At 45.9% G+C, this 141327-nt stretch overlaps 2 protein-coding genes across 4 annotated transcripts; both read right to left on the bottom strand.

Annotated features, from left to right (window-relative positions):
• Positions 1-13391: 13391 nt before the first annotated feature.
• On the bottom strand, positions 13392-56443 carry LOC141131797 (acyl-coenzyme A amino acid N-acyltransferase 1-like). Of its 2 annotated transcripts, none has more exons than XM_073619504.1 (4): positions 56049-56443; positions 45634-46195; positions 41468-41670; positions 13392-13991 (listed from the first exon to the last, which is right to left on the bottom strand). In XM_073619504.1, the coding sequence occupies exons 2-4, from the start codon at positions 46094-46096 to the stop codon at positions 13395-13397; spliced, it is 1263 nt and encodes a 420-aa protein (XP_073475605.1). In that variant the 5' UTR covers positions 46097-46195; positions 56049-56443; the 3' UTR covers positions 13392-13394. The 2 variants fall into 2 exon arrangements, with proteins under 2 accessions (XP_073475605.1, XP_073475596.1); XM_073619495.1 differs by lacking the exon at positions 56049-56443 and adding an exon at positions 54482-54871.
• A 52293-nt stretch (positions 56444-108736) lies between these two features.
• Positions 108737-136768, bottom strand: LOC141131807 (acyl-coenzyme A amino acid N-acyltransferase 1-like). Of its 2 annotated transcripts, XM_073619514.1 has the most exons (5): positions 136619-136768; positions 129592-129732; positions 120047-120519; positions 115207-115409; positions 108737-110624 (listed from the first exon to the last, which is right to left on the bottom strand). In XM_073619514.1, exons 3-5 carry the CDS (start codon positions 120507-120509, stop codon positions 110028-110030), a joined length of 1263 nt encoding a protein of 420 aa, XP_073475615.1. In that variant the 5' UTR covers positions 120510-120519; positions 129592-129732; positions 136619-136768; the 3' UTR covers positions 108737-110027. The 2 variants fall into 2 exon arrangements, with proteins under 2 accessions (XP_073475615.1, XP_073475625.1); XM_073619524.1 differs by lacking the exons at positions 129592-129732; positions 136619-136768 and adding an exon at positions 120558-120689.
• Positions 136769-141327: the final 4559 nt, after the last annotated feature.

Consider the following 141327-nt stretch of genomic DNA (forward strand, 5'->3'; position numbering starts at 1 on the left):
CAAATACGTCATTGCTATGTTAGTCAAATAGGTACATCTCATTGGTTAAGAAGGAGAATGTTCATAACGAGGTCTGGCTGATCTTTGGTTTTATCTTCAGTTCCGCGTTCTTCTGATGTGTGGGATGCAGGGGGTACCCGCCATCTTGAGAAAATATAGGAACAGAGCAAACCTGTATACTTATATAATGAGTAAGGAGAAAAATATGTATGCACATAAGAAAATAGACATTTTCAGATTACTATTATTATTATCTACATCACATTCCTTCACAATCCCCCTAAAATGACTATTTTTTTTTTTTTTTTTTCTGTCCCTAATACTAAAGGTCCTACTTTTAGCCTGGCCCTTCTCCTCAGCAACTCTTTTAGGCTGTATATAGAATTGGGCAGCAACTGTTCACTTCCCTCCTCGATACAGCTGGAGATGTGCAGTCAGGCGCTATCTATCCCTATAACCCTATAGGATTGTGAGATTTTGGACAGGCAGTGACTGTAGAGGAGTGAACGGTTTGTCATCTTCCATCATAAGGAGGTCCTCTTCTTCTTGGTGGAGAAATGTAGGTGTGCTATTGTCTACAGCCTTGCTTATTAACTTTTTACAAAAGGTAGAATACAGCATACAATCAGGGCTAAAAGAACCAGGATTATTAATACCGTTACCCCTATCTGGACGAGCACCTTCTGCCACCCACTCATCCACCTAAAGTATTGGTCCCATGGGTCTGTGATACCTGAGTTCTTCTTCAACTCCAGTGACAGATCTTCTAATTTCTTTATAGCTAGAGTAACCTTACCATTTGGGCCAATATTATCAGGAATGTATGTACAACAGGTTCCCGTTTTTTCCTATTATTTTACAAACACCCCCCTTCTCGGCTAACACCATGTCTAAGGCCATCCGGTTCTGGAATGTCATGTAGGAAGTGGGGGCTAACTGGTCAGCAATTCCCTGGAGGGCATCTTTAGTGTAATTTACACATCTCTGTTGGTTATAATATGTGTAGTGTCAGGTCACCTAGAGGCTGGGTGACAGATGCACACCGTTGGGATCAGGAGTGCACCGCAAGGTAGTGGACCCTACGGGTGACTGCTGCGGCTTAAACCCTGGGAGGTTCAGGAATCAGGTCTACTGGATCACTGACACAGATCCCACTGGGAGCTAGAGCATAGATTCCCCAGGGTGCGGAGTCTAAGAGCCAGCAGGTGTTCACCAGAGCCTCTAGTGGTGAGGATGGACTGCGCTGCAGTCTGGCTCCAGGTCGCGGCCCCCAGGGTCTCACAGCTCACGCTCACGGTAGACTACAGGAGAAGAGGAAGGAGGGAGCTGGCTGGAACATCAGGGTCACAGGCAAACAGGGATGGCCGGGAACAGGCCAAAGTCGGTAACAGAAATCAGATGTAGGAAACACAGCAAGTACACACAGAGGCTAACACACAGTGGTTGATCAGCACTGACTGAGGTGGCTGTGGTCACCAAAACTTGGAATGGACCATCATAACTTGGCTCAAGGATCTCCTGACAGTAGTTGGTGTGTTCCTGTATCTAATTCAGGATCTGGAATGGAAGAAAACACCTGGACATGCATTCAGGTTAATTCTCGTGATAATGTGGTTACATAATTAGTCAACACATCAGACTGTAACTGTAACTGTTGTGGAAAGTAACAACCAAGTCTGGGAGCTGAACCAAACAAAATTTCATAAGGGGATAGGGCATGTTTCCCCTGGGGGTGTGTCTGACACTGAACAGGGCAATGGGCTAACTGTCTGGCCAACTCATGTTAGTCTCTTGGGCCATCTTTAACATCCTGTTTTTAGTGTCCCATTCATCCTTTCTACCTTTCCGCTACTTTGAGGGTGGTATGGGATGTGTAGTGCCAACTGAACCCCCAGTGCTGCCCAAATCTCTTTTGTAAGGGTTGTTGTTAGGGCTGGTCCCTGATCTCTCAATATCACCTCTGGGACCCCAAATCTACATACTATCTCACTCAGTAGTTTCTTAGCTGTGGTCCTGGCAGTCGTGACCACTTCCACTAGGGCGTTTTCAAATCTGTCACTTCTTGGCACTTGAGAATGATCAATTTGCATCCTCTGGAATGGGGTATAGGGCTTTTGCCAGGTGCTTCTTCTGTGCATCCTGGGTTACATTTGGTGCAGATAATGCATGATCTGCAGAAGTTGTCGGTCAGTGGAGTAACTCTTGGTGCAACACTTGTTGATAAGAGAGTTCATAAAAGTCTTTGTCAAGTGGGCAGCTCCATGTGCCCATTGCACCACAGCTGGGTACATACTCCTGGGTAGACAAGGCTTCTTGTTGCACTCGAATAGTCCATTTCTGAGAGTTGCTCCTCTCCGTTTCCAGCTTTCCTTCTTATCCGGACTTGTTGTTTCCTGTAGTTCTTTTAGATAAACTCTGTCCACTGGGAAAGTCTGTAAGGTAAGCACGGGGTGGTCTTCTTCTACCACCCTGCTGTCCACTTCCCGTGGACCACCAGCTGTCTGTTTGGCAGCTGTATTGGCTCGATGATTGCCTTAAGCTTCCTTTGAGTTCATTTTGTCGTGTGCTTTACTCAGAATAGTCACTTAGGTTGTGAGAAGCAAGGCATCAATCAAGTTTTCACAGGTGTTCCTGCAGCCATCAGGAGTCCTCTGTTCTAGATAACACCATAATCATGGGCAATGTTAAAAAGCATATCTTGAGTCCATATGAATGTTGGCTCTTTTTCCCTCTGCCCATTTACATGCTGTAGTAAGTGCTTACAGCTCTGCCTCCTGTGTAGACATCACCAGTGGTAAGGCTTCAGCTTGTAGAACAGTGTTTTCAGTGGTGACCGCGTGTCCTGTGTGGTCATGGGGTGACAAGTCAAGACTCTACTCCTCCTCCTTTCCCCCCTCGAGAAGTGGAAGAAGGGTGGTAGGGTTCAGTGTTTGACAACTTAATAGAGTAATGCTGTCCAGTAGGAGGGAAGACAGGAGTCTCAAGTGTCTGGTAGTGGACAAGTGTTTCGGCTGGATCTTGGTTGAATATGGCAACAACGTCATGGGGAGCAAGCAGAACGAGGCAGTGTCCGAGGACCAAGTTCAAAGTTTTGTCAAGCAAGGCTTGTGTAGCAAATCCAGCTCGCAGACACAATAGGCCTCCTCTTGCTACCGCATCCAGCCGATGGGAATAATATCCTACGGGGCGTAGGCTGATGCCGTGTGATTGGGTGAGTACACCTGCAGCATGTCCCAGACGTTCGGATACAAGGAACTTGAGCATTTTGCCGTAGGCTGGGAGCCCTAGCGCCGGGGGTGGCGCACTTAAAGGCTTCAAACTTTAGATATTTCTTCAGGAGACATCTGGAAGGGTCTGATTGCAGAGCATCAGTAGGAAGGCTTCTGGAATCCATGCTCTGCACTAGGAAATTAGTCCAAGGAAAATGACAGGTGTTGAGCACCACTGCAATTTGGGCTTTGAGGCTCTGCAGCCCTGGTTGGCAAGATAGCACAACAGGCTTTCTGAGGTGACTTCAACAGGGGGTAAGTCAGCTGCACAAAGGAGAAGGTCATCAACATGTTGGAAGAGAATCACTTCCGGCTGTTCCTCTTGTCATGTGTCAAGGATGATAGCCATAGTTTTTGCAGACTGGCTTGGAAAGTTCTGTACCCCTTGTGGCACAACTGTTTAGGTATGTTTCCATTTCTTTCCGTGGATGAATGCAAAAAGGTACCAGCAGGAGGGGTGAGGGTGGACACTGAAGAAAACGTTTGTAAGCTCCACCTCTGTGAGGTATTTTGCAGTCAAAGGCATCCACAGCAGGTACCTGGTTCTCCTTTAGGGGTTCTCTTCTTGGGGTTATTGTGGTTTCCGGGGCAATGATGCGCCCTCTTTTAGCTTGACTGAAACTGGTGGCACCTTTAAGTGACCGTTGTCTTCCGGTCCTGTGGACCATAGGCACGCAGGGATTCTGTCAAGTACTTCCTGCAGTATTGAACTTGAAGTTTTTTCTTCATTAAGTGTCATCAGGAAAGGCAGAGAACACAAGGCAGATGAGTCTTCTAAAGATAGGGGAGTATGTAACTTCATCCCCCCTTCAGGCGTGTCCTGATTGAGGCCTGTAGTCTGGACAACACATCAGCTCCTAGTAGATTCAAGGGACATGTAGAGGACACCACAAATCTGGCAAGCAAATCAGGAAGTGGACTGGAGCGGGGCACCCCATCCATTCCTACGCAGGAAACATCAATAGTGGAAAGGAAAGAACTATTAGGCAGGTTCACCGCCCTCAACACACTTTTGGCTGCACCCCTGTCAATGAGGAAAGTGGTAGGTTTTTCGTCTGGGACATCTTGGGGCTCTGCATTCTTTTCTGAAGTGACCCCGTTTCCCACAGTTGTAACAGGTGATCCTTTCCCTGGTATTGGGCAGTGGTGGTGGACTAGTGTAGGCGGGATCTTCGTCATGGGTTACCATGAGGGGCGTTGGTTTTTTACCTGTTTGATTTTCTATACCTCTGGTCACCAACAATAAATCAGACATTTTCATTGAATGGTATTCAGGGCGGGCCACCATCAGGCCTTTTCTGATATCCTCTCTGAGCCCTGAAACAAAAGCAGTTGATAACATGTGTGTGTGTGCCTTTTATGAGTCTAGCATGATACTTCTTCACAGACTCCCCTTTATCTTGGGTAATATCTTGGATTGTGGTCTTCTGATCCGTCAACTTCTCCTTTGCCCAGTCGTGGAGTTGTGCACAGAACTCCACGCCTGAGGTGTAGGAAGTGGCACTTGTCAGGCAGGCATCATTGAAGGCCATCTGCATGACTGGCCAAAAGACATATCCTGCTTTGATTTGGCATAGGTTGATCAAGTCTCTCCAGGCAGCTGAGTAAGTTTCTTGTATCTGCACTATCCTGTGGTAGAAGGGAATTGGCTGCTTCTCTGGGTCAGGCAGACTTGTCACTAAGGCCGCTGCTTGTGATAGAGTAAAAGCGACATACATCACTGGTGCCCCTTCTGGTAACCGAGACTGTTGTTGGGGCAGGGTCTGGCAAGAAGCACTGTTCTTTACGGTTGCCAGCATGTGTTTAAGATCCTCTCGGAACTGAGAGTCTGGAGCCGGATTGGGGGTTAAATCAGTGGGTGGCCTTGCTGCCTGCTGTCGGGCTTCCCACTCAGATGCTTCTTCATCATTAACATATCCGGCCTGGGAATGTGATGCTCCCGTATTGGGGAAGACAGGTGTGTGGTATGAACCATCTTGGTTTAAAACAGGGAGGGCTGGGTACAGGCTGTTTAAGCTTACTGGGTGTACCAAGATGGCCGCCGGCAGGAAGTGCACTGGACTGGGTAGAAAGTGAAGGCATGGGTGCACTAAGATGGCCGCCGGGCTGAGTTGTCACAGTGGGTTGTGCTTGGGTGGTGAGAAAGGAGTGGTTGTTAGACGGAGGGCAGTGCTGTCCCTCCCCTCCTTTGTTTCAAGTTCCAACATATCATCAGCTCTGTGATACACATACATAATACAATCGCCATCTTTCTTAACTTCCTTTATCCAATTTTCTTTATCACACAGGATTTTTCTCCCTGTTTCTTCTGCAAAATAACTTTCGTCACTTCTTTCAACTTTGTTAACTATTTCAACATCTTCTTCTCTCCTTCTTTACAATATCACTTTCTGTTTCTCGGCTAACGGCTTGAGAGGGGAATACATACAACCAAGGAGTTAATATTTTTCTCAGCGTTCTTATCAACAAATTCCTTTCTCCGGTTTAGAGTTGTTCTGACCCATCTCCCCCTCCTCTCTCAGGGCCTCCTAAGATGTAACCAAGGTCTCTAACTCTGTTTTGTTCGTCTGCCGCAGTCTCGGCTGACGGTTTGAAGGGGGAATGAGGACAACTAATGGTTTGATAACCCTCCTCCCTGGCTCTCTGTTCTATCACTTCGAGGGGCTGCCCAAACCCCCCTGTCACCGGGTAATGTACGTTTAATCTCAGTACAAGCACGTCAGGGGTAGTAGGGAGCAACGGCTTGTGACCCAACAGATCCTTCGGGTAGCCTCCTTCTCTGACTTTCACCAGTCCCCACCCCCTCTCATGTATAGCAAACAATAAACCACAAATACAATCACGACAGGACATTACACCTGCCACTCTTCGAACTGCAAAATTTCAGCAGGCTAAAATAACCACAAGGGCAGACCACCCTGCAAAAATAAACCCGTTTTATAGACGTTTGCCACAAGGGAAACCAACTCATTCCAGAGACCGAAAGTTCATCTGGAGATGAGAGCACACATTCACACATGTAGCACCCTTAGACTGCTGAGTTTCGTAGCCCAAAGAATGGCAGACAGTGAACAAATACAGTCAGCAGAAACCCATCAGCAGGTTCGTTAAAACAACCTCAGGCGAGGAAATACCTGCCTCTAAGACAGTCTCAGCATACCGACAGAATCCAGCCGTCAACCGAAAGATAAGAGAGTCGTACAGTGGTAAGAATATTAATTAAACTCACCGGTACTGTTAGGGCTGCGCAAACCCCACTCTCATCAATCAGTTAACGCCCGAATGCTTGTCGCGGTATAACTTCGACTGTAGCCTGAGGTCCCGGGTTTCGGCACCATCTGTTAAGGAAATGATTAAGAGCTCCAATCGAGCCCAAGGTTATCTGCTGCTGTCTCTAATTTGAAAAGTGTTGATATGCATGCATATAAAAGTAAACACTCTGAGACACGCTCAGTAGCATTACTGTTACACTTCTAATTTATTCAAGGCGGTGTTAATGTTTTATACACACAAATACGTCATTGCTATGTTAGTCAAATAGGTACATCTCATTGGTTAAGAAGGAGAATGTTCATAACGAGGTCTGGCTGATCTTTGGTTTTATCTTCAGTTCCGCGTTCTTCTGATGTGTGGGATGCAGGGGGTACCCGCCATCTTGAGAAAATATAGGAACAGAGCAAACCTGTATACTTATATAATGAATAAGGAGAAAAATATGTATGCACATAAGAAAATAGACATTTTCAGATTACTATTATTATTATCTACATCACATTCCTTCACACTTGTTCCCCTTAGGACGGCTACGCCTGTGTCACGGTATTTGCGTTCCACTTTACAACATCCAGGGGGGTCTCTGTACAGCTGGGTAAGGAGATAGCGGGGGTTGCATGGACGAGCCATTTGCGGTGATGATTTTGCCTCTAAGTAGGAGGCACACGCGTTTCGCATTATCCATTGTTCTCCGCTATGGAAACGGGCTCTGAGGGTGAACGCGGACATTGAATCCTTTTTTTGTTCACTCCCCGTACACCTGGACAGTTTCCGCCTGCTGGGGTGCTGCTGACAGGATGAATTTTACATAGCTCGATGCTTACCCATGGACTGCTCAGTTTCCTGCGCGTTATTTGGGATGTTCAGTTCCTTTGTGGAATGGGTGGTCTGGGAACTATTATGGTTGAATTCCGTCATCCATTAATTGGATGATTTCCATGGCATAGGGACCCCTTCCTCTACGGTGTGTGGGATACTTGTGTCTATATTACAGCACATTTAGGGCAGAGTTGGTATTTCCTTGGCGGAGGGCGGGAAGGAGGGCCAGACTGCCATGTTTAGTTTGTTTCAGGTATAGTGATAATTTCGGACACTATGGACTGTCAGTTGCCAGACAGAGGATACATTGGTGGCCCTCAAGGCGGAGATCTGTGGGACGTTGGGAATGCGCAAGTTACAGCTTAAAAAGCTACAATCACTTGGGTAAGTTAATTTTGCATGTTGCATTCTCCCCATGGGCTGTTTTTTTTTTTTTTATGCAGCGGGGGTTAAGTCCTCTACACACTTTTTCCGTCTTAATCGTAAACATCGGGAGGACTTGAGTGTGTGTGTCACACATTTTGGTAGAGTATGATGGGAGATCGGTTTGTATGTCAGAGGGGGGGTGAGCTAACTCGAATTGGGGGTTTTACGGATGCTACAGGGTCATCAGGTTATAGGGCTTTCTACCAGGGAGTTTGAGTGCGGCACCTTAGCCGCGTTCCTGGTTAGACGCAGGGTTTTTTCGATAACAGAGTGCTCCTGGTGCTTCTTCTGGTAGTGCTGGCCATGGAAATCTGGCGTGAGTTGTTTGAAAATAAAAAAATTAGGGGGGGGGGCACCCATTGCAGGGGCATGGGTCTCAGTTGTCCAAGTTTCTGTTTTAGCCATTTTTGGGGGTCTACGGGCAGCGTTTTTTGGGGGGAAAAAAACGAGAGGGAGGGAGGGAGAGGGAGGGAGAGGGAGGGAGAGGGAGGGAGAGGAGGGGAGGGAGAGGGAGGGAGAGGAGGGGAGAGAGATTTTTTTCTTTCAGATGGAGTGCAGCATGCCTCATCTGGATCTGGGATTACTCTTATGTTCTGGGGGCCAGGCGAGCTGCTGTTAAGAAGGATGGTAGGTAGCTCGGCATTTTTCAGGGGGGAGGCGGGTGTCCACTGGTTAGGGGTACCGGGGATGAGGTGGAGCAAGGAAATGCCTGAGGTGCATTACTTTGCACGCCTTGACAGGCCACCGAACATTCTGGTACTACATGTTGGGGGGAATGATCTGGGGGGTTCGCTCCAGTAGCAACCTCATTCGGGAAGTTGAATTCGTTTTCCGGCATCTCTGTACAGCCTTCACGGATATGCTGGTCTTGTAGTCCGACAGGGTGGCTCGGACTACTTGGCGTATGGCACGGTCATTTCTGAAATTTAAAAAAAAAAAAAGTTTATAAAGTGGTGGGTTGAATTTGATTCGTAATGGGGCATGGTCATTTGCCATGTAGTATTGGAGTCCGATATGGGCGGTACTACAAGGTGGTATAGGGGTCCATTTATCTGGAGTGTATATGGATTTGTGGTCCCTGGGGGTTGCATGATGGCATTCAATGTACATTGCGGGTGTGGAGGGGGCCCCCCCCAAGGATAAGGTGTCACCTTTGTGGGCGGTGGTTGGTCTTTTGAACGTGGAAGAAAATACGGTTGAGATGGAAGTGTGGGGGCTCATCGATGGTATGTGCCCCTCTGGTGTATTCCAGTTACTAAGGTTAGCTGGAATACGGTAATGGTTGCACTGCGGGTGTAGGTTGTCTCCGAGCTAGTGTCACGGCTAGAGGCCTGGTATGGTAAAAGGTCCCGCAGTGCTACAAGTGGAACAAGTTGGAATTCAGGCTGATAAGTTGTTTTTGTTAATAAAAAGGCTGCTATGGCCATTTGTATAAGCTGTTCGTTATTTCCGGCCGGTACTGGTCCCTTTGGTGTGGCAGCGACTATACAAACGTGGAGCCTTATCCCGACCACTGAGTGAACTGCACAGGACTTCACTAGCCGTTCGTTAGTTCCAGCCGGAATCCGTTCTTTCGGTGTGGTAACAACTAGTCTCATCCCTATCACACAGCAACAGACTAATACCGAGCCGGTCTCCCAGCTGAAGACACCTGATCAGAAGAATGACCGCAGCCATCAATGTGGTGAGAGCATCTTTAACCCACCTGTTTTACCTATATACGGATGCGCCCAATATGTTCCTGTATTACCTCTCCTGTTGGTATTTCCAGGAGACTTATCTGCAGCGTCTATAGTCTATGATCTGGGAGCGTTTGTATCATGTTTCATTACACTGTTTGGCTTATCTAGTGCAATCCTTTCTGGCTACTAATTGGACATTCTGAGGCTTTTCTTTACTATCTAATTCATGGACTTCCTTTCTTTATTTTAACACCCTCAGTTAGACCAGGACAGCAATCCAGTCCTACATCCACCCAGTATATTCCATGTTTGCCATGTGACTGAGCATATTTATTAACAGGAGTTCCTTACAGATATCTTCAATCTGACTCTGATTCTGTTGCTAAACGAATATGCCTAAACAACATTAATGCTTGAAAGTGGTGATTGGGGTGTGTATATGATATGCGCACGCCGCAGCCTCTGACGTCACTGATTGCTGGGCGGCCGTCTATTCTAGCAACCAGTGCTGACTTCGGCGCCCCTTCTCTTACAGCGCCGGGGCACGGTGCACCCGCCTAGGGTTGGCTCTGTGAGGGCCTGAATTGCTGACATGTGGCTTCGGATGGGAGATCTGAGTGTCTGACCTCTGTGTGGCAATCCTGGTCCTACCATAACTGACAAAGGGAGAGTCTACAGTGCATCTGGTATCACTGAGAGAGGGAAGGCTGAGACCACAGACACCCTCTTATACCCTCTTCTTGTGCTCTAAGTCAGCTGAGTGCCCACACAAAGAAGAATGCTGGCTAGTGTTCTTAGAGCTTTGTCCAGACCCTTCCACTACTTTACTGAGGGACATTGCTCTGTGCTGCTGTGAAGAAGTCTGCATGTGCCTTTGCAAGAACTTTTGTCAAGTTTCACTAGGAAAGGAGTTTGAGTCTTCAGTGTGAATAGTTTAAGTTGGAAGTATCCCACTATATCCCTTATCTACTATCAAAGTTTTCCAATAAAACAACAAAACAAAACCCCTAGACTGGTTATTGGAGTAACGAGCAAAAGTGTATGTGCCTCTGGCTGTGAGAATTTCCTTGTGGCTGGCTGCGGAGCAATAAGTGGGGGAAGACCTGGGCAACATACCAGCGGCTCCTACGGGGGAAGCGCTACAGTAAGGACATTGGACCCAACATAAACAGCGGCTCCTGTGGGGGTAGCACTACATATAGACATAGTCTAGGAGGGTGGATAGAACCAGAAGCCATCTGTGCACACAGCCAGGTGTGCTCTGAATCCCCCCCCCCCCCCCCAAAAAAAAAAAAAAAAAAAAACTTTGTGGATTTTGGTCTACGGCTCATTTCATTCCAGACATCTGTTTGCCCCATATTGGCAGTGTATGTCCACACTCTTAAAGCAGAGTTCCAGGCTTTTTATGTTTATTAAAAGTCAGCAGCTACAAACAGTGTAGTTGCTGACTTTTAATAAACAGACACTTACCTGTTCCATGGTCCAGCAATGCGGGAGCAAGGAGTGCTTAAAGCGGAAGATCCATTTTTGGGTGGAACTTGCGCTATAAGAGTACTTAATTTTAACAAATATTAGGTTGTAATATGTGGGATAGAGTAGGTACTGGCCAGAGGGGGATTACTTTGATACAGTTGGTCGGCTTGAACATGTATTGCCGTATTATGTGAACTAAGAATCCCCTTTTTTTATGAACAAGAGTTTGCTATGAATTTGAATGGGTTAATAAGTGGGTACACCTCTTTAGTATCTCATGTGATGTCCATGTTAACGACATAAAGGGTGGTAATCTTTGCCCACCATCAGATATGATACAACATCCCTGCCCTTTATGGCTTTAGTAGAACCTCACACAGTTCTGACACTTGCCGATATTACCAGCCCACCTGGCTGCCTCAACTACCAGCCCACCTGGCCACTCTGAAGAACACCCCAGGATAGGGGATCGGGATTTAGCACAACGCTGCAAAACGCATGCAAAATGCTACGTCTGGCTGTCTCTCCCCTTGTATGCCCCTGGGTATGCTGAGGTACTCGCACTGTCCTTTGCTACCTGCTGCACTGGGCAAGACTTCTGTTCTGGCCCTAAACTGTCGAGATCTTCCCCTGCCAGCCCGAATGTCTTCTGCACAAGACCCAAAGGTAATGGAGGTTCCTCTCTTAGGCTTTCTCGCTTTCCTTTCCTTAGCTCCCAGCCTGGAGGCAGAGCCCCCCCAGCCCCGTGGTCCTCCCCCAGGCCTCATGACAGCAACCTCAGCACTCCATCTTCAGCCCCCTTCCTGCTGGTCAGTCTGCCCATATTTAAGTGCTTACCCACCCACCCTGCCAGGACCTTCTGCCTGGGGATTGGCCAGATTCAGTCAAGTATGCAGATCAGGACCTCCTGGCCTCCGCCCACTAACTTACAGAAGCTTCTCCAAGCCTCTTGATCAGTGAAGGCGAACCTTGGCACCCCAGATGTTTTGGAACTACATTTCCCATGATGCTCATGCACTCTGCCGTGTAGCTGGTCATCATGGGAAATGTAGTTCTAAAACATATGGGGTGCCAAGGTTCGCCATCACTGCTCTAGATCCAGGGGAAGGTACTAGAGACCTGCCCAGTAGAGCCATCCAGCCTGAACTGCAATAACCCTAAGTACAGACTCGCACAAATACCATGAGACATACACTAAATTAGTGTGATCTGCACTCCATTAGATTAATTTGAGGACAAGTAAAACATCAGGGGTCCTTTAGACCCCAGATACCTAATTAAAAAGAGACTGTCGCCAAAAAAATGGCACAGGGGATTTTTTTTGTCCCCGATCTGATGAAAAAAAAAAAAAAAAGTCTAGCGAAAAAAAGACTTTAACGTTACACCCCACCCCACACACAAAAGTACATTATTAGTCCATTATTCACTGTTAACTCTAAACCAGTGGTTCTCAACCTCAGTCCTCAAGTACCCCCAACGGGCCATGTTTTCAGGTTTTCCTTTACTTTGCACAGCTGCTTTAAATCAATATCAATAACATGGTATTGATAAGAGCTATTTTATCTAAGGGAAGTTCCCAAAACATGGCCCGTTGGGGGTACTTGAGGACTGAGGTTGAGAATCACTGCTCTAAACTGATGGGGCTGTTGAAATATTGCCTATGGAAAACTTGGGATACTCAGGTTTGCCACATTTCACGGGCGCATGCAGTTTTAAGGTTTGACATGTTGGGTATGTATTTACTTGGCAGAGGCCGCGCCCCAAAGCATCCCCCCCCCATGTTGAGGGTATGTGACCTTGTATGGTGGTTCAGGAGGGGGGTGCTCACCCACCCCCCCCCCCCCTTTCTTGGCCTGCCAGGCTGCATGCTTAGAAAAGGGTCTGGTATATATTTGGGGGGCGCCTTTTTTTATTTTGGCGTGAGGTTCCCCTTAAAATCCATACCAGACCCAAAGGGCCATTCGTTAAGGAGGCAGCGGCCGGCTTTCCGGCTCGCTCCTTAACAACCAGCTATTCACTGGTTGTTAAGGACACCGGCAGCCCTGCTCCTTAACGCTACAGCTACTAAACATAGCTTACACACTAGCCTAAACGCTGGGAAAAAAACGCTAAAACATTAGCATTTTTTATTTGACGTTTATACAGCAGTTTTTAGCTTTCTAGTGTACATGAGGGCTAATTGTTTTGTTGTGTTGTGTTGTTTTTTTAATGCCTTTAAGCTGCTTGCTCTTTGTTCAAAAGTGCCATTTCCCCAAACTTTCGGTTGGGAGGACACACACTGAAAACATCACCAATACCATTTGTTCATTAAGTTACAAACGCATGCATGACCAGCATTATATTTCAGTTGGTCCAATGCCCCACAGCTGCCAATCAATCCCTGTTGAGGAAAGTATAAAAACATGCAAAGTTTTTCTTTTTAATTTTTTATTTATTTTCGTGACCAGTCGTTTTACAATTTATTCTTCTTAGAACATGGAATATTTTTACGCAAGAAGTCCTGTATTATTGGCCAGCTGATTTCCTGAGCCTGGCAGTGTGGGACAAGTTCTCCTCCCCACATTATCAGATTTGGTGGTACAGATATTTTTGAAACAGGGCAGAAAGGAGAACACGGAGGTTCTAGGAGGTGTCCAGCTCCAGGATAACTCTCTATGTACACATCCATCTTGCCCCACTTTTTTGCTCTGGCTGATGAAAATCTAGCAAAATGTAAGCTTTCACAGGACTGATCATTTTCTCCCACCAGGAAGAGGATGGGACCTTTAGCCTTTTCCACTGGAAGTATATTGGCCTGGTTTTCTGGTTTTGTCAGGTCTTCGAATGTGGGAGATAAAATACAAGCTTCAGAGCGTGTTATAAGTGTCCTCTCTCTTTGGTATGGAATTCCAGGCAGCATAAGGTCCCCGTAACTGAGGGTGCTGCCGGTAATTGCCACGGTTCCATTGATGCACACTGTAGCAGCAATCTGTGGTATAAAAGACGCCATGGCTAGAGCTATCTCAGCTCCTTTGCTCACACCTATGACTCCAACTCCACTTCCGCACACCTGAATGACATTTAGAAACAAAGGTTAATGTCTGTTAAAGCTTAACCAACAGCTAAATGCACATGAACTATACATATATGAGCTGTCCTATCTGCCAAAGACTTCTGATTTTGTCCAGCTATTCTTCTGATTCGGGGGGGGGGGGGGGGGGTGACACCATTTTCTGTGATGAAGATAAAAGCAAAGTTTTTGCAGTGGATTGATTAAATAAGTGGATTGTGGGTGCAATGTCAGGTTCCTGCAAACTCTTCCTCTAGTTCCCTGCCGTACCAAGGTATGGGCTTTCAGTTGGAGAGCTGCAGGGAGTGTCAAAGGACTATGTGTGGTCTGATTACCAGACTAAGCAGACTTGTATTTCACTGAGTACTACAAGTCCATCTGCTGCAGTGGAACACTGGACTTGCATACTTGCCAACTGTCCTTGATTTGCCAGGATAGTCACGCTTTTTAGTAAGCTGTCCTGCGATGACCCTGTCCATAGCAGCAACCATGCCTGCTCTAACTCCCATCTGATACACCATCCCTCCACTCTGCCTCTCCTTGCATCTCTCCTGGCCCTCTCCAACATCTCACCCCCACCTCTTCACTGCCCCCCAAACTCTGATATCCCCTCCCCAGCACTGATCCCCTTATGGATCTTCTGCTAACGACTTCTCCTCCTCTCCCCTCACGCCACCTACAGCTGCTGCAGGGGAGCCACAGGAGCATCAAACTCAGTAAACAAAAGCCCCCACTGCTATTCAAACCCCCCTTCCTGTACATGAATCTCCAGCAGCACTGATCCTCTGCTGTGTGCCCCCCTTTTCAACCCCCCCAGCACTGTTGGCTGGCTCCCCCCCTCCTGCAGCTGGAGCGGGAGATTATTGTGGATGGAGTGGGCGGGGGGGGCAGTTTAACAGCCCCTTCCTGAATTAACACATTAAGTGCTCGGTACCGATCAATACTATGTTCATTTCTCATTGAAGCATAGTAAACTGTGTCTACTATGTTTCAGTTTGTGAATGAATAGGAGCCTCTGTAGTGCTTCTATTCATTCATTTGCAGTGCAGCTGAGGCTGTAGAGAAAGGGACTAACAACTCTGTCTCAAAAAAGAGACTTCGAGGGTATGATAAGATCCCTGATATCTCACCAAAGCCCCCCAACAGGGCTGTAAAAAAAAAAAAAAAAAGTAAAAATAACAAAAAAATTGTTACGTAAATACATAAAAATAGTAATTCTGTGAAAGCTAGTTTACGCTACAAGAAAATATATCAGCTGCAAACACATCCAGTGTATATATTCAAAATATGTCAATTGGTCCTGTGCTATCAACCTCAAGATAATAAACAAAACTTTAAATAACATATGTAGCGCTGGTAGATTTGCGATCTACCATATGTTAGGTAAATTTAGTAACTTGTTCGCTAAATAGGTTAGGTTTGCCTCTGTTCCAGCTTGGCTGACGTTGTGTGTGTTTACATATTGACCGGTGGGTGTCGCTGTTATCACTGGTCAGTGTTGCAAAGACAACGTGTAGAGGCGTATGGATGCTTTTCTGTCCCGGAGACAACTCGGTGGAAGTGGTCCTCCGAGTTGCATTCTGGGCGAGGGTATTTATGGGACAGACGCCATATTGTGGGGTTCGTTTTACAGCCACCTGCTGGCCCTCCTGAACGACAGGTAAGAAAAGCCTGGAGCAGCCGAATAAAATGAGGTATGTGCAAGGCGCACATGACGGAGGTAACAGGGTTAATAAATGAGAGGGTGGAGACAAGGTGCCGAGGGGGAGGATAACACAGGGAGGGGACTGATAAATAGTAGGCCCGCCCTGGGAGGTACAAGCAGAAAGTTGTGGAAAGTTCCCGCCCACCCTCCCTAAGGTTGTTGTGTTTTACAATTGTGCGTGGTGGTTGTTTAACTGTTTTTACAGGTGTGAGATGCAGAGATGTCGTGGCAGTGGCGGGCGTTGGTCTGCGCAAGGGAAGGAAGATGGCAAGTAAGAGTGGGACCTGACGTTGTATGGGTCCAGATGCTGGTTCCCGGCTAACGGAGGTTAGCCGGGAAGTGATATGGGGGCACTGCGGTCACTGGCAGTCTCTGAGCCAGCTTGTCGGCTTGAGGCCTAATTTTGGATATATTTGAGATGGACTGCAGTGCCATATTTTTTTGGTGATGGCCATCGGATTGAGTGTCAAGATTTTATTGCCCAGACCAACGCTCTCTTTTTTCCGTACGTTATTTGTTTTGTTTATTGATGGATATTTTTCAATAGTTATTTTTGAATAAAAGTATTTTTATATAAATAAAGTAGGCTGCTACGGCCTTTTATACCCCATTGAATGGTGTGGTCTTAATTTATAAGGGATTAAGAACAAAGGGGGGTATAGTTATGGTTAGAATAACATCTGGTATCCAACAGTCATGCGTTAGAGAGAAATCTCGTGGTCCTCCGTTCCGGAGGGGTGGGCCCAGAAGCTTGTCTGGGGCCTACCACAGCAGCCGAGGAATGGTCCTGAGCTGTCTGACAACCGAGGAGATCCCAGGGGAGGACCCTTCATGGAAGGATCATGCAGCGTGCTGGTCTGGAGAGGGGCCTGGTGACTCGGTTGGAGGACGTATCCTAAAAGTAACTATACAGCATAGTGTTGCCGGGTTGGCTTAAAGGTTCAAGCACTGTGACTGACGTTCATTGCAGAAAACCAATACATCCTGTGGCAGAGGATTGTACCGGTTTATCCCAAACAAGTCTGTGGCAGAGACTTTTGTTCGTGCTATGTACTGGCTGCTAGGCAAGTGAGAGAGGCCTATCCAGGCGAGCAAAGAGTGTGTCCCACGAGGGGAGCGCATTCTATTGTAATATCCAAATTCTACCAGGACATTTGTCAAGAACCTTACAAGAAGATATTTGAGTTTCTTCTGCAGTTTCCCTTCTGCCTCTTTCCTGCTACTTCCTTAGTAAATCATTTAATAAAGCATTGAAAACGTACTCAAGTGTTGGTGCGTGTATCGTCCAGAGGTAAATTCAACGGAACCCTAGACCTGGTGCCGGTAAAACAGAGGGAAGGAGAGTGAAGGTAACAAGCCCGCTTAAACCAGCAGCTCCGCCGAGAGTTATTGCTACACATAATATATCAATAGCAAATTTGTGCAAATAAATATACTTTAAAACACATTAAAAAACGGGAAATGTTTCCACAGTTCACAACTCAGTGTAGAAAGTCCAAAATTCTCCAATATAAAGTGATATCAGGAAACTTCCACGTGACATCATCACCAAGAAACCCCCATGGGCGTAAGCTCACCTCACATCAGGGCCCCAATACTGGGGCAATAGAAGCCTTGTATTGCCAAAGAATGTTAAATCAGCAGCTGCGAATAGTTAGATTAACTAGTCATCAAAACAGCAGTACTCCACTCAAAAAAAAAGGGGCACACATTGGCAAGACGGGAACATGTAGGGTTGAGCCTTCACAGACAGAGGACAGAGACAGTGAGACTCAAAGAAAATATCGGAACCTGCAATCCCGGTTTTAGTGCACCTTGTTTTACCATTCAGATACCTGAGGGGAGGTGGCTGAGTACTTAAGACTGGGCTTATCAAGGATCTGTCACGGCAAGCTCCCTGTGCAACTCTGCATGTGGAGGAAACAGCTTCTGCTCCATAGACTACTGCCCCACTGTAATTTGCCCTCCTGACCTCTCAGTACTGTGCCCTTTTGCCCCACTGTAATTTACCCTCCTAAACCCAGTACATGGTTCCTGGTCCTCCCCTGCACTTTGCCCTCCTGACCCACAGTACTGTGCCCCGATGCAACCCTGTACTCTGTCCTCCTAACCCCCCCCCCCCCCAATACTGTGCCTTGGTACCCCCTGTTGTACTTTGCCCTCCTGACCCCCAGTACTGTGCCCTACTGCCTCCACTATACTTTCTCCTCCTAACCCCCTGTACTCTCCGCTGGTGCCCCCTGTACTTTGCCCTCCTGACCACCCTGTTGCTCCCCTGAACAAGACCTTCCTGGCTGTGTTTCTGTCCCTTATATGAGAAATCCTGAATAATACTTTAATAATATTTTATATATATATATAATCACACACACACAGTATTTAAATAACTGTTACTATATAAAGCACCACATAAATTGATAAATTGTCGGCACTATGCCGTATACAGTATCTCACAAAAGTGAGTACACCCCTCACATTTTTGTAAATATATTATATCTTTTCATGTGACAGCACATCAGAGCTGATCAGTGTGTTTCTCCTTCTGTCCAGTTAGCAACTTGTGGGCGGGGAGGAGACACCACTATATTCCTTAAAGGCCAACTCCATCTGTTGCATCATGTTACATACTTATTTAGGCTCTATCCGTAGAGACATGACATTCAGTCACAAAGATCTATGAATGAACTACAAGTCCATAGTTATAGTAGGCGAGGTTGAAAAAAGACACAAGTCCATCAAGTCTAACCTATGTGTGTGATTATGTCAGTATTACATTGTATATCCCTGCATGTTGTGGTCGTTCAGGTGCTTATCCAATAGTTTCTTGAAGCTATCAATGCTCCCCTCTGAGACCACTGCCTGTGGTAGGAAATTCCACATCCTTGCCGCTCTTACAGTAAAGAACTGTAACAAGCCCCTTGCTCGCTCGGTTCCACTCTCCCGACACTTCTCTGCAGCTATTGAATCAGATTGCAACGTCTGATGGTTCGGTCATCCAATGCTCCAGGATTAGAACTACAGCTCTGTGCCGTTCTAGTCCAGTTGTGATAGCTCAGAACAAACATAAGGCAGGCTGTATGTAAGTTCAAACGGGAATCTATATTTGACAGGAATACAGTCTTATTTATACAATAAAAGAGGAGGTGCAGACCTCCTACTCATAATACTCTAACAATACAGCTGTAACCTAATTAACATGAGCTAATTAACTAATCCCTTTAGACAGCCTAGAAGACTCAGACATGACCTTTAGGCCAGACTGTCCGTCTTGTAGTTCAGAAAACACAATCAACATAGACTCTTCTTCACACAATAGCAGAGTTAATTAACACAAACAACAATGGGGATCTAATGACTCTTAGATCCCATAGTAGACTTATTTACAATACACATTTTAGCAGACAACAGACAGACAGGTGTTGGAATTTACATCAGCATCTTCTAACAGTATCTGTCCCAGCATTATGAATCAGCCACTATTTCTAATATGGCAAATCCAGGGTCCCCAGAGTCTGTGTGTCCTGGGGGACCAGGACCCGAATCCACAGTAATACCACCTCAAGGGTCCCCAGGCATACAGCTCACAAAGAGCACCGTTCCCCCAAATGCAAGGGCCCCCGATTGATCGACAAGAGGCTAGCATACAGTCCCCTCCAAAAGTCTCTCTCCCGGCTAGGTCTGTCACATTTCTCCCCTTTCGGCAGGAGACTAACACAGGAGGAGACCCCAGATGGGTTGACTCCGAAGTTAGTCAGTAGTTCCAGTCCTCTAATGCCTGTATCCACACAGTACCCCAAACAAATTGTTCCAAACAAAGCATTACTCACCCAGCCAACCTCTGCCTCTCTCAGAGAACATATCTGCCGCTGGGGAGAGGCCTGGACTGGCCCTTCTCCCTGGAGTCCTTTCTGCCGCTGGAGAGAAGACAGGGTGTCTGGGCTCACTACAGCATGCTGTTGGGGATCTGGGCCGACTGCCCAGCATCCCTGGGGTATACAGGTGGAGACTGAAGTCCCATCCACCTTCGCAGGACATCCATCCTCTGTTAGTTGAGGCAGAGTCCAGCAGTACTCGGCCCTGTTGCCAGCCCTTCTGCTGGAAACCCCACACCATCTGCTTCGTCGTGGGGAGGGACGACGAACACCTCCTCTCCCTTCTCCCCCTGTATCCTGATCTGCTGCTGGGAAGTGACCACCTCCTCACCATAAGCCTCCGGAACCGCCGCAGGTGTAGGGCAGAGATCTTGGACCCTCTGTCCGGTTGCCAGCTCTTCAGCTGGGGAAGTTCCTTGTAACTTCACAGATACTTCTGTTGGTGCTGGGCAGAGCACAGTGAAGTTTGGCCCTAATAACAGCTTTTCTTCTGCTGGACGCTCACCAGGATGTTCTTCCTCAGCAGAAAAGTCTATCAAATCCCCTGTCTCTGCAACTGGTGTCTGGGGATAAAGGTTCACCATCTCCTCTCCGTGGAACCCAGAAGATGCTATCAGTGCTGGGAAGAGGTTAGCAGAGTTCTGCCCTGTTGTCAGAGCTTCAGGTTTGGGGACGGCAATCTTTAGATTTTCCACTGCCGATTTTCTGGCATTCTGCTGGACAGGCACATTCCTCCATCCAATGCAGAAACAGGTTCATCAAGGTCAGTCAGCACTTGCTGCATCCGCCATAAGACCTCCGCCTCCATAGCTGCGGGTGCAGGTTGGCAAAGCACACTGTTACTCTGCCACATTGTCAACTCTTCAGCCAGGATTTCAGAGTTGTCAACTGGTATTTCCTGATGGTCCCAGGCAAAGGGAGCACCACCCTGCTGCTGAGAAGAGTCTAACAGCTGTTTGTAGGCGATCTCCAGCTCCCATTCCTGAACGGCCAGAAACTCCAAATCTTCCTGTGCCCAGTGCACTTCTGAGACATTCAGTCTCCGCTCTCTGTGCTCCATTATTTCCTCCAAACGCCACTCCCGATCACTCCCAAAGTCAGGGTCCCTGGACAGCCTCCAGTACAACAATCCCAGGCCATCATAGTCAAAGCCTTCCGTGGGGCTGTCATCTGCTGTCCACGGGCACACTTGGGCTACATACCACTGGAGGGCTCTGTAGCTCTCGTCCAACCGCATTTCTGCCCAGATCAGCCTGCTTAACTCAGCTGTCCACTCCTGGTTCGGCTGTTCCCCCAATAACAGCAATCGTACTTCATACTGCGACCAGTACCTTACATGGATGGAGGGGAGAACTTTTCCCTGGTTTCGCTGCTCACAGGCTAGCGCTTCCTTCCAGAGTTCACAGCGGATAGAATCAAACCATCCTAGCAGGACCTGCTCTGATACTGGTCCTCTGTACTGTATTTGCTTCTCTCGTAACCTCCTTCTGAATTCCTCATCCATGGTGGCTGGTATTTCTCCTCTCCTGCTATCCTGCTACCTTGGATCCAGGTGATGGTTTGGATGTGTTCACGGTAAGGAAGCACGATCCCACCATTCCCTCCACGGCTCTCAAGTAAGTCTTTCAGCGTGGCTCTCCTGCAGGCTGGTTTGGAGTGTCCCAGTAACCGGAGAGCAAATCCCACGGCTGCCAACCAATGTAACGAGCCCCTTGCTCGCTCGGTTCCACTCTCCCGACACTCCTCTGCAGCTATTGAATCAGATTGCAACGTCTGATGGTTCGGTCATCCAATGCTCCGGGATTAGAACTACAGCTCTGTGCCGTTCTAGTCCAGTTGTGATAGCTCAGAACAAACACCAGGCAGGCTGTATGTAAGTTCAAACAGGTATCTATATTTATTGACAGGAATACAGTCTTATTTATACAATAATAGAGGAGGTGCAGACTGCTCATATTACTCTAACAATACAGCTGTAACCTAATTAACATGAGCTAATTAACTAATCCCTTTAGACAGCCTAGATGACTCAGACATGACCTTTAGGCCAGACTGTCCGTCTTGTAGTTCAGAAAACACAATCAACATAGACTCTTCTTCACACAATAGCAGAGTTAATTAACACAAACAATGGGGATATAATGACTCTTAGATCCCATAGTAGACTTATTTACAATACACATTTTAGCAGACAACAGACAGACAGGTGTTGGAATTTACATCAGCATCTCCTAACAGTATCTGTCCCAGCATTATGAATCAGCCACTATTTCTAATATGGCAAATCCAGGGTCCCCAGAGTCTGTGTGTCCTGGGGGACCAGGACCCGAATCCACAGTAATACCACCTCAAGGTTCCCCAGGCATACAGCTCACAAAGAGCACCGTTCCCCCCAAATGCAAGGGCCCCCGGATCAATCGGCAAGAGGCTAGCATACAGTCCCCTCCAAAAGTCTCTCTCCCAGCTAGGTCTGTCACAAGAACCCTCTACATATTTTAAGGTTAAACCTCCTTTCTTCTAATTTTAATGAGTTGCCACGAGTCTTGTTAAACTCCCTTCCGCAAAAAAGTGTTATCCCTATTGTGCGGTCACCAGTACGGAATTTGTAAATTGAAATCATATCCCCTTTCAAGCGTCTCTTCTCCAGAGAGAATAAGTTCAGTGTTCGCAACCTTTCCTCATAACTAATATCCTCCAGACCCTTTATTAGCTTTGTTGCCCTTCTTTGTACTCGCATCATTTCCAGTACATCCTTCCCGAGGACTGGTGCCCAGAACTGGACAGCATACTCTAAGTGCGGCCGGACCAGAGTCTTGTAGAATGGGAGAATTATAGTTTTATCTCTGAAATTAATCCCCCTTTTTAATGCATGCCAATATTTTGTTTGCCTTGTTAGCAGCAGCTTGGCATTGCATGCCATTGCTGAGCATAACCTCTACTAGGACCCCCAGATCCTTTTCCATCCTAGATTCCCCCAGAGGTTCTCCCCCAGTGTATAGATTGCACTCATATTTTTGCCACCCAAATGCATTATTTTACATTTTTCTAAATTGAACCTCATTTGCCATGTAGTTGCCCACCCCATTAATTTGTTCAGATCTTTTTGCAAGGTTTCCACATCCTGCGGAGAAGTCCATAGCTGCCAACATTTCAAAAAAGTTTCCAGGGACACTTTTTGCTCTGTGTCCAGCAAGACCTTGAAAGGCGGAGAATGTACTTTCATTTGGGGTTGGGCATTCATCTATGGTAAAGTGGGCATTGTTCTACATGATGCATATTGTTAACCTATATATTTTTTTTTTTTTTTACAGGCTTATACAGCATCTCACAAAAGTGAGTACACCCCTCACAGTTTTGTAAATATTTTATTCTAGCTTTTCATGTGACAACACTGAAGAAATTACACTTTGCTACAATGTAAAGTAGTGAGTGTACAGCTTGTATAACAGTGTAAATTTGCTGTCCCCTCAAAATAACTCACACAGCCATTAATGTCTAAACTGCTGGCAACAAAAGTGAGTACACCCTTAAGTGAAAATGTCCAAATTGTCAATATTTTGTGTGATCACCATTATTTTCCAGCACTGCTTTAACGCTCTTGGGCATGGAGTTCACCAGAGCTTCGCAGGATGCCCCTGGAGTCCTCTTCCACTCCTCCATGACGACATCACGGAGCTGGTGGATGTTAGAGACATTGTGCTCCTCCACCTTCTGTTTGAGGATGCCCCACAGATGGTCAATAGGGTTTAGGTCTGGAGATGTGCTTGGCCAGTCCATCACCTTTACCCTCAGCTTCTTGAGCAAGGCAGTGGTCGTCTTGGAGGAGTTTTTGGGGTTATGTTAGAATACTGCCCTGCGGCCCAGCCTCCGAAGGGAGGGGATCATGCTCAGCTTCAGTATGTCACAGTAAATGTTGGCATTCATGGTTCCCTCAAACTGTAGCTCCCCAGTGCCAGCAGCACTCATGCTGCCCCAGACCATGACACCCCCACCACCATGCTTGCCCCAGACCAAGACACACTTGTCTTTGTATTCCTCACCTGGTTGCCACCACACACTCTTGACACCATCTAAACCAAATAAGTTTATCTTGGTCTCATCAAACCACAGGACATGGTTCCAGTAATCCATGTCCTTAGTCTGCTTGCCTTCAGCAGACTGTTTGCGGGCTTTCTTGTGCATCATTTTTAGAAGAGGCTTCCTTCTGGAACAACAGCCATGCAGACCAATTTGATGCAGTGTGCGGCGTATGGTCTTAGCACTGACAGGCTGACCCCCCCACTGCTTCAACTTCTGCAGCAATGCTGGCAGCACTTATACATCTATTTCCCAAAGACAACCACTGGATATGACGCTGAGCACGTGCACTCAACTTCTTTGGTCGACCATGGCGAGACCTGTTCTGAGTGGAACCTGTTCTGTTAAACCACTGTATGGTCTTGGCCACCTTGCTGCAGCTCAGTTTCAGTGTCTTGGCAATCTTCTTATAGCCTAGGCCATCTTTATGTAGAGCAACAATTCTTTTTTTTCAGATCCTCAGAGTTCTTTGACATTAGGTACCATTTTGAACTTTCAGTGACCAGTATGAGAGAGTGAGAACACCAAACTTAACACACCTGCTCCCCATTGACACCTGAGACCTTGTAATACTAACGAGTCACATGACACCAGGGAGGGAAAATGGCTAATTGGGCCTGAGTTGGACATTTTCACTTAGGGGTGTACTCCCTTTTGTTGCCAGCGGTTTAGACATTAATGGCTGTGTCTTGAGATATTTTGAGGGGACAGCAAATTTACACTGTTATACAAACTGTACACTCACTACTTTACATTGTAGCAAAGTGTCATTTCTTCAGTGTTGTCACATGAAAAGATATAATAAAATATTTAAAAAAATGTAAGGGGTGTACTCACTTTTGTGAGATACTGTATAAGCCTGTAATAATAGGTTAACAATATGCATCATGTAGAACAATGCCCACTTTATCGTAGATGAATGCACAACCCCGAATTAAAGTACATTCTCCAAGACAGTACAGGTCTTGCTGGATACAGAGCAAAAAAGGTGTCCCTGGAAACTTTTTTGAAATGTTGGCAACTATGGACTTTTAGTTCATTCATAGTTCTTTGTGACTGAATGCCATGTCTCTACGGATGGAGCCTAAATAAAAGGTAGAACATGTAACATGGTGCAACAGATGGAGTTAGCCGTTAAGGAATACAGTGGTGTCACCTCCCCGCCCACAACCTGCTGACTGGACAGTGAAGGAGGAGAAACACACTGATCAGCTCTGCTCACCTTTCCTACCAGCCTGATTCACATGTACAGTATATGCAGCAGAGCCTGATTGCTTATTATTGCTGCTTCTCACTTGTTCAGTCACAGTGCCACTATACAGGGAATCACAGGAAGCCGATATCAAGAAAGTTTCAGGTACTTACACTAGCTTCACAATAAAAATACATGTGGCATTATGCAGTTTTATATTTGCTTGGAGTTCATCTAAACTTTGCTAAAGGCAATTTTACGCATCAATGAAACAGATGTAGTGATATGGACTGTTACCAGAAAACTTCGTACCTTTCAGTGTTCTGAACTTTGTTTGTCCCCGTGATTATTCGTGCAGCCAGTGACCAGTGATCTGTGTGCCAACAGAGTGAGTTATGGGGCGTATAGTCCTCTTTGAATTTGCTGCTATGAATCCATATACCCTAAGACTACAAATCCCAGGGACCCTTGCAGTGTCCTGAAGGTTGCTGGGAGAGATAAAAGGAGCTGAGAAGCCCGCGCATGCTCTCTTCCTCCTGGGCCTGACGCAAGACAGACCTCTCTGTATGACAGAGAGAGGTCGCGGCCTACCACGCGGAACGCTACTCCCACCACGAGGCCTAAGAGGCCCACTCCTGTTACCCGCTGTCGGACATCCTGTTATTAGCATCACTTACAGTGCCTACCCATTGGTGCGGACATGTGGGGAAAGTCACTACAGAAGGCCGAGACAGAGCATCCGTTGCAGGAATGATGCCATCTGTGTTCCTGTCTAGAAGACCTCGGATCCATTTGGGTCGATGAGAGAGCAAGCTGCTCAACCTTTATCTATTCACTACCACCAATACAGAACACCATACACACACACCTCTACCCAAGGACACTTTACTGCGTTGCTGGAACACTGTGCTCAGATGCCATAGAGCTTCACCACTCAGAACCTATTGTTTCATCTACAACCAAATGGATTACAGTTAACAAGCTCCAACTAGTTAGCGAAGAATAACAGATCTGCAACGTGGAACTCTATTGCCATTACTTATAGGACGCAAAAATGTGTGTATATATATATATATATATATATATATATATATTTCCATCCCTCATCGGCGGGAGATTAGCCCTCTCATTAGAATATCATAGGCTGTCTAGAAGATTACATCTATAAGTGTGGTCATATATGTAGTTAACTGAAACATCCACTTGGTGGTGACTTCATATCTGAATATAGTGTCTCCTTTCCCCCAAGCCGGCGTGAAACTTCAAGGGACCTCAATGAGGGGAGCTAGTTGGTCGTCCTAAGGAAAGGCTGTGCTCCAAGGACAAGAAAAGAAATGGGAAGAAAAACAGGAGGGGAGGACGCAAGCTATCAATCCTCTTGCACTCGCCCGTTCTCAAGCACGACTCAAAATTAAAATCCCCGGAAAATGGGAGAAGGGGACAGGAAATCAATGCACACCTCGCTAAACAAGCAGTTAAATCTCAAACACCGCCTCCAAGGAGGCCTGTTATCTATCCAGGACCAGTGGACCGTGAAGTGTGAGAAGTCCTTTGAGAGGCTGAAGGTGAGTTTGGTCAAAGCTCCGGTGCTGGCCTACGCTGACCCCTCGAATCCTTGGGGGAGTGTTGTATCGAGAATCAGAAGGGAAGCTCCCCCCAGTAGCATATGTGAGTTGCAGCCTTACTCCCCCAAGAAGAATTATCCGGTGCCCATGTTGGAGTTCCTGGCCCCTCAAGTGGGCTGTAGTAGACAAACTTTGCGTCTACCTATATGGAGCCACCTTTGTGGTGAAAACGAACAATCCCCTGACCTATTTGTTATCCTCTGCCAAGCAGGACGCCACTGGGCATCAGTGGCTAGCCTCTCTATCGGAGTTCCAATTCAGTTTGAAATATCGTCCAGGAGTGGGAAATAGAGACGCTGATGCTCTTTCCCAAAGACCACTCTACACCCATAATGATCAAAGAAGTTGGGTTCATTTACCTCCCGAAGGAATACAAGCATTGTGCAAAGGGGTGGAGTATAAGCACAGGGGGGCAATAGGGGCAATAGGGGCTGAAGCTGTGGGGGTCACTCCTGGGGGAGTACCGAAACATTGTAACCTAACCCAAGTACGCAGCCAAGAATTGCTGACTAAGGAGGACATGAGGAGAGACCAGCGGGAAGATCTAGGAAACCTGATAATCAAGTCACTATCGACTAAAGACCCTTAAATACTGATGGATAGTCCCATTAAGGGCACCAAGGTGATTCATGGAGAATGGGATTGAATGAAAATAGAAGAGGGGATCCTGTATCGAAGAGGCCATAGGTGTACCCAGCTGTTCCTTTCGGAAAAACATTGTTTGACTGTGCTAACCGCACTTTATGATGACCATGGCCATTTAGGCCTAGATAGAACTTTCAAACTAGTCAAGGACCGGTTCTATTGGCCAAACATGAGGAAGGTAGTGGAAAGTTACTGTTGCTCCTGCGGCAGATGTATCCAGAGGAAGACTCTACCAGGCAGGGCTGCCCCAATGGGGAACTTACGAAGTCAGGGACCTATGGAGTTGGTGTGCATTCATTTATTGTATCTGGAACCTGATCTGAGTGGGAGGAGTAATGTCCTGGATGTGACAGATCATTTCACCCGATATGTCCAGGCCTTCCCCACCAGGGATCAATAAGCCAGCACAGCGGACAAGACTTTTTGTAGAGTAGTTACATAGTAGGTGAGGTCCATGAGGTGCGTGATTATATGTCAGTATTACCTTGTATATCCCTGTATGTTGTGGTCGTTCAGGTGCTTATCTACATTTTTTTGAAACTATTGATGCTCCCCGCTGAGACCACCGCCTGTGGAAGGGAATTCCACACCCTTGTCGCTCTTACAGAACAGAACCCTCTATGTAGTTTAAGGTTAAAGTGGCCACGTGTCTTGTTAAACTTCCTACCGCAAAAAAGTTTTATCCCAATTGTGGGGTCACCAGTATGGTATTTATAAATTGAAATCATATCCCCTCTCAAGCATCTCTTCTCCAGAGAGTGCAAGTTCAGTGCTCGCAACCTTTCCTCATAACTAATATCCTCCAGACCCTTTATTAGCTTAGTTGCCCTTCTCTGTACTCGATCCATTTCCAGTACATCCTTCCTGAGGACTGGTGCCAAGAACTGGACAGCATACTCTAGGTGCGGCCGGACCAGAGTCTTGAAGAGCAGGAGAATTATAGTTTTAGCTCTTGAGTTGATCCCATTTTTAATGCATGCAAATATTCTGTTTGCTTTGTTAGCAGCAGCTTGCACTGCATTGCATGCCATCTACTAGGACCCCCAGGTCTTTTTTCATCCTAGATTCCAGCAGAGGTTCATTACAGGCTCCCTCAGCGTCTTCACTCAGATCAAGGCCGGGACTTTGAAAGTAGATTACTCCGCAGACTTTGTGAACCCTTGAACATAAAGAAATTGAGAACTACCCTTACCACCCTCAAGGTGATCCACAGCCAGAGTGGTTTAACCATACACTCTTGAACATGCTGGGAACCCTCCCACTAGAGAAGAAACATCATTGGGGAGACCATATTGCTGCAATAGTCCACGCCTACAATAGTACCTCTAATGATGCTACCGGATACTCCCCTTACAGACTGATGTTTGGGAGAGAGAGGCTCGCTTACCAGCGGATCTAGCCTTTGGAACCTCCACTGATCATACTTCTCAAGCCTCTTACAAGGGTTGTGTTGATAGGCTAAAGAAGAATGAATGAAGGTAGCCGCTGAAAAAGCAAAGGAAGCCTCTCACGTCAGAACAAAGGAATAAGAGGAACTTTGATCTTAAAGAGTTCAAGATCTGCAACCAGGGAATCGGGTGTTATGCAATCTAGGAGTGCCAGGAAAACAAACCATTGGATCAATGACTTTCCCAACCTTACATTGTACTTCCTGTATATCAGATCAGGCCAGAAGGGAAGACAGGGCCATTAAAGACTTGGCATCGGTCTCACCTATTGCGGGTACCTTCCGCCCCTTATTCCAAGCCACTTCAACCTCCAACATTGAGGTCTCAGAACAGAAAACCATGTACCCTCACATCTCTAGAAGAGGAAAATAATGATGAGGAAGTACCTTTTGGTTGTGGGTCCACTCTATGGGAGATGATCCTCTAGACCCTGCAGCTGGGGCAGAAGACTGTTTAGGGACAGACCCTCACCTGTCTTATACTGAGGCCATAGCCTCTGGTCCACTGTTGGAAGCTGAAGAAGTCATGCTGGAACACAGTGAAGTACTTGCTCCGGTTGATGCACCACTTCCTCTTACTGAAAGAACTGAAGGAGAGAACACCAGAACCCGAACCTGAACCAGAACCTGAAATGGAGCCAGAGACTGAGGCGGAGTCTGAGCCAGAAGCTGGATGCAGCCAATGGGGAACAGAACAGGGACCTGATTCTGTGGAAGACACGCACTCTCGGCTGAGGTGTGAAATATGTCCCCCAAAGAGGTTGACCTTTGATACCCTTGGACTCATACCCACTGTTCAACAGCCCCTGCAAGCACTTGCCTCCTTTACCAAGTCTTTGGTGAAGGATGACCTTAAACCAACACCCTGACACTACTGGGTGGGCCACTGATCTACTTTTGGCCTGTCAAACTTAACATGATTTCTTCCTCTGCTGATGTATATAGGTTTATTACCAGAGGATCCTTCATTAAGCCATTTGTAAGCTGTTACAACCTCTAGTTTAGTAGACGAATGATTGAATATCTCATGCAGTAAAGTGATTTGGGTCATACCCTGTCTTTAGGGACCAAAGACTTTCAAGTGGAGGGAGGATGTAGCGATATGGACTGTTACCAGAAAGCTTCATACCTTTCAGTGTGCTAAACTTTGTTTGTCCCCATGATTATTCGTGTAGCCAGTGACCAGTGATCTGTGTGCCAACAGAGAGTTATGGGGCGTATAGTCCTCTTTAAATCTGCTGCTATACATCCATGTACCCTAAGATTCCAAATCCCAGGGACCCTTGCAGTGTCCTGAGGGTTGCTGGGAGAGATGATAAAAGGAGCTGAGAAGCCCGCGCATGCTCTCTTCCTCCTGGGCCTGTCGCAAGACAGACCTCTCTGTATGATAGAGAGGTCGCGGCCTACCATGCGGAACGCTACTCCCACCACGAGGCCTACTCCTGTTACCCACTGTTGGACATCCTGTTATTAGCATGTCCTGAAGGTTGCTGGGAGAGAAAAAAAAGGAACTGAGAAGCCCGCGCACGCCCTCTTCCTCCTGGGCCTGACGCAAGATGGACCTCTCTGTATGACAGTGTCAGAAACCATAAATAGAGACAGACAGGTAAATCACACTTGTTTATTAATAATAAAAAAAAGGTAATCAGAGTAGACGTAGTCAAAACATAGCCAGAGTTCAGGAACCGGAACGGATAGTCAGACAAGCCAAAACATCAGGGAGCCAGAGATGAGCGTAGTAGAACAGCAAGCAGGATCTGGAGCCAGAAGAAATTTCAGACAAGCAAGTCTTTAACAGGAACACAGGACAGTGTCTCTAGAGATGTGACCAAGGCGAAGGCAGAGATCATCTGGACTGGACGGCTTAAGTAGGTAGAACTGACGAGCAGGATCTCATCAACAGGTGATTCACTGTGGAGTGATAGGAGCTGGCAATTAGCCGACAGCTGAGCGGCCAGCCTTGAGAAGGAAGGGCTGAGCCCAGCCCTGACAATAACCCCTCCCCCAGGCTTGAGGGGAAAACACCTATAGAAATCACGGAGGAGGACAGGGGCATGTACGTCCAAGCGTTCCTCCGGACCGTACCCTTTCCAATGCACCAGGTACTGTATGCACCCACAGAACCTATGGGAGTCAACAATGGCCCGTACTTCATACTCCTCATGGTTCTCAACCTGTACAGGGTGAGGACGAGGCACCGAGGTAGTAAAGCGGTTGCAGACCAAAGGTTTTAAATAGGAGACATGAAATACATTCGAAATACGCATATTAGTAGGAAGGTCTAATGCGTAAGCCACCGGGTTAATCCTGCGAAGAATACGGAAAGGCCCAATAAACTGAGGTGCGAACTTCAGAGACAAAACGCGAATTTGGAGGTTACGAGAGGATAGCCAGACCTGGTCCCCAACCTGGTAGGAACAAAAATATTACAGCACACACATGCAAAAAAGACATTTACCTCCAGCAAGGCTAGTTTCAAACACCTAAACATTTTCAAAAAACATTGATCAAAAAATATGGGGATTTGGTCTGTACCCATCATTAGCATTTCGCAAAGCCTCCTGGACTTGTGCCCAAGTGGAACAAAGACCATGGATATGCTCCTCTACCACAGGAATATTCTGCAGAACAAATGAGTCAGGCAACATGGAAGGCTGGAAACCATAGTTCACCATAAACGGGGACAATTGGGAAGCAGAACATTTTCGAGAACCAGTCAACCACCATAAGGATAACTGTGTTGCCCTGGGAGTTGGGTAACTCCACAATGAAATCCATAGACAGGGGGGTCCAGGGCCTCTCTCTATTGGGTATGGATTGTAGGAGACCCACTAGTAGGTGTTGTGGAGTTTTACTCTGAGCACACACGGAACAGGCAGCTACGAAGGCGATTACATCAGCACGTAGACTAGGCCACCAGAATTGTTGGGGAATGGCCCAAAAGAGTTGTTTCTTCCCAGGGTGGCTAGCAGCCTTGGGAGAATGGTAAGTCTTCAGCATGGTAGTATGGAGACTCTCTGGGACAAAGCATCGGTCACAAGGTTTCTCAGGAGGAGCATGGACCTGAGCAGCAAGAATTTTGTCACCCAAAAGGAGAAGTGAGACTGGTGCGACCCGTAGCCAGAATATGATCAGGAGGAATCACAGGAACCGGAACCGACTCCATCTTGGAAGTGGAGGAAAATTGTTGTGACAAAGCGTCAGCCCTTACATTCTTAGTACCGAGCAAGAATAAGACAATGTAATTGAAATTAGACAAGAAAAGAGCCCATCGCGCCCTTCTGGGAGAGAAGCGTTTAGCCTCAGACAAGAATGTGAGATTCTTATGGTCAGTAAGAATGAGAACCGGCACAGTGGTACCTTCGAGGAGATGTCTACATTCTTTCAGGGCTAAAATGATCGCTAACAGCTCTCTGTCACCAATCTCGTAATTGCACTCCGCAGGTGACAATTTCTTGCAAAAATAGCCACAAGGATGCATAGCGCTCTCAGGAGGTAAGACGTTGAGACAGAAGGGCGACAATGCCAGTCTCAGAAGCATCAACCTCCAGGATAAAAAGGTAACGTAGAATCAGGATGTGCCAACACAGGAGCAGAAACAAAGGCAGCCTTGAGACTCTCAAAGGCCTTAATGGACTCCGGAGACCAACTCTCTGGGTTACGGTCCTTTCTGGTCATATCAGTCAGGGGCTTGACGAGAGACTAGAAGTTATGAATAAACTTCCGATAATAGTTGGCAAAGCTAAGAAAACACTGCAGAGGACGTAAACCCATGGGTTGGGGCCACTGTAGGACGGCTGAAAGTTTCTCTGGGTCCATCGAAAAACCAGCAGTGAAAAATGACATAACCCAGGAATTTAACCTGTTCACGATAGAATTAGCACTTCTTCAATTTACAATAGAGCTTGTTCTCTTAGTTTCTGAAGCACATGACAGACATCTGTGTGGTGGCTGTCCAGGGACTTGGAAAATATGAGGATTTCGGCGAGATAAACCACCACATAACTGCAACAAATCTCGGAGGACATCATTAATAAATTCCTGGAAAACTGCCGGGGCGTTACAAAGGCCAAAAGGCAATACAAGGTACTCACAATGGCCCGTTCTGGTATTAAACGCAGTTTTCCACTTGTCGCCCACCTTAATCCTCATGAGATTGTATGCACCTCTCAAATCAAGCTTTGTGAAAACCGTTGCTCCCTTGAGGAGGTCAAATAACTCCGTAATCAATGGAATTGGATAGGCATTCTTAATCGTGAAACGATTGAGACCCCTATAATCAATGCAAGGTCTCAGTTCACCACTCCTCTTCTTCACAAACAAGAAACCAGCACCAGCAGGAGACGAGGATTTGCGGATGAAACCTTGAGAAAGTGCGTCTGCAACATACTCCTCCATGGCCTTATCCTCCAAGACCGACAAAGGGTAAACTCTGCCACGAGGGGGTATGGCACCAGGTTGAAGGTCAATTGCACAATCATGCGACCGGTGCTAACTACCGGCTTGACCCTTGTCAAAGACATCGCTAAAATCACGGTACTCTCCCAGGAGGGAGGAGAGTGAAGAGGTGCACAGGACCTTGGCTACCTTCTGGAAGCATTAAAACACAGTTTTCCACTTGTCGCCCTCCTTAACCCCCAGGAGATTGTATGCACCTGCACCTCTCAAATCAAGCTTCGTGAAAACCGTTGCTCCCTTGAGGCGGTCAAATAACTCTGCAAACAACGGAATCGGATAGGCATTCTTAATCGTGAAATGATTGAGACCCCTATAATCAATACAAGGTCTCAGTTCACCACTCCTCTTCTTCACAAAGAAGAAACCAGCATTAGCAGGAGACAAGGATTTGCGGATGAAACCTTGAGAAAGTGACAACATACTCCTCCATGGCCTTATCCTCCAAGACCGACAAAGGGTAAACTCTGCCACCAGGGGGTATGGCACCAGGTTGAAGGTCAATTGCGTAATCATGCGACCGGTGTGGAGGCTAACTACCGGCTTGACCTTTGACAAAGACATTGCTAAAATCACGGTACTCCCCCGGCACGGAGGAGAGTGAAGAGGTGCACAGGACCTTGGCTACCTTCTGGAAGCATGTCTTACTGCAATGGTGGCGACCAGAAGAGAACCTCAGCACGGAGCCAATCAAAAGAGGGGTTGTGCCTGTAACCAAGGATAACCAATAACCAGCAGAAACTTAGGTGAGGAAATAACTTGGAAATGGATTATCTCATGGTGAAGAGCCCCTATGGCCATGGACAACGGTCTCGTGAGTTACACGGGCAGGCTGTAGAGGTCTTCCATCAAGAGCCTCAATGGCAAGTGGAGTGTGATGCAGCTGCAGTGGAATTGAGTGCTTTGATACAAAGGCAGCATCAATGAACAGGCCTGCAGCCCCAGAGTTGATTAGAGCCTGTATCTCGAGGGACGGCTCAGCCCAATAAAGGGTAACCAAAACCAGGTGCTTATCCTTCTGGATAACTGGGGACGAAAAAACGCCACCTAACGTCTGTCCGTGACAGGACCTCAAGGTTCAGGCTTTCCCTGGACGGATAGAACAAGACTTCAAAAAGTGACCTGCCTGGCCACAATAAAGGCAATCTCTCCCTCCTCCTAAGGGTTCTCTCATCCGCAGAGAGACGCGTGAAGCCCAAGTGCATTGGTTCATCTTCACAGCAAGGGTGGGACTGCAAAGTTCGGAGACAAATGTACAGGAGGCTTCTGCAAGCGCTCCTTAAAAGGGAGTCTTTCTCTGGAGTCAATGAGGATGGCAAACATGATCAACCTCTCCAGCTCAGTGGGTATATCTTGGGCTGCTATCTCATCCTTGATATTATTCAAGAGACCATGAGAAAAAGCAGCCACAAGGGCCTCATTGTTCCAAGCGACCTGCTGCCAGAGTACGGAATTCAATGGCGTAATCAACAGTTCTCGTACTCTGATTGACATGAGGCACTAGGCAGCAGAAGCGTAGTGTGTGGGAACATCAAATACCCTTTTAAAAGAAGTCACAAACTCAGGGTAACTCAAGACAACATGTTTTTGCATCTCCCATAGAGGTTTTGCCCTGGCCAAGGCTCTCTCAGAAAGCAAAGATATCAGGAAACCTACTTTGCTTCTGTCCGTGGGCAACGCTTGAGGCAGCATCTCAAAGTATATCTCAACCTGGTTGAGAAACCCTCTGCATTGGACTGGATCGCACCCAAATCACTGGGAAAGCAGAGCGGAAGCAGACATAAATCTTAAAGAGGTAATATTTGAGGCGGGTGCCTGCATAGAGACTGAAGCAGCAGCAGTGACGGCCTGCAACACAGGTTGTACCAGAGCAGCCACAGTGGGAGATTCCAGGTAATGCCGTGGAAAACTGATCCATGCGGTGATCCTGTTCATCCAATCTGGAAAAAATATTACCAACAAGTAGATTGATTGCATCTTCTGAATTCATGGCCTTCGCCTACTGTCAGAAACCATGAATCAGGCCGAGACAGAAGTACAGTTAAATCACACAAAAAAAGAACAAACGTAGTCAAAACTTAGCCAAAGTTCAGTAATCTGGCTTGGCTGAATATCCATTCCGAAGTCAGGGATCAATGTAATGAAACAGCAAGCAGGATCTGGAGCCAGAAGGGATGTCAGAACAGGATCGCAGGTTTCTGTGATGTGACCAAGGAGAAAGCAGAGCTCCTCTGGACTGGACAGCTTAAGTAGGCAGAACTGGCGAGCAGGATATCAACAGGAAGGAGAGAGAGACAGAGACACAGAGAGACAGAGACAACGCTACTCCCACCACAAGGCCTACTCCTGTTACCCGCTGTTGGACATCCTGTTTCTAGCATCACTTACAGCACCAACCCATCGGTGCGGACGTGTGGGGAAAGTCACTACAGAAGGCCATGACAGAGGAGCCATCCTTCTGCCACTATACCACCCTATACTACCCTAACCTGCCACTATACCACCCTGTACTACCCTAACCTGACACTATACATTACTAAACCCTATACCAGGGATATGCAATTAGCGGACTTCCAGCTGTTGCAGAACTACAAGTCCCATGAGGCATAGCAAGACTGACAGGCACAAGCATGACACCCAGAGGCAGAGGCATGATGGGACTTGTAGTTTTGCAACAGCTGGAGGTCCGCTAATTGCATATCCCTGCCCTATACTGTACCCTGCTGACTTCCCCTTTACTGTGTCCTCCAACCCCCCTGTACTGTGCCCTCCTGTCCCCCCTACTGCATACAGTCATACATAAATACAGGCCACTGTTAGGCTGGGAGAGGCATTTATGACTAGGGGTAGTGTGTACAGGGAGTGGGGTAGTTTCAAAAAGGAGTGGGAGCAGTGTGTATAGGGAAAAAGAGTCAGTGTATACAGAGGGTCAGTGTATATTGGGGGGGGGGGGTGTAGGCGGGACAGTGTGTATAGGGGGTGAATTTTGTTTTGTTTCTAATCCGACCCAAAAGCCACGCCCAATACGTAGCATCATTTATCCACACCCACTCTTTGCCACCACGTGCATAGCGCGCCACAGGTCAATATCTCCCTGGTAGGGGCCCATGATGTTATTAAGATGGCCCTGAATGCTGGAAGTGAGAAACATCACAAGAGGTGTAAGGGAACCCTCATTAGTTCAGCACCTACCAGGTATGTGACACGAGTCTACAGCACATGCTACTAACTTAATGGACTGCAGCATTCACTCTCCTAAGCTACGTACTGTCACACTATATGAATTTTGAGGAACCAGCTGAAATTTGCCATGCTGGTGGCCCTGTTGGTCACCTCCTACTTGATGTCCTTCAGTTGAAAAGTCATAGGAGCTGTGCGGAAGCTTGCAAGCCAAACAGCAGTAGCATCCAAACCCATGCAACCACTGTTCAAATACAGCTGTGGTTATGAGAATACAATCACAGATTCAGGAGATTCCTCTATCTGTGTAGCTGGGCTCCTGAAACCGGTCCTCAGCTACGGCACATAGTTACGCTCAGGGACCTGTCCTGCTGACACCACAATATAAGCAAGGTCTTGTGGATAGACATACCAAGTATCTAGCTCCTGCTCTTGCCTGAGGGTGAAATGTATTATGGAGCTCCTGTTTGTGTTGGGGAGCTGGTAGAAGGGTGCAAGTTCTGCAATTTCCCTACTTTGCAGCCCAGCACAGGTATTGTGCATGAAGTACATGCAATTCTTTCTTCTGTGTAAGCCCCTATCCCAGTGGTTCTCAACCTGGGGTCGGGACCCCCTCGGGGGTCAAATGATGATTTAGCAGTGGTCACCAAATCTTTGGCTGTTCCTGAAGCCTGCACCGCTCTCCCAGCCTTTTTGCGGCCACCCAGCAGGGCTGTCCCTGGAGCCCTCGACCGCCCACTTAGCCTCTTCGCAGCCGCCCATTCAGTTCACGGCATGGCTGGGGCGCAGAGACAAGAGGTCAGCTGACTGGTGAGGAATGTGAAGTGGGAGGGGCTGCAGGAGACCCTATCTCCTGATTTTGGCATAGGTGTCACTGCTACGAGACACCACAAAGTCGGAGACACAGTGAAGCCGGAGACAGTGAGTAACTACCTGTGATTATAGTTGCCATTAAAAGTCCCCACTACAGTTCTAAGATCAGCGGATAACCTTGATCAAAAGCACCCAAGTTGGCTGATCAGAAATCCCCACCAGCATTGCCATGCATCCCAACTCCCCACCAGCACTGCCACGCATCCCATTCCCCCCACCAAGGAGTAAGAGAAGGAATAAAAATAGAGAATACATAGAAGGGAGAAGAAAAGGGGGGGGGGGATAGAAAAAGGGAAAGAAAGAATAAGAGAAAGAACAAGAAAGATGGCTAGAAAGAGGGATGGGGAAAAAAACAAAAAAAACAAAAACAAAACACAAGACATTAGGATAGAGAGAGATAAAAGGGAAAAAAGGAGAACAAGGAGAAAGAGTGATACATCCTAAAATGAACCATAAGGGGTTTTAATACTGTACAAGTGGAAGGGACTCGTGGAGCACTAAATGTCTGTGGGTTAGGGACGCAAATTACTTGTCTTGCCTTGGGTGCTGACAACCCACGCTATGAAAATAATTTTACGGTTAGGGGTCCCCACAACTTGGGAAATTTTATCAAGGGGTCACGGCACTAGAGTAATTGAGAACCACTGTTCTATCCTAAAGTAATGCCACATCTACCTTCCATGACAGTGCCTGCATGGTGCCCTGTAGTTTACAGAGTTGAAAATGAGACTGCTTGAGATAAGCACAGGAGGAGAATTGAATGTACAGGAAGTTATCAACGCACAAGATTTCTGGCAGGATCAACCGGTATTTTTTTGCACACATCAAACAGATAAAACACTTTCAATGTTAAACAGGTCAAAACTGGAGCAAATAAGAGAAGTTCATTGTAAGGCTTTACACTTTTAGTTTTCACAAAACGTCTCCCCACCTTTCCAATGTCTCCTTTTTAAAACTGGTGAAGTGTTTAGAGCAGCACCGTCCTTATCTCAAATATCAAGGTAGAGGCATTCACCCGTCTGATGGGTGACTATACAAAAAAAAAAAAAGCATGCTTAGTTCTGTTTCCTTAATCACCTCTTCTCTCCCAGCATTACTGCACTGTGGAAAGCAGCAGAACCTGGTCTATTCATACTTCACAGGGTTTGTAAAGCAAACCTCATGATGGTGCTATGGATGATAGAGAAATTGGTGTTTACTTGTAATGCATCAGCTTTATAAATAATTTGCAGGGAACTAAAATTACTGGTGAGCAGTTGGCAGGGACATGAATCGCCTGCTAATGTCATATGACCTGACATGTCAATGCCAAGCTGATTGCCAGTGAAAGTGTCTACATTGTACTGAGATATGGTTAATCAATCGTATCAGCAATGGGATTGTTGTATGCATGTGGCAGCTATTGGTTGGGATGGCAAAAGTTGGACACTCAGATGAAGAGAGATAAGTGGGGATCCTAAACATGTTGGAAAAACAGCAGCATGTAATGTAGAGTTGTTAATAAACTGACAATACTGTATGCTTTATACCTATCTATGCAGCAGATGGCGCTGTAGTATTATGTGTATAGTTCATGTTTTCTATGATATAACAGGATGTATTGTCTTTCTCAGTGCATGTACAGCAGTGTTGCCAACCGCCCGTGTTTTTACGGGCAGCCCATAAAAACCGAGCATTTTTTTGGTGCCCGTAAAAGTCCGTAAAGTGAAAAGCCTGCCAGTGAAAACATATGCTTTCAGCTGGTGACGCTCTCGGCTCGACTGCGCATGCGCAGTTCCCGGCCGGAGCCGGCCGAGACCAAGAGTTTCCGATGATCTGACTGAGTGAAGCTACTTGTACCCTACCCTCTTATCTCTCAGCATGTCTTATTGGAGTTCCTCATAGGAGATGCTGGGAGGGGGAGGAGTGGAGACAGTCTACAGTGGAGGACGGAGTTCAGCCTAGCCTAATGCTGGCCATACACTATACAAAAAATCGGCCAAACCCATTTTCGAAAAACGAACATTCGGCCGTGAGCAAACGATAGTGCCATCATGTAACGACCGATAAATCATTCAGTGGACATAAATGAATGAATTTTTGTTCTTTTTTTACCTATACCTAGTGCAGACAGTTCGGACGGGAAACAACCTTTCAATTAATCGTTCGTTAGAAAAGTTCCAAACTTGTCCTTTGTTTTTTCTGCTCAAAAACGTCCCAACGATTATTGATTTTCTGCCCGTTAACTGGCTGAAAAACGAGTATAGTGTATGGCCAGCATAAGGTAAGCTAGCTGAGCAACATGCAGACAGTCCTGTCGGCTGCTTATCTTAGTGGGCAGGAGGAGGAGAGGGGAGAGGATGGGCTCTGTGTAGCAGGCTCCTGTCTCATGCTGTTACACTAGATGGTTTTTGTATGTGGCTGTGAACTGCTCTGCTTCTAAAAGGGAGCATGTTTTCTGAGATCTCCCCCCAATCTCTATTACACCTCCCTGTCCATATCCATTACCTGCTCACCAGGCACAGCCTCCTCTCTTGCATAACCACCTCATGTGTCAGGCTGTGGCACTACAAATCCCAGCATGTCAGGAGAGGGGAGGCAGCAGCAATATCACAAACCAGGCTGGTTTTGTAGATGAAAAGTGCTGATGTTGTATAGTGTGTGTCTATAAAATTTATGATTGATCATTATATATTTGATTATTTATTGTGCTTGATGGTCTTAAGGTGTTTATTATTCATATATTTTTTTTTAGTAAGCAGTAAGAAAATTTGGTGTGGAAGCGCATTGGGGTATTTTTATTTGTTTATAATGGAAAGACAGTAGTGGAGTGATGGGGCAGTGGATGGAGAGAGATGGAAACAGCGAGGAGTGAGTTAGGCCCCTATAACACATGCGGACCGTTGAGGTCCACCTGTCAGTTTTTTCAGGCGGACCTGAACAGACGCTCCATGCACCAACGAATGTCAGAGGTGACATATATCCGCTGACATCCAATCTGCTCCGCTCTGCTAAATTCAGATGGATGGTGACCCAATTTTTCATCCATCTGGTGGATCAGATGAAAATGGACAGGCTGTCCATTTCATCCGAACCCCCATAGAGGAGAGCGGGGCTCTGACAGGTCCGTCCCTGCACAGTGAGTGGAGACGGACCTGTCATCTGCCGGTTCATCGGAGATCAATGGAATGATCCCTGCTGAGCAAGTGGAAACAGACATATATGTGTGAAAGAGCCCTATATATAAGTTGGGTGACAGAGAGATGGAGGGATGTGAGCGAGAGAGAAATGGAGTAATAGAGCAAAGGATGGAGTTATGGAAAGATGGAGAGGTGAAGGAGGGATGGAGACGGGAGAGGAGGTGAGGTGAAGGAGGGATGGAGACGGGAGAGGAGGTGAGGTGAAGGAGGGATGGAGACGGGAGAGGAGGTGAGGTGAGGTGAAGGAGGGATGGAGACGGGAGAGGAGGTGAGGTGAAGGAGGGATGGAGATGGGAGAGGAGGGATGGAGATAGAAAGACAAAAGTTTTTTTTACCTTAATATCTATCCTAAACCACATTGCTAACTGCATATTGTACTTGTTTGTAGCTTAAGTACTGAAAACCGTAATTTTGTAACTTTTAGAAAATGGCAGTAAAAACTTGGTTATGCCAGTAAATTTTGACTTTCGTGTCAGTGAATTTTAGTCTGGTAGGTTGGCAACACTGATGTACTGTAGTTGTATGCTCCTTGTTCCCGTTCAGGTTTCTAATGCTGTAAGACATGCATTGCTAATCCTTCATAATTGTAAAGCTGTTTTCCGTATCCAAGAAGCTTCCAGCGCATAATTGCACAATAAAACGAGCCGTTTGGTTTCTTGGTGGCAGGTAGCAAACTAAAAAAAAAACAAAAAAAAAACAACATACCTTGGTTTTTGGATCAGAGGGGCATTTGCCCGCATTATAAATATTTCAGACTTAATTTTGGGACAATCCGGCTTCACTTATCACCACTGTAGCCATGAAGTCTCTGGATTTCAGTTGGAGACAGTAAATACCCACTTATTACTGGGTGTCCAGGAGTACAGGAGATCCCTGTGTCTCAGCCACTGACTAATTGACTGAAGAAGGGACATGAGTTTATCTACTCCAGCTAGCCAGGATCTGGAGTGTTGCGCTGGCATTGGAGAGGAGAGATCTGAAGGTAGTACGGGATGAAATATGTACTATCATCCTATGTGTATGTGTGGCCCATTTGTTGCCATGTATTGCAATTATTGCTTGTTTGTTACTTGTGTATTGTAACAACTGCTCGATTGTTACTTATGGATTGTCAGTGGAATTATCAGGAGTTTCACATTTCCTAGCCTCTCAATTTTTTTCATGAGTTTCGATATGGACATTCATTTACAGCAACAATTTTATCTACTAGTAATGTTTAGACTTACTTTTGGATGACTGCTTAGAAACTGAGCAGCTTCTTCAAAGTATTTTAAATCCAGATAGTTGAGGGTCTTTGGCAAATCCTCATAAGCAAAATAAGCCAAAGCAAGTGTGGCAAAGCCACAACTAGCCAGGAGGCTGCTTCGAAACTCTAGGAGCCGACCAGCACCCCCGAATAGATCAATGACTCCTTGGAATGGGCCCTCACCTGGATGGAGAGCAGAAAGTTCACTTCTATAGGCTTCCAATATATTACTCACAGGGTAAGCAGTATACATGACTAGGGTAGTTAAGACTTAACCTCCTCCTCTAATACCCCTGAAATACCAAACCGCCCCTCCACTTCTCCCTCATTAATTACATTAATGACCACGCAAGACATAAGTGGAGTTAATATGGCAGAACACGGCCTATTTATTAAACATAACTTTATCAGCATAACCAAAACATAACTGCCTTATCCAGCTATCGAGATTGGAGGTCCCCGACGTGGCCATCTTGCCCAAATTATTTAGTGTCTGAGGCATCAGATAGCTGGGATGCGACCCCAGCCGCAAATGTCGGCTCGGAGCCTAAACCAGTTGACCTCAGACACCCACCGTTCTTAACACTGTTATACGTCGTAACGTACCCACTTGAGGATTCCATACCTCAGATGTATCCCCACCATTTATCCAATAACCCTGAATAGACCTCCGTCAAGGACCCCAACCGCCAAAACAGAGTAATAAACATATCACCTTTACTACAATCCTAAGAAGGGTGGGTGGGAGGGATGCTACTCTAATGGTGTCTCCTCAGCAAGTGTCCTGGGACCTTCCCCCCCCAAGCAACTGGACACTGACCCCACCCTGCCACACAATACTCTAAACCAATAAGGTGACTAGCTAATTTTTCTACCTAACTAAAATATATTAACCCCTTAATGACCGGTTCTGCTTCTCACCCTGTCTTGTATACACTACGCCTATTCTGTTCCTCCATTGCTCTGTGTATGTCTTTATAGGGAGTTATGGTTAAGGTCAATCTGAACTACAGGAAAACAGCTATATATTGTACATAGTCGCAATACATATATGGTAGCGGTTTTACGTGCCAAAGCATTTATATTTCTATCAGGGTTGCCTTTAGAAATAAGAGGCAAACAACCTACCTGAGGGGGTCCCCCTTCCTGAAAATATCAAAACAATATTTTCACTGAAACTACACAAATATCATTATTAGCAGACGCAAACATAAAATAACTTACAAAATTCTTGCTAAATCTAAAAGATAAAACTGCATTGAGTTAATAAGTACAGTTTGCATGTAAATGAGGTCTTGAGGCTCATTCACATAGGTGCTGTGACCTTTACAGTGTAAATCAGCATTTTTTTTTTTATGTGGCTGTTGCTGTGTGCAGGCAGCCTATGTAACGATATGGGGATGCAGCAGCTATATGAACATAGCCGCAGGTCCTAATTTGACAGGTGGGTGGATGCAAGTGTGCAGCCCCAAATACAGATAGTGTGCATTCGGGGCCACTCACCCACACCTGCACACCTATCAAATTAGGACCTGCAGCTGTGTTCATACAGCCACTGTATCCTTATAGAACAACATGCGGCTCAAGCAGCACAAACTGCTCTTAACTTTTTAAAACATTTTTTTACAATTTTTAAATTATTCTTTATAATTTTTATTTTTTTTACAACGTTGTGGGGGGGGGGGGGGGATATTAGGTGTCTAAATAGACACTTGACATGTCTCCTTTGAGACAGAGAAAAGAATTGAGGACACAGATTCTTCAATTTTCTTTCTCTGTAGCCTCAGCTGCACTGAAGATGAATGAACAGGAGACAGAGGCTCCTATCCATTCATAAACTGAAGAAGAGTAATCACAGGGGGGAGGGGGAGAAACCGGCTTTTAACTGTTGCAGGGAGACACACAGACACAGTGCAGCATTTTCTAATTGTCCTCCTGCACCGATCCCCCTGCTGTCCAGGCTCCCCTGTGCGCCCGGGCCCCCCACAGAAGGCCTGGTAAAGTGGTGATACACCCCTTGTCAGCAGCCCTGATTTCTATCTATGCAATCCTAAGATTTACACAGCCCATCCAGGTAGCACAACTAGGCTGGTGACCTGACTTTTCTCTACTGTAGATTAACAATACAGCTAGGTCACCCCTCCTTCCCAATCCCTAATTTGTTGTTGAACTGTAAAGGAGCAACAGTACATTGATGAGATACCCTTCTGTTCACTCAACCCTCTCGTCAGCATGTTTCTCACCAATTCATGTCCACTACAGTATATTTGATTGGCTCTTAGTGCTGTCTCCCAATATTTATTTACTGTCATTTATTGTACCCCCAACCCCCCCCCCCCCCCCCAAAGGAGCAGCTGTTTCTTGGGTCCCCTGTTCTTTTGCCCACAACCCTGCAAATAGCATCACTCACTGTGACACACCGGGCTGGATGGGAAATATTTATTGCTGATATACAGTATCTCACAAAAGTGAGTACACCCCTCACATTTTTGCAAATATTTTATTCTATCTTTTCATGTGACAACACTGAAGAAATGACACTTTGCTACAATATAAAGTAGTGAGTGTACAGCTTGTATAACAGTGTAAATTTGCTGTCCCCTCAAAATAACTCACACAGCCATTACTGTCTAAACTGCTGGCAATAAAAGCGAGTACACCCCTAAGTGAAAATGTCCAAATTGGGCCCAAATAGCCATTTTCCCTCCCCGGTGTCATGTGACTCGTTAGTGTTACAAGATCTCAGGTGTGAATGGGGAGCAGGTGTGTTAAATTTGACATTATCACTCTCCCATACTGGTTACTGGAAGTTCAACATGGCACCTCATGGCAAAGAATGTTGCTCTACATAAAGATGGCCTAGGCTATAAAGAAGATTGCCAAGACCCTGAAACTTAGCTGCAGCGCGGTGTCCAAGACCATACAGCGGTTTAACAGGACCTCGTCATGGTCGACCATGAGTGCACATGCTCAGCATCATATCCAGAGGTTGTCTTTGGGAAATAGACGTATGAGTGCTGCCAGCATTGCTGCAGAGGTGGAAGGGGTGGGGGTCAGCCTGTCAGTGCTCAGACCATACACTGCATCAAATTGGTCTGCATGGTTGTCGTCCCAGAAGGAAGCCCCTTTTGAAAGATGGTGCACAAGAAAGCTTGCAAACAGTTTGCTGAAGTCAAGCAGACTAAGAACATGGATTACTGGAACAATGTCCTATGGTCTGATGAGACCAAGATGACCTTATTTGGTTCAGATGGTGTCAAGCGTGTGTGGCAGCAACCAGGTGAGGAGTACAAAGACAAGTGTGTCTTGCCTGCAGTCAAGCATGGTGGTGGGAGTGTCATGGTCTGGGGCTGCATGAGTGCTGCCAGCACTGGGGAGCTACAGTTCATTGAGGGAACCATGAATGCCAACATGTACTGTGACATACTGACACAGAGCATTATCCCCTCCCTTCAGAGACTGGGCTGCAGGGCAGTATTCCAACATGATAACGACCCCAAACACACCTCCAAGAAGGCCACTGCCTTGCTAAAGAAGCTGAGGGTAAAGGTGATGGACTGGCCAAGCATGTCTCTAGACCTAAACCCTATTGAGCATCTGTGGGGCATCCTCAAACGGAAGGTGGAGGAGCGCAAGGCCTCCAACATCCACCAGCTCCGTCTTGGAGGAATGGAAGAGGACTCTAGTGGCAACCTGTGAAGCTCTGGTGAACTCCATGCCCAAGAGGGTTAATGCAGTGCTGGAAATTAAATGGTGGTCACACAAAATATTGACACTTTGAGCCCAATTTGGACTTTTTCACTTAGGGGTGTACTCACTTTTGTTGCCAGCGGTTTAGACATTAATGGCTGTGTGTTGAGTTATTTTGAGGGGACAGACACATTTACACTGTTATACAAGCTGTACACTCACTACTTTACATTGTAGCAAAGTAACTTCTTCAGTGTTGTCATATGAAAAGATACAATAAAATTGAATATTTAGAAACATTTGAGGGGTGTACTCACTTTTGTGAGATACTGTAGATAGAGTCCAATTGTTATTCATTTACACAATCTTCTTATATTTCATAAAATAGCAAGTTAATTTTTTTGTATTAAATTGCAGATTTGTATTGAAAGAAAACACAGCAACAGAGTTTCTTGCCTGGAGGAATGAAGAGAGCTCCCCGAAGTCGCCCTTCTCGGACTTGCAATCTTTGGACCCCAGGAGCTACATACCATCTTCTCAGACATGCAGTAGCATTAGGAGGACATTCTGGCATAGCGTTAAGTTCCAACTGACTGTAGAGTTCCAGGTGAATCTCAAAGGGACTCCCCATCACATCCCGCTTGATCAACCTGAAGTATGGCGTAACTGGCTTCAGAGACCAGAAAAGTCCCATTGGATGAACTCCTTGATAGTCTCCACCAGTGGCTGGGGATTGCTGAAGATCCACCTTTCCTTCATTGTCACTTCGGTAGAAAGCTCTGGAGTAAAACATCTCTCCCCTGTCATCTTTTAGCCATGCTCTAATGGTAACAATCTGATGTGGAGGAAGGCCCCAAGCTTTGATCTTCACTGGTTCAACTGCTAAGGCAGACTCTGGTGTGACCGTGAGATGCACCATAGTAAAATGCAGTGGATTTTAAAGAAGAGAATGGACACAGATTGCCAAAAACTAAAAAAGCTCAATTATAAAAGGTACAGGGAAGAACGCTTTGATGACCTATTTAATAGAGTAAAAAAAGTGTTAATACACATGGGATATTAAACGTGCCAGGCTCAAAAAGTAGCTGTAAGTATATTCAAAAAATAGGATTTTTATAACAGCTCACCTGTAAAAACCTTTTCTTTTGATGTACATCACGGGACACAGAGCCTCAGTAATTACTAATGGGTTATAATAGGGTATCACTAGGTGATTGGACACTGGCACACCCTAAACAGGAAGTTCAACCCCCTATATAATCCCTCCCCTTACAGGGATACCTCAGTTTTGTAGCAAAGCAATATAAGTGTATTAGAGGGGCGGGACCTCTGTGTCCCGTGATGTACATCAAAAGAAAAGGATTTTACAGGTAAGCCATTATAAAAATCCTATTTTCTTTCTCGTACATCACGGGACACACAGCCTCAGTAATTACTGATGGGACATCCCAGAGCAATGCTATCTGAGGGGAGGGGACCACACAACGTAAGGTGTAATCAGACCTGAGGACCTCGTATCGCTGCCTGCAGCACACTACGCCCAAAGGTGATATCCTCATGCCTTCCCACATCCACCTGATAAAATTTGGTGAAGGTATGGACTGAAGACCAGGTTGCAGCCTTGCAGATTTGAGCCATAGAGGCCTGGTGATGCACCCCCTAAGAAGCACTAATAGCCCTTGTGGAGTGTGCCTTGATCTGAAAAGGAGGAACTTTCTGTTTCAAACTGTAAGCTTGAATAATCATTTGTCGAATCCATTTAGAAATGGTAGATTTTGACGCTGCCTGTCCTCTATTGGGACCTTCTGGCAGCACGAACAAAACATCCGTTTTACGAATTTGAGCAGTTGCTTTCAGATAGGCCTTGACTGCTCTTACTACATCCAAAGAATGTAGTGACCTTTCTTCCGTAGAACAGGGATCTGGAAAAAAGGAAGTCAGAACAATATCTTGGTTTAGATGAAAACCTGAAACCACTTTCGGTAGAAAGCTAGGATGAGGGCGCATTATCACTCTATCCTTGTGTATGATTAAATAAGGCTCTTTACAGGAAAGAGCTGCTAATTCTGATACTCTTCTAGCAGAAGAAATGGCTACCAGAAAAATTACTTTCTTGTCAACAAGACCAAGAGAATTTGACGTATTGGTTCAAAAGGCTGTTTCTGTAAAACTGACAGAACCAAATTCAAGTCCCAGGGGTTTAGGGGCGCCTTAACCGGAGGATTAAGACGTGTCACCCCCTGCATAAAGTTTCGGACCAAAGAATGTGAAGCAAGTGGCTCTTGAAATAATACGGATAAGGCCGAGACCTGGCCCTTGATGGTACTCAAGGCCAGCTTCATTTCTAATCCCATTTGTAGAAAGTCAAGAATTCTACCTATTACATATTTTCTGAGATGCCAACCCCTGGATTCACACCAGGATACATAAGTTTTCCAGACTCTATGATAAATCACTCTGGAATCACTCTGGAAGCTGGCTTCCTTGCATTGATTAAGGTAGAAATCACAGGACCTGAAAGCCCACGACTCTTCAGAATGTGGGTTTCAATAGCCAAACCGTCAAATTTAGCATTTGTAAGGCAGGATGGAACACTGAACCTTGAGATAACAGGTCTGGACGTGACGGTAGGGTCCACGGGGAACCTACTGTCATCCTTACTATTTCTGCATACCAAGCCCTCCTGGGCCAAGCTGGGGCCACCAGAAGTACTGACTTCTTTTCCTGCCTGATCCTGCGAAGGAGTCGTGGCAGTAGTAGGATAGGAGGGAATGCATAAATCAGTGAGAACCGATGCCACGGAATCACCAACGCATCTGTCCCGCATGCAAGAGGATCCTTTGTTCTTGCCACAAACTTGTCGATCTTTTTGTTGAATCTGGATGCAAAGAGATCTACATCTGGAACCCCCCATCTTTGGCATATGGCCCAAAAGAAGTCGGGGTGAAGAGACCATTCCCCTGGGAATAACCGCTGGCGACTCAAATAGTTCGCCTGCCAGTTCTCTATCCCTGGAATGAAAACTGCCGATATGCATGGCACATGCTTCTCTGCCCAGACTAAAATTTGGTTCACTTCTCTTTGAGCTGCCCGACTCCTGGTGCCTCCTTGATGATTGATATAAGCCACTGCTGTGGCATTGTCGGACTGGATCCTTACCGGGCAGCCCTGTAGAGAGTCCAGGCCTTTAGGGCTAGATATGCCGCACGGATCTCCAGAATGTTGATGGGTAAGGTCCTCTCGGTTTTGGACCATTCCCCTTGAACCGCAGACTGTTCCAGAACTGCTCCCCAACACGAAAGATGGAATCCGTCCAGGTAACCGGTAGCAGTGGCGTAGCGTGGGGGGTGCGGAGGGGGCAGTGGCACCGGGCGCAAAATTTAGGGGGGCGCAGCATCCGGTGCCAGTGTCACTCTGTCTTATGGACGGTGTCACTTGCTGCGCTCCAGCCGCCATGTTGCGGCTCAGAGATGGGCAGCGGCTGCCCGGTGATTGGGCGAACGGGTGTCATGTGCGGTGGCAGGGGCTGGGTTGCTTTGGAAGTCCCGCCTCTGCCTCGCTGTGTGAGCCCTCACCGTCTTCTCCTCCACGCCGGACTGGATTTTCCCTTTTCCCCATTGTGGTAGCCAGTCTGGGACTGGCGCAGCGGCACCTGCTGTACTCTAGCAGCACATGTGATGAAATGACATCTCCGGGGATCTTCCTGACCAAGTGAACTGTGGTATGTGACACAGATGTACAGTACAGTCACACAGTGTACACTACTATACACATACACAGAGCATTACCATCCCCCCCACTAATCTCCAATGTCCCTCCTGTCTCCCCACTGTTCCTCCTGCCCCCCAATTATCCCCAATGTCCCTCCTGTCACCCCAAATGTTCCTCCTGTCCCCCAATGTCCCTCCTGTCCCCCAATGTCCCTCCTGTCCCCCCAATGTTCCTCCTGTCACCCTCTTATTCTCAATGTCCCTCCTGTCCCCCCACTTATACCCAATGTCCATCCTGGCCCCCTAATGTTCCTCCTGTCCCCCCAATGTTCCTCCTGCCCCCCATTTATCCGCAATGTCCCTCCTGTCCCCCCCACTTATACCCAATGTCCCTCATGTCCCCCCAATTATCCCCAATGTTCCTCCTGTCCCTCCAATGTCCCTCTTGTCCCCCCAATAAACCACAATGTCCCTCCTGGCCCCTAATGTTCCTCCTGTCCACCCATTTATCCTCAATGTCCCTCCTGTCCCCCCAATGTTCCTTCTGTCCCTCAACTTTCCTTCTCCCCCCCCCCCCACTTATCCTCAATGTCCTTCCTGTCCTCTCAATGTTCCTCCTGTTGCCCCACTTCTCCCCAATGTCCCGCCTGGGCCCCCAATGTTCCTCCTGCCCTTTGCTTATCCCCAATGTCCCTCCTGTCCCTCCAATGTTCCTCCTGTCCCCCCACTTATCTCCAATGTCCCTCCCATCCTCCCAATGTTCCTCCTGCCCCCCCCCCCCCACTTATCCCCATTATCCCATTTATCCTAAAATGTCCACCCTCTCCCCCCACTTATCCCAAATGTCCCCCTTCTCCTCCCACTTATCCCCAATGCCCCTCCTCTACTCTCACTTATCCCAAATGTTCCTCCCCCCCCACTTTACCCCAATGTCCCTCCTGTCCCACCACTTATCCCAAACACCCCCCACTCAGCACCAATTCCCCCCTCCCCCCACTTAGCACCAATGTTCCAACTCTCCCCCAAGTTAGAAATTAGCACATTGCCACCCCCCCCCCCATTTAGCACCAATGCGCCATTAACTTGGCACCAATATCATCGCCTATACTCTCTCTTTGCACTAATGCCCCCTATCCCCACCTAACATTGCACTCCTACTATAAGTTATAGCTGCTCTTCTGTAGCAGCCCATCTCTCTGATACTTTGTAGGTGGGGAAGAGAGGATTTGGGGGTGAGAGAAGAGCTCTTACTGGAAGGGGGTTGTAAACTGTCCTGTGAGACATGCATTCCTGAGCCCTGCAATCTGTACCTAGCACACTCATGAACTCTGCAGTGCACTCTATGCAGTGCACTTCTGAACTATGCTCACTCTGCGTAGCGCACTTCTGAACTCTGCTCACTCTGCGTAGCGCACTTCTGAACTTGCTCACTCTGCGTAGCGCACTCCTGAACCCTGCACTCTGTACCTAGCGCTCTCCTGAACTTTGTACTCTGTACGTAGTAGAATCTTAATCTTTTCTCTTTATATATAGCACACTCCTAATCGTTGCACTCTGTAAGTAGCGCACCTCTGAAGTCTGCACGGTGTACGCAGTGCACTCCTGAACTCTGTTTGCAGTGCACTCTTGAGCTCTTCACTCTGTATGAAGTGCACTCTGAACGCTGTACCTAGCACTCTCCTAAACTTTACACTCTGTACTTAGGGTACTCCTGATCTTTGCACTCTGTACGCAGTACACTTATGAACCCTGTATGTACTGCACTCCTGAACGCTGCACTCTGTGCAGAATGCACCACTAGTATTTAACAATGCCCCATTAAGACTCTCCCACTGTTAGGCGGCGGTGGTGTGGTTAAGGTCCTGGACTTATTCTCTGAGAAAAAACACCCTGCCTATAGTATGTCTGCAGCCTCTGACTATTTCCTGTAGTGTGTCTGCAGTCTCTGAACGTCTCCTGTAGTATGTCTGCAGTCTCTGAACATCTCCTGTAGTATATCTGCAGTCTTTGACCATCTCCTGTGGTATGTCTGCAGTCTCTTACTGAGTGTCTGCTGTAGAATTTCTGCAGTCTCTGACCATCTTCAATAGTATGCCTGCAGTTTCTGACTGTCTCCTGTAGTATATCTATCACTAAATAATATGCACAACCCTTATGTCTGGATTATTTTTGGCTGCCTGCTCTGCTGTATATAGGTGTTCCTCGTTATTTGCAACCTAAGCCTCTGATTGGCTGCCCGCAGCCTATTATTATTGGTTGATACTGAGAAGATATCTCTTTGACTACTGTAATCAAAGAGATATCTCAGATCTAACCAATAATAAAAGGCTGCAGGCAGCCAATCAGAGGCTCAGGCTGTGAGTGGAGGAACCTGGGTCCCCATTCTTGGTTCTTGGGTGCTAAAAGTCCACAGGTTAGGGGGCGCAAATTACTTGCCTTGCCCTGGGTGCTCACAACCCACGCTACGCCACTGACCGGTAGAAAGGATTTCCCTTTCTGTAGGCTTTTGGGTATTAACCACCAACTGAGGCTCTGACGCACTGCACGAGACAGGCGCATCGGAAAATCTAATGCCTGATCCTACTTGTTCCAGGCCGACAGGATACTGTGTTGCAGTAGTCTTGAATGAAACTGAGCATAGGGAACTGCTTCGAATGAAGCTACCATCTTTCCCAGCAGCCTCATACAAAGGCGGACAGAAGGACCCTTTTTGGTCCTGACTACCAGAATCAGCTTTCTTAAGGCAGTGATCTTTGCCTGAGGTAAAAAATACCCTCTCTTGGCTTGTATCTATGACCAGACCCAAATACTCCAGTCTTCTTACTGGTTTTAAGAAAGACTTTTCTAGGTTGAGAATCCAACCTAGGTGTTTCAGGTAATTGACGGTGGTCATCAAGTTCCCGCTCAAACAGGCTACCGACCGGTCTATCAAGAGCAGGTTGTCTAGGTATGCTATGACAGTTATACCTTGAGCCCTTAATCTGGCCAGAGGAGGAGCCAAGATCTTTGTAAACACTCGAGGTGCAGTGGCTAGCCCGAAAGGCAGAGCCACAAACTGAAAATGGCGCCCTTCTATTTTGAAGCGCAAGTACTTTTGATGAGCAGGAAAAATGGGTACATACAGATACGCATCTCTGATGTCTATTGATGCCAGAAATTCTCCTCCCTGTAGGATGGAGACTACTGACCGAATTGATTCTATGCGAAAGGATCGAATCCTTAGGAATCGATTCAGATCCTTTAGATCCAGAATGGGTCTGACACCCCCGTTTGGTTTTTGTACCGTAAAAAGGTTGGAATAAAATCCCAATCCTTGATCTTTCGTGGGAACCACCATGATTACTTTTTGCGACAATAGTCGCTCTAACGCTAGAAGGAGCGACTGCTTTTTCTCTGGATCTCTGGGGACACTTGATCTGAGGAAACGAGGAGAGGAGAATTCTTGGAACTCCAGTTTGTAACCCAGAGTTACCGTGGAGATTACCCATCTGTCCTGGAAATCCTTCTACCAGAGTTTTGAGAACCGTAGCAATCTTCCCCCCACCCGAGCGAGCTGGGGCGCTCCTTCATAAAGAGGCTTTAGCGTCTTGTCTAGTAGGCTTCTTCCCCCAGGACTTCTTTTGTCCCTGGGGGTCGACTCTGAAATTTATTTCTAGACCGTGACGGAGGAGGCCGTCGCGACTGCCTGGAGGCTGATGCTCCTGGCACTGGGGAAAGAGCCCGTTTGAAAGAGGGACGCTTACTCCTTTTCTTAACAGGTAAGAGAGTGCTTTTCCCACTAGAGATCTTTTGGATATAATTGTCCAAATCCTCTCCAATCAGCCTTGCACCACGAAATGGAAATCCAGCCAGAAGTTTCTTACATGGTGCTTCGGCTGACCAGTTCTTCAACCATAAGATTCTACGCATATGCACCAACCCAAGTGAAAGACGAGAGGTTTGGATGATAGAATCTCTGATGGCGTCAACAGCAAAACATAAGGCCGCTGGAAGGTTAGCCAACCCCTGGGCCTGTTCAGGTAGAACTTTAAGGACCTGCTTAACATGGTCTCTTAAGTATTGACAGACTCCGATCGCTGCCACTGCAGGTTGAGCTACTGAACCTACTAAGGAGAAAATATCCTTCAACAGGGATTCCATTTTCTTATCAACAGGATCCCTGAGCATCTGAGCATTGTCTACAGGACAAGTCAAACTTTTATTTATGGAGGAAATGGCGGAGTCAATGGCCGGTATCCCCCACATCTTTATAAACTTTTCTTCCATAGGATAAAGTGTTGAAAACTTTTTAGGTGGAAAAAAACGTTTATCTGGGTGATCCCACTCAGAATAAATTAGCTTTTCTAGCAGATTATGAACAGGAAAAGCATGTGTTGTTTGAGGAGGCTTCAGTGACCCCAAAGAAGAAGAGGGTTCTTTAACTGTCTCAGACACGGGTAACTTAAATGTGGAGCGGACCAATCCAGCAAGGATCTGTACTAAGACCTTCTCATCCTGAGAAGCTGAAGAGGGCCCTTCTCCACTTGATTCCTCAGAGGAGTCATCAGTCCCATCCCGATCCTCTGAAAGGGATTCTTCTCCTTTTTCCCCAGAGTTCCTCTGCCTGAGGGTCCTGGGTAACAGAGGAAGACCTAGTGTGTTTTCTTCCACTGAGTGAAGATGCGATTAAGGCCATTAATCTTTCCTCTAGTCCACTAATGGTTGAGGAAAAAACCTCCTGCGTAATGTATACAGGGGCTGAAGTGCCAGAAGCAGATGCAGCCCCCGACCCCAACGGCTCTCCCTGGCCGGCCATCCCAGGTCCTTCAGGGGGGGAACGCACTGCAGAAGGGGGGTTCTCAGAGCCTGAGGGAGATCCCCTAGAGCCTCTGGTTTTTGGGGTATTTGTACCTCTTCTACCCATAGTGCAAAGCAACAAGGTGGAGGTATCACACAAATGAAACACTGACTGCTGAGCGATGTAGTCCAGCAACTTGCTACTGCTACCAATGCCCAGTCAAGTGTTTCTTAGTAAATGCTGCCTAGGAGAATGCCTGTGTCCCACCTTACTTGCGACCGTCAGCTCTGTGTCCCCCCATAGGCTGTGGGCACCTGAAAAGTGTGCTTCTTATAGCCTGTGCAGCTGGCGATGTGGGCGTCTAAGCACGCCGGACGTCACGCTGACACTCCGCCCCCCCCTCTGATCACCCCCCCCTCGTTTTATTCAAAAAACGTGCGCTTTCCCACACGAGCCGACCCTCCGTGACCAGCATGGAGGGGAGGCTGGGGTGGAGGAGGAAGGAGAGAGGCCTGCAGGTGATGGGGTCTGCCACATGTAATGGCGGCGGCGGTGATAGTGCGGTATACTACCGCCTCACAGACCACTGCAGCCCCCCCTAATCTTGGGGGGGGGATGTCCCTGCAGGAAGAGCCCCCCATTCCATCCTACCTGGAGCTCGGCTGGAGGAGCTGTGCAGCGTGAACACTGAGACAGACAATCAAGCATGTGAAGGTATGAGCACTTGGCAGCCCCCGGTGGCGACAATAGGCATAGCATACATTTACTTAAAGGAGAAACCTACTAGAATTATAAAATTCTGTGGAATCTCCCTCACCTTATCCAGCTGCAGGGTTCTGTTATACAGACCCAGTCTTCACCTCTCACGGTGGGCTCCGTTTGGAAAACCTTCAGAGACTGGGGCCCGCTATGGATAGGGGGATCCGCAGTTCTGGGCCTGTAAAGCACCCGGCCAATAATAAGGCTAGAAAAAACAAATTCTGAAATGCGGGGTCCAGCTCTCTAAAAAGAGAAACGTTACAGGTAAAACCTCGTTTCTTCGGAGAAGAGGCCCGGGTACCATCCAATTCGGCCTAGAAAGGACACTTTGAAATGAATCCAGTTCTCCTGGCTTGCCCCAGTATAGGATATAGGATATTCCCTTTGGATCTCAGCACAGGACATCTTTACACGTCCATCACCTAAGACACTGGCGTAAAAACTGAGGTATTCCTGTAAGGGGAGGGATTATATAGGGGGTTGAACTTCCTGTTTAGGGTGTGCCAGTGTCCAATCACCTAGTGATACCCTATATAACCCATCAGTAATTACTGAGGCTCTGTGTCCCGTGATGTATGAGAAAGAAATAAATATTTTAAAGACTCAGGGAGGACTTCATACTGCCCAATTATATGTTCTTCAGGTTTTTACAGGTTCACCACGCCATGCAAACATCGTTTTTATCAGAACTCCCACAGTCACTTCTATTAATGGAAGTGGTTAAAAGTACGGAACCCCATCATTTGACCTCTATATTTTATGGTATGTTGCTCTTTCTCTCCTCGTCCAATATTTTATGGGACTAAGACAAGGTGGGAGAACGACATGGGTACAGAGAATGATGAATGGAGTGATGCTCTGGACACCTGTAAGAGAGTGTTACCCAAGATATCAGACCGCCTTTCCCAATTATATATACACTACATCACTCCTATCGTACTCCTCTTAGATTGGCCTGTTATAAAAGTGAGAAAAGTACGCTATGTCTGATGTGTAACTGTACTAATGGTTCTTTCTACCACTTGCTCTGGAGTTGTTCAATCATGTAGGGTTCCTGTACATAGGTTGTCAAGTTCCTTTATGACACCATGGGCTCCCCATTAACATTACACCCCAAACAATGCCTATTAGGAATATTCCCTGACTCAAATCTAGATAATTTCACCAAGACTTTCCTGCAAGAAACACTATTCACAGCTAGAAAAGTGATAGCCAAACAATAGAAAAGATACAAAATGCAGTGCTAGTGTGTAACAAAGTGCGAAAGTGAAGTATCACCTCACGTGCAAATATAAAGCTGATAGTAACTTGTAGGTCAGATATCAACGTGAACAATATACAACAGCAAAAGGACATACAAATCAGAAAAGTTTGTCAAAGGTAGGTGAAAATGTCCTTGTAAGACAGCAAAAAAAAAAAAAAACTAAAAAAAAAAAAACTGCAACTAAAACTGTCTGTGATAAACCAAAAAATTAGGAGATTCTTCAGTAAAATGAAATAAAGTCCCATGTGTAGATGATGCCTGTAGATGATAGTAAATCAACCACTGTATGTGACAAGAATAACCTCTTCATAAGATATTTGCTGCATCAAGATGGAAATATTGAAGGAATGGGTATGCTTACCATGACAAGTGGACACACTCACCATACGGCGGTGGGTCAATCAGGTGTTTGGATCCAACAATCCGGCAGATATTTGATGGAAGGAGCTGGTGTGGAGATATGCCTCAATACTTCCGTCAAAATCCGTGGTAAGCAAATGGTGTAGCTAGGACAGCCCGGCTAACGAACTTGGACTACCATCCGATGGTCACACTTGATAGGATTTACGAACTCCAAATGGCGTTACATCGAACCATAAAAAAGGAAAGAAGAGAAGGGCCTCCACATGCGTAAATCCAAAAATAAAAATTTATTAAAAACAGCAAAAGCTTAACAGTACAACCCACCTAGTCAGAGGGTACAGGGAGTGATCACATAAAAAGTAAAGGATAAAAAAACAGTATCGCGTGGTGTCAGAAAGCAAAAAGGCTCAGCAACCCAACCCCGAGGCTTCACCTCGTGAGTTTTGCATGCGTAAAACAAACAATACCTTGTCTTTTAAGAAAATCTTCTTTACATTCATAGGGGATGCCCTTCCAAATATAATAAGATTTGGGACTGAGGGTTATAATCTTCTGAAATGTGTGTCTGCATACCATATCTACTGGATATACAGTAGTTACATAGTAGGTGAGGTTGAAAAAAGACACAAGTCCATCTAGTCCAACCTAAGGCTGGATTCACACCTATGCAGTTTTAGTGCTTTTTGCATTTTGCAGATTTGCACTACAGTCCATTTAACATTGTTTTCTATGGAACACGTTCTGTAGTGCAAATCTGCAAAATGCAAAAAGCACTAAAACAGCATAGGTGTGAATCCAGCCTAAGTGTGTGATTATATGTCAGTGTTACATTGTATATTCCTGTATGTTGCGGTCGTTCAGGTGCTCATCTAATAGTTTCTTGAAATTATCAATGCCCCCCACTGAGACCACCGCCTGTGGAAGGGAATTTGGGACTTTATATGAGATGACGACATAGTAATCAATCCCCATCCCTAGAAAATAGGGGCGGGACTTTAAATGAAGTACGCAATGGGTCAAAAAAATGTTAAAAAATAAAAAATCTATCTAATACATGAAAGTGGATGTCTGGCTGGGATTTGTGCTACAGCAAGGGGCAGTGAGTCTCCCTCCCCTCCTCAACGAGTGGTTCACCTGGATTGGGCTAAGTGGAAGGATACTGGCACCGGTGGGATTGGAGCGATTAAAGGCTGAGGATTAACATCACGCGCTCATACCCCTGCAGGGGCAGGGAGCTCCGGCGAGTGCAATCAGATTGGGGGAAATTGCTAAAAGTTATTGCATGGCTCTCCATTGATAAAGAAGAATCTCCGGGGAAATACGCTATACGATTTATTGCACTGCATATTGCATCACCATTATGAACTTTTATATTAAATAGCATATGGGACTATATATTTTTTTTTTGATACACAATTTTTTATATATAATAGATTGGTCTAAATTTTTAACGTTTTTTGCACATAATTGCACTGTGTGTATTGCACCTGGTCTGAAAACCAAACTTACTGTATGGGATTATAATTGTCTGCAATTCAAATAAAGATTTAGCACCTTGTAATATTTATTAATTTTTGGTCAATTCACATTGTCTATTTCTTATAATTTATATATTTTTTATCTTCTATTTATGTAGGATTGTATCGCGCACTAAAGCGCCTGTCACTTAAAACACTCACACTCTCACTCTCTGTTTTTTACACAGCGCCATTATTTATATATATATATATATATATATATATATATATATATATATATACACACACACACAATTTGATACTTGTATGATCTAAAAATTCCTCTAATCTCTTGCATTAAAGATGGAAAATATATACTAGATAAAAAGCTTTAATTGGCCATAAAATACACAGTTCATAATAGTTCACACAAAGATAACACATGATAAATATTGGGACCCAACATATAAAAATCCATGTTAAGATATAAAGTATTAAGAATACATGGGAAAATCCACTGTAGATAGGGGTATGAATACACGTGATTAAAACACGACATCTGTTGGCTCAACACATTTCGTGACTTTATGTAACTCATCAGGAGCAAGCGTGTCAGTCTATCACTGAAACTACATGTTAAAAATTACTAATCAGACTAATATAGTCATAAATGTTGGAAGTGCCAAAGAGGTTATAGTGCCCCATATGATGCCCACAGGGCATCCATGTGCTGGTAATATGGTGCTGCGGGCCACGAGTATCCCCAAACAGGGAAACATCTGTTCGGGAGCTGAGATGGTGTCTTCCATACATTGGCAACCCAATGGGTAAACCCCCCCCAAAGTACGAACGCAGCATCCAGCTATGCACGTGCTCAGCATCATATCCAGAGGTTGTATTTGGGAAATAGACGTATTAGTGCTGCCAGAATTGCTGCAGAGGTTGAAAGGGTGGGGAGTCAGCCTGTAAGTGCTCAGACCATACGCCGCACACTGCATCAAATTGGTCCGCGTGGCTGTCGTTCCAGGAGGAAGCCTCTTCTAAAGATGATGCACAAGAAAGCCTGCAAACAATTTGCTGAAGACAAGCAGACTAAAGACATGGATTACTGGAACCATGTCCTGTGGTTTGATGAGACCAAGATAAACTTATTTGGTTCACATGGTGTCAAGCATGTGTGGCGGCATGTGAGGAGTACAAAGACAAGTGTGTCTTGCCTACAGTCAAGCATGGTGGGAGTGTCATGGTCTGGGGCTGCATGAGTGCTGCCGGCACTGGAGAGCTACAGTTCATTGAGGGAACCATGAACGCCAACATGTACTGTGACATACTGAAGCAGAGCTTGATCCCCTCCCTTCAAAGACAGGGCTGCAGGGCAGTATTCCAACATGATAACGACCCCAAACACACCTCCAAGATGACCACTGCCTTGCTAAAGAAGCTGAGGGTAAAGGTGATGGACTGGCCAAACATGTCTCCAGACCTAAACCCTATTGAGCATCTGTGGAGCATCCTCAAACGGAAGGTGGAGGAGCGCAAGGTCTCCAACATCCACCAGCTCTGTGATGTCGCCATGGAGGAGTAGAAGAGGACTCCAGTGGCAACCTGTGAAGCTCTGATTAACTCCATGCCCAAGAGGGTTAAGGCAGTGGTGGAAAATAATAGTGGCCACACAAAATATTGATACGTTGTGCCCAATTTGGACATTTTCACTTAGGAGTGTACTCACTTTTGTTGGTAGCGTTCTAGACGGTAATGGCTGTGTGTTGAGTTATTTTGAGGGGACAGCAAATTTACACTGTTATACAAGCTGTACACTCACTACTTTACATTGTAGCAAAGTGTCATTTCTTCAGTGTTGTCACATGAAAAGATATAAGAAAATATTTACAAAAATGTGAGGGGTGTACTCACTTTTGTGAGACACTGTTAGAGCTGCACAATTAATCGTCAAGAATCGTTATCGCGATCTTCATTAAAGTGTTTCACAATTCTTTCTATACAAAGAATTCTCTCTGCTCTTCTGAAGCCACAGCCGTCAAAAGAAAGGAAGAGAAAAACTGGGCAGTCTGCCAAGAATCAAAACATTCTTTATCAGTTGAACTTAAGTATAAATGTTATTAGGGGATAGAAGCGGGACTTTGCATGAGGCATGTTGGTGAGTGTGTTTAACTGAATGGTATGTGTTATGGTGTAGATATTAAAGATAGGTGCTATATAACGTAATATCCACAAAAAATATTGTAGGATAATCATGGTTTAAAAGTTTAATAGCATAGGTACTTGAGCCAGATACAGTCATAAAAGTATACATCGTAGAGCAGAGATGAACATGTTAACAGCAGTATATTAACCGGTTCAATACAGGGCAATTTCACCCCCTTCCTTCCCAGGCCAATTTTTAGTTTTCAGCGCGGTCGCACTTTAAACGTCAATTGCGCGGTCCTGCGACGTTGTACCCAAAAAAAATTGATGTCCTTTTTTCACCACAAATAGAGCTTTCTTTTGGTGGTATTTGATCGCCTCTGCGTTTTTTATTTTTTGCGCTATAAACAAAAGAAGAGTGACAATTTTGAAAAAAACACAATATTTTTTACTTTTTGCTATAATAAATATCCCAATTTTTTTTAAAAAAACAATTTTTTTCCTCAGTTTTGGCCGATACGTATTCTTCTACATATTTTTGGTAAAAAAAAAATCACAATAAGCGTATATTGATTGGTTTGCACAAAAGTTATAGCGTCTACAAAATACGGGATAGATTTATGGCATTTTTAAAAAAAATAATTTATTTATTTTTTTTAGCGGCGATCGCGATTTTTTTTCGTGACTGCGACATTATGGCGGACACATTGGACACTTTTGACACATTTTTGGGACCATTCACATTTATACAGCGATCAATGCTATAAAATTGCATTGATTACTGTGTAAATGTGACAGGCAGTGAAGGGGTTAACCACTAGGGGGCGGGGAGGGGTTAAGTATGTTTCCTAGGGAATTATTCTAACTGAAGGGGGAGGGGACGCACAAGGGGAGGAGACCGATCAGTGTTCCTCCGTTCTGGGAACACAGATCGCTCTCCTCAGAGCTGACAGGCTGTGGATCTGTGTGTTTACACACACAGATCCACATGCCGGCCCGGTTAACAGGCAATCGCGGGTGCCCGGCGGACATCGCAGCTGCCGGGCACACGCACCGGGTCCCGAGTAACGCGGCGGGCGCGCGCCCCCTAGACGGCCGGGAATCCCAGGACGTCATATGACGTCCACCCAGGATGGGAGATCCCATCTGTGGACGTCATATGACTATGGCTGGGTATTGAAGTGGTTAAGAGGTAAAATTCCAATATTGGTTGTACAGTTAAAAGAAAAAATACATTGTACAGTAAATAGGTGCATCAATAGTTATTAACTCAACGCGTTTCTTGGCTTGAAACCAATCATCAGGAGTCCGATGCAATTTAGCTGTATTAAAACAATGAGGTATCTATTAATGTATGGACAGATATTTGTAGAAGAGATACACTGAAAATGTAAATTTCTAAATACTCACAAATAATGCACTAATTAATGATGATCTACATGTTACAATACAACATTGGTCTGGGTCCATAAAGTCTCCCCCGGGGTTGAGGCAGAGAGCACACCCCAGGCGACCGTCAGCCACGGCAGCCAGAGTGACCCAAGTACCCATGGAGGCCGTCAGGCAGGGACAATTGGCGAGGCTTGAGAGTGTAGAAGAAACTGTGGAAAAAATAGGAGAAAGTGTATAAGCTAGTATCTAAATGTGATAAGTATAAGATGAGTGAGAACGGCATGGCTAGGCTGTGAATGTATAGAGAGGAGCTGAGAAATAAAGGAGTGGGAGTGTGTTAGAAGGATAGAGTGTGTGTGCAACTGAGAAGCCATTGCTGATGTGGATGAGCCAAAGTGACAGTGTATGAAGAAATTACCTATGTGGTGAGTGCCAAGCCGAACCAGCTGTTGCAAATCCATGACGAAATCTCAAGGCACCCGGCCAGAGACCACCGTTTTATGCTGCGGGCCAGGGGCGCGCTCACGCCAACGTCATGCGCGGGCGTGATGACACGATGGGGGGAGGGAAGGGACAGCCAATCAAAGAGTGCGGCCGCCCACCATCCCATGCAGCGCCTGAGCCCGGAGATGGAGAACCACTGGGAGTCCCGTATGAGGCAGCAGTGACGCCGCAGACGGGATGTGGGGAGCATGACGCCGATGCGCCAAGGCCAGGGCCCGCCCACGTCAGTGGACAGGAGGGTGACGGGTCCTGGACTGGGCGCATCGCAACCCCGGGGAGTAGACCGGACGGACCCCAGCACCGAATGTGTATAAAAAAATCAATAGATGAAAATGTATGGACTGTAGAAAAAGAATGGGAAATCAGAAAAGAATGAAAATGAAAAAGAAAACAAAAACACAAGCAACTCAATAATGAGTACAAAAGCAAAAGCAAGAACAAACATTTCTTTGCCTTGAAATAAATCAATATAGCAAAGAAAACAGCAAAATACACACTCACTCTTTGCACTGAATACGATCACTGTGCAAAGAAGTGTAGAATATAAAAAACTTTAGCCCTGAATTGAATCAGTGTTTATCTGACTAAAGAAAAGCAACAAAAATAAAAAAACAACTTTAGCCCTGAATTGAATCAGTGTTTGTCTGACTAAAGGAAAACAACAAAACAACAAAAACTTTAGCCCTGAATTGAATCAGTATTTATCTGACTAAAGGAAAACAAAACAGACAAACAGAAAAAGCAGTTTTAGCCCTGAATTAAATCAGTGTTGGTTTGGCTAAAGGGAAAACAACGAAGACTCAGACAGGAGGAAAATTATTATATAACAAAAATATGTATGTATTAGTTACGAAAATTCCTGTATGGCATAAGGGACAAAACAAAAACAGAGTTGTGTTGCACTGTATTGAAACAGTGTATGGTAGAGGAATTATTAGGGGAAAATGTAGAACAATAGATAAGAAGAAAAATAATTTTAATTGTTTTAACTAAATAAAACCAATATTCACAGGCAATTGTGAGGAATAGAAATATATATAAACAAGACTATATAAGCGACTCTTGCATTGAAATAAGTCAATGAACAAGAGGGGGACCGTAGGTCTCTATCCAACGAATTATAATACAGCGAGAAAAAGAGAAGTGACAGAGAATATAAACATAAAAAGTAAATGGAGGTCGATAGAATAAAGAATAAAACAAGGTAACAGGAAATAGATAAAGGGTAAATTGTAATGAGTATATGTGGGCATTGATAGGTGGATTAATCAGGTCACAAAAAATGGGTGTCTACCACCCTGGTTATCGTATATCAAAAAGGGTTGTGACCTATCCACACTGTTTTTAGGGAGAGCACCAACATGCCTCCATCCCAGTGAATACAAAGAAATTAGGGGATAGAAGCGGGACTTTGCATGAGGCATGTTGGTGAGTGTGTTTAACTGAATGGTATGTGTTATGGTGTAGATATTAAAGATAGGTGCTATATAACGTAATATCCACAAAAAATATTGTAGGATAATCATGGGCCCCTGGCCCGCAGCATAAAACGGCGGTCTCTGGCCGGGTGCCTTGAGATACTAGCTACTAGCTTATACACTTTCTCCTATTTTTTCCATAGTTTCTTCTACACTCTCAAGCCTCGCCAATTGTCCCTGCCCGACGGCCTCCATGGGTACTTGGGTCACTCTGGCTGCCGTGGCTGACGGTCGCCTGGGGTGTGCTCTCTGCCTCTACCCCGGGGGAGACTTTATGGAACCAGACCAATGTTGTATTGTAACATATAGATCATCATTAATTAGTGCATTATTTGTAAGTATTTAGAAATTTACATTTTCAGTGCATCTCTTCTACAAATATCTGTCCATACATTAATAGATACCTCATTGTTTTAATACAGCTAAATTGCATCGGATTCCTGATGATTGGTTTCAAGCCAAGAAACGTGTTAAGTTAATAACTATTGATGCACCTATTTACTGTACAATGTATTTTTTCTTGTAACTGTACAACCAATATTGGAATTTTGCCTCTTAATATACTGCTGTTAACATGTTCATCTCTGCTCTATGATGTATACTTTTATGACTGTATCTGGCTCAAGTACCTATGCTAATAAACTTTTATACTATGATTATCCTACAATATTTTTTGTGGATATTACGTTATATAGCACCTATCTTTAATATCTACACCATAACACATACCATTCAGTTAAACACACTCACCAACATGCCTCATGCAAAGTCCCGCTTCTATCCCCTAATTTCTTTGTATTCACTGGGATGGAGGCATGTTGGTGCTCTCCCTAAAAACAGTGTGGATAGGTCACAACCCTTTTTGATATTAAGTATAAACGTTGTAACAATTTGTCAATGGAATAGACTTTGTGTTTAAGTGAAAAAACTTTAACCACTTAAAGAGGGAGTCCACCTACAAAAAAATATTAAAAGCCAGCAGCTACAAAAACTGCAGTTGCTGACTTTTAATAAACGGACACTTACCTGTCCTGGAGTCCAGCGATGTCGACAGCCAAAGCTGATCAATCGCTCGGCTCTCGGCTGCTGCCGCCGCCATTCTCGCTGAGGGAATCAGGAAGTGAAGCGTTGTGGCTTCACTTCCCTATTGCGCATGCGCGAGCTGCGCTGCGCATCTTAAACTGGTCCCAGCTATCTCCTGGGACCTGTGTGTTTCCCAGGAGACAGCGGGGGGGGGGGGGGGGCGGTAGGGGTCCTGACTCCCGCGGAAGTCTATTCCCAGAAGTGGGAGCAGATACCTGTATTAGACAGGTATCTGCACCCCCCTCCCCCCTGAAAGGTGCCAAATGTGACACCGGAGGGGGGGGGGGGGGTTCAGAAAACCGGAGGTTCCATTTTTGTGTGAACCTCCGCTTTAAACACTAAACCTTTTTCTGACATTTGTTTGTTTCAAGTTAAAATCTTTTTTTTTTTTGCTTGAAAATTACTTAAAACCCCCAAACATATATTTTTTTTTTTAGTAGACACCCTAGAGAATAAAATGGTGGTTGTTGCAATATTTTATCTCACACTGTATTTGCGCAGCGGTCTTTCAAATGCAATTTTTTTGGAAAAAATTACTTTAATGAATAAAAAAAAAAAAAACAAAAAAAAACAGTAAAGTTAGCCCATTTTTTTTTTTTTTTTGTATAATGTGAAAGATTTTACGTCGTGAGATTCGTGATCTTTTTATTCTAAGCAAAAAAAACGTGATTCTCATTTTGGCCAGAATCATGCAGCTCTAGATACTGTATATATAAAATGCATGTTTTTTTTTGTAAAGGTGAACTTATCCTCTAAGGACTCTATGGAAAGGGATGCAGTGGGCAGCCTACTGTCAGAGTTAGGAAGGAAGGTTGCAGAAGTTTTGTATTTTGCTGGACTGTATTACCCAGATTTTTAGAACAAATTCTTAACGGTTTTATGCCTGGTCTGAAGTTACTGAAAGTGGCGCATGGCGTACCTGGAAAAACAAGGCTTGTAAGCATATATGGGGATGAGAAGGAAGGGAGGAAAGGAGAGCCATCACAAAGAGCTAACCCAGCAAAAGAGTTGTCAGGAAATGTGTAGCTGCTACGGGTGACCATGAACTGGTGGAAATGTAATAGCTGCCAGACAGTGGATCATGGTACCGGGCATGGGTGATGGGTCCTCTGGTGGGGGGGGGGGGGGGGTGTAGAGTTCAGTGCTCTGGCGCCCTACTTAGTGGTTGGTGCCCCACAGCAGCATGGAGACTCCATCTACCTAGCCGCAGGTACTGGAGAGTAAGAAGTTAATTAAGTGCATGCATGAGGTAGACGCTTAGTGCATGGCGACACCCCATTCTGTCACTGGGAGTGAGGTGGCAGAGGTAAGCTGGACTGGTGAAGTGGGACACAAGCTTAGCGATGTCCCCCTCTAAATTCTGCATTCTGGAAGACAAGGTGTGTAGCGATATGGGACAGAGCATTTTACAGTAGGAATTTGCATCTTGTTCACAGCTACATGGCTCACTTCTAAGTCGGGGGTTCATCTTAATGTGGAGTCCACATAAACGCAGCCCCGTCTGGTCCCGGGCATTAGTGAGCGCATACACGAAAAGATGTGCAGTACAAGTAGGCTCCACCCACATGCTTGTAACAAGTAAAACACAGTTGCAGAATCCTGACAGTGCCCGGTGCTCCCAGAGCAACAAAAAAAAACAAAAAAACTCTGCACTACTCTGGTCCGACTTTCATGCAACTTGACTGCCATAGACTGCAATGTAAACCCTCAAAAGTTGCACCTGAATGTTACACATGCGACAGTTGTGCAACAATTGTCTATTATTAAATTGTCAAAGTCACATCCAAGTCACACTCAAAGTTGCACTTTGGCATCGCATAGCGTTAATGGGGCCTAAAAGGGAACGAGTCTCTAAAATGTATAGAGCTCCTGAACAGTGCCAAACAGAACGGCTACACCCCTAAATCAGGAAGATCTACAATTAACAATTTACTATGGATTACTGCTTAAAAAGGTATGGGCTCCATATCAGGTAAACGGTGCTGAGAGAGTGAGTGCAGCCTTCACAGATTTATGGCCACACATGCAGCCCTCTGGCCACTCAGATCCAGATCCAAAAAAATGTACCAACACGGGGTTGCTTAGGGAGTACAGTATGTTCACTTTGCAAAATGAATTTTCACTTTGCTTAATGAATGAGGTGAAGCTATGCAGGCTTCAATCATCCAATCACCAGGCCAAGCTGTCCACCATAGAAGTGAATGAGCAGCCTGAGACAAGCTGTCCACCATAATTCACCAGGCCAGGCTGTTCATCATAGAAGTGAATAATTAGCTGAACTGTCAAGGGGTTCTTACACTTGCAGAGCCTAACATTGACCCCTGATATGTAGTTATTGACAAACGCTGCTGTATTTTCCCCTCTATTTACACTTGGCCATTATTCCTACCACTGACCAGACAACTAAAACCAAGGCCCTCTGTTGCAGGGTTATTTTTAACTAGGCTTGCATTGATGGCATCACTTTGGGCTCTTTCACACTGATAGGCAAGCCGCGTTTGCACCAGCCGCCCACCAGAAAATTAAAATTACAGACTGACAGGGCTGTACATCTGCTGCAGCCACGATGCACTGCTTTGCAGCAGCAGCAGTTTGATGGCAGCAACACCTGTCAAACTTGCCCATTGAGATTAATGGGGCCACACCACAAGCGGGCAGGGCCGTCTTAAGAGCATCATGGGCCCCTGGGCAAAGTAATGCTCTGGGGCCCCTACAATGGAGGCAGCGCAGGTAAATAGACATCAAATAGATAGAAGGCAGACAAGCGGAGCTTCCCCTTTTGGGTGGAGCTCCGCATTAACTACATGAACAATCATTCTGTACAGCAAAGAAACAGTGGGAAAATACTACATACAGTCAGGTCCATAAATATTGGGACAGCGACACAATTCTAATCTTTTTGGCTCTATACACCATCACAATGGATTTGAAATGAAACTAACAATATGTGCTTTAACTGCAGACTTTCAGTTTTAATTTGAGGGTATTTAGATCCAAATCAGGTGAACGGTGTAGGAATTACAACAGTTTGTATATGTGCCTCCCACTTTTTAAGGGACCTAAAGTAATGGGAAAATTGGCTGCTCAGCTGTTCCATGGCCAGGTGTGTGTTATTCCCTCATTATCCCATTTACAAGGAGCAGATAAAAGGTCAAGAGTTAATTTCAAGTGTGCTATTTGCATTTGGAATCTGTTGCTGTCAACTCTCAATATGAGATCCAAAGAGCTGTCACTATCTGTAAAGCAAGCGATCATTAGGCTGAAAAAACAAAACAAACCCATCAGAGAGATAGAAAAAAACATTAGGTGTGGCCAAATCGACTGTTTGGAACATCCTTAAAAAGAATGAGCACACCGGTGAGCTCAGCAACACCAAAAGACCCGAACGACCACTGAAAACAACTGTGGTGGATGACCGAAGAATTCTTTCCCTGGTGAAGAAAACACCCTTCACAACAGTTGGCCAGATCAAGAACACTCTCCAGGAGGTAGGTGTAGGTGTGTCAAAGTCAACAATCAAGAGAAGACTTCACCAGAATGAATACAGAGGGTTCACCACAAGATGTAAACCATTGGTGAGCCTCAAAAACAGGAAGGCCAGATTAGAGTTTGCCAAACAACATCTAAAAAAGCCTTCACAGTTCTGGAACAACATCCTATGGACAGATGAGACCAAGATCAACTTGTACCAGAGTGATGGGAAGAGAAGAGTATGGAGAAGTAAAGGAACTGCTCATGATAGAAAGCATACCACCCCATCAGTGAAGCATGGGAGGTGGTAGTGTCATAACGTGGGCATGTATGGCTGCCAATGGAACTGGTTCTCTTGTATTTATTGATGATGTGACTGCTGACAAAAGCAGCAGGATGAATTCTGAAGTGTTTCGGGCAATATTATCTGCTCATATTCAGCAAAATGCTTCAGAACTCATTAGACGGCGCTTCACAGTGCAGATGGACAATGACCCAAAGCATACTGCGAAAGCAACCAAAGAGTTTTTTAAGGAAAAGAAGTGGAATGTTATGCAATGGCCAAGTCAATCACGTGACCTGAATCCGATTGAGCATGCATTTCACTTGCTGAAGACAAAACTGGGAAAATGCCCCAAGAACAAGCAGGAACTGAAGACAGTTGCAGTAGAGGCCTGGCAGAGCATCACCAGGGATGAAACCCAGCGTCTGGTGATGTCTGTGCGTTCCAGACTTCAGGCTGTAATTGACTGCAAAGGATTTGCAACCAAGTATTAAAAAGTGAAAGTTTGATGGATGATTGTTAATCTGTCCCATTCTCTACCCCTCTACATCCCAGATATCCCCCCCAGCACTCTGACCCCTCTACATCCCAGATACCCCCCCCCCAGCACTCTGACCCCTCTACATCCCAGATATCCCCCCAGCACTCTGACCTCTCTACATCCCAGATATCCCCCCCAGCACTCTGACCCCTCTACATCCCAGATATCCCCCAGCACTCTGACCCCTCTACACCCCAGATATTCCCCCAGCACTGTGACCCCTCTACACCCCAGATATTCCCCCAGCACTGTGACCCCTCTACACCCTAGATATTTCCCCCAGCAATTGTTACCATATACCATAAGATAATCCTTGTATTGTGACCCCACTACACCCCTGATACCCCCTACACTGTGGCCTCTCTACATCCCTGGTACCTCTAGCACAACAGCCACCCAAGCTACCCCAAGCATTGCTACCCCCTATACACCCCAGATCCCCCCTCAGCATGGTTTTCCCCACACACACCCTTGATATACCCCAGCACCATTATTCCATCCATGTAGTACCCCCTTTTCCAGTGGAGATACAGCTCATGTAAACTTTTGGTTATGTGCCCACCCCCAGCACTGGACTCACCTATACCAATCAAGCAGGCAGAATGAGGGGCGGAGGAGGGAGAATCCCTCCGGGCATTCCAAGCCCTTCGGTGCAAACAGTGCTGGACAGCTAGGCTCACCATGACACCATCCACAATGCTACTTCCGCAGGTGGACTCTCAGTGCTGCCAACTCAGCAGCTCCCACTCCAGCTCCTAGAAAAATTGGTTGAAGATGAGTACTCACTATTAGTTACCACAACACTGGGTGTTCAATATACCTGTGTGGTGTCCCAAAATTGGCAGGCTCACCAATAATAGGTGCAGTCTCTGTGCCTAAATACTATAGAGAAAGAAAGTTTATAAGGGAAAGATTCTCACTAAGACACACAGGCGGACCATGCTGCTTATTAAGGGATACATTTTATTAGAAAAATATGTTTAATACAAAAAGAGGGCCAAGACCAGGTACCCAACACCAAGATCGTGTTAAAAATAGACAACGTTGTCTGTTTAGGAACAGCTGCACCACGCTTCAACCATGCATGCACACACCTATAGCAAGGCTATTGTTAATTGGAGTAGGTAATATTTATGGATCAGACTATTGATCTCAGTGACACGCACCATACGTAACAAAGTCGGTCCTGTCACTAGGTTTAATTAGAAACCCTTTTAACAAAAAGACCCCTGTTAAAGGCTGGTTGATTGAGTCAAGTTGCTAGTCCCACAGAGACAGCTTTAATTAGGATTGTAGCAAAACATAGCTGTCAGTATGGAGAGATGATTATTATCCACAGTAAGGATGAGCTCAGGTGTGTTCGCACATCCCACGTGCAGAGCCCACCAAGAAGTCGGCACTGCGCTCTGCTAATCACACCCATGCGATCCGATTCCTGTCTGAGTTCACAGTTCACACTGCAATCTGTGAACCAATTTGGGAGTGTCATTACCTTTGTATTGACACCCACAGCGGTTTGCAGAGGGCAGTGTGAACTGCCTGCGGGGGGAGACGCGATGCGGGCAGAAGGGACAACTGCCCTGGGCGCAATGGTTTATTGCAGGGATGGGGGTGGGGGGGGGGGGGGGCAGTTTGGTATGTTTGCCCTGGATGACCTTGCCCCAAATGTGGAAACCGGCACTGGAATTGCACTGGTTCCCGCATCGCTATGGTGTGAACCCGGGCTTAAGGCATTTGTCTTTCTCAAGTTCAATAGTTCTTCGAAAATTTTGTATACCTGACAGATAAAAGTTGCATTATGTGTGGCCAACCTTACAGAACTTCTACATGTACAGAGAAGCTGGTGAAGGGGACGCAGTCAGCACCTGTCTATAAACATCACTATAGTCACCTCCCTGAACAGCCCGGGGTGTGGGGGGGGGGGCCTCCCTGGCCACCCAAAGGAGAAATGTCCACCGTCATAAAATCCACGTGAATTTAAATGCATGCTGTGACGGTGATACTTCACTAAAGTTTTAAGTATTCCCAGGTATGCAGAACGCTCCTCATTTGACCGTAGGCTCTACAGATCTACAAACTAACAACAGAACTAAACCAAAGGCCGTATTTCTAAAGCAGTGAATCTGACATTCACCAGGTGCATGATTTTGGGTTGGGGGAGGGGAAACATTCCCCTCTGGGTGATTTATGTGCATTGAACAGGGTTTTAACAAACTTTGTGCAGATTCTTACATGCCTTTTACATCCTGATCCTGAATGGGAGTGACTTTTATTATCAATCAGCTGATGCACTTGCAGTCTTCTAATGAGGACAATTACAGGGCCTGACTCCCTTTAGAAATAATTAACCCTATAGGAATATCTCACCAAAACTGAAAAACGGAAAAGTTGTATCCAATACTGTTTTTTTTTTTCTATCCAATTGATGTGTGATCCGAACCAAACGATTGACTCTGCAATCGAATAGCCTGAACTTCCCTTTCAATCGATTATGACCTAATTTCCATCAGATTCAATCAAACTATCGAACAGCCCAAAGGGAATTCTATCGATTGTTTTGAATCATTCAGATACTTTGTTCATGAACACAATCATTTTCTGATTGATAGGATGATAAGATTACATGCTAGAAGCAGAAGTGTGATGGATAAATTATGATTGTAAGTTACGATATCTTAACCACTTGCTTACTGTGCAACTAAACCCCCCTCCTGCCCAGACCAATTTTCAGCTTTTAGCGCTGTCACACTTTGAATGACAATTGCGCGGTCATACAACACTGTACCAAAGTATTTAATCACAGCTGGGATTTTTATTTTTTTATTAAAGAAATTTTTAAAAGACCAACATTTAAAAAAAAAATACAAAACCGTTTTATATTTTGTTAATACATTTTGCAAACAGGTAATTTTTCTCCTTCATTGATGTACACTGATGAGGCTGCACTGATGGGCACCGATAGGCTGCATTGATAGGCACTGATAATGGCGGCACTGATGGGCACTAATAGGTGGCACTGGTGGGCACTGAGAGGTGGCACTGATGGCCAGCACTGAAGGGCATTGATAGATGGCACTGAAGGGTGCTAATAGGTGGCGCTGATACGTGGCACTGATGGGCATGATAGGTGGCAGTGATGGGCACTGATCAGCACTGGTAGGTGACTCTCATAGGCAGCACTGCTAGGTGGCACTGATTGACACCACTAGTGGGCATTGATAGGTGGCACTCGTGGGCATTGATAGGTGGCACTGATTGCTGGCACCTATGCATTGATTCATGGCACTGTGTGGACACTGGCAGGTGGCACTGGAAGGCAGTACTGGTGGGCACAGATGAGGCAGCTTCGCCTCTTCCTCTTCGGGACCGATGTCCCTTGCACTGAAGCCGGTGATTGGGTTTTTTTTCTCCTCACGCTGAAAAAAAAACTATTACCGATCTTCTGTTTACATCACGTGATCAGCTGTCATTGGCTGACAGCTGATCACGTGGTAAGGGGCCGGGATCGGCCCCCTTACTCTGATCTGTGATCACCCGAGTCTCATTGACTCGGTGATCACAGCGCGCGCGCAGCGTGCAGTGGGGAGGACGTCTGTTGATGGCCTCTCGGCAAAGTAGATCCGCGATGTAGCCATCATTCGGCTATAGTGCGGGTCTGAAGGAGTTACCCTCTTCATGCCCACGCTATAGCTGAAAGATGGCTACAGCGCGGGCCTAAATTGCCGGCAGGGGTTCATGTACGTCCTCCCGTGCATGAGCTGCCTGCACGCCCCCTGCGGGGCACACGTAGTGCGCTCTGTGATCAGCGAGTTTACAAGACTCGGCTGATCATAGATCGGAATAAGGGGCTGATCCTGACCCATGACAATGGAACTGTCAGAGAGCTCACCTTGCTGGTCGCGGTGCTGGTGCGCGTTGGCACGCGCGTTCCTGTGCGTGCTGCTGTGCATGTCCCTGCAGGCGCTGGTCGGTGTACTGGCGTGCGGGTGCGTGCGTGTGCGCCTGTGAGCGGCGGCGTGCACGTGCGCGCGCTGTTTGGGCCAATTGGCCTATTTAGGTTTGCCATGCATTCTGCTCGGTGCTGCCTGATCAACAGCTTCCAGTTCCTTTGCTCCCACTACCTGTTCCAGAATTCCTGTATTCCTGATCTCCTGACGACCCGGCCTGCCTCTGACTTTCCGCTGATTGCTGCCCATACCCGACCTTGGCTTGTTTGACCCTTCTTCTGCCTGCTCCCTTGTACCGTGCTGCCTGTCTGTTGCCGAACTTTGCCTGTGTCCTGACCTGCCTACTTGCTCCTGCTCAGCACCTGTTTTGCCTGTGTTCCAGTTCTCTATCTGCTGCTTGAAGATCCTCTTCCACCCAGCACCTGGATCCCTCATCAGGCTCTCTTACCATTCCTTACTCCCGTGCTTCCTGTCCATTCTACCAGGGGCCACGAGTGGGATACGTACGGGAGACCATCCTCTGCCCAAGCGGACTCACCGGTCTGGTAAGTAAAGTCTGACAGTATCAGGCAGCCATGACCAAGTCCGGGCAGGGGGCCTCCCCCATGGATGAACTTTGCAGACATCTGGCAGGTCTTACCCAAGCCGTGAAGAGCCTTCAGGAATGCTATACAAGATTGGAGGAGCGAGTCTCAGTTCTATCTTCTCCCTCCAATCCCCAGGGAGCATCTTCTGCTGGACTGTCATCTGCACCCTCCGTGGTAATGCTTCTTCATGAGCCCAGAGTAACCACTCCTGAAAGGTTTGCCGGAGAGCGCAGCAAGTACCGTGCGTTTCGCAACGCCTGCGAGCTCTATTTTGCTCTGCAACCACGCACCTTTTTGTTAGAAGCAACAAAAGTGGGTTTTGTCATTTCATTGCTGTCCGGTGAACCCCAAACCTGGGCCCATCGCCTGCTGGAACAAAAATTAGTATCCTTGGATAGCTTAGAGGCTTTCTTCCTGGCCATGTCCCAACTGTATGAGGATCCACAGTTGACTGCGACTGCGAAAGCCGCTCTGCACTCTCTACAGCAGGGTCGCAGGGCAGCGGAAGATTATGCGGTGGAGTTCAGGCGCTGGAGCTCTGACACCAACTGGAACGACGCTGCCTTGCATCACCAGTTTAGAATGGGACTTTCGGATCCCCTAAAAGACGAGCTGGCACGTGTTTGAATACCCCCCTCCTTGGATGAACTCATCAACCTGTCTATCCAGATTGACCATCGGTTGAGGGAACGCCGGTCAGAGAGGTCTTCTCACCAGTTCCGCCCTACTTGGATGCTACCTAAGGTTCCCAGTTCGGTCAGTCAGCCTCCTCCCATCTCTACCGCACCTGCTCTAGACGCCCCAGAGCCTATGCAGCTTGGCCTGCTCCATCCCACACTGACTCCTGAGGAAAAGCTGCGTAGACGAGCCTGCAACCTTTGTCTGTATTGCGGTGAACCCGGGCACTACGCGAGGGCCTGCCCCAACAAGATGCGTAAGTGCCTTCCTGCTTCTTCATTTTGTGCATCTATTGTACCTAAGACCGGTTCTCACCTTGCTCTCTCCATCACTTTGCAGCTTCCAGGAGGGACTACCCCAGTGACGGCCATCATTGATTCCAATGCCTGTAGTTGCTTCGTCAACCTGACTTTCGCTGCTAATCTCCACGTCCCGCTTCAACCTAAGACCCAAGGACTCACAATACACCTGGCAGATGGCTCCACCCTTTGTTCTGGCCCGGTCACCCAAGAGACCGTCCCTTTACTGGCCATCATTGGCACCAGGAACGCCTTCATCTGGATGCCATCTCCTCTCCCTTCTTCCCCATTATCTTGGGAATACCTTGGCTGCAAGCCCATAATCCCAGCATTAACTGGACCACAGGGGAAGTTACTTTTCCTTCCGAGTACTGCCAACAGCACTGCCTGTACAGGTCCTCTACTGAAACCTCTCCACTCCTTTGCATGGACTCAGATCAGGAACTACGACAGTCCATCCCTGAACCCTACCGAGACTTTGTGGACGTATTTAGTAAGAAAAGAGCTGAAACACTGCCTGTGCACAGGCCTTATGATTGTCCTATAGAACTCCTACCGGGAACTGAGGTTCCTTTCGGAAGAATCTTTCCGCAAACTGAGCAGGAGTTAAGCACACTAAAAACCTACATCGACGAAAATCTGGAAAAAGGATTTATCCGCCCTTCCACCTCTCCAGCCAGTGCGGGCATCTTTTTCGTCGAAAAGAAAGACCATTCCCTACGTCCTTGCATAGATTATCGGGAATTGAATAGGATAACTATCAAGAACCGTTATCCCTTGCCCTTAGTACCAGAACTTTTTCAAAGGTTGGGAACCGCAGTCCTGTTCACGAAGCTTGACCTTCGTGGAGCTTATAATTTGATTAGAATCCGGGAAGGAGACAAGTGGAAAACGGCATTCCGCACTCGATTTGGGCACTTCGAGTACCTTGTCATGCCCTTTGGCCTCTGCAACGCCCCTGCAACATTCCAGCACTTTGTCAATGACATTTTTCGTGACTACCTGGATTTATACGTAATAGTGTATCTTGATGATATTCTGATGTTCTCCTCCTCACTGGCGATCACCGCAAACATGTCCGGAATGTCCTAACCCGGCTTAGACTACACGGTCTCTATGCAAAATTTGAGAAATGTGAATTCAAACTCCAGAGCATCCAATTCCTAGGTCTAATCATCTTGGTGGATGGCATCAAGATGGACCCTCAAAAGGTGTCCGCAATCCTGGATTGGCCTGCGCCTGTGGATAAAAAAGGTGTGCAAGGCTTCATTGGCTTTTAGAATTTTTGTCGGAAGTTCATTAAGGGGTTTTCAGCAATAATCGCCCCAATAACCGAACTAACCAGGCAGGGAACCCGATTCTCTTGGACTCCTCAGGCCCAGGCAGCTTTTGAGAAACTTAAAGAGCTCTTCACATCGGCTACCATCCTGAAACACCCTAATCCTGCTTTACCGTTTATCCTGGAAGTCGATGCCTCAGAAATAGCAGTTGGAGCGGTTCTTTCTCAGCGGCAAGATGCCAAAGCTCTTTTGTATCCAGTGGCATTCTTCTCACGCAAGCTCTCAATATCGGAAAGGAACTATGATGTGGGAGATCGAGAACTTCTTGCTATCAAATCGGCTCTGGAGGAGTGGCTTTACCTTCTGGAGGGTGCTGCTCATCCCATCTTGGTGTATATAGATCACAAGAATTTGGAATATTTGAGGACAGCCAAAAGATTGAGACCACGACAGGCCAGATGGGCACTTTTCTTTTCCCGATTCCAATTCCATATCACCTATAGACCAGGTTCTAAGAACATTAAGCCAGACGCGCTGTCACGCATGTTTTTGGATTCTGAAAAGACTCTGCCTCCTGACACGATCCTTCCCTCTGGGAACTTTTTGCTCCTTCAAGTGGACCTTTTAACCCGGATAAAACAGGCCTCTGTGGGAATGTCCCCATACCCTGAAACCAATCTGAGTGAGGGTCTGTTTTGGCATGAAGATAAGATCGTAGTCCCTGCACCTTTACAGGTGGCGGTGATGGAACTTTGCCACGACCATAAATTAGCCAGACATTTTGGTGTGTTGAAAACTACGGAATTGGTGCAGCCCACCTTCTGGTGGTCCTGACTGTCTAACGATTGCAAAAGTTATGTGGATTCATGCACCACTTGTGCCCGAAGCAAAAACACCTGGACAAAGGCTTGGGGCCTACTAAAACCTTTACCCATTCCAGAGAGACCATGGAAAATGATATTGATGGACTTTATCGTAGAACTCCCTCCGTCGGAGGGATTTTCCACCATTTTCGTTGTCATAGATAGGCTATCCAAGATGGCACATTTTTTGCCCATGAAGGGCACACCCTCGGCCATGGACACTGCAAAGATTTTTGTTAAAGAAGTGGTAAGGCTGGGTGGACTCCCGGCAAGTATTGTGTCCGATCGCGGTGTCCAATTTACCTCGAGGTTCTGGAAGGCTCTCTGTGGTTCCCTGGAAATTGAGTTGGCATTCTCATCAGCCTACCATCCCCAGACAAATGGGCAAACGGAGAGAACCAATCAAACCCTAGAGCAATACCTCCGCTGCTTCTCTGCGTTCTCTCAAAACGACTGGGTCTCTCTACTACCTGTTGCAGAGTTCAGTTACAACAACTCATTGCATTCTGCTATCAACCAAACGCCATTCTTTGCCAACTACGGTTTTCACCCTTCTTTCTTGCCTAGCTCATTACCCGAGTGTACCGTTCCTGTAGTTGCTGAAACCATGAATTTTTTCTCTTCTAATAACAAGCTTTTGCAGGAAACTATGGCCAAGTCTCAGGAGTACAGCAAAAGGAAGTATGATAGGAAAAGGCGTGGAGAACTGATCCTGGAAACCGGCAACCAAATGTGGTTGTCCACCATTAACCTAAAAATGGCCTGTCCCTCAAGGAAATTGGGCCCCAAATTTATGGGTGCCTTCGCTGTAAAGAGGAAGATAAATGATGTTGCATATGAGCTTGATCTGCCTGATTCTCTAAAAATATACCTGGTATTTCATGTATCTCTATTAAAGCCTGCTATTCCGGATCCCTTTACTGGCCGTAGGACCGGTCCACCTAAACCTGTCATAATTAATGATGAAGAGGAGTTTGAGGTTGAAGCAATCGGTTGAAGCAATCTTGGACTGTAGAAAGAGCAACAACAGGATTCAATATCTCATCAAGTGGAAGGGGTATGGGCCGGAAGACAACTCCTGGGAGCCAGAGAGCAATTTGCTTGCCCCAGAACTTTTACGGTCTTTCAAGAACGTTCATGCCTCCAAGCTGGCTCAACTGGGCATCCGGAGGCTGCCCTTTAGGAGGGGGCACTGTCAGAGAGCTCACCTTGCTGGTCGCGGTGCTGGTGCGCGCCGGTGCCCGTTGGCGCGCGCGCTCCTGTGCGTGCTGCTGTGCATGTCCCTGCAGGCGCTGGTCGGTGTACTGGCGTGCGGGCGCATGCGTGTGCGCGCGGGCCTGTGAGCAGCGGCATGCACGTGCGCGTGCTGTTTGGCGCCAATCGCCCTATTTAGGTTTGCCATGCACTCTGCTCGGTGCTGCCTGATCAACAGCTTCCGGTTCCTTTGCTCCCACTACCTGTTCCAGAGTTCCTGTATTCCTGATCTCCTGACGACCCGGCCTGCCTCTGACTTTCCGCTGATTTATGCCCGTACCCGACCTTGGCTTGTTTGACCCTTCTTCTGCCTGCTCCCTTGTACCGTGCTGCCTGTCTGTTGCCGAACTTTGCCTGTGTCCTGACCTGCCTGCTTGCTCCTGTTCAGCACCTGTTTTGCCTGTGTTCCAGTTCTCTATCTGCTGCTTGAAGATCCTCTTCCACCCAGCACCTGGATCCCTCATCAGGCTCTCTTACCATTCCTTACTCCCGTGCTTCCTGTCCATTCTACCAGGGGCTGCTAGTGGGATACGTACGGGAGACCACCCTCTGCCCAAGCGGACTCACCGGTCTGGTAAGTAAAGTCTGACAGGAACTAAACTAAAAGAAAAAGTAAAGTTCAAAGCACCATATGTAGAGACTCAGGGATATAGTACAAAAAAGCAAGAAACAATCAAAAAATGAAAAATAGCAAAAGTTTATTGCTAAAATACGGTAAAAATAGACTGGTACAATAACCACACACACCTCCACCAAAGCACCATCTAAAAAGACAACGTTGTCTATACAAAGTGAAGCATCTAGACACCGTCCACATACATGCCACACATAAACATCACTTGAGCCAAGGCTATTATGTTAAAAAAACGAGAGATGGGGAGGGCATGTGGTGCACCTATACCTCCCAACAGTCCTGGATTGGGTGGGACTTTCCCGCATCGACACCTTTGTCCCGCTATCCCGCCATACAGGGGCTTTGTCCCGTGTAGCAATAACTCACGGTGGAGCTGCTGGTTTAAAGTGGGCTGTTACCATCACCTTCGTTACCTCACCAGAACCGGGTCTAGGGTCCCATTGAGCTTAATACCAGACAATGTAGGCACTGGACACTTGGGTATCTTTTCCAAGGTTTTAATAAAGAGTAACTGAAGGAAATAGCAGGAAACAGGTAGGAGAAGAGTTGCAGGGAAGTTCAAATACCTTTTCTTTGTGTAGTATTAGGAATTGGAATCTTGTAGATGAATGTACTCTCCTTTTAGAGTTTAATCTTTGCCCGCCCGGATAGGTTTCTCTCACTAACCTAGCAGCCGATACGCAGCACGAACAAAAGTCTCTGCTACAGACTTGAATGTAATAGAAACCCGTATTATCCTCTGCCGCAGGATGTAATGGTTTACGATGAATAGCAAACACAGCACTAGAACCTTTAAGCGACCCGGCAGTACTATGTGGTAGGTTAACTTTAGGATGCATCCTCCAACTGAGTCACCAGGCCCCTTTCCAGACCAGCACTCTGCATGATCCTTCCATGACGGGTCCTCCCCTGGGATTTTCTCAGTTGTCCAGCTTCTTCCCGTAGGACAGACAGCACAGGACCATTCCTTCGCCGCTGTGGTAGGCCTCAGACAGGCTTCTGGGCCCACCCACACGCTGCAGCAACGTGGTCCTCCCGGTCGGAGGACCACGAGGTAGTACTCCTAACACATACCTGTTGGCCAGGAGAGCCAGCAGGTGGAATGAAAGACCCTAAAACATGGCGTCTGTCCCATAAATACCCTCTCTGGACAGGTGCAACGGGGATAGGTGTGGTAGAAGTAGAAATGAAGGTGATGTCCACTGATGAAGTGGTGACAGCGGCATCTTCCTCGGAAGCACTCACGGTAGCAGGCGAGATCACGGCCTATTGCTCTCCAGCAGCAATGGCAGTAGTCTCCACTGTGGCAATTCCTGTAGCCCAATCCACATGATAAGCATGGGGCGACATGGTAGGTTGTTCCACTGTGAACAAATATTCTCCACATTGCAAACATCGGACAAATGGACGGAGATGTATGGCCAGTCCTTCACACTTGTGGCAAAGCATACCCAGCCCTTCGATATCTCCAACTGTGTACAGCACAAACCTCCCCTGCGGCTTCAGACGAATGCCGGTATCTGTCAGCAGGGTTCCGGTCAGCATAGCACCCGCAGCGGTACTTGTAGGGAACATATTGGGTCCCATAATAGACGGTACCAATGGAAAAGAAGACATGGCTGCACTCTGATCCTTTCCGCACGATCACGAGGCCTCTCTTCTCCTTTGGCGCCAAACACACACACACGCGTCCCACACGGTAACAAGTAGGTTAGGCTCCTCCCACTTGTTCTTTTGATCACGTAGCTCCCGGGCTTTTACTTCTCACCCACAGCCTACGCAGTCAAAAATAAAGTCCTGTAACTTAACCCCTTCCTTTCCTGGAAAAATGACAAAGTACAGAAACTTCTTTTAACATAAGCTCCCGGTGAAATACTTCTCAGGGTTGCGGGAGGTTGACGGCTAACAATCCCGGATGACACCCCCACATGTAGCAATAACTCACGGTGGAGCTGCTGGTTTAAAGCGGGCTGTTACCGTCACCTAAGTTACCTCAATTTCACCAGAACCGGGTCTAGGTTCCTGTTGAGCTTAATACCAGACAGTGTATTCACTGGACACTTGAGTATCTTTTCCAAGGTTTTAATAAAGAGTAACTGAAGGAAGTAGCAGGAAAGAGGTAGGAGAAGAGTTGCAGATAAGTTCAAATACCTTTTCTTTGTGTAGTATTAGGAATTGGAATCTTGTAGATGAATGTACTCTCCTTTTAGAGTTGAATCTTTGCCCGCCTGGATAGGTTTCCCTCACTAACCTAGCAGCCAATATGCAGCACGAACAAAAGTCTCTGCCACAGACTTGAATGTAATAGAAACCCGTACGATCCTCTGCCACAGGATGTAATGATTTACGATGAATAGCAAACACAGCACTAGACCCTTAAAGCCGACCTGGCAGTACTATGTGGTAGGTTAACTTTAGGATGCGTCCTCCAACTGAGTCACCAGGCCCTTCTCCAGACCAGCACTCTGCATGATCCTTCCATGATGGGTCCTCCCCTGGGATCTTCTCAGTTGTCCAGCTTCTTCCCGTAGGACAGACAGCACAGGATCATTCCTTCACCGCTGTGGTAGGCCCCAGACAGGCTTCTGGGCCCACCCACACGCTGCAGCAACGTGGTCCTCCCGGTCGGAGGACCACGAGGTAGTACTCCTAACACATACCTGTCGGCCAGGAGGGCCAGCAGGTGGAACGAAAGACCCTAAAACATGGCGTCTGTCCCATAAATACCCTCTCCCAGAATGCAACTCGGAGGACCACCTCCACCGAGTTATCTCCGGGACAGAAGAGCACTTATACACTTTAACCACTTCAGCCCCGGAAGGATTTACCCCCTTTCTGACCAGAGCACTTTTTACAATTTGGCACTGCGTCGCTTTAACTGCTAATTGCGCGGTCATGCAATGCTGTAACCAAACGAAATTTGCGTCCTTTTCTTCCCACAAATAGAGCTTTCTTTTGATGGTATTTGATCACCTCTGCCGTTTTTATTTTTTGCGCTATACACGGAAAAAGACCGAAAATTTTGAAAAAAAATGATATTTTCTACTTTTTGTTCTAAAAAAAATCCAATAAACTCAATTTTAGTCATACATTTAGGCCAAAATGTATTTGGCCACATGTCTTTGGTAAAAAAAATGTCAATAAGTGTATATTTATTGGTTTGCGCAAAAGTTATAGCGCCTACAAACTAGGGTACATTTTCTGGAATTTACACAGTCTTTAATTTATGACTGCCTATGTCATTTCTTGAGGTGCTAAAATGACAGGGCAGTACAAAACCCCCACAAATGACCCCATTTTGGAAAGTACACACCCCAAGGAAATTGCTGAGAGGCATGTTGAGCCCATTGAATATTCATTTTTTTTGTCCCAAGTGATTGAATAATGAAAAAAAAAAAAAAAAAAAAAAAAAATTACAAAAAGTTGTCACTAAATGATATATTGCTCACACAGGCCATGGGCATATGTGGAATTGCACCCCAAAATACATTTAGCTGCTTCTCCTGAGTATGGGGATACCACATGTGTGGGACTTTTTGGGAGCCTAGCCGCATACGGGGCCCCGAAAACCAATCACTGCCTTCAGGATTTCTAAGGGCGTACATTTTTGATTTTACTCCTCACTACCTATCACAGTTTTGAAGGCCATAAAATGCCCAGATGGCACAAACCCCCCCCAAATGACCCCATTTTGGAAAGTAGACACCCCAAGCTATTTGCTGAGAGGCATGTTGAGTCCATGGAATATTTTATATTTTGACACAAGTTGCGGGAAAGTGACAATTTATTTATTTATTTATTTTTTTTTTGCACAAAGTTGTCACTAAATGATATATTGCTCACACAGGTCATGGGCATATGTGGAATTGCACCCCAAAATACATTCTGCTGCTTCTCTTGAGTACGGGGATACCACATGTGTGGGACTTTTTAGGAGCCTAGCCGCGTACGGGACCCCGAAAACCAATCACCGCCTTCAGGATTTCTAAGGGTGTACATTTTTGATTTCACTCTTCACTGCCTATCACAGTTTCGGAGGCCATGGAATGCCCAGGTGGCACAAACCCCCCCCAAATGACCCCATTTTGGAAAGTAGACACCCCAAGCTATTTGCTGAGAGGCATGGTGAGTATTTTGCAGCTCTCATTTGTTTTTGAAAATGAAGAAAGACAAAAAAAAAAATTTTTTTTTTCTTTTTTTAATTTTCAAAACTTTGTGACAAAAAGTGAGGTCTGCAAAATACTCACTATACCTCTCAGCAAATAGCTTGGGGTGTCTACTTTCCAAAATGGGGTCATTTGGAGGGGGGTTTGTGCCACCTGGGCATTCCATGGCCTCCGAGACTGTGATAGGCAGTGAAGAGTGAAATCAAAAATTTACGCCCTTAGAAAGCCTGAAGGCGGTGCTTGGTTTTTGGGGTCCCATACGTGGCTAGGCTCCCAAAAAGTCTCACACATGTGGTATCCCCGTACTCAGGAGAAGCAACAGAATGTATTTTGGGGTGTAATTTCACATATTCCCATGGCATGTTTGAGCAATATATCATTTAGTGACAACTTTGTGCAAAAAAAAAAAAAAAAAAATAATAATTTGTCTCTTTCCCGCAACTTGTGTCACAATATAAAATATTCCATGGACTCGACATGCCTCTCAGCAAATAGCTTGGGGTGTCTACTTTCCAAAATGGGGTCATTTGGGGGGGTTTGAACTGTCCTGGCATTTTATGCACAACATTTAGAAGCTTATGTCACACATCACCCACTCTTCTAACCACTTGAAGACAAAGCCCTTTCTGACACTTTTTGATTACATGAAAAAATTATTTTTTTTTGCAAGAAAATTACTTTGAACCCCCACACATTATATATTTTTTAAAGCAAATGCCCTACAGATTAAAATGGTGGGTGTTTAATTTTTTTTTTTCACACAGTATTTGCGCAGCGATTTTTCAAACGCATTTTTTGGGGAAAAAACACACTTTTTTACATTTTAATGCACTAAAACACACTATATTGCCCAAATGTTTGATGAAATAAAAAAGATGATCTTAGGCCGAGTACATGGATACCAAACATGACATGCTTTACAATTGCGCACAAACGTGCAGTGACAACAAAATAAATACATTTTTAAAAGCCTTTAAAAGCCTTTACAGGTTACCACTTTAGATTTACAGAGGAGGTCTACTGCTAAAATTACTGCCCTCGATCTGACCGTCGCGGTGATACCTCACATGCATGGTGCAATTGCTGTTTACATTTGACGCCAGACCGACGCTTGCGTTCGCCTTAGCGCGAGAGCAGGGGGGACAGGGGTGCTTTTTTTTTTTTTTTTTTTTTCTTTATTATTTTTTTGCTTTTTTATCTTATTTTAAAACTGTTCCTTTCATTTTTTTTTTTTTTTAATCATTTTTATTGTTATCTCAGGGAATGTAAATATCCCCTATGATAGCAATAGGTAGTGACAGGTACTCTTTTTTGAAAAAATTGGGGTCTATTAGACCCTAGATTTCTCCTCTGCCCTCAAAGCATCTGACCACACCAAGATAGGTATGATAAAATGCTTTCCCAATTTCCCAATGGCGCTATTTACATCCGGCGAAATCTAAGTCATAAAATGCTCGTAGCTTCCGGTTTCTTAGGCCATAGAGATGTTTGGAGCCACTCTGGTCTCTGATCAGCTCTATGGTCAGCTGGCTGAATCACCGGCTGCATTCTCAGGTTCCCTGTTGAGACAGGAGAGCCAGAGAAAAACACGGAAGACGGTGGGGGGGGGGGCATTCTCTCCCACTGCTTGTAAAAGCAGTCTAGAGGCTAATTAGCCGCTAGGATTGCTTCTACATGAAAGCCGACCGCTGGCTGAAAAGAATGATACCAAGATGATACCTAAACCTGCAAGCATCATTCTGGTATAACCACTCAAAGTCGTGAATGCTGTACCTGAAGACAAAAATATGGTTAACAATAAAGCACAGTAAACGGTAAAGTATAAAAAATTGCAGACCTGAAAAGCAAACATGATAAAACATAATAACAATAAAACATTGCAGAATAGAATACAGTAAAAAAGAGCAGAACAATAGAGAGAATAGAGAAAGAGAGAATAGAGAGAGAACAATAAAACGACAACTATTATTTTTTATTTTATATTTTTGTTTGTGTTTTTTTTTTTTTTTTTTTTTACACTTTTTTTGTAACTGTAACTTTTATAACTGTAACCGGTTCCAGGTTCGGGTCTCTCAAAATGCGATGGCATCTTGGGAGACCCTGTGAAAGTGTGCCTAGTCTGTGGAATGCTGTACCCTACGCTAATACTCAGCTAGTGAATGGTAGCGTTCAAAACATTCACCAATGCAAAGACCAGGATTGTCAGGACAGGGGGGACAATAATAGCGGGTGTCACGCCTATATCCGCGCTTGCTGCAGACACAACATCTTTTTTGGGGGGGTTCGTTGGGTAGGGGTACTCGGGAGGACATAAAAATGCCTCTCATGCAGCCGACTGCATTTGGTTGGGGATGTGAATGGGGGAAGTACGGGCGCTGCAGAAGTGGTGGGTTCCCAAATAGGATTGGCGAATGCAGCAGGAAGGGCACTATGGGCATGACGGGCCTGTGTTTGTCTTCTTGGTGGCAGCGGGACACTATTTGTGCTTGCCACCTCACCAGCTTGAACTGCACTTATGGGACTCGCCACGTCACCAAGTGTTACTGCAGTGCTGGTTTGACTACGACCGGGGTGTACTAGGCCGCTGGCGCTTGCCAGTTCACCAAAACGCTACCAAAAAAACTGTTAACGATTGCAGGGATCAGGCTTGACTCTGCGAACGCTGCAGTTATGCATTTAGTGTTTTGTAAGTGACAGTGATCGATCGATACTGCACTTGGGTGGGCTGGGCTGGGCCGGGCGGAGGGGCAAAACGCAGGTGCTAGCAGGTATCTGGGCTGATCCCGCTAATACTGCGTTTTTGGGAACCCTAAACTGCTGGGGACGCCAGTATAGATCTGATCGGATCAGATATTGATCAGTTCAGATACTATACCACTAAGGGAGGTGTACAGTGCGTGCGTGGGTGTTAGCGCTACTGGCACTAACCTGACGCTGCCTAGGGCTGGTGCTTGCCAGTTCACCAAAACGCTACAAAAAAAACTGTTAGCGATCGCAGGGATCAGGCCTGACTCTGCGAACGCTGCAGTTATGCGTTTAGTGTTTTGTAAGTGACAGTGATCGATCGATACTGCACTTGGGTGGGCTGGGCTGGGCCGGGCGGAGGGGTAAAACGCAGTTGCTAGCAGGTATCTGGGTTGATCCCGCAAACACTGCGTTTTTGGGAACCCTAAACTGCTGGGGACGCTAGTATAGATCTGATCGGATCAGATATTGATGCGTTCAGATACTATACCACTAAGGGAGGTGTACGGTGCGTGGGTGTTAGCGGTACTGGCACTAACCTGACGCTGCCTGGGGCTGGTGCTTGCCATTTCACCAAAATGCTACCAAAAAAACTGTTAGCGATCGCAGGGATCAGGCCTGACTCTGCGAACGCTGCAGTTATGCGTTTAGTGTTTTGTAAGTGACAGTGATCGATCGATACTGCACTTGGGTGGGCTGGGCCGAGCTGGGCGGAGGGGCAAAACGCAGGTGCTAGCAGGTATCTGGGCTGATCCCGCTAACACTGTGTTTTTGGAAACCCTAAACTGCTGGGGACGCTAGTATAGATCTGATCGGATCAGATATTGATCTGTACAGATACTATACCACTAAGGGAGGCGTATGCTGCGTGCGTGGGTGTTAGCGGTACTGGCGCTTATCTGACGCTGCCTGGGGCGACGCATATCACCGCCGGGCGATCAGGGGGCTAAATCTTTATTCGGTAATAAACGGCGGGTGCCCTGACACTATAAAAAATAAACAAACTAACCAGCGTCACCCGTAACGGTTATACAGTGATCAGTGGTGAAAGGGTTAACTAGGGGGCAATCAAGGGGTTAAAACATTTATTAGATAGTATATGGGGGTCCCTGTCGCTATAAAACTCTGACGGCGAACCTAAATATTTACGTCCCTAACTAGCATCACCAGCGACACTAATACAGCGATCAGAAAAATGATCGCTTAGCGACACTGGTGACAGGGGGTGATCAAGGGGTTAAAACTTTATTAGGGGGGGTTAGGGGGGTACCCTAGACCTACAGGGGGCCTAAGGCTCGGTTCACACTGGGGCGACTTGTCAGGCGACCTAGTCGCCTGACAAGTCGCCTCCCGTTCTGTGCTATGGAACCGTTCTAATCGGAGCGACGCAAGTCGCTCCGACTTAGAAAAAGGTTCCTGTATTACTTTGGGGGCGACTTGGGGCGACTTGCATAGACTTCTATGCAGAAGTCGTCTCGCAAGTCGCCCCGGCAGTCGTTTGCAGGTCGCCTCGCTGAGGCGACCTGCAAGTCGTGCCGCCCATGTGTGAACCGAGCCTAACACTCACTGCCCTGACACTGTAACTGTCACAAACTGACACCAATGCAGTAATCAGAAAAAAAAAAAAAAAAAAACCTGCTTGGTGTCAGTTTGTGACGGGGGGGGGGTGATTGGGGGGGGATCGGGGGGGGGATCGGGGTGTTTAGTGTGCCTGGCATGTTCTACTGTGTGTAGTGTGTTGGTGCACTTACATTGCAGTCTTCTCTCCTCGGCCCGGAATGGAAAATACCGAGCCGAGGAGAGATGACATCATTTCCTCTGCCACTGTGTACAATACAGAGGCAGGGAAATGATCCCATTGGCTGAGAGCGATCGCGAGGGGGGGGCCACGAATGGATGGCCTCCCCCTCACCTCCGATCGCCGGGGGAGATTTGCCGACCGCCGCAGGCACCGGGGGGGGGTCCGATCGGACCCCCCACCCGCGGGCAGGCAAGGACGTACATACACGTCCTTTTGCCTGCCCGTGCCGCTCTGTCGACGTATATAGTCGTGCGGCGGTCGGCAAGTGGTTAACCTGTTGCCTTTCCAACACCGACCCATGGTAACAACGACACCCACAGGCACAGTGTGAAACTACATGCAACACAGCCAACCTGGAACAGAGGCTAAATCTGACTATGTATGAACAGGTATCCCACTAAATTTACCTATAAGCAGTAGATTAAAAATCTACCAGCGCTACACCCGCATAATGCTATTGACTACAAGCTAAGTTCTGTCTCAATAGGACCTACAGCAGTGTGCACATCCAACACAGCCAGGGATTGGCTAGCAAGTCAGCTGGATGTGCACTGTGCAGCCCCAATGAGAGACTTCACCTGTCAAAACGAGAGTGTGATGTCGGGTATGGGCGGGAATGCTACCCACACCCGCCCCTCTGTCAAACCAGTGCATAGTGAAAAAGCCGGCACTCACACATTGCTGGCTGGGACAGAGTTGCAAAGGGTCAGGATCAGTTGTCTATTCCTCCCCCCAGGGTTTCACAGCCTCCATTAGCCCTGCACTCACAGGCAGCTCCCCACTTTCACCTAAACACAGAAGCCTGGCTTCTGTAGTTGAAAGTGAAAGTAACAGCTTCTTTAACAGCCTCTCTGCTCTGCACTAGAGTCAGGACAAGTGAAAGGCTGATTGCAGAGTGTTTGAGGAGGGGGGGGGGGGGGGGTGAGCTGCCCCCCTAATCCTTATCTCCTTCCTGCTCTGGAAGCCCAGGAGCCAAAAATACCCAGTGCACTGAAAGGAGAAGGAAACTGTGGCTGCACTGGATAGAAGACATCTACAGAAAGGTGCTACTTTTAAAAAAGTGTGTGTGTGTGTATGTATGTGTGCGTGTGTGCGTATAGTGGTGGTGTGTGTGTATATGTATGCATGTATGTGTGTGTGGGGTATGTATGTGGTTGGGGGGGTGTGGTATGTATGTATGTATGTGTGCGTGTGTGCGTATGGTAGTGGTGTGTGTTTATATGTATGCATGTATGTGTGTGTGTGGTATGTATGTGGTTAGGGGTGTGTGTGGTATGTATGTATGTATGTGTGTGTGCATACCTCCCAAATTTTTGAAATGGGAATGAGGGACACCTATCAGCAAAAGTATGCAGGCATAGGACACACCCCTTGCCACGCCCCCTTAAAGGAGAATTGTACAAAAAAACAAGATTGGTTAAACCCACAAGTGCTTTTTTTTTACCACTACTATTCCTTTATATTGGCTTTTGGAATTTACAAATGCAGCAACTTAGAGATTTGATGAAAGGTTTAGCACTGGGAAACACTTTTTGATAGATAAAAAGTGCATTTATATACAGCTATATAGATCAGACCAAAATGAGGGACAAATGAGGGACAGAGGGACTTTGTTCCAAATCAGGGACAGTCTCTCGAAATCAGGGACAGTTGGGAGCTATGTGCACGGTATGTGTGTGTGTGTGTGGGTGGTATGTATGTGTGTGTTGTGTGTAGGGGGGGGGGATTCAGAGGTTATAGTTGAGGAGAAGGGCAATAGTGAAATGTGCATGGATGACTACACTCTGTACCTAGCGCTCTTGAACCCTTGCACTCTGTACGTAATGCACTCCAGAACCATGCACTGCGCCTAACACTCTCCTGCGCTCTGTACATCACACACACCCAAACCCTGCACTCTATATGTAGCTCCAGAACCCTGCACCCTGTGCATAACACCCTCCGGAACCCTGCACTCTGTATCTAGCACTCTCCTGAACCGTGCACTCTGTGCGTAACACACTCCAGAACATATGCAAAAGGCACTCCAGAAACCTGGAGTCTGTACCTAGTGCACTCCTGAGCCCTTCACTCTGTACATAACGCACTTCTGAACCATGCACTCTGTACATTGTGCACTCCTGAACCATGCACTCTGTACCTAACACACTCCTGAACCATGCATTCTGTACAAAACGCACTAGTGAACCATGCACTCTGTACATAACGCACTCCTGAACCATCCGCTCTGTACATAGCGCACTCCTGAATCCTTCACACACTTGTATAGTTTATGCAAAACCATTTGTAATGGAAGCTTTTTATTCATATTTTTTTTTTTTTTTTTTAATGACTGTGCTGGGGTTTGTATGCATCAGTGAGACTCTTTCTTTTTGCCGCCGTGCACGTAGAGTGCCGTCGGTCGCTTCCTCCCATAAGTGTCCCTCATTCTGAAGTTCAAAAGTTGAGAGGTATGGGTGCACCACTGATCATAGATTCATAGACTTGGCAAAATGGGACTAGTGAGAAACTTCAATGAGCAGTAAATGGACAGTCCAGCAGCCTTAAAAATCACAAGAGTATCCTAGGTGCAGTCCCTCAAGATGAACCCTATAAAGATGAACCCTATAATGGCCAGGTTAGTTAGTGTGATGGAAGGTTACCATCAAGCAGCAGTTAGAAGGAGCCAAGGACACCAAGCTGATAGTGACTGACTGTAATCCAAGGATATGTCAGTCAGAAGCTATCCTATGCAGGTATCAGAGGGGTGCAATACCCTGCAGATAACACAAACCTGTAGAATGCCGGGTGTAATGCAAACACCTTCAAATGGATGCCAGATCCGTAGGGGGCAATTGGTAACAGAGAAGTCTGCAAATGAATGTCAAGCCCACACCATCACGGAAAAGCAGCAAATGGAAACAGAAAATATTTACGTGTCTGTTTCCATGTCAAGGCTGATGGAATTCATGAAGCAGGATATCAGTTAATGGTGTTACCATTGTCAGCTTCTGACGGCTCCTATCCGCACCTGTCGATTCCCCTCATAATGATAGTGTTGTTCCCCGCAGGTATCGATGGTCCCAGTCCCCTTACCACATGATCAGCAGTCAGCCAATGACAGCCGATCACATGATGTAAACAGAGCTGATAATCGGCTATTTTTTTCCTCACGTTTACAGCGTGAGAAGAAGAAAAAAAGCAGATCACTGCCTACTGTCAGAGGGATATCGGTCCCGAACAGTCACTCATCTGCGCCCACCAGTGCCACCTTCCAGTGCAAATCAGTGCTGCCTATCAGTGCCACCCATCAGTGCCACCTATAAGCCCCCACCAGTGCTCATCAGTGCTGCCTTGTCAGTGCCTTATCATTGCCCATAAGTGCAGCCTATCAGTGCCCATCAGTGCCACCTTATCTGCGCACATCAGTGAAGGAGAAAAATTACCAGTTTGCTAAATTTTATAACTATGAAAACTGTTTTTATTTATTTAGCAAAAAATAAAAACCCCAGTAGTGATTAAATACCACCAAAAGAAAGCTCTATTTGTGTGAAGAAAATGATAAAAATTTCATATGGGTACAGTGTTGTATGACCGCGCAATTGTCCGCAAAATTGCCGCCCATCATATAGCAATATGACGTCGGCAAAGTGGTTGCAATATCCTGACCGGATGTCATATGACGTCGCCAGGATATCAAGCCGCTGAGCCCCCCCCACGCATCGCAACAATCGCAGTTTGTCAGTCTGACACACTGCAACTCCTATCTAGGTAAAGAGTCTCTGTCAGAGACTATTTACCACGTGATCAGCCATGTCCAATCACGGCTGATCACGATGTAAACAGGAAGAGGCGTTGATCGACTTTTCCTCACTCGTGTCTGACAGACGCAAGTAGAGGAGAGCCGATCGGTTGCTCCTCTGACAGGGGGGGTCTGTGCTGATTGTTTATCAGCGCAGCCCCCCTCGGATGCCCGCCCAGGACCACCAGGATGCCGCCAGGATCACCAGGGATGGCCACCACACTGGACCACCAGGTATGCCACCCTAGACCACCGGGGAAATGTCAATCAGTGCCTTTGAAAAATGCCTGCCAGTGCCAGTGATGCTTATCAGTGAAATCCAGTGCCAGTGCCAGCCATCAGTGCCCATCAATGCCCATCAGTGCCGTCTTTCAGTGCCCATCAGTGCCCAGCAGTGCCATCTATCAATGCCACCCATAAGTACCCATCAGTGCAGCCTTCCAGTGCCCATCAGTGTTGCCTATCAGTGCCCACCGTGCCACCGAAAATCCAAAAATAAGAATGAAAATCTGAAATAATAGCTAACTAACTAACAATACCTAACTATTAAATTATAGGAATTATTATAAGAATTATCTAAAATAATGAATGTTGCATCTAAACGAATGGAAAGTAACAAATTCATAATAAATAATAATAATAATAAAATTTTTATTACTATTATTTATTATTATTATTAATTTGTTATGTTCAATTAGATTAGATACGACATTCGTTATTTCGGATAAATTCGTATTCGTTACGTTCACTAACAGCCAAATTTGAAAGGAAATTCCAATACCTATAATTTAATAGTTAGTAATAGTTATTATTAGTTTTTTTGTTAGTTATTTTAGATTTTCGGTTTTTCGAATTTTCATTCTTATTTTTGGATTTTTGTTCTTTTGAATTTTCGGATTTCGGGTTTTCGTTAATTCGAATATTTCCGAAGTAACTAATTTAAACCTCGTCGAAACACGAATTCGGAACGAAACAAATTGCACATGTCTATCGTTTTCTTGGTGCTTCAAAGCACCTCCAAAGCCTCCATAGAAGTCTATCACAACACTCCCTAACCACCTGCAGCATTTGAGGGGCTTTTATTCAGCGTTAGCTTCGCTTTGTTTTGGAGGTATTACAGGTACGAAATATCCCAGAATGCACTGAGGAACCAACAAGCAAACCAGAAAAATGTTATTAGTAGTCAGTTGCAGGTTCATGTGTATATATTCTGGAAGTGTCTGGTGTACATGACACATTTGGTGTGCACAGGGCCGGCCCTACCATGGGTCCCGCCGGGTCCATGGGACGCAGGCAGCACTTTAAGAGGGGCGGTGCCAGGGCTGTCTTTCATGCGGGGCAAATGCCCCAGGCTCAGTCACTGTTTTAGAACCCAAAAGAGCTGCCCCTGGAGCCCACGCCGCCTGCACATAGGGGGCCGCCCCACGATGCCTGTAGTCCGCAGGGAGCAGGAGAAGTGGTGGGGCTGGGAGCGCCACTCACTCTCAGACTCCGCCCGATGCAGTCTGCATGGAGGAGAAGGCCTGAGACTGCAGGTGCACCGTGCAGTTGAGTAACGGCTTTAGAGTAGCAGTGGCAGCGCTGACATCCCCGGAGCACAGATCGGATGTGCAGTGAGCTGACTAGCAGGTAGGTCCTCCTACCCAATGTGATGGCTGCCTGTGGATTTTCTAAAGAGGCGGCGCTGATAGGCTGCACTGGTGGGCACTGATGAGGTAGCACTGATGGACACTGATAGGCTTCACTGTTGGGCACTGACAGACACTGATAGGCTGCACTGGTGGGCACTGTTGAGGTGGCACTGATGGACACTGATAGACTGCACTGGTGAGCACTGATGGACACTGATAGGCTGCACTGGTGGGCACTGGTGGACACTGATAGGCTGCACTGGTGGGCACTGGTGGACACTGATAGGCTGCAGTGGTGGGCACTGATGGACACTGATAGGCTGCACTGGTGGGCACTGTCGAGGTAGCACTGATGGACACTGATAGGCTGCAGTTGTGGGCACTGATGACACTGATAGGCTGCACTGGTGGGCACTGTTGAGGTGGCACTGATGGACAGTGATAGGCTGCACTAGTGGGTACTGATGAGGTGGCACTGATGGACACTGATAGGCTGCACTGGTGGGCACTGATAGGCTGCACTGGTGGGCACTGTTGAGGTGGCACTGATGGAAACTGATAGGCTGCACTGGTGGGCACTGATGACAGTTATAGGCTGCATTGGTGGGCACTGTTGAGGTGGCACTAATGGACACTGATAGGCTGCACTGGTGGGCATTTTTGAGGTGGCACTGATGAACACTGATAGGCTGCACTGGTGGGCACTGTTGAGGTGGCACTGATGGACATTGATAGGCTGCACTGGTGGGCACTGTTGAGGTAGCACTGATGGACACTGATAGGTTGCACTGGTGGGCACTGATGACACTGATAGGCTGCACTGGTGGCCACTGTTGAGGTGGCACTGATGGACAGTGATAGGCTGCACTAGTGAGTACTGATAAGGTGGCACTGAATGACACTAATAGGCTGCACTGGTGGGCACTGTTGAGGTGGCACTGATGGACACTGATAGGCTGCACTGGTGGGCACTGATGACACTGATAGGCTGCACTGGTGGGCACTGTTGAGGTGGCACTGATGGACACTGATAGGCTGCACCGGTGGGCACTGTTGAGGTGGCACTGATGGACACTGATAGGCTGCACTGGTGGGCACTGTTGAGGTGGCACTGATAGACACTGATAGCCTGAACTGGTTGGCACTGATGATGTGGCACTGATGGACACTGATAGGCTGCACTGGTGGGCACTGATGGACACTGATAGGCTGCACTGGTGGGCACTGATGGACACTGATAGGCTGCACTGGTGGGCACTGATGGACACTGATAGGCTGTGTACAGGGGAGGGTACAGAGGTGGCTATGTATGGGGGGGGTGCAGAGGTGGCTGTGTACGGGGGGTACAAAGGTGGCTGTGTATGGGGGGGTACAGAGGTGGCTATGGATTGAGGGGATACAGGGGTGGCTGTGTACAGATGGGGGTACAAAGGTGGCTGTGTACGGGGGTATAGAGGTGGCTGTGGATGGGGGGGTACAGAGGGGGGGTTACAGAAATGGCTGTGTACGGGGGGGGTATAGAGGTGGCTGTGTACGGGGGGTACAGAGTTGGCTTTGGATGGGGGGTACAGATGTGGCTATGGATGGGGGGGTACAGAGGTGGCTGTGTACAGGGGGGTACAGAGGTGGCTGTGTACGGGGGAGGGTACAGAGGTGGCTGTGTATGGGGGGTACAGAGGTGGCTATGTATGGGGGGTACAGAGGTGGCTGTGTATGGGTGGTACAGAGGTGGCTGTGTACGGGGGGTTACAGAGGTGGCTGTGTATGGCAGGTACAGAGGTGGCTGTGGACAGGGGGGTACAGAGGTGGCTGTGTACGGGGGGTACAGAGGTGGCTGTGGATGGGGGGTACAGAGGTGGCTGTGTACAGGGGGGGTACAGAGGCGGCTGTGGATGGGGGGAACAGAGGTGGCTGTGTACAGGGGGTGAACAGAGGTGGCTGTGTACGGGGTATAGAGGTGGCTGTGTACGAGAGGTACAGAGGTGGCTGTGGATGGGGGGTACAGAGGTGGCTGTGGATGAGGGGTACAGAGGTGGCTATGGATGGGGGGGGTACAGAGGTGGCTGTGTATGGGGGGGGGGACAGAGGTGGCTGTGTACGGGGGTATAGAGGTGGCTGTGGATGGGGGGGGTACAGAGGGGGGTTACAGATGTGGCTATGGATGGGGGGGGTACAGAGGTGGCTGGGTACAGAGGTGGCTGTGTACGGGGGAGAGTACAGAGGTGGCTGTGTACGGGGGGAGGGTACAGAGGTGGCTGTGTACGGGGGGTACAGAGGTGGCTGTGTATGGGGGGGTACAGAGGTGGCTGTGTACAGGGGGGGTACAGAGGTGGCTATGTATGGCGGATACAGAGGTGGCAGTGTCCGGAGGGGTACAGAGGAGGCTGTGGACAGGGGGGTACAGAGGTTTCTGTGTATGGGGGGTACAGAGGTGGCTGTGTATGGGGGGTACAAAGGTGGCTGTTAGGGATGAGCTTCGAGTTCGAGTCGAACTCATGTTCGACTCGAACATCGGCTGTTCGCCAGTTCGCCGAACAGCGAACAATTTGGGGTGTTCGCGGCAAATTCGAATGCCGCAGAACACCCTTTAAAAGTCTATGGGAGAAATCAAAAGTGCTAATTTTAAAGGCTTATATGCATGGTATTGTCATAAAAAGTGTTTGGGAACCTGGGTCCTGCCCCAGGGGACATGATCAATGCAAAAAAAAGTTTTAAAAACGGACGTTTTTTCGGGAGCAGTGATTTTAATAATGCTTAAAGTCAAACAATAAAAGTGTACTATTCCTTTAAATTTCGTACCTGGGGGTGTCTATAGTATGCCTGTAAAGGGGCGCGTGTTTCCCATGTTTATAACAGTCTGACAGCAAAATTACATTTCAAAGGAAAAAAGTCATTTAAAACGACTCGCGGCTGTAATGAATTGCCGGTCCTACAATACACATAAAAGTTCATTGATAAAAACGGCATGGGAATTCCCCACAGGGGAACCCCGAACCAAAATTTAAAAAAGAAATGACGTAGGGGTCCCCATCAAAATTCATACCAGACCCTTCAGGTCTGGTATGGATTTTAAAGGGAACCCCGCGCCAAAATTAAAAAAAAAATTGGCGTGGGGTCCCCCCAAAAATCCATACCAGACCCTTATCTGAGCACGCAACCTGGCAGGCCGCAGGAAAAGAGGGGGGGACGAGAGAGCGCCCCCCCCTCCTGAACCGTACCAGGCCACATGCCCTCAACATTGGGAGGGTGCTTTGGGGTCCCCCCTAAAGCACCTTGTCCCCATGTTGATGAGGACAAGGGCCTCATCCCCACAACCCTTGCCCGGTGGTTGTGGGGGTCTGCGGGCGGGGGGGCTTATCGGAATCTGGAAGCCCCCTTTAACAAGGGGACCCCCAGATCCTGGCCCTCCCCCTGTGTGAAATGGTAAGTGGGTACAAAAGTATCCCTACCATTTTACAAAAAAAGTGTCAAAAATGTTAAAAATGATAAGAGACCGTTTTTGACAATTCCTTTATTTAAATGCTTCTTCTTTCTTCTATCTTCTTTCTTCTATCTTCCTTCGGTTTCTTCCTCCATCTTCTTCTTCTGGTTCTTCCGGATCTTCTGGTTCTTCCTCCGGTGTTCTCGTCCGGCATCTTCCTCAGCGGCACCTTTTTCTCTTCATCTTCTTTTCTCGGGCCGCTCCGCATCCACTATTGGATGGGAGGCTCCCGCTGTGTGACGCTTCTCCTCTTCTGACGGTTCTTAAATAACGGAGGGCGGGTGATCCCGCCCCCCTCTGATGGGGAATGCCACAGGGAAGTCCCCGTGCGTCAGAGGGGGGCGGGTCACCGGGTGGCCCCGCCCTCCATTATTTAAGAACCGTCAGAAGAGGAGAAGCGCCACACAGCGGGAGCCTCCCTCCATGCCATCATGGATGCGGAGCGGCCCGGAGAAGAAGATGAAGAAAAAACGATAAAGAGAAGGAGACGCCGTGGAGGAAGATGCTGGACGAGAACCGGAGGAAGAACCAGAAGAACCAGAAGAAGAAGATGGAGGAAGAAACCGAAGGATGAAGGAAGAAAGAAGTTAGAAGAAAGAAGATGGAAAGAAGAAGCATTTAAATTAAGGAATTGTCAAAAACTGTCTCTTGTCATTTTTAACATTTTTGACAGTTTTTTTGTGAAATGGTAGGGGTACTTTTGTATCCCCTTACCATTTCACATAGGGGGGAGGGCCGGGATCTGGGGGTCCCCTTGTTAAAGGGGGCTTCCAGATTCCGATAAGCCCCCCCGCCCGCAGACCCCCACAACCACCGGGCAAGGGTTGTGGGGATGAGGCCCTTGTCCTCATCAACATGGGGACAAGGTGCTTTAGGGGGGACCCCAAAGCACCCTCCCAGTGTTAAGGCCATGTGGCCTGGTACGGTTCAGGAGGGGGGGCGCTCTCTCGTCCCCCCCTCTTTTCCTGCGGCCTGCCAGGTTGCGTGCTCAGATAAGGGTCTGGTATGGATTTTTGGGGGGACCCCACGGCAATTTTTTTTTTAATTTTGGCGCGGGGCTCCCCTTAAAATTCATACCAGACCTGAAGGGTCTGGTATAAATTTTAATGGGGACCCCTATGTCATTTTTTTTTTTTAATTTTGGCGCGGGGTTACCCTTAATATCCATACCAGACCTGAAGGGCCTGGTATGGAATTTAGGGGGACCCCCACGTCATTTTTTTTTTAAATTTTGGTTCGGGGTTCCCCTGTGGAGAATTCCCATGCCGTTTTTATCAATGAACTTTTATGTGTATTGTCGGACCGGCAAATCATTAATAGCCGCGAGTAGTTTTAAATGACTTTTTTCCTTTGAAATGTCATTTTGCTGTCAGACTGTTCTAAACACGGGAAACATGTGCCCCTTTACAGGCATACTATAGACACCCCCCAGGTACAAAATTTAAAGGAATATTACACTTTTATTGTTTGACTTTAAGCATTATTAAAATCACTGCTCCTGAAAAAACTGCCTTTTTTAAAACTTTTTTTTGCATTGATTCATGTCCCCTGGGGCAGGACCCAAGTCCCCAAACACTTTTTATGACAATACCATGCATATAAGCCTTTAAAATGAGCACTTTTGATTTCTAACGTTCGAGTCCCATAGACTTCAATGGGGTTCTAACGTTCTTGCGAAGTTTTGGTCTGTTCGCAAGTTCTGGTGCGAACCGAGCCGGGGGGTGTTCGGCTCATCCTTATTTCTGAGGGACAGCATGTGGGTAGGGCTTAAAGTGGATGTAAACCCACTCTCATCCTTTCTAAACTACTGGCATAGGGGTTATCTATAAGGATGTACATGCCTCCTGCATTAATCCTTACCTGTCAAATGTCTACCCTCTGTCTGTTATGAGACCTGAAAAACTGCAGATTCTGCGAGCGGGTCTGTTGTCCGGAGCTCGGTGGGTGGGGTCATGTGATGTCAGTAGACTCCCCGCCCACCTCTACACTCCCCTTGTCAATATGCATTTTCTTCTGTGTATTTCTTATGCCCCGTACACACGGTCGGACTTTGTTCGGACATTCCGACAACAAAATCCATGGATTTTTTCCGACGGATGTTGGCTCAAACTTGTCTTGCATACACACGGTCACACAAAGTTGTCGGAAAATCCGATCATTCTGAACGCGGTGACGTAAAACACATACGTCGGGACTATAAACGGGGCAGTGGCCAATAGCTTTCATCTCTTTATTTATTCTGAGCATGCGTGGCACTTTGTCCGTCGGATTTGTGTACACACGATCGGAATTTCCGACAACGGATTTTGTTGTCGGAAAATTTTATATCCTGCTCTCAAACTTTGTGTGTCGGAAAATCTGATGGAAAATGTCCGATGGAGCCCACACACGGTCGGAATTTCCGACAAGACGCTCCGATCGGACATTTTCCATCGGAAAATCCGACCGTGTGTACGGGGCATTACACTGAACTTCTGCTATGATCACTAACATCCAGTCTAAACCCAGAAAAGTGTAAAAGAAAGATATTCCTTTTGTGTCTTGTTTGGCTGTTGAGTAGAATTGTCATACTTCTACAATTCTACTCAACAGCCAAACAAGACACAAAAGGAATATCTTTCTTTTACAACATCACACGGGATAAACTAACATTTACAAAAACTATAGCAATGAAAAATGGGAGACAGATCTGGGCACCACCTTCACAGAAGAACAATGGCAACAATCATTCAGGGAAACACATAAAGCTTCTCATTGTATTAAACACTGGGAACTAATAATCAAAATGGCAAACAGATGGCATTACACACCATGTAGAATAGCAAATTACTTCCCAGGAGCATGGCCAGAATGGAGGGACTGTGAACAAATAGGAAACCTATTATGCAACGTATACACGGTCGGACTTTTCAATCGGACTTGCTCGACGGACGCCAACGGACCAAATCCGGCGGACAATCTGATCGTCTGTGGGCTTCACCGGACCTTCAGCGGACTTTTCCAGTTGCAAATCTGACAGACTTTAGATTTGGAACATGCTTCAAATCTTTACGTCGTAACTCCGCCAGACCCAGAAATCCGCTCGTCTGTATGCTAGTCCGACGGACAAAAACTGACGCTAGGGCAGCTATTGGCTACTGGCTATCAACTTCCTTATTTTAGTCCGGTGTACGTCATCAAATACGAATCCGTCGGACTTTGGTGTGATCGTGTGTAGGCAAGTCTGGTCCATTGAAAATCCGCTGGAAGGTCTGTCGGACCAGTCCAGTCGAAAAGTCCGCCCGTGTGTACGCGGCCTTACACATGTTTTGGCAATGTCCTAACATAAAAAGCCTATGGAACCAAGTATTCCAATTGATTTCGTCTATAACAGGAATGCTCACAGCGCCAGATCTGGCTTTGGCAATTCTCCACTTGAACATAGAGAAATTCCAAACAGACTTCAGACCAGTCATAACTCACATACTGTTATGCCGTGTACACACGAGCGGAATGTCCGACAGAAAAAGTCCGACGGGAGCTTTTCATTGTATATTCCGATTGTGTGTATGCCCCATCTGACTTTTTACGTCGAAAATTCTGATGGACCTAGAAAGAGAACATGTTCTAAATTTTTCCGAAGGAACCAATTCCTATCGGGAAAAGCGCTCGTCTGTATGCTGTTCCGACGGACCAAAAACTATGCATGCTCTGAAGCAAGTACGAGACGGAAGCTATTGGCCACTGGCTATTGAACTTCTGTTTTCTAGTCCCATCGTACGTGTTGTACGTCACCGTGTTTTGGACGGTTGGAATTTGGTGTGACCGTGTGTAGGCAAGACAGCTTGAGCGGAATTCCGTCGGAACTCCGTCGGAAAAACCTTCAGAGTTTATTCCAAAGGGAAAACCGGTCGTGTGTACAGGGCATAAGAGACACGTTTACTGATCCTACGCAACCGGAAAACCACCACAGCCATAAACATGTCCGACATCACTAAAGCTGTGCACAGAAACTACACTTTCGAACATCTCATAGCGATTAACTCTATGCATTGTAGAATATTCAACAAATATTGGTCTATATGGCCGAAATGATCTTGACAACCCAATAAGTTACTTCGTTGAGTTGACTTTACTTGTTTATGAAGTTTTTTTTTTGTTTTTTTTTTTTTATAGCAAACATGCTAAAACGCTTTTCAGGATGTATATTGGTTGACTGTGTATATCAAAATACCCTCTATACTGTGTACTATGTTTATTTCTGAAATATTCAGTAAAAAAAACATTGAAACAAAAAAACCCCCAGAAAAGTCACCACATGACTTCAGCATGCCCAATCATGCTGAGGTGTGGAGCAGCCAATCCTGGGAGAGCTGGAGAAGAAAGGAGGAGGGGATCTGAAGTACACAGAATGTCTCTCTCAGGCTCCTGCATGAGATATGTAAATCACCTGTCACTCACAACAAGGGGGAGAAACTGACTCCTACTTCTCTGTGTGTCAGTTTTTATCTCAAAGATAGGAGGACTGCTCAGAGCTGAACTAACTCTTCGTGGAAAGACTGGGCACAGATGACATGAAATCCTATATTGTACAAGGTGCAAGTCTTAATTTTAAAAAAATTGCGTTTACATCCACTTTAATGCACCCAAGTGGGGACTCGCTGAACAGAGCTCATGAATGCCTAAATTATGTTAGCCACCTTATTCTGAGAGCTCCAGTTTTAGTAAATCTTCCTCTTGCCATTTAGCCCAGCATGAACTGTCGTAAGGTCACTTGAAGTGCAGCAGTGAGCAGAAACAAAGCTTGATTTACCAAACGCTATTCTGCCAAATGCATTGATGGTGACCATGCTTGGCCAAGACCGTGCGCTATCTATAGAAATTAAGGAAATGGGAGAAGGAAACAAAGGGGACTTACAGGATGGTTTTACAGGAGGGCAGTCTGGTATGATGTTCTTCTGCCGCCTATTGTTGGGGCCCTTTAGAAAGTGTTGGTGCACTTAACAACAGTGTTAGTAAACCGGCATTCTGTATAGGTGCAGTGAAGGTGTGGTATGGGTGTGGTACAGGTGCAGTATACAGTAGATGCAGTATACTTAATAAAGTACACACTAAAAACATAGACCATATATACCACTACAAATTCTACCCACTCATGGGCTGTATTGCAATGATCACAATTAAAATCAAGAGTAGGTGTGTGTCATTAGAAAGAAAAGATGTAGGCATGGAACTTTGTTATCAGCAAAAAGAAAGCCATATACACAAAAAGACAAACTGACACAGTTTGGTATTGCAAAACATATATAGAAAACACATTATAATCCTGTACAAGTTAATGACCTTAGATGCGGGCGTATGAGTGTAGTCCTACCAAAGATTCACAAATGTTTCCTTATTTAAAGTGGTTCTAAAGCCCAGAGGTTTGCATTAAGGTGAAAAACCTTCTGTGCTGCAGCCCCCCCCCCATTTCTTTTTTCTGAGCCCAATCCGATCCAGCGATGTGCACTAGAGCAGCAGCTCCAGCCACTGTCTCTCTCCTCATTGGACAGATTGATAGCAGTGGGAGCCATTGGCTCCTGCTGCAATCAATGAAATCCTGTGACACGGGAGCAGGGGGGCGGGCCAGGGCCCTTCTGTCTGTGTCAATTGACATAGCAGCGGGACTTGGAACGCCGGCGGGAGACCCCAGAGAAAGAGGATCAGGGCTGCTCTGTGCAAAAAGATTGCACAGAGCAGATGAGTATAGGCATGTTTGTTATTTTTTATAAAAAGGACCTGATTGATGGAGAGTGTGATGAGTCTGAAGCATTATGGGTGGAACTGCATATAGATGGGCGTAGTTCAAAGTTAATCATTGGAGTTTGTTATAGACCACCCAATGTTAACGAGGAGGTGGAGACTCAGCTCCTTGCACAGATGGAAAGGGCTGCAAGGGCTGGGACAGTGATAATAATGGGAGATTTTAACTACCCAGAAATTGACTGGAGTAATGGCACTGCTGGGACAGTTAAAGGGCAAAAATTTATAAACCTAGTACAGGACAATTTTATGGTCCAGTTTATTGAGGCCCCAACTAGGAATGAAGCTCTGTTGGACCTGGTAATCTCAAACCATGCAGAGCTTATTACTAATGTGCAGATAAAGGAACACCTGGGTAGCAGTGACCATAACATGATTTCATTTGATGTTAGCTGTAAACAAGAAATACATAAGGGAAAGATAAAAACACTTAACTTCAAGAGAGCAAATTTTCCAAGGATGAGGGCTGCTCTCGAGGACTTAGACTGGGAGGGAATATTGGCAGCGATAAACACAGAACAGAAATGGGAATTCTTCAAAAAGACTGTTTGGGACCTCACTGCAAAGTATATTCCCATGGGCAATAAGTTTAAAAGGCTAAAAAGAAAACCTATGTGGCTCACGGTCAAAGTTAGAAAAGCTATAAACAATAAGAAAAGAGCTTTTAAAAAATATAAAAATGAAGGAACACTAGTGTCATTTAAATGCTACAAAGAATTTAACAGAATATGTAAAAAGGAAATCAAGGGTGCAAAAATTCAAAATGAACGACAGATCGCAAAAAATAGTAGGACAAACCCCAAAAAATTCTTCAAATATATTAATAGTAAAAAGGTCAGATCTGAGCATGTAGGCCCTTTACAAAATAATCTAGAGTGGGTGACTGGGGACAAGGAGAAGGCTAATTTATTAAATACTTTCTTCAGCTCTGTGTATACAAAAGAGCATGGGGAAGTTCATGTCCATAATGGGGGTGGTATTGACACAGCCCCAATGATCCACAATGGCTCAAAAGGGATATGGTCCAGAAATATTTAGACAGAATAAAGGTGGATAAAGCACCTGGACCTGATGGCATCCACCCACGGATCCTAAAAGAATTGAGCTCTGTAATTTCAAAGCCATTGTATCTAATTTTTAGGGACTCATTAATGACGGGAATAGAACCGCTGGATTGGCGCAGGGCGAACGTGGTGCCTATATTTAAAAAGGGATCAAAGTCTTTACCAAGTAACTATAGACCTGTTAGTTTAACTTCTATAGTCGGGAAGATACTGGAGCGTTTAATAAAAGACCACATAGACGAGTTCTTGCTGGAAAAAAACATTTTAAGCAACAGACAGCATGGATTCATGAAAGACAGAAGCTGTCAGACAAACCTAATTTCTTTTTATGAAGAGGTAAGTAAAACATTGGACAGAGGGGTGGCTGTGGACGTGGTTTATTTGGATTTTGCAAAAGCGTTTGATACAGTTCCGCACACACGGCTCATGTGTAAGGTAAAGTCTACAGGCTTGGAAATATCAGTTTGTAAATGGATAGAAAACTGGCTAAAAGACAGAATTCAGAGAGTAGTGGTTAATGATTCTTACTCTGAATGGTCTAAGGTTATCAGTGGTGTACCCCAAGGTTCAGTGCTGGGACCCTTACTCTTTAATATCTTTATAAATGATATAGGGTCTGGGATCAAAAGTAACATTTCTGTCTTTGCAGATGACACCAAGCTATGCAGTGGAATAACGTCCTTACAGGATGTCTCCAATTTACAAGCCGACCTCAATGCACTGTCTAATTGGGCGACTATGTGGCAGATGAGGTTTAATGTTGAGAAATGTAAAGTTATGCACTTGGGGGCTAAGAATATGCATGCATCATACATGCTAGGGGGAGTACAACTGGGGGAATCTGTAGTGGAGAAGGATCTGGGGGTTTTGGTAGATCATAAGCTCAATAATAGCATGCAATGCCAAGCTGCGGTTTCCAAAGCGAGCAAAGTTCTTTCTGTATTAAGAGAGGTATGGACTCCAGAGAGAGAGATATCATTTTGCCCCTGTTCAAATCATTAGTAAGACCTCATCTGGAATATGCAGTTCAGTTTTGGACACCAGTTCTCAAAAAGGATATCGTGGAACTGGAGAAAGTGCAGAGAAGGGCAACCAAACTGATAAGAGGCATGGGGAGCTCAGCTATGAGGAAAGATTAGAGGAACTGAATTTGTTCACTCTTGAGAAGAGGAGAATAAGGGGGGATATGATCAACATGTTTAAATATATAAGGGGTCCATATAGTGAACTTGGTGTTGAGTTATTCACTTTACGGTCAACACAGAGGACAAGGGGGCACTCTTTACGACTGGAGGAAAAGAGATTTCATCTCCAAATACGGAAAGGTTTCTTCACAGTAAGAGCTGTGAAAATGTGGAATAGACTCCCTCCAGAGGTGGTTCTGGCCAGCTCAGTAGATTGCTTTAAGAAAGGCCTGGATACTTTCCTAAATGTACATAATATAACTGGGTACTGACATTTATAGGTAAAGTTGATCCAGGGAAAATCCGATTGCCTCTCTGGGATCAGGAAGGAATTTTTTCCCCTGCTGTAGCAAATTGGAGCATGCTCTGCTGGGGTTTTTTGCCTTCCTCTGGATCAACTGTGGGTATAGTATTGGGTATATTGGATTGTACGTTTTTTTTTTTTTTTGTGGTTGGACTGGATGGACTTGTGTCTTTTTTCAACCTGACTAACTATGTAACTAACTATGTAAAAGGTTCACAAACACTTTAACCACTTCCTGCCTGCCTTATGCAAAATGACGGCTGCAGGGTGGTTGTATCATCCTGACTGGGCGTCATATGACGTCCAGCAGGATAAGCCGCTTGTGCGTGCCAATCGGGGGCGCGGTGTGTCAATCAGACACACCGCATCTCCAATCGAGGTAAAGAGCTTATGATGTAGGCTCTTTACCATGTGATCAGCTGTGTCCAATCACAGCTGATCACATGGTAACCAGGAAGTGCCATTTATCGTCTTTCCTCCATTTGCGCTGACAAGGCGCAGATAGAGGAGAGCCGATCAGCGGCTCTCCTGACGGGGGTGTCTGCGCTGATAATCAGCGCATTGTTTATCAGTGCAGAACCATCAGCAGTGCCCCCCCCCAGTGATGCCCATCAGTACCCCACCAGTGATGCCAACCTGTACCCATAAAGGATGCCAAAAAGTGCCCATAAAGAATGCCAGTCAGTGCCCATCAGTAATGCCTGTCAGTGCCTCCTCATCAGTGCTGCCTATCAGTGCCCATCAGTGCTGCATATTAGTGCCACCTCATCTGTGCCGCCTCATCAGTGCCCATCAGTGAAGGAGAAATCTTACTTATTTACAAAATTTTACAACAAAAACAAAGAAAACATTTTTTTTTTTTCAGGCTTCTTTTCTTTGTAGCGCAAAAAATAAAAATCAGTGGTGATCAAATACCACCAAAAGAACCAGCTCTGTTTGGGGGGGATGAAAAAATATGGGTACAGTGTAGCATGACCGCACAATTGTCATTCAAAGTGCGACTGAAAGCTAAAAACGGGCCAGGGCAGGAAGGGGGTAAAAAATGCCCGGTATTGAAGTGGTTAAGATAGAGATCCACATCCCACCTGGAGTTGAGTTCGGCAGATGTTCTAGTTACCAGGGAAAAGATCCACCACACTTCTTTTTTTAACCACTTGCCGAACGCCGATATACGTCCTTACTTTGAGGACGGATATCATATCGTTGTTATGACAGCAGCTAGCTGCCATAACCCCGGTATCCTCGTGTACAAGATAAACGTGGTCTCTGCAGCGGATTCGCCGCAAGATCACTTTTATCGGCGGCGGGAGAGGGGTTCCCCCCTCCCCCGCACTCCGCTGCCCTCCGCCGCTTACCGGAGCCGTGGGCAGCAGCAGAGGTGATCCGGTCCTTCTCCTGGCTAGACATGGAGACCAGTGAGGGGAAGATGGCCCCCACCCATCTCCATGACATTGCAGGGCGGAAGCGACGTCAAAACTTCACTTCCGCCCTTAGGAAGTCCTGTCATGCTTTTTTTCTATTAGAAGGGTTTACATTCCTTGTATTAGGAATAAAAGTGAACCAATTTATTTATTTTTTTTAAGATCAGTGTAAAAATTAAGAATAAAAAGGTAAAATAAATAAGAAAAATAAAATGTAAAAATTTTTAAACGTGCCCCGTCCCGCCGAGCTCGCGTGCAGAAGCGAACGCATACGTGAGTAGCGCCCGCATATGAAAACGATGTTTGAACCACACATGTGAGGTATCACCGTGATCGGTAAAGCGAGAGCAATAATTCTAGCCCTAAACCTCCTCTGTAACTTAAAACATGCAACCTGTAGAATTTTTTAAACGTCACCTATGGAGATTTTTAAGGGTAAAAGTTTGTCGCCATTCCACGAGCGGGCGCAATTTTGAAGCGTGACATTTTGGGTGTCAATTTACACGGCGTAACATTATCTTTCACAACATATAAAAAAAAAATGGGCTAACTTTAGTGTTGTCTTATTTTTTTAATTCAAAAAAAGTGTATTTTTTAAAAAAAAAGTGCGCTTGTAAGACCGCTGCGCAAATACGGTGTGACAAAAAGTATTGCAATGACCGCCATTTTATTCTCTAGGGTGTTAGAAAAAAATGTATAATGTTTGGGGGTTCTAAGTAATTTTCTAGCAAAAAAAAAAGTTTTTAACTTGTAAACAACACATCTAAAAAAGAGGCCTGGTCCTTAAGTGGTTAAGGGTTAAGAAAGCCCCCCCCCCCGGGAGCGCTCTTAACCCTCTCTAGACCACTGAAAGTAAACGCATTCATATTAAATAAGGAAACATTTCTGAATCCTTTGGTAGGACTGCACTCATACGCCCCCTCCTCAGGCCATTAACTTGTCTAGGGTTATGATGCGTGTTTCTATATATGTTTTGCAATACCTATCTGTATTGATTCGTCTTTTTGTGTATACGGCTTTCTTTTTGTCGTGAACAAAGTTCCACGCCTACATCTTTTCTTTCTAATGACACACACCTACTCTTGATTTTAATTAATTTTGGTCATTGCAATACAGCCCACGAGTGGGCGGAGTTTGTAGTAGTATATATCAGTGGTCATCAACCATGTCCTCAGAGCCCACTAACAGGCCAGGTTTTATGTATTACCTTGGGGGAGATGCAGACTAGAATACTGCAATCACTGAGCAGCAAATGATATCACCTGTGATGTATTTCAGTTATCTTGCAAACCTGGCCTGTCAGTGGGCCCTGAGGACATGGTTAATGACCACTGATCTATATGGTCTGTATGTTTTTAGTGTGTATTTTGCTGTGCATAAGGCTACTCGCTGAAACATGTAAGCGTTTTAGCTACTCCTGTGCATGGAATAAAGATATTCATACGGCTGTTGCCAGCTACTACTTTTGCTTTATGCTGAATCCTGGTGTATTGAGGACACTATAAAGAGCCAGAGCACTTGTTTTGGATTCCATGTGCAATTCACTGATCTGTTCCCCGTTGTGAACGCTGCACTTGCATACCTCCCAAGTTTTTGAGATGGGAGCGAGGGACATCTATTAGCAAAAGTACATAGGCGTAGGACACACCCCTCCTGCCATGCCCCCTTAATAGGACAATTGTGCTAAAAAAAAAATTTAAAAATAAAAGATTAGTTAAAAAGTACCTTTTTTTTACCAATACTATTCCTTTATATTGTCTTTTGACATTTACAAATGCAGCAATTTAGAAATTGGATGAAAGGTTTAGCACTGGGAAACACTTTTTGAAAGCTAAATAAAGCATTTTATATACAACTATATTGATCAGATCAAAATGAGGGACAAATGAGGATGAAAGAGAGACCGAGGCAGTCCCTCGAAATCAGGGACAGTTGGGAGCTATGTGCACCTGTTCCCCATTTCCTTGCAGTATACTTAACCCTTTCATGACTAAGCCTATTTTTGAAATTTGGTGTTTACAAGTTAAAATCCGTATTTTTTGCTAGAAAATTAATTAGAGTACCCAAACATTATATATATTTTTTTAGCAGAGAATCTAGAGAATAAAATGGCGATTGTTGCAATATTTTTTATCACACGGTATTTGTGAGCGGTGTTTTAAACGCAAATTTTTGGAAAAGGACACTTTCATGAATTTTAAAAAATCCAAACAGTAAAGTTACCCCAATTTTTTTGTATAGATGATGAAAGATGATGATGATGATGAAAGATGATGTTACGCCGAGTAAATAGATACCAAACATGTCATCCCTTTACAATTGCACGCACTCGTGGAATGGCGACAAACTACGATACCTATGAATTTCCATAGGCGACGCTTTAAAATTTTTTTACGGTTACCAGGTTTGAGTTACAGAGGAGGTCTAGGGCTAGAATTATTGCTCTTGCTCTGACGATCGCGTACCTCACATGTGTGATTTGAACACCGTTTACATATGCGTGCGCGACTTCCATATGCATTTTCTTCGCTGCGCGAGCTCGCGGGGACAGGGGCACTTTAAAAAATTTTTTTTTTTTACTTTATAAATTGTGTTTTAAAAAAAAAATTTTTTTTTTTTTTACTTTTATTGCTGTCACAAGGAATGTAAACATCCCTTGTGACAGTAATAGGTGGTGACAGGTACTCTTTATGGAGGGATGGGGGGTCTAAAAGACCCCCCATCCCTCCTTTACACTTCAAAGTATTCAGATCGCCGAAAACGGCGATTCTGAATACTGTGTACTTTTTTAAATTCGGCGCCATTGGCAGCCGAGTAAACGGGAAGTGACGTCATGACGTCGCTTCCGCGTTTACAACGAGAAGGCTGGAACGAAGCCTCTCACAGCTTCGTTCCAGCCCGCCCCCAGCTGCCGAAGATACCCGATCGGACACGGGAGGCCCGGTAACAGCGGCGGGAGGGGGGGGGATGTCCCCTCCCGCTCCTCCGGTATAACAACCGAGCGGCTTTTAGCCGCATCGGTTGTTATACTCGGGTAGCCGATCGCCCGCTGGAAACAACGGTACCGGGATGATGCCTGCAGCTGCGGGCATCATCCCGGTATAACCCCGGAAAGCCGAGTACACATATCTGCATACGGTCGGCGGGAAGGGGTTAATGTCCTGCCTCCTGTAACTCAGACCCTGCTAGCAGTGTGAACAATGGCATGGCCCTCTCACTAGTCCCTGTGGCATGGCTGTGAACGCTCGCTGTAAAAAGGGAGGCTTCCTCAGTCTCTCCACAGAATGCCTCCAGTGATTCAGCGGTGGGAAGTAAATGGTGGGAGGGTGCTCTAGCTCCCCGTAGAGTTTACACATGGCTCAGGACTCATTTCCTGACCCCAAATGGCAGCAATGGGTGCATGTGCAGATGTAATACCTAGAAGTAATTGGTATTTTTAAATAACGTTTTTTATTAATCAAAAAGTCAGGTAAGTTGCAAAAACAATGACATCGTGTTGTACAAAATTTGCTATGCCAGCGACAAAACTGGCAAATAACCAGCATTAATAAACAGTTATTCAGATGTATAAAGCTTCGATTGGGTTCCATATATAGTGCAATAGTCAACATATAGATATAGACATGGACCCTGACATCATCTAATGAACAAAATAAGAGATAGAAACAGTAGAGAAGAGAAAGAAAGAGGGGGGAGGGGAGGGAGGGAGAAGGAGGGGGAGGCTCCATCAATGGCTCAAGGAGGATCTTCTCCTCTATGCCAGTCTTCCCAGACCTTATCATGTGTTTCCAATCTGTCTTGTAATCTAGCAGTCATTTTTTCCATTAGTTCTATATCCTTGATTCTGGTATATAGGTCTGTTTGAGTAGGCAGGTCCCGTCTCTTCCAGTAGAGGGCTATGAGACACCTCGCGGCTGTCAAGATGTGCCGAAGCAGTTTCTTGGAGTGCTTAGGTATCTGTAAACCAGATACCCCTAGGAGGAATAATTTAGGGGTTCTAGGGACCTGTACTCCCAGCAAGCGGGTTAGTAAAGATTGCGCCTCCGTCCAAAAAGGCCCTATCTTGGGGCAGGACCAGTAAATGTGATATAATGTTCCCCTATCTCCCTGACACCTCCAGCATCTATCCGAGCTAGAAGGGTAGATAGCTCGGAGAACATCCGGTGTCATATACCAAAAGAAAATGTTTTTATAGGCATTCTCCTTGTAGAGTGTACAGTAATTGGTATTTTCTTTGCTCCTGGTAGCCCAAAAGAGCAGTAAAGTAATGAAGAGAGGAGGAGGACAAGCGGTAGAGCTACCATAAAGTAAGCTTATTGCTTTGACCTGCATGGGCAAAGTACATATTCAATGAAGGAATTAACTGACTTTATTAAAAAAATCTTACACTCCTCTTTAAATCTTCTCCATCTGCTAAGGTACCTATGGGTATGAATTATTACACAAACCTGGCAATTTCAACACAACTGAATTAGCACATGGTTCCAGCAGTCATGCTGTCCCCTGCTCGAGCGTCAACTGGACAAGTAAGAAAATCATCATTCTGAAGGGTCAGATCATTCCTGAAATTAATAATCATAGGACTTTGTGTATGCATCTTTACACAGCTATACTGTATGTAAAAGTTACTACTAACTGACAACTATAAATTCACAAAAGACACATTTTGTTTTTTATTTTTCTTTAGTAGATTGGAAAAGTTTTTCAAAAACATACATTTTTTCATAACTTATTCCGCCGTGAGCATTGTATATTTTTACGTAGGAAGTCCAGTATCTCTTTCCAGCTGTGTTCCTGGGCTCTGCAGTGTGGGAGAAGCTCTCCTCCCCAAGTGAGTGGAAGCGGAAAGAATGGAGATTGGGACACAGGGCAAAAGGGGGAACCAGGGGGCTCTAGAAGATGGCCTGCTCCAGGGTAACTCTGTAAATACACGTCTTTCTTGTTGTATTTGTGTGCTCTGGCTAATGCTTCCTTGGCAAAAAATAAGCTGTCATAATTCTGGTCATTTTCACCCACAATGAAGAGAATAGGACCTCTGGCCTTCTCTACCGGAAAGATGGAATCCTGGTGTTCAGGCTTTCTTGGATCTGCCATTGCACGGGAAAGGTTGAGGGTCCCTCTGTCTGTGAAAATCAATCTTTCTGTTTGATAGGGAATTCCAGGAATGGAGAGATCACCATAGGTGAGAGTGTTGCCATTGACAGCATTGGTTCCATTGATACAGACAGTAGCAGCCACCTGGGGCAAATAAGTTCCCATTGCCAAGCCCATCTCAGCCCCTTTGCATATAGCGATTACTCCAACTCCTTCTCCAGAAACCTAAGGCAATAACAGGTACATGAAGAAATGCAAGACAATTAGAATATGACAGACTCCGTTTCACAAGTTTAAGTACTAAATAAAGAATTTTAAAAAGTTTAGGTAGCTAGCACTTTGGAGTCCTTGGTTCATCATTGCATAGAGACCAAATATGTTAAGCCTCAAAACTGCGTAATTCCGTAAAACGGCAAAAAAACGGTACCAAAAAATGAACATAGGTGATGTTCACAGCTCATCAGTTTAGAGTTAACAGCAAATGATGGCCCTAGAATTATCACTCTCGCCCCAGTATGCGTTCCTTCATTTTTGTAAGTGTGTACATCCAACCGTATGTGCAGGTACATGGGGGTGCAGGTTGGTAAATATTAAATGTGCAAAAGAGGTTGGAAGGGGATTATCACAGTGCTTACAGATAATAATAGAAACCGTACATACAGTGCTGTGAAAAAGTATTGGCCCCTTCCTGATTTTTTATTTTTTTGCATATTTCTCTCACTTAAATGATTCAGATCAAACAAATTTTAATATTACACAAAGATAACCTGAGTAAATCCAAGATGCAGTTTTTAAATTATTATTTAATTTAAGGTAAAAAAGCTGTTCAAACCTGCCTGGCCCTATGTGAAAAAGTAATTGCCCCCTCCCATGCTGAATCATGAATGAACTGTGATTAACCACAATTTTTTGGAAAGCCGAGTTGAATTTCACTTGCCACACCCAGGCCTGATTACTGCCAGACCTGTTGAAACAAGAAATCACATAAATAGAAGCTGTCTGACAAAGTGAAGCACACTAACAGATCACAAAAAGCCACACATCATGCCACTATCTAAAAAAATTCAAGAACAAATTAGAAACAAAGTAATGTACATGTATTGGTCTAGGAAGGGTGAACCACAGGAAGAGCCATTATTCACAAACTTGGAACAGTGGTGAACCTTCCCAGGAGTGCCTACAAAAATTACTTCAAGAGCATGATGATGACTCATCCAGGAGGTCATAAAAGAAACCAGAACAACATCTAAAGAACTGCAGGCCTCACTTGCCTCAGGTAAGGTCAGTGTTCATGATTCAACAATAAGAAAGTGACTGGGCAAAAATGGCATCCATGGGAGAGTTCCAAGGCCAAAGCCACTGCTGACCAAAAAGAACACAAAGGCTCATCTCACATTTGCCAAAACACATCTTGATTATCCCCAAGAGTTTTAGGCAAATATTCTGTGGACTGATGAGACAAAAATTTTACTTTTTGGAAGGTGTGCATCATGTTACATCTGGCATAAAGCTAATACAGCATCTCATAACAAGAACATCATACCAACAGTCAGACATGGTGGTGGTAGCATGATGGTCTGGGGTTGCTTTGCAGCTTCAGGACCTGGACAACTTACCATAATTGATGGAACCATGAATTCTGAGCTCTACCAGAAAATCCTAAAGGAGAAAGTCAGGCCATCAGTTCATGACCTCAAGCTCAAGTGCACTTGGGTTATGCAGCAGGACAATGATCTAAAACACAACAGCAAGTCCACCTCCAAATGGTTCAAAGTTCAAAATGTAGGTTTTGGAATGGCCTAGTCAAAGCCCGGACTTAAATCCAATTGAGATGCTGTATCATGACCTTACACAGGCCGTTCATGCTGGAAAACCCTCCAATGTGGCTGAATTAAAACAATTCTGCAGAGAAGAGTGGGCAAAAAATTACTCCACAGCAATGTGAAAGACTCATTGCCAGTTATCGCAAACCTTGATTGCAGTTGTTGCCACCAAGGGTGGCACGACCAGTTATTAGGTTTTGGGGGCACTTACTTTTTTCACATAAAGACAGCCAGCTTTGGACAGCTTTTTTGCCTTAATAAATTAAACCACCATTTAAAAACTGCACTTTGTATTTACTCAGGTTATCTTTGTGTAATAATAAAATTTGTTTGATGATCTTAGTCATTTAAGTGTGCAAAAAAAAAAAAAAAACCACAGAAAAGGGGGCAAATGCTTTTTCACAGCATTGTATATAAAAATATATAAATTTATTATGAACATGATTAAAAACCAAACAAACAATTCGTTGAGTTTTGTTGAACATCTCCATTATGATGGTCATATAAGAAGGGTTCCAGTTGAACAAAGATTAGATATCTGTATGATAGCCCGACATGTTTCGCCTTATGGCGTCATCAGGGATATACGAATCAACCAATGAATATGAGAAACACCTCAAAGCCCCCTGGAAGGTCACCACCGGAGGAAGGACTACCGAGAGGAGGAGGCACTGCGCAGCCACAGAGAACACACAAGGAGCAGGTTAAAAGAAAATGTATTCAGAGCATATATAGAAGGGTACTTGTATGTAGAACTACATGTGTCCAGTGGAGATGAATTAAATAATGCTGGCAAGCAAACAGATATTGTCAACAAGTCGCCCTCATGATTCGTATATATCACCTGATGAAGCTATAAGACGAAACATGTCGGGATATCATACGAATATTTAATCTTTGTTCAACTGGAACCCTTCTTATATGACCACCATAATGGAGATGTTAAACAAAACTCAACAAATTGTTATGTTCATAATAAAATGTATATATTTGTATATATGGATGGTTTCCATTATTATCTGTAAGCACCGTGATAATCCCATTCCAACCTCTTTTGCACATTTGACTTCTTGGGAAGAGGTGCTAGATACCAGGTGTCTACCTTAGTCGGATATAATTTTACAAACGTTGTTAAATATTGTTTTGGGTGTTTTTGAATATACAGTATTTTATTAAAATTTCATTTTTTTCACTTTTTTTTAACGTAATGCTATCACAAGGAGGCTGATAAGCCCCTGTGTTATAACATAGTGCAGATGACAGGTTACTTTTAGGGAGACATCAGGGGTATATTAGACCCCTAATGCCACTTCTGCAACCTGTTGAAGCTGACCAAGTACAGACTGTGCTTGATCAGCCTCTTTCTTCGTTCCTGTCCAGCCAGGGTTTGACAGCCTTTAACCAGGAAGTGCTCATAGCTGGGTGCATCTGCGTTCACACTAACCAGGGAAGATCAGTAACAATATAATAAAAACAAAATGGATGAAAATAAAAGAACATTTTCAGGCATGCTATATTTTTACATACACTATATTGTCAAAATTATTGGGACACCTGCCTTTACACACACATGAACTTTAATGGTATCCCAGGCTTAGTCTGTAGGGTTCAATATTACGTTTGCCCACCTTTTGTAGCTATAACAGCTTCAACTCTTTTGGGAAGGCTGTCCACAAGGTTTAGGATTATGTCTATGGGAATGTTTGACCATTCTTACAGAAGCGCATTTGTGAGGTCAGGCTCTAATTTATCCCAAAGGTGTTCTATCGGGCTGAGGTCAGGACTCTGTGCAGGCCAGTCAAGTTCCTCCACCCCAAACTCACTCATCCATGTCTTTATGGACCTTGCTTTGTGCACTGGTGCACAGTCATGTTGGAACAGGAAGGAGCCATCCCTAAACTGATCCCACAATGTTGGGAGTATGAAATTATCCAAAATGTCTTGGTATGCTGACGCCTTAAGTGTTCCCTTCATTGGAACTAAGGGGCCAAGCCCAAATCCTGAAAAACAACCCCACACCATAATCCCCCCCTCCACCAAATGATTTGGACCAGTGCACAAAGCAAGGTCCATAAAGACATGGGTGAGTGAGTTTGGGGTGGAGGAACTCGACTGACCTCAACGCAATAGAACACCTTTGGGATGAATTAGAGCGGAGACTGTGAGCCAGGCCTTCTCGTCCACATCAGTGCCTGACCTTACAAATGCACTTCTAAAAGAATGGTCAAACATTCCCATAGACACACTCCTACACCTTGTAGACAGCCTTCCTAGAAGAGTTGAAGCTGTTATAGCTGCAAAGGGTGGGCCAACCCAATAATGAACCCTACAGGCTAAGACTGGGATGCTTATTAAAGTTCATGTGCGCGTAAAGTCAGGTGTCCCAATACTTTTGACAATATAGTGTAGTTAAACTGGTCCAGCTTGGCCCAATGTAACTATGCATATGCGCCAGTGATCTCTACTTGCTTCTGGGTCCCCTGCTGAGTTGCTGGTGTGATGAACACAGGAGGTCCACTGCTTAGTAAGGCTGGGTTTATACTGTATATCTGTGGTGTGGTTTACAATTCGGTGTCCTGTATGTTTCTGTTCACCGGTTCAGGTGCAAATTTTTCCCTGAATTTGCTCCTGAACCGGACCCAAAAAGGCACAGGACCCTTTTCAAAACCGCACCGCAGCCACCCCAGATATGTGTGAACCGGCTCCATTGAAAGCCGGTCGCACTCACATGTTATGCAAATTGGATGCAGTTAAAAATGCATTCAATTGGCTTATATGTGAACCCAGCCTAGGGGTGCCATTCAGAGAATGATTTGCAATTTCTCAATGCATGCAAAAGTGTTTTGATTGGACAAGATAGAGCACATATAAGCTCCTCTTAGTCAAAGAATGCAAATTATTAGCACTGTCCAAATTTGAGACATTTGGGAATTATGAATTTCTCATCAAACATCAAGTATGTAGATCTCAGCTCTAAAACTTACTTTTGGGTGGTTACACAGAAATTGCGCTGCCTCCTCAAAGTATTTCAAATCAACGTCTCCTAGAAAGTTTGGTAGATCTTCATAGGCAAAATAGGCCAAGGCAAGGGAAGCAAACCCATGGCTTGCCAGGAGGCCGCTTCTAAACTCCAGGAGACCTCCAACACCGCCAAACATGTCAATGACTCCGGGGAAAGGGCCTTCTCCTGTAAAACAAGGGGACATGTCTTCATACTCTCTGTCAGATGTTCACCCCTCTCTTTGTTCTGGTGACCATTGTCATTGCCTGATGGGTTTTACTTCCTTTTTTGTTCCCTGCAAAGCAAAAGCATAATGTGCTAGTATGCATTGCATACTAGCACATTATGTGACACTTACCTGCAAACGAAGCCCGCTCTGTCCCCGCTGGAGGCCAATTCTATGTTCGCCCCTCTTCCTTCCGGGGCCACGGACTCCGGCTCTGTGACTGGCTGGAGTCACGCGACGTCACCCCCGCGGATGCATGTGGGAGCCACCAGTCATGGCACTCGCTAGTGAAGAAGGGCCCATTTCTTCACAGCGCATGCGGTGATGACATCATCGGCACAGTACAAAGTAAATATCTCCTAAACGGCGCATGTTTAGGAGATATATACAGTACCTATAGGTAAGTCTTATTATAGGTTTACCTATAGGTACAACTTGAAAATGGAAGTTTACAACCTCTTTAAGTAGGTGAGGGGAAATCCCCAAAAATTTGAGGTGTCACCAGAAGAAGAGATGGAATCTTCCAATGGGGACACTAATTGGAATATTCCCATCATTTTGGGAGATTTCCTCTAACTTCCTTTTATGTACAGTATTTGGGTCAGGACATGAAGTGGAACATAGTCACACCTCCAGATATTTATTATCTCTCACAGAGATCACAGTACTGGCCCTGATAATGCCTTTATCTTCATTTTTTCTCCAGAAGAATGGTGCCATTTTTGTTCAGGCATCGTCCAAGGTCATTCTATTCCCTACTAGAGACATGTAAACCTTGGTGCCTGTGCGGGTCTCAGCTGTTTTAAAAAATGTCTCATACAGATCAAATGTTTTTCTCCTGCCACTATGGAACTACAAATCTGAGCTCCCTTCAAATGCTTTTCTCCTGCCTTTGTAGAATTACACTTCTGAGCACACAACATATGCTTTTCTTTTCCCTTTGTAGTGCTACCCCCGCAGGGGCCGCTGATAATAGCTGGTTCATCTCTGATAGTACAGAGGATGCCCACCACCACAAACACCAGTCCATACACTTTGCTCCAATAACTTAATCTAGGGGATGTCTAATTGATTGAAATGTATTGGTTGAAGAACTTTAAACAGGAGAGGAGTTGGGCTACTCCAAAAATGATTAGCAACAGCAATGAGAGAACGATCTTCTCTCTAGTCTCTCTCTAGAGGTAATTGGGGACATAGAACAGTCTAAAGCCCCATACACACGATCAGAAATTCCACCAGCAAAGGTCGAAAGGGAGCTTTTGGTCAGAAATTCCGACCGTGTGTATGCTCCATCGTACTTTTGCTGGCGGAATTCCAGCCAGCAAAAGATTGAGAGCAGTTTCTCTATTTTCCTGTTCCTATCAGAAATTCCGTTAGTCTGTATGCAATTTCGACGCGCAAAAAAACGACAAATGCTCAGGAAACAATTCGACGCATGCTCGGAAGCATTGAACTTAATTTTCTCGGCTCGTCGTAGTGTTGTACGTCATTCTTGACGGTCGAAAGTTCAGAGAACTTTTGTGTGACCGTGTGTATGCACGGCAAGCTTGAGCGGAATTCCGTTGGAAAAACCATCCAAGTCTTTTCTGACGGAAATTCCAATCGTGTGTACAGGGCATTAGGCCTCACAGCTGTAGACCATAAGGCCACTTAGTTGGCATCTGGTTATCTTGCCCCACTGAACAACTGTTGGTACCTAATGCAAATCCCAGGACACTGTACAGTAACAGGGGTACTCTCCTCTAAACTCACACTCCAGGATTCTGCTGAGGACAGTGGAATGGCCAGTTCTCTGAAACCCTATGAAAGTCCACAGCTACCAATGACACTTACATACCCAAGAGCACACAGCCATCGGGAATCTTTACTTACAAGTGCCCAGGACAGCTGCACATTTTCAAGCTTCCTCTGGACATGGTCCATTGAGGGAGACAATCCTTCTCCTGACTAGATCCCTTTTTGGTGAAGTCCTAAAGCCAGCTGTTTAGGAGATCCATCCAGGCTCTCATCCCTGACAGCTCTTAAGGCTCAAGAACAGCTACACAGTCCATTGACTGCCTCAGGGCAGGAGCCCCCGAGGCTCTGGAACCCTCCTTTGGAGGAGGAACAATCTCTCCAGGGCTTCAGACTATTTATCACCTCCCCAGCCACCTGCTGGACACTCCTCTCCAGGCTGGTCATTTGAATCTCCCTTCCTATTTCCTGGAAGCTTCTTCCAGTGGCAGGGGGGAAGTAATTAAACGCCCAGCCCGTGAAACCCTGAACAGACCAGAGCAAGCAATCATAGCTCCCTTGACTACACAAGAAGCCAAAAATTTAATTTGGCTAGCATTCTACACTACGAGGGTGCTACACCAATTCTGAGCACGCTACAATTTCACTGGTATTGGCATAGGTAGGTAACGATGTCATTAGTGGCAAATAACCACCCATGCCATTAGAATCTACTGGGTACTGAGGTGCCTGTCAGAACTGGGTACCAGTGCATTAGTAAGGGTACATGTATTTTTGGTGAACCTTTTTCAATGGGCACAGTAGTGATGTAGGGGCCAATGGAAGGAACTACAATGTGCAGTGGTTGACAAGGCACCAGACACTCCTAGAAGAATAACAGATGTTAAAGATTCTTCAGCCAGCCTAGCTCTTTAACAGCGTGAAGATCAGTGGCATAGGTAGCGGGACAGGTAAGTATAAATTCCTTTCTTATTAAGCAGGACGTTTTTGTAAAATAACAGAATTTGCTCTAGTTAATTACTACTATGCTTGCCTGTACGAGGAAGAGTACTAAGAAATCCCATACCTCCCCCATGTGGCCAATTCTGAGTAGGACCATTACTAGTCTCTGGACACACTTGCGACATGTCATCGACATTTGCACACAGATTTCCAATGCAGGATACAGTGCCTTAACCCTTTTAAAGAGCACAAAGTGGATACAAATTAAAAGTTACATACAAATTTTGTAGTGACCACCAGAAATATGAAAGTAAGGGTATGACATATGCATAAAACAGAATTACAGCCAAAAATAATAAGATAAAAATAAATAAACCTATTAAAGGATAAAATAGGAAAACCAACTTTAGCTGCAATATTCACCTCCAGTCCAGAGATTTTTCCACAGTTTTTTCTGCAATCTGATGGCCAGCATCATTCAACCCACTTCCTCTTAACAAAAGTCATCCTTTACCCATCCCAGCATATTACTGAGTTATAGTAAAAGTAAAAGCAGCATAGTGATGAGCTCATCTCTCTGTCATTCTTTTCTTTCCTTCAGAGGCAGCTCATTAGGCAGTTGCCTAAGGCCTCACACTCACAGGGGCCTTGCGGTCGCCTAATTTGCTTGATGCATTACCCCAGTTTTGAGGGACAGAGGGACCTTAAAGCTGCTGCTGCCCGTTTACCCTAGTGTATTCACTCTGCAGTCTCTGGTGTAAAGGGGGACACTGATGTAAGTGGGAATGTTGTGGATTTTGATGTAAAGGAAAACTCTGGTGTAAGAGGTTCTCTGGTCACCAGAGAGCCCCCCCCCCCCCCCCCCATCAGAGTTAGCAGAGTTACAATGGAAGGGGAACTCTGCAGACTCTGAGGTAAGAAGGAACTCTGGAAACTCTGATGTAAGGGGGGCTCTGTTGGCCAGAGAACCTCTTACACCAGAGTTCCCCTTTACACCAGAGTCCACAACATTTCCTTTTACATCAGGGTTCGCAGAGTTCCCCTTTACATCAAGGTCCACAGAGTTACCCTTTACATCAGGGTCTGCAGAGTTCCTGCTTGCACTGTAAGGCAAACCGTGCAAATACTGATGTACTGTAAAGGGGGCTCTGGGAATACTGGGGGATTCTAATGTAAGGGCAGGAAGGGGGCCGGCTGCAGAACATGCAAACAGGTCCCGTTGTGGGACCATAATAAAGGGCCCCGCAATGGGAGTAAAGGCCCGGGCTTGGGTTGGGGGGCCCTTCATGGTTTATTGCATCGGGGGGCCCTGAAGGTTCTAGTTACGCCTCAGCAGTGTGACTGTATTTTAGAGGTGACAGCACACCTTAACGCTGCTGTTCACAGGCAGCGTTGAAAGCCCTGTCACACTCACCTCCCACATAACCTAAGACTTCTGGAGCTTATTTTTCCCATTATGGGTGTGAGCAGGGCCTCATGTCTAAGTTTTGCCTAAGGCCTCACAAAGCCTAGAACTGGTCGCCCTCCAGCTGTTGCTAAACTACAAGTCCCATGAGGCATTGCAAGGCTGACAGTTAAAAGCATGACTCCCAAAGGCAGAGGCATGACGGGACTTGTAGTTTCGTAACAGCTGGAGGGCCACCAGTTTGAGACCCCTGGCCTAGAGGCTATAGGTGTTAGATTGATCATGCATGGGCAAACCACCCACCAGAAGATCATTTCTTGAGCAATGTTTGATTAATGATATGTATATTCTCCACATTTGTTTGCTAAAATATTGACCAAGTAGGTATGTCTATACAGTAGGTAGACCACCATACTGACCGGAAGCAAACTAACACCAATCAATCAGCAAAATCCTACATTCCTAGGAATGTTCATGTTTTAGTCTTAGAAACAGTTGATATCAGACTTTGCTTACCTTGTGGAAGGAAGAGAGCTCCCCGGATTCGTCCTTCTCTGATCTGCACTCTCTCAACACGAGGACTGGAGTACCATCTTTCTACAATTTTACTGGCAATTGGAGGGTCTTCTGGTGATGAACTGATTTCTATCCGACAGTAGAGCTCCACGTGAACGTAGAAAGGACTTCCCTTTATATTACGTTTTACTAACCTAAGAAATGGAGTAACTGGCTTCAGAGCCCAGAAGAGTCCCATTGGATGAACTCCATGGAAGTCTCCACCAGTGGCCGGTGTACACTCTAGATCCACATTTCCGTCATCATCAGTTCTATAGAAGGCTCGGGAGTGAAAGATTTCCCCCTTCTCATCTTCCAACCATGCTCTTAGTGTGATTAGCTCTTGTGGTGGGAGGCCCCAAGCTTGAATCTTTATCGACTCATCCACAAGTGCCACCTCTGGTGTGACTGTGAGACCAATCATGGCTGAAGGTCTGTAAAAGAATAAAACATTATGAAAAGGCGGTCTCACCTAGTGAAGAAGGCTCTGGGTTACTGAATACAGTATGAAGTACAATGATAGTTTGCAATCTCTGATGTAATTGCTCCCACCAGCAGCTAAGAAGAGGAATTTTAACGAAGCAAGTTGACCAACAATTGTTAAAGCGGAGTTCTGGCCTGGAGAAAAAAAAAAAAAAATAAGTCAACAGCTACAAATACTGTACCTGCAGACTTTTAATATAAGGACATTTACCTATGCAGGGAGCCCGCAATGTCGGCACCCCAAGCTGAACCATCTATCGGGTTTGGGTGCAGGCGCCGGCAATGCAAGTAAGGGAAACTGGCAGTGAAGCTTTCAGGCTTTACAGCTGGTTTCCTACTGCGCATGCACGACTTGCGCCGCTGTTTCTGAAAGGTCCCGTCGTCTTCTGGAACACACACAGGTCCCAGAAGGCAACAGGTGGGAAGGAGGGAGGCTGGAGAAAACCGCAGAAGTGACATACCTCGCCGCGGTGACATGGGGCGGAAGTCTAAAAGAACACATGCCAAAAAAGTACAAAAAAGAAAAAAAATATCCAAAAACTAGGAGGGTGCGTGTCCTTTTGTTTGAGACCGAGTTCTCTTTTTGCCTGGAACTCCACTTTAAGAAAGCAGTAATGGGTGAAGTTCAAAATATCAGTTATATCTCTAAAGCCTTGTACACACAATCAGATTGTTGGCTAACAGAGCGTCAGACTTTTGTCAAAAGGGGGTGTGCCTGGATCTTGTCTTGCATACTAACGGCACACAATTGTCGGCCAACAAACACGAACGTAGTGACGTACTACGTGGAATTTCAGCTCTTGAGCGCCACCCTTTGGGCACCTTCTGCTAATGTCGTGTTTGGTGAGCATTTATTCCGAGCATGCGTGTTTGTTCTTTGGACTTTTGTGTGACGGACTTGTGTACAGACGATACGAAAATCTGACAACAGACCGTTGTCCCTGCTGAAAATTTACTAGCCTGCCATCCAACATTTGTTGGCCGAAAGTTGGACAACAATTGTATGAAGGAGCGTACTAACGGTCGGAATTTAGGCCAACAGTCTGTCATCACACAATCCCCTGCCAACAATCGTATCGTGTGTACGAGGCTTAACAGTATCCTTGTGTGGAGAAACAGCACCTTGAAGGATCATCTGTGCTGTGTAATGACAGGGTTAATTTCAAGTAACTCACCTAATTTCTTTTAATATCCTAGTATCTAGTATTACCTTAGCAGCCAAAAGAAAAAATGAATTCCAGCCAATAAGACAAAGAAGTAATGAAGGAAATTAAAGGCAATAAAGTAAATTTTTATACAGAGTTTTTACAGCTGCTGCCTAGAGATTGCTAGAGAGCTGTGACAGAGATTTTTTTAAAATTTATTCCAGTGTGTATATATATATTATATATATATATAATTTTTTTTTTTTTGACTGCTGACTTTGGGGCCCATTGGGGCAATTAGCCCTCACTACCCTTTCTAACATATCCACTTAAAAATAGAAGAATCCAACAGACTTTAAAGGCACCAAAACAACCAATTAAAATATAACATCACTTTATTGATACATAAATGTAATTAATTAAAATAACCACATAATTAAAAGTCAAAAGTCAATTTAAAAGTATAAAGCATATTCCTCTATAGCCTATTTTAAATTTAACTCATCCAAAAGGGGTATGTCACACTCCCAGCCACAGATATTGTGCAAACATATATAATCACCGGCCACTTTTTTAGGTACACCTATTCAATTGCTTGGTAACACAAATTGCTAATCAGCCAATCACATGACAGCAACTCAGTGCATTTAGGCATCTAGACGTGGTGAAGGCGACTTGCTGAATTTAAAACCGAGCATCAGATTGGGGGAAGAAAGGGGATTTAAATGACTTTGAACGTTGCATGTATTTCAAAAACTGCTGATCTACTAAGATTTTCACACACAACCATCTCTCGGGTTTACAGAGAATGAACTGAAAAAGAGAAAATATCCAGTGAGCGGCAGTTGTGTGGAGAAAAATGCCTTGTTGATGTCAGAGGTCAATGGAGAATGGGCAGACTGGTTCCAGATGATAGAAAGACAACAATAACTCAAAAAACCCCTCGTTACATCCAAGGTATGCAGTAAGGTTTGCAACGGATCGTCACCGATCCGTGATCTGAATGGTTCAGCCTGTTCAGATCGACACACATGCGCTCCGCGGAGCGTGCCGCTGCCTCGGCCTTAGGAAAGGCCACAGCTTCGGCCTAGCTCTGGAGCGGCAGCCATCTTGGTACACCCGGCAGCCGTTTACCACGTGATCGCTCCGTCAAATGACAGAGCGATCACTTGTAAACAATCCGGCGTCATGTCATGACGCCTGTTCCTCTCTCCCCTCTATGTACTGATCTGTACAGTGGAGGGGAGAGATCGGATGGCAGCAGTGCCAATACCCTGCCAATACTCTGCCAATACAATGCCAATACTCTGCCAATACCCTGCAATACTCTGCCAATACCCTGCTAATATATTATTACAGTGGGGGAGATTGTGGATATTATTACAGAGGGGGAGATTTTTTTTTTGTTGATCCGAAAATGATCCGAACCGTGACTCCTGAGCCGAGGAACGATCCGAACCGTGAGTTTTTTGATCCATTGCACCCCTAGTATGCAGAATACCATCTCTGAACACACAACACATCGAACCTTGAAGCAGATGAGCTACAGCAGCAGAAAACCACACCGGGTGCCATTTCTGTCAGCTAAGAACCAGTAGCGGCTGGTGGTAAATTTTATTGTGGGTGCGGCAAATTGTGCACCCACAGCCCCCCCAACCCCCCAGGACGGTCAGTCGGGTAACCCGCACCACTCCCCCGGTCAGGTCGTCGGGTCATCAGGAGCGCTGGAGCACTTACCCCATCTATGGTGGCGACGGGCGGCGGCTTCTCCTTCCCCTGCTCTCCTCGCATCATGGCTTCTTCCTTCTACTCCCTCCACCTCGGCAGCCAATCGGAGCGCTTCTCCTTTCGGGCCAATCGGGAAACAGGTCTCAGACTCGCTTCCAAAACGGCCGGGAGGATAAGGAGTGTGAAAATAGGGAATATTCATTCGCTATTGTCACACAACTGGGTGGGTTCGGAGCGCATTGCTCTTCGCTCGAGCCCACCCTTTTTTGAAGACTATTAGAGCCTCTGGCTCTAATCATGTGCCTCAAAAAAACACCCACCCATTGGAATCTATGCATCTGGTGCCCTGTATGTAGATCAGGGGGCCGGTCGCATGGACGGGGGGGCTGCCACTGCTAAGAACAGGAAACTGAGGCTACAAATCGCACAGGCTCATCAAAATTGGACAATAGAAGATTAGAAAACGTCTGGTCTGAGGAGTCTGGTTTTCAGCTGTGACATTCAGATGGTCGGGTCAGAATTTGGTGTAAACAACATGAAATCATTAGTCCATCCTGCCTTGTATCATCGGTTCAGGCTGGTGGTGGTGTAATGGTGGGGGGGGATATTTTCTTGGCACACTTTGGGCCCCTCAGTACCATTTGATCATCATTTAGTCACCACGGCCTACCTACCTACCTGAGTATTGTTGCTGACCATGTCCATCCCTTTATGACTACAGTGTCCCCATCTTCTGATGGCTCCTTCCAGCAGGATAATGCACCATGTCACAAAGCTCCAATCATCTCACCACTGGACAATGAGGTCCCTGTACTCCAATGGTCTCCACACTCACCACATATCATCCAATAGAGCAATGGTCATCAACTCCTGTCCTCAGGGCCCACTAACAGGCCAGGTTTGCAAGATAACTGAAATACATCACAGGTGATATCATTTGCTGCTCAGTGATTGCAGTATTCTAGTCTGCATCTCCCCCAAGGTAATACATAAAACCTGGCCTGTTAGTGGGCCCTGAGGACAGGGTTGATGACCACAGTAATAGAGCACCTTTGGGATGTGGTGGAATGAGAGATTCCCATCATGGATGTGCAGCCGACAAATCTGCAGCAACTACGTGATGTTATCATGTCACTATGGAGCAAAATCTCTGAGGAATTTTTCCAACACCTTTTTGAGTCTATGCCATGAAGAATGAAGGCTAAAGGGGGTCCAACCTGGGACTAGCAATGTGTACCTAATAAAGTGGCCGGTCAGTATATATATGAAATAGCCAACAGCAATAAATATGGTAGTTCAGCTGTGGGTGGGACCATTCCCAAACTCTACATGTTGCTCGGAATCAGATCTCTTGCTGGAGTTGGACTTCAAACTTCATTTCGTGGAAATGTTTAACAAGACAAATATGTGGGCTGCCATCTTCTGTAAATAATATGTATCCAGCTGTCATACTGGTGCTCAGGCTTCAACACCCTCCTTGACCCAGCACACGTGTATATCTTATTCACTGCATCCTTGTTCAGGATACGTAACTGAGAAGGCGACTAAGCCCCCCCCCGTTCACGCTAAATCCGACTCTGAAACTGTGTGACTTCACTTGAAATCGCATGATTTCAAAGCCGCCCGTTGAGCTTCTTTTACAAATCGGTGCGGCACCGCAAAGTTGGCGTCGCACCAATTTGAACATTTCCATCGCCGACAATAGGGTGCGACTTGTCATGCGATTTGGAACTGTCAAATCACATAAGTCGCACCGGTGTGAACGGGGGGATAACAAAGCCTTTAAGATAACCAGGCAATTAGCATTTTCAGAAGGGCAGGTCAGCAATGGTAGCCCCTGTATTTTTCTCAGCATAGATTTCCTTTGATGCGTCTGTGCTGCTATTTAAGAAAACGAAATAAATAACGTTGCACCGATACCGGTATCGGTGCCGATCCTAGGCATTAGCGCGAGTACTTGTACTCATGCAAATGCTCCGATGCTAAAACCGATGCCTTGAGTCCCGGTTCACACTTTTGCGGTGGGGGAAAGCGCATGTGATTCAGACAGGAACCTCACCGCATCCCTGTTCAAATCACATGCGATTCTTTGCTGTGGGATTTGAGCCATTCATTTTGTATGGCTCAAATTTCACCGCTCCCGCACGAAAGGTGAAGACACCTTTTTTCGCACTGGGATCAGATCGCATCGGTGATCGCATCTGATTCAGCCAATTGCACTGCATTTTGGGGTGTTAACTTAAAGCAGGGGTCTCAAACTGGTGGCCCTCCGGCTGTTGCGAAACTACAAGTCCCATCATGCCTTTGCCTGTGGTAATCATGCTTGTAACTGTCAGCCATGCAATGCCTCATGGGACTTGTAGTTTCGCAAACAGCTGGAGGGCCCCCAGATTGAGACCCCTGATGGGTTGTAAACCTTCAGGTTTTTTCACCTTAATGCATCCTATCGGAGCCACTCTGTGCAAATCGAGCTGCACAGTGGAGGTAAGTATGACATGTTTGTTATTTTAAAAAAAATTAAAAAATGAACCTTTACAACCCCTTTAAAGCCTTTGTTACCCCATTTCATTTCATATTCCTGATATGTGCCTGCTGTACCATGTAGTTGTATGAGAAAGTCTCCTGTTCTCTTCATATTGCTTCCTTTTTGTGAAATCCCTGGTGATCCTGCCAGTCCCCGTGCTTTCCTTTTTAAAAACTGACCACACTAGGCAGGAGAACACAGCGTTGTCAGTTCTCTAGCTATGCTGGGAACTCAGTGTACTCTCCTCCAATTATCAGACTTGTCCTGACATGACCCCCGCTGCACTGCCATTCACTGGGAAGCTCAGTGTGCTGCTGATTCTCCTCCCCCCCAGCTCTTAGGCTGCATTCACACTTCAGCGCTTTTAATCACAGGCAGATTTGGTGCGATTCTGCCCGCGATTTGAAAGCGCCGATGTGTGAGTGACAAATCGCGGGACTTGCATTTGAGACACCATTCATTTGAATGACGCCTAAAATCGCAGTGCAGGTCTGCCGCGATTGTCACATGATAAATCGTGCTGCAATCGTGGGAAGCATGCCGCCCTTCGGTGCTTCTCCCAGCTCGCTCCTGCGATCGCCGAACCGGAGAAGGAACTGACTAGCTCCGGATGTTGACCATAGAGATTTCCGGCGGGCCTGATGGTCCCCGGAGTCTCTATGATCGTTCTGCATTTGAAAAGAATGCTGCCGTCTCGGCTGGGAAGCCAGAATCATTTTTTTTTGTTTGTTTTTTCAGGCTTTCCAGCCTAGAGGCGAGATGTGGGGATTTATAGCCCCCAGATCTCACTGTAAAGAGGACCTGTCACGCACTATTCCTATTACAAGGGATGTTTGCATCCCTTGTAATAGGAATAAAAGTGATAAAAAAAAAAATTAAAAAGAAAGCATCAAACTGGAAAAATAAAAGTGAATTTAACAATAAAAAAAATGTAAAAATTTTAAAGCGCCCCTATCCCCGTGTGCTCGCTTGCAGAAGCGAACGCATACGCAAGTCGCGCCCACATATGTAAACGGCGTTCAAACTACACGTCAGGTATTGCCGCAAACGTTAGAGCGAGAGCAATAATTCTAGCACTAGACCTCCTCTGTAACTCAAAACATGTAACCTGTAAAAAAATTTAAAGCGTCGCCTATGGGGATTTTTAAGTACTAAAGTTTGGCGCCATTCCACGAGCGTGTCCAATTTTGAAGCATGACATGTTAGGTATCTATTTACTCGACATAACATCATCTTTCACATTATGCAACAATAATTGGGCTAACTTTACTTTTTTTTTTTTGTTTTTTTTAATGCATGAAACCGTTTTTTTTTTTTTTTTCCCAAAAAAAACACGTTTGAAAAATTGCTGCGCCAATCCCCTGCGAGATAAAAAGTTGCAACCGCCATTTTATTCTCTAAGGTCTCTGCTAAATAAAACATATATAATGTTTGAGGGTTCTGAGTAATTTTCTAGCAAAAAAAAAAGATTATTTTTACATGTAGGAGAGAAATGTCATAATTGACCTGGTAGGCAAGTGGTTAAACCGAATGGGTTGTTTTACAAGGTGATCGTTTACAATTAAGGATGAGCTCAGGCGTGTTTGCACATGCAGAGCTTGCCAGGAAGTCGGCACTGCACAGCGCTAATCGCAAGCAGTGAGACATTTCTTGATCTCCGCAGCCACGGATCGGGAAAATGTCTCACTGCCTGCGATTAGCGCTGTGCAGTGCCGACTTCCTGGCAGGCTCTGCACGTGCGGGTTGCGAACGCGCCTGAGCTCATCCTTATTTACAATCACTTTAACATAGCTGGGCGTTATGTGTAAGAAATAAATGCATCCAAAAAAGGTATCGTAATTGGTATCGGCGAGTACTGGAGAAAAAGTATTAAAAAACTGGTATCAGTGCAGCCCCTAAAAAATAAATCCACCCCTGCAAAGAAAGTATTAAATGCTTACCTGCCTGGGGGACAGGGAGGAAGATACTGTAATTGTAGTGTGTGTGTGTTCAGCCAAAGTTGCCACCTCATCCCTTTAAACCCGAACACCTTTGAATTACACAGGTTCTGAGGCTAATTAAATGCAGATAAGGCACCAAGTGAGTTTAATCAGCCACAGAACCTGTGTAATCAATATGTGTTCGAGTTTAAAGGGATGAGGTGGCAACCATAATTCACACCAAGCTGTGGGAAGCCATGCAAGTTCAGCTGAATGTCAATGGAAATCCCACCCCGAAATCGCAAAAAGTAGTGCAGAAACAACTTTTTGAAATTGGTGCGGCGCCGCAAATGCAGCGTCGCACCGATTAGGAAGGTGCCATTGCCGCCGATTTGACATGCGATTGGACGTGTCCAATCGCATGTCAAAACGCACCGATGTGAACCAGGGTTTTAGCGCCTGTAAATCGGCTGAAAAGCGCCTCTCATGCCTCCCCAGTGTGAAAGCCTGAGTGCTTTCACACTAGGGCGGTGCGCTTGCACGACGGGAAAAAAAAAGTCCTGCAAGCTGCCTCTTTGTGGTGGTGTATACACCGCTCCCGCACCGCCCCTTCCCATTGAGAAGAATGGGCAGCGCTGCCGAAGCGCCTGCAAAGCGCTTTGGCAGCGCCGCAACACGGGCGCTATTAAGCCTTTCCTCGGCCGCTAGCGGGGGTGGAAAGCACCCGGCCTAACGGCAGAATAGCGCCGATATAACAGCGGTAAAGCGCCGCTAAAACTATCGGCGCTTTAGCGCTAACGCTCACACCGCCCCGGTGTGAAAGGGGGTCTAATACAAACTTGCATGTTAAAATTGCCTCCGTTGTGGAAAAAAATTTAAAAATGTGCAAATTCATTCAGTAGCAAGCAGAGGTGTGCACAAGGGGTGTGCCGGGGCACACCCTAATCACCCCGTGCAGCACAGATTTCCCCTGCTGATATTTCACCAAAGCCCCCCCCCCAATGGGGAATGGGGCTCCTAGGAAAACTGTAAAAAAATAATACAAAAATAAAGTAATAAAAATAAAACTACAGACACCCACCTCTGCCCTACTAACAACTAACTGTGTGTATATATTATGCATAATATATATATATATATATATATATATATATATATATATATATATATATACACACACCCTCTCACATGTTTGAGCTTTGGGGCGCACACCCTAATGTAATGGGCTGCGCACATCTATGGTAGCGAGGCCTTTTGTTGCAGCATTTATGAACCATGCCCATAGAGTTATGTATGCAGAGAAGGCTACACACTACGGAAGCAGGGTTGCCAACCTCCCGCACCATTTTTTTTACTGACAAAACATGGCAAATTTACTGGCGGAGCACCTTTTTTACTGACAAAATTGAGAAATTACAGAACTCCTATTGAAAACTAACACAGTCAATTTTTTTGAACAGCATAAACATGATATGGAAACACTGACAATACCTATAACAAAGTATTTTGCTTGATTTACACTTAAAAAGTCAACACAGCATGAAATGATCAGCCCCCGATATTTACTGGCAGTTGTAAAAAAAAAAATCGCAGATTTTTACAAACTGTCAGTAAATTTACTGGTGGCTGGCAACCCTGATAGGAAGTGTACTGGCAGTCATGGTAAACACACTGCTCTCCAAATAAAAAAACAAAACCTCATCTGACCTTGTGATATTTTACATTCGATCTGAGGGCCACAGCGGAAATATTTCTATTGCTCAGCCTGCAATCAGTAACACACAGTCGCAGAATCCTGACACCGTGTCCTGTGTTCCCGGAGAGAAGAAATTCTTCAGGCTGCAAGAACTGGAGAAGAGAAGGGCGACGTTACAACATAGGCCTGGCAGAGTGACAACATAGGCCAGGGATTGTATTTAAAGGGAACCCGGCTCTAAAATTATTAGAACACCTGAACAATGCCAAACAGAACAGTTTACCCAAAATGTTTCTAAATCAGGGAGATCTGCAAATAATTTACTGAGGATTGTTGAAAAAAAGCTGCTTAAAAAAGCTGCTACAAAAAAAAGCTGCTTAACCGCTTCAATACCGAGCACTTTCACCGCCTTCCTGCCCAGGCCAATTTTCAGCTTTCAGCGCTGTCACACTTTCAATGACATTTTTATCATTTTTTTTTTAATTTCACACAAATAGAGCTTTCTTTAAGGCTATGTTTCCACTATTGCGTCCCCAAAGTCACGCGATTTACACTGCGACTTTGCTATGCGATTTGTGATGCGATGTCATGCGACCGGTGAAAACATGGGAGAACAAGTCGCACCGATGTCGGAACAAAGTAGTGCAAAAACCTTTTTTTTGGAGTCGCTGCGACTTGAGTCGCACCAATTAGAACTGGGACCATTGAAATACATGGGTTTTGACTTGTCATGTGACTTCACATGTGTCAAATCGCACAACAACACGCAGTAGTGGAAACAGAGCCTTAGTGGTAATTTAATCATTTTTTGCTTAAAACACATATATATATATATATATATATATATATATATATATATATATATATTAACCACTTAAGAACTAAAAGGATTTGCCCCCTTAATGACCAGGCCATTTTTTTAGATACGGCACTACGTCGCTTTAACTGACAATTGCGCAGTCGTGCGACATTGTACCCAAACAAAATGTATGTCCTTTTTTCCCACAAATAGAGCTTTTTTTTTGGTGGTATTTGATCACCTCTGCGGTTTTTATTTTTGTGCTATAAACAAAAACTAAGCGTCAATTTTGAAAAAAAAAAAAAATATATATATATATAGATCTATATAGATCTATATATATATCTATAGATATATATTTACTTTTTGCTATAGTAAATATCCAAAAAAAACAAAACAAATGTTTTCATCAGTTTAGGCCAATATGTATTCTTCTACATATTTTTGGTAAAAAAAATCGTAATACGCGTATATTGATTGGTTTGCCCAAAAGTTACAGCATCTACAAAATAGGGGATAGATTTATGGAATTTTTATTATTTATTTATTTTTATTAGTAATGTGCGATTTTTAGCAGGACTGCGACATTGCGGCAGACAGATCGGACACTTTTGACACTTTTTTGGGACCATTGACATACAGCGATCAGAGCTAAAAATAGCCACTGATTATTGTATAAATATCACTGGCAGGGAAGGGGTTAACACTAGGGGGCGATCAAGGGGTTAAGTGTTCCCTAGGGAGGTGTTTCTAACTGTGGGGGGAGTGTACTGACTGAAGGAGGAGAGAGATCGCTGTTCCTGATCACTAGGAACAGCAGATCTCTCTCTACTCCCCTGTCAGAAAGGGGATCTGTCTGTATACATACACAGATCACCATTCTGGCTCCCCGTGGACCGATCGCGGGGGGCGCGCGCCCCCTATAGCCCTTAAAGTGGCCGCCGTACAGCTACGGCGATTTCCGCAGGGGAGCCAACCTGCCGCCGTATAACTAAGGCGGCTGGTCAGCAAGTAGTTAAAAACTTTTTTTTAGTTTCTGCCAGTAAGTTTTGTAAATAAGTAATTTTTCTCCTTCACTGATGGGCACTGATGAGGCGGCCCTGATGGGCACTGACGAGGAAGCACTAATATGCTGCACTGATGGGCACTAATATGTGGCGCTGATAGGCGGCACATATAGGCACCATTGATGAGCACTGAAAGGCAGCACTGACTGGCATCACTGATCGGCACTGATTGGTGTCACTGATGGGAACTGCACTGATGATCCGTGCCCTGATTACCTGTACAGGTCTCCCCTGTGAGGAGATGCTACTGATCGGCTCTCCTCTCCTCACACTCGGTCTGTCAGTGTAAGGCGATGAGAGCCGATAAATGGCACTTCCGTGTTTGCATGTGATTGTCTGTGATTGCGCTCTGCGCCCCCGCATGAGAGTGATGACACTGGGGCGACGTCATACGTCATCCTTCCAGAACAAGAGGGGAGCCCGCCCGCTGTCATTTTACTATACGGCGGGCAGGGGGTGGTTAAATGGGTATGGGCCCCTTGTGGGTAGGGTGCAGAAAGTGCAGCAACAATAATGCCGCACAGTTGCGTCTAACAGAAAACTTGTATTGAAGTGATTCAGCAACAATTCACAACGAACCCGGTGGGACATCTATGCGGCCAGGTTCACTCGCAGTTTCTTGTGTCGTGAAGAGGTAGGTTCCACCTGAACCAACAGCGTCTGTTGCGAGGGGACAAAATGCGGCCTAGCTGTCTCATGTCCAATCAGGAAGATATACAGAACAGATGCGACCCTACGCTTTCCCTCCTCGTCAGGAACCTTTCCCTAATGCTATTACTGTCCCTCACGAACAGGGTACCTGTCCTTACTCTACCAACTCGCCCAAAAGGGTGCCAAACCTGGGAGCCAGGGCCTTAAAAAGGCTCTGCCTGACCTAATGCCCCGTACACACGATCGGGAAGTCCGATTTGAGCTTTTGGTCTGAAATTCCGACCGTGTGTATGCTCCATCGGATTTTTGCTGGCGGAATTTCTGCCAGCAAAAGATTGAAAGCAGGTTCTCTATTTTTCCGTCGGAAAAAGTTCCTATCGAAAATTCCGTTCGTCTGTATGCAATTCCGACGCACAAAAATGTGCGTCGGAAATTGCTTCCCTTTTCTAGTGCCGTCGTACATGTTGTACGTCACCGCGTTCTTGGTGGTCGAAAGTTCAGAGAACTTTTGTGTGACCGTGTGTATGCAAGCCAAGCTTGAGTGGAATTCCAAAGGAAAAATCATCCAAGGTTTTTCCAACGAAAATTCCGATTGTGTGTACAGGGCATAAGATTGTTGTCAGAGTCACATGGGGCTACAGCATCCAATCAGATCACTTCCGCAATGGCCCAGGAAACCATAGAGGGATAGGGTTGCCACCTTTTCTTCCAGCCAAACCCAAACACTTTAGCAGCACATGGCAATTTTTTTAAATTTATTTTTTTAAGGGGGAACGGTGTGGAACTCTGATGTTAGGGGGTTTCACCAAAGCTTACATCAGAATTGTTAGCCTTCCCCCTTAAATCAGGGTTTCCAAAGCCCCCCCTTACATCAGAGTCCACAGAGCACCCCTTACATCAGATTTCACAGAGTCTCCCTTACCATAGTGCGCTCACTCACTCAGAGGCAAGCGAGAGAAGGGAGGAAGGCGGCCTATGCACATGGCGGTTGTGGTACTTGGTTAGTTGGGGAGCATACTGTAGGTGTGTGCAACCCAGGCAGCAGAGGGAATCTGCACTACACTGGGTGATTAGAATGTGCCCAGGCACACCTAAGTTGGGGGACCACAGTCCAGTCTGAATAATGTGTCCGGGTTTCAGGGAGTCTGAATCCTGGACACATGAATCAAAACCCAGTCTGTCCGGGGTGAATCCCAGACGGGTGGCAACCCTATAGAGGGACCATGTTCCTTAAGACGTCCTCTCTATCTGCAGTGCCTATACCCTTACCAGGTCGCCGTTGTTGGGAGTGAGTGAAGCCTGCACAGATTCAAGTGAGACCCGTAGGAGAGAATAGACAGAGGGGATGCATGACTATGGGAGGAACAGGGGTCAGGGAAGGTCAGTCAGGTCAGTGGTGGGGGCATAGGTTTAGCTCTTACCTGATTGGAGGTAGAAGTCAGAGGGGGCAGGGTCCAGAGGTTGGGGTCCGGTGTAGGGGTGGATTCTGTATCATTCAGAGAAGTTTGGAGAGGTGACGAATCCTTTAGTCGTGTCAGATCCAGACACAAATGCAGTCAGATCCAGAATAGCCAGGTCAACAGAATTTGACTCCTTGATTAAGTAAAGGAGTACAGTATGTTCACTTTGCAAAATTAATATTAGCCTAATGAATGAGGTGAAGCTATGCAGATGTCAATCATCCATTCACTGGGCAAAGCTGTCCACCACAGAAGTGAATAAGCAGTCACCGAGTACAGCCACTGGGAAAAGCAGTCCACCATAATGGTTGACCACCAGACCAAGCTGTCTGTCATAGAATTGAATTGAATTGGCGTTCACCAGGCCAAGCTGTCCACCATAGAAGTGAATCAGTGGCTGATGGGTCAACTGTCAAGGAGTTCTTACTTGCACAGAGCATAACATTGACCACTGATATGTAGTTATTAATCACTGACTACTGATGCTGCCATGTTCTTCCCTCTACTGACCCTTGGGTATTTTTCCTAGCACTGAAGCAATTTTTCTTCCCTCTGTTGCAGGGGTATTTTCGACTAATTTAGGACATGTGTTGATGGGCTATGGGCTGGTGTTGATGGCATCACTTTGGGTTCTTTCACACTGACGGACGATCTGCAGTTTTACCACCCCCCCCCCAAGGCCACCCACCAGACCAGAGTACTAAAATTATTACAGCTGTGCACATGCAGCAGCAAAATAATTCAGGTTGCAGAGTTTGATGGGAGCACCACCTGTCAAACTTGCCCTTTGAGATCAATGGGGCCGCACCACACCCGTGAACCAAACAGGCTCTTGCATACCTTCCAGCTGCTGCTATACCACCCTCTAAAAAAGTGATCCACCATGCCTACCTTTGGTATTCTGAAGAGAAAGACATTTATTCTTATGTGTCTTTTAGACACTAATTCTAAATGGGAGCAACCTTTTATTATTAATCAGCTAATGCACTTGCAGGGTCTGAATCCCTTTACAAATAAACCCTTTAGGGGTAATACATCGAAACTGAAATTTTTGTTGCAGAGGATGCCCAAAATCTGACTTGTGTCTTAGGGCAGACTTCTGGGAAAATCAGTGAGCCAATCGCACAAGCAGGAAATGACATATCTGGGGGTCTTTTGTACACCATCTGTGTACAGCACGCCTCCAGGTAGTCATATTGCATTTTACAGAAAATGACGGTGGCTGCAATTTGAAAAGGAAAGGTCATTTTTAATAACATTGAATTACAATATGGCTTGTGTTGCACTTGTATACGCTACATTATTTTTATATTTTATTTGTGATATTGTTTTCCCCACAAAAGTGACGTTGCCCTTTAACTTCTTTCCGACCAGCCGCCGTCATTATACGGCGGCAGGTCGGCTTGTTCCCGCAAATCGCTGTAGCTGTATGTCGCTCGTCTAACTCACTTTTGAGGGCGTGCACGTGGGAGCCAATCTGCGGGGGCCGGCGGACTCAATGTCCGCCGGCCATTCGCAATCATTCCCTGCATAAACAAGGCAAATCTCCGTTCTGACAGGGGAGATCACACAGATCCTGTCTTTCCGCTATGCAGGAAGATGGATCTGTGCGTTTCCCCAGTCACACCGCCCCCCATACAGTTAGAAGACACAGACAGGGAACACATTTAACCCTTTGATCGCCTCTGTTAACCCCTTCCCTGCCAGTGTCATTAGTATAATAACAGTGCATATTTTTAGCACCGACCACTGTAATGTCACTGGTTCACAAAAAAAGTGTCAAAAATGTCAGCATGTTGCAGTCCCGCTAAAAATCACTGATCGCCGCCATTACTACCGGTAGTAAAAAATAAATATAATAACAATGCCATAAATCTATCCCCTATTTTGTAGACGCTATAACTTTTGTGCAAACAAATCAATATACGCTTATTGGGATTTTATTTTTAGACCAAAAATATGTAGCAGAATACATATCAGCTTAAACTGATGAATAAATTCGTTTTTTGTTTTGTTTGGAAATGTTTTATAGCAGAAAAAAAAACAGTAAAAAATTCTCTTCAAAATTGTCGCTTTTTTTGTTTATAGCGCAAAAAATAAAACTGCAGAGGTGATCAAATACCAGCAAAAGAAAGCTCTATAGGTGGGGGGAAAAAAAAAAACGGACATCAATACGTCGCACAACCGCGCAATTGTCAGTTAAAGCAACGCAGTGCCAAAAAAAATGGCCTGGTCAGCAAGTGGGTAAATCCTTCCGGGGCCGAAGTTGTTAAATGTCAGTGGATTGGTGAAAGTCACATTCACCGATTTGAAAATATTCCCCTAAAAGTTTCAGGGCTCGTTCACACCAGATCGCGGGTGCCAGGAGCCCATGTTCTGTGTGCGTTTCCCAAAAGCAAAAGCAGTGCGTTAGCCTGCACCGGATCGCATGGTGTAAAAAACGACCATGCGATCCGGTTGCAGCGAGTTTCCAAAAGTAGTGCATGCACTACTTTTGGTGCAATGCAGTGTGATTTGAACCCCTTCAAATGAAGGGGCTCAAATTGCACTGCACTGAATCGCATGTGAACTGCGCTGCCCATTCCTGTGCGATTCATAGTGTGAACCTAGGCTTAACCATGCAAAAGTCCCTGGAATGAATTCACAAGGGGCAAGTATGACACTGCTACTTTCACACTGGGGTGGTGGGTGCGTCGGCGGTAAAACGCAGCTATTTTTGGCAGCAATTTACCGCCAATTTCGCAGCGCTATACGGCATCTAGTGGGGTGCTTTTACCCCCCCCCCCGCTAGCCGCTTAGAAAGGGTTAAAACCACCGCAAAGCGCTGTTGCAGCAGCGCTATGCCGGCGGTATAGCCGCGCTGCCCCATTGATTCCAAAGATGCTGCTTGCAGTACTTTTTTTAACGTCCTGCAAGCGCACCGCTCCAGTGTGAAAGCCCTCGGGCTTTCACACTGGAGGGACAGGAGCGGCTCTATTATTTTTAGCACTGTAGCGCCTGTAAAGCGCCCCAGTGTGAGAGGGGTCTAATAAAAACATCAAATACAAAACTTCCAACTAACCTGCTTTGTGTGTGCGGCACATCAAGAATACAATCGCCTGGAATGTGCAGGGAGAAGCAGATGACAGAACAGTGAGGGATCTATAACCTGCAGGGTAAAGGGCACTGCACGCCTTGTGCTCCAAGGACAGGCAGGTACAAAGAGCCATCCACTGCAGTTATGAAAGAGGAACTCCTGGAACGTATTTAAATATACAAGGTCTTTCCAACAGGTGGCCAGGGGACCGTATAGTAAGGTGGTGGAGCTGCGGTTTTCCGTCCACCAGAACTGTCACAATACTGCCAGACAGGGCTCGATTCGCTATATTTTTAATTTAGGGGGGAAAAAAAAAAGAAGAAGTTTGACAGGCTGCACTGCCTGTCAAAGTTGCCAATTGAGTTCAATGGAGCCATACTGCAATCACGAAGGAAACGCTCAGCTTGCAGTTGCTGCACAGTCCCACAATATAAGCTTGCCATTTTCCGGCAGACGGAGGGGAACGTCTTTGTACGTCGCATGCCAATTATGTTGTATCTGCTAACAATATTCACTGAACATCAAAAAATGTTCTTGAATAAAAAGTTTTGGCAGGAAGTGATAAGGATAAGAACTTCAATCGAGCTCAAGGTTATCTGCTGCTGTTTCTAATTAGAAAGTGTGAATGTGCATGCACTCCCTGACACACGTTCAGCTCGGTTACTTCTTACTGCCGGTTCACACAGGGGCGACTTGTCAGGCGACCTAGCCGCCTGACAAGTCGCCTCCCGTTCTGTACTATGGAACCATTCTAATAGGAGCGACGCAAGTCGCTCCGACTTAGAAAAAGGTTCCTGTACTACTTTGGGGGCGACTTGAGGCAACTTGCATAGACTTCTATACAGAAGTCGTTTTGCAAGTCGCCGTGGAAGTCGTGTGCAGGTCGCCTCGGTGAGGCGACCTGCAAGTCGTGCCGGCCCTGTGTGAACCGGGGCTTACACTTCTGCTTTGTTCTTGGGCGGTGCTAATGCTTTATACACAAAGATACGTCATTGCTATATTAGTCTAATAGGTACACCTCATTGGTTAAAATACAAGAGAAATGGAGAGACTTGATGTTGAGGCTTGGTTATTGCTGGTTCTGTCTTCACTTCGGCATTCTTCTAATGTGTGGGAAGCAGGGGGTAGCCGCCATTTTCAGAATCAAGAAGCAGATCTAATCTGTATACTTATATAATAAGTAAGGAGTTGCATAGAAACATGTATACACATAAGAAAACAGGCATTTTTATGATTATTATTATGTATATTACATTCCTCCACAGTCCCCCCTAAAATGGCTATTTTCTCTTTTCTGTCCCTCATGCAAAAGGTCCTACTCATCCGGCCCATTCTCCTTAGCAACTCTTTTAGGGTTCTTTCACACGGGGCGGATCAGTGATAAACCGCCCCTTGCTCAGCGGGGATCGCTCCGCTGCCACACTGTGCAGCGACGGACCTGTCAGAGTGCCGCTCTCCCCTATGGGGGATCGGATGATGACGGACCGTAGTGTCCGTCGTCACCCGATCCGATCCGAAAATGGATGGAAAAGTAGGGTTTCCTCCGTTACACTTTTCGGATCGGATGTCAGCGGACATGTCACCGCTGACATCCGACGCTCCATAGGGATACATGTATGTCCGTTTTTCATCCAAAAACGGAAGGATGAAAAATGGACATACGGATCCCTCGTGTGAAAGAGGCCTTAGGCTGTATATAGAGTTAGGCAGCAACTAGTTCACTACCCTCCTCAATACAGCTGGAGAAGTGCAGTCAGGCGCTATCTATCCCTATAAACCTATAGGATTGTGAGATTTTGGACAGGGAGTGACTGTTGAGGAGTGAAGGGTTTGTCCTCTTCCATCATAAGGGGGTCCTCCTCTTCTTGGTGGAGAAATGTAGGTGTGCTGTTGTCTACAGCCTTGCTCATTAACTTCTTTACGAAAGGTAGAATACAGCATACAATCAGGGCTAAAAGAACCAGGATTATTAATATCGTTACCCCTATCTGGGCGAGCACCTTCTGCCACCCACTCATCCAGCTAAAATATTGATCCCATGGGTCTGTAATACCTGAGTTCTTCTTCAACTCCAATGACAGATCTTCTAATTTCTTTATAGCTAGAGTAATCTTACCATTTGGGCCAGTATTATCAGGAATGTAGGTGCAACAGGTTCCCGTTTTTCCTATAATTTTACAGACACCACCTTTCTCAGCTAACACCATGTCTAAGGCCATCCGGTTCTGGAATGTTATGTAGGAAGTGGGGGCTAACTGGTCAGCAATTCCCTCTCTGTTGGTTATAGTATATGTAGTTGATCCAATCTACATTCTTGTTGGCAGTTATTATGGGGACCAAAGACTCAAAACCAGCTTTTACCTGATCCCTGGCTTTGAATTCATCAGGAACCCCTATGGCATCTAGGGTCAAAGCTACCGGAGAGAGCTGCTCGCTTCCTCCACTGACTGTGTGCTGGGTTAGTGTATGTATCGGGGGTATCTTCTGTTAGGATATGGAGAGGCATAATGACCTTTGCAAGGGCACATTCACCGGTCCAGATTCCCTTTAATCTGGTCCTATGTTCCAAATTCCCATAGATCCAATACACATCACCAAGGGACTGGATCCGGTTTATACCTGTCTTCTGCAGAGTCATTTTGCTCATCAGGGGCTTTCCATTTTCATCTTTCTTGTCTAATGCATTCTGTGGTTGCCCAGTCTGGCCCTGTGTTCCAACCCACTGTCCCCCCAGGAACTGTCTGTCATTTTTGTGATGTCAAGTGGGCAGCTCCATGTGCCCGTTGCACCACGGCTGGGTACATACTCCTGGGTAGACAAGGCTTCTTGTTGCACTCGAATAGTCCATCTCTGAGAGTTGCTCCTCTCCGTTTCCAGCTTTCCTTTTCATCTAGACTTACTGCTTCCTGTAATTCTTTCAGATAAACTCTGTCCACTGGGAGAGTCTGTAGGGCAAGCACGGGGTGGTCTTCTTATACCGCCCTGCTGTCCACTTCCCGTGGACCACTGGCTGTCTGTTTGGCAGCTGAATCAGCTAGATGATTGCCTTGAGCTTCCTTCGAGTTCAGAATAGTCACTTGGGTTGGGAGAAGCAGGGCGTCCATCAATTCCTTGATGGCTGAACTGTGTTTCACAGGTGTTCCTGCAACCGTCAGGAACCCTCTGTCCTCCCAGATAACACCAAAATCATGGGCAACGCTGAAAGCATATCTTGAGTCTGTATGAATGTTGGCTCTTTTTCCCTCTGCTAATTTACATGCTGTAGTAAGTGCTTGCAGCTCTGCCTCCTGTGCAGACATCACCGGTGGTAAGGCTTTCACTCACGGTAAGGATATGCGTGGTTTCCAGCCGCATTACTTTGAAGCAGTCATGGGGTGAAAAGTCAAGACCCGACTCCTCCTCCTTTTCCTCCCTCGAGAAGTGGAAGAAGGGTGGTAGGGTTCAGTGTTTGACAACGTAATAAAGTAATGCTGTCCAGTAGAAGGAGGAAACACAGGAGTCTCAAGTGTCTGGCAGTAGACAGGTGTTTCGGCTGGATCTTGGTTGAATATGGCAGCAATGTCATGGGGAGCAAGCAGAATGAGGCAGTGTCCGAGGACCAAGTCCGAAGTTTTGTCAAGCAAGGTTTGTGCAGCAAAGACAGCTCGCAGACACGATGGGCTTCCTCTTGCTACCGCATACAGCCAACAGGTATAATATCCTATGGGGCGTAGGCAGATGCCGTGTGATTGGGTGAGTACACCTGCAGCATGTCCCAGACGTTCGGATACAAAGGGCTTGAACGTTTTGTCGTAGTCTGGGAGCCCTAGTGCCAGAGATGGCGTGCTTGAGGGCCTCAAAGTTGGATATTACTTTGGGAGACACCTGGAAGGGGTCTGATTTCAGAGCATCATACAAAGGTTACATCAGTAGGGGAGCTTCTGGAATACATGCTCTGCAATAGGAAATTAGTCCAAGGAAGGCCTGAAGGGGCTTCTGACCTTGTGGCAGTGGGATGCCAGAGATTGCTTTCACCCTGGTTGGCAAGATAGCACAACAGGCTTTCTGAGGTGGCTTCAACAGTGGGTAAGTCATCTGCACAGAGGAGAAGGTCATCAACATATTGGAGGAGAATCACTTCCGGGTGATCCTCTTGTCATGTGTCAAGGATGATAGCCATAGCATTTGCAAACTGGCTTGGAGAGTTCTGTGCCCCTTGTGGCATAACGGTCTAGGTATGTTGCTGTTTTTTCATTGGTGAATGCAAAAGGTACCAGCAGGAGGGGTGAGGGTGGACACTGAAGAAAGCATTTGCAAGGTCAACCACTGTGAGGTACTTTGTGGTCAGAGGCACCCCCTGCAAGTAGCTGGTTCTCTTTTAGGGGTTCTCTTCTTCACAGGGAACAGAGGTGTGTTGCATGGAGATGTACAGGGTGTCAGGGCTCCATTTGACACGAGGGCCTTGACATGCTTCGAAATAGCTCCAGATCGGGCTAACTTTAGAGGGTATGGTGGTTTCCAGGGCAATGATGCGCCCTCTTTGAGCTTGACTGAAACTGGTGGCACCTTTAAGTGACCAATGTCATCCGGTCCTGTGGACCATAGGCATGCAGGGATTCTGTCAAGTACTTCCTGCGGTATTGAACTTGGAGTTATTGCTTCATGAAGGGTCATCAGGAGAAGCAGAGAACACAAAGCAGATGAGTCTAAGGATA

The sequence above is a fragment of the Aquarana catesbeiana genome, linkage group LG01 (genome assembly GCF_042186555.1).
Source record: "Aquarana catesbeiana isolate 2022-GZ linkage group LG01, ASM4218655v1, whole genome shotgun sequence".
In the NCBI taxonomy this organism is placed as follows: Eukaryota; Metazoa; Chordata; class Amphibia; order Anura; family Ranidae; genus Aquarana; species Aquarana catesbeiana.

What these genes read in the sequence shown, in the direction of transcription:
- LOC141131797 (XM_073619504.1), bottom strand. Translation starts at nt 46,096, where the DNA reads ATGGTGCATCTCACGGTCACACCAGAGTCTGCCTTAGCAGTTGAACCA. An exon ending in AGCTCTCTTCATTCCTCCAG is followed by an intron (nt 41,671 to 45,633) that starts GCAAGAAACTCT and finishes CTCTCCATCCAG; the next exon opens with GTGAGGGCCCATTCCAAGGA. An exon ending in TTCTAAGCAGTCATCCAAAA is followed by an intron (nt 13,992 to 41,467) that starts GTAAGTCTAAAC and finishes AATGTCATTCAG; the next exon opens with GTGTGCGGAAGTGGAGTTGG.
- LOC141131807 (XM_073619514.1), bottom strand. Translation starts at nt 120,509, where the DNA reads ATGATTGGTCTCACAGTCACACCAGAGGTGGCACTTGTGGATGAGTCG. An exon ending in AGCTCTCTTCCTTCCACAAG is followed by an intron (nt 115,410 to 120,046) that starts GTAAGCAAAGTC and finishes CTTGTTTTACAG; the next exon opens with GAGAAGGCCCTTTCCCCGGA. An exon ending in TTCTGTGTAACCACCCAAAA is followed by an intron (nt 110,625 to 115,206) that starts GTAAGTTTTAGA and finishes TTATTGCCTTAG; the next exon opens with GTTTCTGGAGAAGGAGTTGG.